At 59.9% G+C, this 133,433-nt stretch overlaps 8 protein-coding genes across 11 annotated transcripts; 3 read left to right on the forward strand and 5 right to left on the reverse strand.

The window, feature by feature from the left end:
• Nucleotides 1–10,063: 10,063 nt before the first annotated feature.
• Nucleotides 10,064–14,685, forward strand: UQCRFS1 (ubiquinol-cytochrome c reductase, Rieske iron-sulfur polypeptide 1). The gene is made up of 2 exons (XM_084905646.1): nucleotides 10,064–10,383; nucleotides 13,851–14,685. The coding sequence occupies exons 1-2, from the start codon at nucleotides 10,170–10,172 to the stop codon at nucleotides 14,459–14,461; spliced, it is 825 nt and encodes a 274-aa protein (XP_084761772.1). The 5' UTR covers nucleotides 10,064–10,169; the 3' UTR covers nucleotides 14,462–14,685.
• Nucleotides 14,686–21,772: 7,087 nt separating this feature from the next.
• SHCBP1 (SHC binding and spindle associated 1) lies at nucleotides 21,773–31,490 on the reverse strand. Its single transcript, XM_084905500.1, has 13 exons — nucleotides 31,352–31,490; nucleotides 29,459–29,626; nucleotides 29,163–29,278; nucleotides 28,362–28,570; nucleotides 28,064–28,156; nucleotides 27,348–27,581; nucleotides 26,883–27,051; nucleotides 26,564–26,684; nucleotides 25,394–25,525; nucleotides 24,772–24,890; nucleotides 24,059–24,145; nucleotides 23,681–23,822; nucleotides 21,773–22,683 (listed from the first exon to the last, which is right to left on the reverse strand). Exons 1-13 carry the CDS (start codon nucleotides 31,452–31,454, stop codon nucleotides 22,358–22,360), a joined length of 2,019 nt encoding a protein of 672 aa, XP_084761626.1. The 5' UTR covers nucleotides 31,455–31,490; the 3' UTR covers nucleotides 21,773–22,357.
• Nucleotides 31,491–32,501: 1,011 nt separating this feature from the next.
• On the reverse strand, nucleotides 32,502–49,428 carry VPS35 (VPS35 retromer complex component). Its single transcript, XM_084905482.1, has 17 exons — nucleotides 49,371–49,428; nucleotides 45,316–45,414; nucleotides 44,902–44,998; nucleotides 44,350–44,473; nucleotides 43,808–43,990; nucleotides 42,290–42,503; nucleotides 41,066–41,149; nucleotides 40,312–40,421; nucleotides 39,478–39,574; nucleotides 39,226–39,374; nucleotides 37,766–37,973; nucleotides 37,368–37,523; nucleotides 36,658–36,780; nucleotides 35,467–35,646; nucleotides 34,840–35,079; nucleotides 33,947–34,090; nucleotides 32,502–33,424 (listed from the first exon to the last, which is right to left on the reverse strand). The coding sequence occupies exons 1-17, from the start codon at nucleotides 49,371–49,373 to the stop codon at nucleotides 33,245–33,247; spliced, it is 2,391 nt and encodes a 796-aa protein (XP_084761608.1). The 5' UTR covers nucleotides 49,374–49,428; the 3' UTR covers nucleotides 32,502–33,244.
• Nucleotides 49,429–49,549: 121 nt separating this feature from the next.
• ORC6 (origin recognition complex subunit 6) lies at nucleotides 49,550–54,702 on the forward strand. Of its 2 annotated transcripts, XM_084905525.1 has the most exons (7): nucleotides 49,550–50,009; nucleotides 51,539–51,668; nucleotides 52,364–52,527; nucleotides 52,724–52,813; nucleotides 52,969–53,081; nucleotides 53,745–53,813; nucleotides 54,279–54,702. In XM_084905525.1, exons 1-7 carry the CDS (start codon nucleotides 49,945–49,947, stop codon nucleotides 54,404–54,406), a joined length of 759 nt encoding a protein of 252 aa, XP_084761651.1. In that variant the 5' UTR covers nucleotides 49,550–49,944; the 3' UTR covers nucleotides 54,407–54,702. The 2 variants fall into 2 exon arrangements, with proteins under 2 accessions (XP_084761651.1, XP_084761652.1); XM_084905526.1 differs by lacking the exon at nucleotides 53,745–53,813.
• Nucleotides 54,703–55,946: 1,244 nt separating this feature from the next.
• Nucleotides 55,947–70,315, reverse strand: MYLK3 (myosin light chain kinase 3). The gene is made up of 13 exons (XM_084905479.1): nucleotides 69,307–70,315; nucleotides 64,671–64,761; nucleotides 63,746–64,241; nucleotides 63,122–63,531; nucleotides 62,738–62,843; nucleotides 62,297–62,390; nucleotides 61,574–61,683; nucleotides 60,215–60,356; nucleotides 59,624–59,694; nucleotides 58,491–58,619; nucleotides 57,987–58,139; nucleotides 57,744–57,876; nucleotides 55,947–56,965 (listed from the first exon to the last, which is right to left on the reverse strand). Exons 1-13 carry the CDS (start codon nucleotides 69,916–69,918, stop codon nucleotides 56,906–56,908), a joined length of 2,607 nt encoding a protein of 868 aa, XP_084761605.1. The 5' UTR covers nucleotides 69,919–70,315; the 3' UTR covers nucleotides 55,947–56,905.
• Nucleotides 70,316–81,553: 11,238 nt separating this feature from the next.
• On the reverse strand, nucleotides 81,554–98,916 carry LOC311633203 (UPF0547 protein C16orf87). The gene is made up of 4 exons (XM_084905527.1): nucleotides 98,725–98,916; nucleotides 92,653–92,749; nucleotides 88,204–88,386; nucleotides 81,554–82,692 (listed from the first exon to the last, which is right to left on the reverse strand). Exons 1-4 carry the CDS (start codon nucleotides 98,788–98,790, stop codon nucleotides 82,574–82,576), a joined length of 465 nt encoding a protein of 154 aa, XP_084761653.1. The 5' UTR covers nucleotides 98,791–98,916; the 3' UTR covers nucleotides 81,554–82,573.
• Nucleotides 98,917–99,771: 855 nt separating this feature from the next.
• Nucleotides 99,772–105,112, reverse strand: LOC311633205 (histone-lysine N-methyltransferase SETMAR-like). 3 transcript variants are annotated; one of them, XM_084905531.1, is made up of 4 exons: nucleotides 105,011–105,112; nucleotides 103,530–103,624; nucleotides 101,277–101,419; nucleotides 99,772–101,178 (listed from the first exon to the last, which is right to left on the reverse strand). In XM_084905531.1, the coding sequence occupies exon 4, from the start codon at nucleotides 101,162–101,164 to the stop codon at nucleotides 100,802–100,804; it is 363 nt and encodes a 120-aa protein (XP_084761657.1). In that variant the 5' UTR covers nucleotides 101,165–101,178; nucleotides 101,277–101,419; nucleotides 103,530–103,624; nucleotides 105,011–105,112; the 3' UTR covers nucleotides 99,772–100,801. The 3 variants fall into 3 exon arrangements, with proteins under 3 accessions (XP_084761657.1, XP_084761656.1, XP_084761658.1); XM_084905530.1 differs by lacking the exon at nucleotides 101,277–101,419; XM_084905532.1 differs by lacking the exons at nucleotides 101,277–101,419; nucleotides 103,530–103,624 and adding an exon at nucleotides 103,658–103,708 and having other exon boundaries at nucleotides 105,011–105,101.
• Nucleotides 105,113–114,772: 9,660 nt separating this feature from the next.
• On the forward strand, nucleotides 114,773–129,032 carry GPT2 (glutamic--pyruvic transaminase 2). Its single transcript, XM_084905513.1, has 12 exons — nucleotides 114,773–114,897; nucleotides 115,124–115,390; nucleotides 120,672–120,761; nucleotides 121,348–121,456; nucleotides 122,772–122,905; nucleotides 123,604–123,847; nucleotides 125,670–125,749; nucleotides 125,978–126,114; nucleotides 126,597–126,771; nucleotides 127,321–127,476; nucleotides 127,930–128,042; nucleotides 128,580–129,032. The coding sequence occupies exons 2-12, from the start codon at nucleotides 115,145–115,147 to the stop codon at nucleotides 128,668–128,670; spliced, it is 1,575 nt and encodes a 524-aa protein (XP_084761639.1). The 5' UTR covers nucleotides 114,773–114,897; nucleotides 115,124–115,144; the 3' UTR covers nucleotides 128,671–129,032.
• The last annotated feature ends 4,401 nt before the right edge of the window (nucleotides 129,033–133,433 follow it).

Genomic DNA, 133,433 nt, shown 5'->3' on the forward strand with positions numbered 1-133,433 from the left:
CGGCGGGTGGGACCGCAGTCAGTCTCCGCGCGGCGGCCGGGCAGGGGCGGGGCCGCGCCGGGACCCATTCCCGGCCTCCGGGCTGCGCGTGGGGTCCGCCTCCCGGCTCCGGGGTTCGGCTCCCGCCGCCGCCTCCCGGGCTCCCTCCGCGGGACGAGGGCGCCTCCGCCGCGCGCAGACCTGGCGCCGGACCCGGTGCGGCGGGAGCGCGGGTCCCGCGCGGTTGGACCCGGAGCCGGAGGGGGGAGGCGGTCAGAGGCTGAGCTGGGGCCTCCTCCGCCCCCGCTCCGCCCCGGCCCTCCCGCCGCGGGGGTCGCCGCTGGACCCGCGGCCTCTCCGCCGGAGCTCAGCCCGCCCGCCCCGCTCGGCTGGGGCTCCGCCCGCCGAACTCCGCCCGCCCCGGCCTCTCCCCGCCCCGCGCTCCAGGCCGCCCTCCCGCCCCCCGCCCCCGCTCCTCCCCGGGTTTGGGGACCCGCCGCTCCGCGCTGGGCCCCGGCCCGGGCCGTGGAGGGCGAACGCCCGGCCGGGGCCCCGGGGAAGGTCCGGCCGAGGCGGACGCGGAGCCGCAGCGAGCGCGCGGGAGGGAGGCCGGGCGGGCGGGCAGGTGCCCGGGCGGAGGGCGGAGGGCGGAGCGGGGCCTGAGTGCAGGGATGTGGGGGGGGGGGGTGCCCGCAGGACTCGGGCCACGAGGTGTCCGGGAGGGCGGGATGGGGCTCCGCAGGCCGCTCCGTCCCCACTCGTCCACCCCCGGTTAATGGGTGTGAGGGGGACTCCCCAGGCGGGGGGGGGGGAGGGGGCAAAGGTCGTGCGTCCACAGCCGAGTCTCAGAGCCCCGCCCCGCCCCGCAGCCTCTGTGGGAGTCAGGCTGGTGCTCAAAGGGCGTTCCTGTCCCACCTGGTCCCGCTGCCATGGCGCAGCCTCAGAGAAGAAGTTGTATCCTACCCCCCCCCCCCAGCCTGGACTGTGCCCTTTGCCCCCCGGGGCCTGGTGTCCGTGTCCTCACCTGTGGCCAAGGACTCAGTCCCGTGCCCACAGGCCATCTGCCCAGCCCTGTCCGCCCAGGTCTCAGCCAGGACCCGGAGGCGTGTCCAGCCTGGCTCCCTTCCACGTGGGACAAACACCGTGGCCGTGCTGTGGCCGGCAAGGTCCGCCCCTCAGCCCTCCCTCTGCCTGCTCCGGCCTCGCCTGTGCTAGCTGTCCTCTCCCTGCCCACACCCCCCTGGCCACGCTGGCTCCTCCCTGCAGGGTGGGCAGCGGGTGTGCCCAGGGCCTTGGCACCAGCGGTCTCCCCTCCTGGGCTTCCTCTCCCGGGGTGACTGACCCCATCCCTTCCTCAACGAGCCCCTTTCCTCCTACCACCGCAGTCCACCCACCGTCCACCGCCCACCGCCACCCCGGCCCTTGCAGTGCCTCAGCCGGCTCCGTCCTCAGCTCCAGCCTCACACTTACCTCTTTAACGTGTGCAGAACACCTAGTCCCGGGCCTGCCTCTGTGACCTCTCTGCCCACCGCGCTGTCTCCGGCCCCCGGACAGGGTCGGGCCTAAGGTAGGAACTTCAGTCGTTATTTGTGACGGGAATGAACGGGCTCATGTAGCCCCCACCACAGCCCCGCGGGGGAGACGCCCTGATTTCACCCCACGTCAGAGGCAAGGTGGCTAAGGTCACCCCGCTGGGAAGCCTTCCCCCAGGTCTGTCTTGCTCGTGGGTCCTAATTCTTAACCCAAAGCCCCAACCTCCCCTACTCCAGGGGAGACCCGGAGGGGCGCCCGGAGCTGGTGGAGAGCGAGACCCCTCCCCTGGGCGGGGGGGGGGGGGGGGCAGCCTGAGCTGGCCCCGCGGCCTCCTGCTCTGAGCTGGCGTCCAGCAGGGGTGTGGGCGTGCGGACCGGGTCTCCTTGCTCTGCCGTGCCCCCTGCCGGACAGTGAGGGCAGCAGCTGCTTTGAATCGCTTCTCTGCGTCTCTCCCTCCCCGTGGGGCCTGGCCCATCCTCAGGGCTCACTAACCTTGGAGCTGGGAGCATGTGGGGGGAAGGAGAGAGGTTTGGGGAGGGCCCTCTGCCTCCCCGTTGCTGGGGGTTTCCTGGTGGGCAGGGCACGGACCTCTGCCTCTTTGCCCGCGCACTCTGGCCAGACTGCAGTCCTGCCTGTCCTCGCCAGTGCCCGGCTGTCCCCCTTCCTGCGGGGTCCCTGGGTCCTGGGGAGGATGGGCACGGAAGGAGGCCTCGAAGGCGGCGTCTGAGATGGAAAGAGGAAAGGAAAGGGAGAGAGAGAAACATCAATGAGAGAGAAACATCTGCATCGATGGGCTGCCTCCTGTACACCCCTTGCTGGGGATCGAGCCCACAACCCAGGCATGTGCCCTGACTGGGAATCGACCCGGTGACCTCCTGGTGCACAGGTCAATGCTCAACCACGGAGCCACGCCGGCCGGGCGGGAGGGAGGCTTGGTCTTGAGACCCCCGTGGCCTAGCAGGGCCACGCGCTGCGTCGAGGCTGCAGGGGGTCTTCAGGGTGGAGGTGGCCGCGTCCTTGAGTCTGAGTGCTCAGTGGGGAGGGGGCTGGGGGGCGGGGATGTGACCCACGGCTTTGAGCATGCCCTAATGGGTTTTCTTGCCGCCTCCGCGCGGGCTTTTTATTTAATCTTTTGCCAGAGTAAATCTCACAGGCCCGCGGAGGGCTTATTGTTTAATTCTTAATATCCTCAATGCCCTCAGGGGCTCCTTTCCCACTAGATCCATTCGTTTAATTTGGTGGAGGACAGACTTTGTACTTAACCAAAGCTGCTCTGACAGGACGGGGAGTTAAGAGGCTGGCGCCAGGCAGGCCGGGCGGGTCGATCTGTGTGAGAGAAGCCTCTGTCAGGTCCCGGCGTGCGGGCTTCACCTTCGAGGCGAGGATGGCGATCCGAGCGCAGGCCGGCGGAGCCCACCCAGCGTGGCTCGGTGATGGAGCGTCCACCTAGGAACCAGAAGGTCACGGGTTCCATTCCTGGTCAGGACACAAGCAAGAGGATGGATGGCAGCTGCACCTTTTATTCATTGTTTGTTTGTTTGTTTAAAAATATATTTTATTGATTTTTTACAGAGAGGAAGGGAGAGGGACAAACAGTTAGAAACATCGACCAGCTGCCTCCTGCACACCCCCCACCGGGGATGTGCCCGAAACCAAGGTACATGCCCTTGACCGGAATCGAACCTGGGACCCTTCAGTCCCCAGACCGACGCTCTATCCACTGAGCCACACCTGTTTTGGCCGGCCGTTTTATTCATTGTTTAGAGCACATGTGTCAAACACAAGGCCCGCAGGCCAAATCCAGCCCGCCAGGCCTTGCAATGTGGCCCGCACCGCGCTGTCATCACTGCACTCCGCTGTCAGTTTATGACATTGTCAGTTTATGACTGTTCAGTAAACCATTCGGCCCGCGATTTAGGCTGGATTTTAGATTTTGGCCCCTTCTCTGATTGAGTTCGACACCCCTAGTTTAGAGACACGCTTCCTCGTGGGTAGAGGAAGGATCGGTGGTTCCCAGGGGTCAGCCGGGGACGGGTTCACTCGCCGCTGGGAACCAGCCGAGCAGGGGCAGCCGTGCTTCGGGGAAGCGTGCAAAACGGGTCTGCTACGGACGTTGCTTTATTCCGAGATGACGTCCTGCAGGTGGGGTGATAGGTGGCAGCGTACACCGATCTCTGACTAGCACGTAAAGGAGCGAACGTGGCCCCTGTCCCAGCTACCTCCGTCCTCTCCCCTGACACCCTCGGCCGTCCCCAGCGTGGGCCCCGGCACGGGAGCAGCTTAGCCCCGTGCAGACTCGGGCGCGTTCAGGCACTTTTAAATGCTGTTTTTCGGGGTACAGTTTGCCATACATTGACTGTACAATGAAAGGATCTTCGGGTTACACGTTCTCTGACTTTCTCTCCCTCTCTCTGTCTCCCCTCCTCCCCCAGACGTCTCTCTGCAGACCTCCGGAGGGCAGATCCAGTAGCAGACAAAAGCCCAGGTAGCCATTCCTGACAGACAAAGGGGAGGCATTTTCCAGACAAATGTTCTGGACAAGCCTGCCTCTTTCCTGGCTGTGTGGCCGCAGACAAGACCCTGAGCCACTCTGAGCTTTGCTTTCCTTGTTCGGAGTGAGACTGACGGGAGCAGCTGTGATGCTGACGTGGAGGGCGTTGTGAATGGAATGAGTGCGCAGTGCCTGCTGGGTAGCGGGTGCTCAGCAGGTGGTGATCGTGTGTGTCCTGGTCAGGATGCTGGGATGTCCCCGCTGAGCGGCGCTTTTGCTGAGAGGACGGACCTCTGCCTGAGCCCGGGTGCTCCCTTCCCTTTGACGGTGCCTTCATCCGGGGACCCTGTGGTCCAGCTTGCAGACTCTGGCTCTGTTGGCCCAGGGCATGCTGGGATTAGCATCCTCTCAGGGCCTCTGCTGTCCAGGGTCCTGACACCGGGACACACCGGGACCAGCATCTCCCGCCCCAAACACAAGTGGGGGAACTGTCCATGGTGCTGGCGCGAGAGCCACGTAGGGATCAGCATCCTCTCAGCCTCCAACCCCTAAAATGGGAGCTGTCCGGGGTGCTGACCTGAGCCATCCTGGTGCAACTCACTGGGCCTGGGCCTCCATGAGCAGGGCCCTTCGGGGAGTGTGGGCTCCCCACCACCTACCCCCAAACCCCCCCCAAACCACACATAACCCGGAAGGGGAGACCAGGAAGGCCATTCCCCAAGCAGTACCATGGGGGCCCCCGGGGGAGCAGACAACAGCAGGAGGCTTTAGAACTGGCGGCTCTCCCACAATGCCGGCTTTCTAAGTACAGAATGTGCACCGTCCCCGGCCAAAGAGTGCTGTCTTCGTTCTCTTCATCCATCGCTGTAGATTGCCTGCTGCTATTGCCGGAAATTCATGTTGGGGGGTCAGAGATGCTGGGCTCTGTTCAAAAGAATGAAGCAAAATAAGGGATGAACAGAAACTACTGGTGGACCTGTTCCCGCGTCCCCCCTTCTCCACCCCCCAAAATCTCCAAACACAAACACGGGAGCTGACCTGACAGATGAGGAAGACCCTGCAGACAGAGCGTGTGGTTGTCCTGGGTTCCATGTAAGGTCCTGAGGTCCTCTCTCCCCGTGTCTTGGAGCTTGGGGGGAAGAGGAGGGTGAGAATTTGACTTAACGTAGGGTTTCCCTGTGTGTTTTACGGAACTGTAATTCCAGGGCTGGATTCATTAGGACAGATGGGGACCTCCATTCTCCTTTTTGGAGGTCACCGGGATGTCGGCATGGCACTCAGGGCGGCTCACAGGCTCCTCCCCGGAGAGGCCCGGCGCTCTGCCCTCAGCAGTTTGCTTGCGGTTCTCACCGCGCTGTCATGTGGCACCAGGCCCCACAGGTCTGAGCACGGGGAAGGCCCTGGTGTCTGCTCCTAAAGAAAGCTGTTTGCTTCTGCTCATCACAGAGTGTTTTGCGACGTTTGCTTCCCAAAGTTATTTGAATTTAAGACATTTTACTTTTTAATACATTTTTATTGATTTCAGAGAGGAAGAGAGAGAGAGAGAGAGAGCAATGATGAGGGAGAATCATGGATTGGCTGCCTCCTGCACACACACACACACACACACACACACACCCATTACCACTGGCGAGGCCCCTGCCTAATGGGCCTCCGTGTTATTACTGCCATTTCTGGAATCCCCCAGGTTTCCCTGCTCCTCCCCGAGGCCTGCCCCCTCCCACACCGGTTGTGGCCTCTCGATGAAGTCTCTGCAGGTCTAAATCGACAGTCATTATGCGTCCCATTAGTCCTCCCTCCTTGGCTGCACACGTTAGTCCTCCTGACAGCAATGAATCATGGGACAGAGTGCTCATTTGCATGGCGTGCCAGCTCCCTCAGTCAAACCCTGTTTTTATAGTTCACTGCACGTCTCCTAACACCTCTCCGTTCAGAATGTTCAGTCCCAGCTCCCAGGATGCCGTCTTTCAGCCCCACTTTCTCCCTCTTCCCACGGTGCCCGGGGCGGGGAGGGGCTGAACGCGCCCGCCCGGGGCCGCGCCCGGGTGGGGAAGCCGATCAGGACTCTCTGGGGAGCTGACAAATGGGCCATAATGACCCCAATTACATGGAGGAGACTCATTACCCAGCCGTTACAGGTTACCGGCACGCTGGCAGCTGGGAGTCTGCCAGTGAACGGGATCTCCTGTGGTGAGCGGGTTTTCACCAGCTCCTAGGAACTCCCTGGCTCATAAATCCTTCGGGGACACGGTCTCTAGCGTGAGAAGAGAGCAGAGTGCACAGTGGTGGGGGTCCGAGTAGGGGCTGCCCATGGGTGCGGAGGCGTCACAGACGTCGCTGCTGCCTGTCTCCCGGCGTCTGGCAGCATGAGGTCTCGGCGGGAGCCTCGTCCCGGGACCCGCGCTTCCTCAGGGGACGGCTGGGAAGTGGTCAGGGTGATGCACGCACAGCAATGGCCGGCTCACAGGAAGTAGTGTTTCTCTCTCGATGTTCCTGTATCTCCCTCTCTCTTCCACTCTCTCTAACAATCAATGGAAAAATATCCTCAGTGAGGGTGAACGACAGCAACAGAAGGACTCAGTGAGTCCCTAGGGCTTCCTGGAGGAGGTGTGACTGCTGGGGGGTGGAGGGGCATGAGGGGAGACCTGGGAGGCTGCGGCAGAGGAGCCCGTGGGAGCAGCCCAGGAGGGCGCAGGGCTGGCTGCGATGCCCTGAGGGCCACACTGTCTCCAGGTACGGGTGGCTGGAGGACCATGGGTGCAGCTTTACCGAAAGGCCAAGACCTCCCACGGGGTGACCTCCCACAGGGTGACCTTCTGCGGGGTGGTCACAGGACCCGGCAGGAGCTGAGCACAGGATGCTGACCCCACAAACGCCTGGACTGGACCCCCCAGGCAGAGGAGCCTCCACTGTCAGCCGCTTTTCAGAACAGCAGCTGCGAGGCCCTCTGCGTCTCCGCACTCCGGAGCCAAAGCCAGCGCCGCCTCGGAATTCCGGCTGCTCCGAGGGGATCACTTATCGCCCCACTGGGGTCTCCCGCGGAGAGGAAACAGGGACGGGCCTGCAGGTGTCCTGATGCTCTATCCCACCTCCCCCGCCTGCCTGTGACACCTTAACCCACGTTGCGTGCGTTCGACATTAAGAACTGACAGTCTTTGGCCGGGAAGATGATGTCTCGATAAAATGGCCTTGGACTACGGCTGCTTTTATCACTCCGGACCAAAGAGGAAGGAAATGAACCATCAGGAGAAAGGCTCCTCTTACTCCCAAACCCCTTTCATTCTCTCCGAGCCGCCGCCGGCTCTCCCTTTTATCTCTCCTCTGGGCTCCGGACGCCTGGCGCCTCCATTGCCTGCACCTGCGCTGCCTCCGAGCTGCGTGTCCCAGCCCCCCTGCCTCCAGCCCCCAGACTCAGAGCGGGGGAGGCGGGGCTCGGGGGCTGAGCATCGACCCAGGTACCAGGAGGTCACCGTTCGATTCCCGGTCAGGGCACAGGCCCGGGTTGAGGGCTCCATCCCCAGTTGGGGGCGTGCTGGAGGCAGCCGGTCCATGACGTGGCGAATCTCTGATGGTCAGTGATGTTGAGCATCTTTCCATGTGTCTGTGGTCCATCTGTGTGTCTTCTCTGGAGAAGTTTTATGGTTTGGGGGGTTACATGCAGGTCTTTATAATTAATTTTGTGCTTATTTCTGTGTCCGATGTAAGGGGACCAGCTTCATTTCTGTGTGTGTGTGTGTCTATGTCTGCGCCAGTTCCGTGCAGTTTTGATTACCGGAGCCTTGTCTTATAGTTTGCAACCAGACAGTGGGAACCCTTTAACTTTTTCTTCTTTCTCAACATAAATCCGTGTGTGTGTGTGTGTGTGTGTGTGTGTGTAACCTCCACGTTTTTCAATATTGGCCAACAATTCCATTTTTCAACACTTTCTGGGCTGAAAGAAACCCGGAGCCCCCCACCCCACCCCAACCCCTCTGCTCCAGTGTAGCAGGCCCACCTCTTTCATCATCCCCATCCCTCCCAGATCGACTGTTAATAGGACAAACCATCAGTTATTTGGACTCGAGTTTGACAAATTAAATTGCAGAGAATTAAAGACGTTGTAGATCAATACATCGTGACGATCGATTAATTATTCCTCCTCATTAAAATGACTAATTCCTAATACCTTCCAGATGTACTTTATTGCCCCATTTGTAATTTGGAGCTTTTAGGCGATTGCATTGAGTACAGGCACACTGGCACCTGGGCGTCGATGGCTTATGAATCTCGGGCCTGATTTGGCTCCGTTTCCTTCTGCTGCTGAAGGCTTGTCATGTGGCCTGTTCTGTGGTCCTCACGCCACACGGAGTTCCTTCTTTTGTGGAAAAAAAACTGGTAAGAAGTAGTAGGCGAGCGCACTCACAAAGCAGGTGAACAGACGGACTCATGGTTTCTTGAAATCATGGGTGTTTTTTAAAAAAATACATTTGTATTGATTTCAGAGAGGAAGGGAGAGGGAGAGAGAGAGAAACATCCATGATGAGAGAGAATCATGGATCGGCTGCCTCCTGCACGCCCCCCACTGAGGATGGAGCTCGCAACCCAGGCCTGTGCCCTGACGGGGAATGGAACCTTGACCTCCTGGTCCATGGTCGATGCTCAACAGCTGAGCCATACTGTATATTTTCCACTTTAATCTTTAACTCTGAAGGGTTTGCAGCTGGGGAAGGAGCTGTCAGATTCGGGGATGGAAGGACTTTGGGGACAAGCAAATGGCCGCCCTCCCGGCTCCCCGGGAATACAAATGAAATAGCAGGCACCTGGCAGCCGCTGCCCGGACCGTCACCTGGAAAAAGTACGAATGAGGTTCTCCTTTAACCCACGCCGCTGGGGGTCCGGTGGCCAGAGGAGGAGACCGGGCCCAGAGCTGCAGGAACTGCCCGCACCTCGCCGCCACTGGGGGGCTCGGCCGGCAGCGACGATTGTCTATAAATGAGTCCAATTAACTGGACACATTTTCCAGGGGCGCCTGCAGCCTCCGAATGGGGGAGGGGCCTTTTGGTGCCTCAGCAGCAGCTGCCTGGCAAGAGGTGGGCAAGCGGCTTATGGGGGCCCATACGCGTCTCCACATGCCGCCAATTAATCACAGTAATGGACTGGTGGGGAGAGAGAGAGAGAGAGAGAGAGAGAGAGAGAGAGAGAGAGAGAGAGAGAGAGAGAGAGAGAGAAAGAGGGGGAGAGGCTGCAGCATCAGCATCCGCACTTCCCGGGGTTCCTGCTCCTCCCGGGAATGCCAGCGCTCCGGAGGGCGGGGCCCAGGATGGCCTAGGGCTGTGGTGGGCAAACTGCGGCTGGCGAGCCACATGCGGCTCTTGGGCCCCTTGAGTGTGGCTCTTCCACAAAATGCCACGGCCTGGGCGAGTCTGGGTTGAAGAAGTGGCGTTGAAAGAAGTTTAAGTTTAAACAATGTGGCTCTCCAGAGAAATGTCCATCGTTGTCCTGTTGGCATTTGGCTCTGCGGACGGATGAGTTTGCCGACCGCGGGCCTAGGGGGTACGGAGCAGCAATGCATTTGCAGAGGCTTCTGTGGGACGTCTGTGTTCCCCAGTGGCCTCAGGCTTCACGCCGGGCTGCCCGGGGGGAGACTGAAACTGTGCCCAGGGCTGGCGCGGAGAGGGCACCGGGCCCTCCCAGGGTAATGGTCACCGAGCCCGGGGGAGGCGACGGCCTCAGTCTGAGCCCGAGGGGCGGTGGCCAGGAGGCGGGGCCCCAGGCAGGGCGAGCGTCTCCCGGGCTCTGGGGCGCCCAGGACCGGGCGCAGAGCTGTGTGGACACGAACCCGAGGCCGCGCTGCGAGTCCTGGCGCCGCTAAGAGCGCAGGTACAGCCGGCACCATCCCCGCCGGCCGTCGCGCAGGTGGAGACGTCAGGTCGCGGGACCCCGGCGCCTTGCAAAGCTCTTGGCCCCGCCCCGGCCTGGGCTCTTGGCCCCGCCCCCGACGCACGCCCCGCCCCTGGCCTGGGCTCCTGCCCCCGCCCCCGCCCTGGGTTCTTGGCCCCGCCTCCGACGCACGCCCCGCCCACCGGCGCGCTGACGTCTGGCGTCCGCGCCGCCGCGCCTCCCCGCGCCTGCGCGGCGGGCGGAAGGTCGTCTCTGTGACCGGCCGGCGTCTGGAGCAGCCGTCGCCATGTTGTCGGTCGCTGCCCGCTCGGGCCCGTTCGCGCCCGTCCTGTCGGCCTCTTCCCGCGCGGTGGCGGGCGCGCTGCGGCCCCTGGTGCAGGCCGCGCTGCCCCCGGCCCCGGAGCCGCCGGTGCTGGACGTGAAGCGGCCCTTCCTCTGCCGGGAGTCGCTGAACGGCCAGGCCGCGAGCGGGCCCCTCATCGCCGTCGTGGGCCTTAACGGTGAGCGGGGGTCCCGGGTGCCCCAGGCCCAGAGCCGCGGGGAGGGCGGGCCTGGGGGAGAAGCCGGCCCTGGTGGAGGGCAGGGCGGCCGGGCCCTGGCGGGTCCGCGGGCTCAGCTTCCGCCTCCGGGGGGCCCGCTGTCCGCCTGTGCGGGCCCCGCTGTCCAACTCCGGGGGCCCCGCTGTCCGCCTCCGGGGGCCCCGCTGTCCGCCTCCGGGGGGCCCGCTGTCCGCCTCCGCGGCCCCAGCTTCCGCCTCCGGGGGGCCCGCTCTCCGCCTCCGGGGGCCCCGCTGTCCGCCTCCGGGGGGCCCGCTGTCCGCCTCCGGGGGGCCCGCTGTCCGCCTCCGGGGGGCCCGCTGTCCGCCTGTGCGGGGGCCCGCGGGCTGGGCGATCGCTCCAGCCCCCTCGGCCCCCGCGTGTCCTCCGTGGCGCCAGGCCGGGCCCCAGCCCTGGGCTCGGCTTTGGATTCCCATCCGGAACTCGGGGTCCAGCTGCTCCCCCAGAGGCTGGCGGCTAAGCGGCTTTCTCTCCGGGGAAACCGGGGGTGATTGTCCCGAACTCCAGGCCGTGCCGGGAGGCTCGGATGAGGACGCCCTGCCGCGGTGGTGGGGACGCCGGGGCACTTGGTACGCGCCCAGCAGCTGGAGCTCTGCCGGTGACCCGGGAAGTTCCCCCAGTGCGTCCCCCGGACCCCACCCCCCAACCCCAACCCGCACACGGACGGCCTCGCAGCCTCAAAGTCACGCACACGGAGGCTGTCTGCCGTGGTGCCCGGCGTTGGACCGAAAAGTTCACAGGATCGTCAGGCCCCAGAGCCCAGGCAGAGGGGGCTGGGCCGCCCCGCCGTACAGCGGCGGGAGGGGGGCCCTGCCCTGGTCCCGCTGTGTCTGCGAGCATCTCCGCCCTCTCTGCACCCTGGTCCTGGGGTCCTGAGCTGGCAGCCTGTGGGCCCAGGGCCTTGGTGTCAGCCTGCCTCGTTCTAAAAACTGGGAGGATTTCTGCGTCTCCTGAGATGTGGGAGCCGGCCACCCGGGCCCTGGTTCCTACTCGGGAGGAGTCTCATGAGCTCCTTGGCTGGAGCAGGTGCTCAGCAGGCCCCCCCTCCCCCAGGCCTCAGCAGGTCCCCCCAGGCCTCAGCAGCCCTCAGCAGGCCCCCCCAGGCCTCAGCAGGCCCACCTGAGCCGTGCCACCTGCCTGGCCCAGCGACTCTTGAGTCAGTGGCTCTTGCCCTGCATCGTGACCGAGTGGCCCCCTGATTCTGCCTTCATTTGCCCCCCTTCTCTGTACCTTCAGTGGTACCCCACTCTTTCCCACTGTGCACCAGTCCTGTCCGTCTCCGGTCAGGGTCAGGTAATCAGGTTTCCTGTTGGCGATTCCTTTGGGCTGGAAGGCCAGGACGCTGCCCCCTGCGCCGTGTGTGCTGGGACTGACCTTGGGCTGAGGGCACAGAAGGTGTCTCCGTTGTTTCCCTCACTCCCCCTCCTGGGGCTCTGCATGCAGGTGGTGCCAAGTATTTCTGAGTGATTCCTGGCGGTCTGTGAGGGGCGCCATTGGAACTGCGAGGCGGGAGCCAGGCGCCCTCCAGGCCTGTGGGGGGTGGGAGCAGTGAGGAGGGACGTTGCAGTAGCGAAGGTGAGCGGCATCAGGGAGGTGGCACGCCGGCTGAAGGGCTTACCGGCTCCAGGAGCTGGTGAATGTAGAACTGAGGCAGGCTGCCCGGACCTGCCTTCAGCGGCAGCCAAGCTCACGTTAGACGTGGACGTGGTTGGTGAACGGAGGGCAGCAGGGGGAGGGGCGGGAGAGGGGTCAGAGCTGGGAAGGACGATTTCCCAGGTGCCCCAGAGCTCGCCTTCAGCACCATGAGCGGGCGGGCGGGAGCAGCCGTGTGGGTGTGACGCCTTCGTTGTCCTCTGCGAGTGGAGATGGAGTCCCACAAGGGCTCCTGTTGCTGTCGGGGAGCTAGGCTGGCTAGGCGTCTGCTGTGGGAAGTGCCACAGCTCAGGGAGTTCTTAGAGGGACTGCCGCCCTGGCGTGGACTCCCCGCGAAGGCGGCCTGCAGAACGGGGGGCAGCGAGCGGAGGCCTGGCCCACAGCTCCTCTGGGTGTGTCTGTGTGTCCGTGTGCTGTGCGTGGTGAGGCTGCGACCCTGTTCTCAGGGCAGGAGTGTGGTGCTTCTGTGCCTTCCTCTGCAGCAGAGGCGCCCCCGGTGCGCCCCGGTGGTGCTGAGGGAACGCACTGCCCGCTCCCCCTCCCCCCCCATCTGACAGGATGGCTGCCGGGAGGGAGGCCACAGCAGGACGGCGGGCTGGGTGAGTCGCAGGCAGTCACTGCTGTGTCCTGGCTCCTCCGCACACGGCTGGTTAGCCAGGACCGGGCACCAAGGGGTCTCCCCGGGTGTGAGCCCTGCCGGCCCCCGTCACTGACGGACTGGAGAGCCAGGAGAGGTGCAGCTTCTATGAAAATGCCCTTTGTTTTGGAAACAACACGTTTTCTGAAGGAGGGGTTTTAGTGTTCCCCTTGTAAACAGGGAGGCTTGGCAAACGTCCTAAAATGAAAACACACTTGGCAAAGCCATTTGCTTCCTGAAACACTCTTAGATGTGATACAGTAAGTTCATTTGTTCCCAGACATTTAACAATGCCGTAGGACAGAAGGTGTGATCTTTAAAGAAATAGAAACTGAACAGCGTACATCCAGACTGGTACACACAGTGGCTGTGTTTTCCTTCTCCGTCATCGGACATGAAATTCCGGCCACTGGAGACCCACAGCCGTGGAGGAGAGACGGTGGCCGATCTCCGCGCCCCCCTGCCCTGCCCTGCCGCGTGGAAGCGCTGGGTCTGGGAGATGTGTGACTTGGTGCTGCCGTTCTGGTAAGGGCGTCTTTCCTGGCATCGGGCTTCACTGGAAGCTAAAGCCACACCAACGAGAGGCCTCAGGTTTTCTGCCGCTAACGGGATGCAGCCAGTCCCAGAGGCTGTCTGAGGTCTTTTAATTAGTATTCTGTGCGTTTGTAGCAGCTCCTTCAGGAACAGGCAGAAATGCACTGAGAGGGTTTGTAAGCTGAGCTCACACATCAGTGTATCTCGGGCTGGATGCGCGTAGGGTCCCGAGAGCCCAGAGCCTGTGGGGGAGACTCAGGCTGTGGGTGCCGGCACGGTGGGTTTGGGGGTTAGAACCTGCTGTTTCGGGGCTCGCTGGCGTCAGACGTGCTGCGCCGGGTCGCAGTGCACCCGGACCCGCCTGCCAGTGCGGAGGCCTCTGTGCCCCGTTGTCTGTGGTCCCAGGCCAGTGTGCTCGGTCGTGGGCGCCTCATCTCGCTTTCAGTGTTTCATACGCCAGACCGCTCGCGGGGCGTTTGAGGCCAGTGAGTGCCATTTCTCACGTTTCACACTGTGGTTCTTGCTCGTGAACCTCCAAAGGCCTGCTGCCTGGTGTCTGATTGTGCTTCACCTCGTTTGCCTGCAGCCCCTGCCTCTGTGCGCTACTCCCACACCGACGTCAAAGTGCCCGACTTCTCCGACTACCGGCGCGCGGAGGTGCAGGACAGCACCAAGTCCTCCAAGGAGAGCAGCGAGGCCCGGAAGGGCTTCTCCTACCTGCTCACCGCCACCACCACGGTGGCCGCCGCCTACACCGCCAAGAACGTCGTCTCCCAGTTCGTGTCCAGCATGAGCGCCTCCGCCGACGTGCTGGCCATGTCCAAGATCGAGATCAAGCTGTCCGACATCCCCGAGGGCAAGAACATGGCCTTCAAGTGGCGGGGCAAGCCGCTGTTCGTGCGCCACCGCACCCCGAAGGAGGTGGAGCAGGAGGCCGCGGTGGACGTGGCCCACCTGCGGGACCCCCAGCACGACCTGGAGCGCGTCAAGAAGCCCGAGTGGGTCATCCTCATCGGGGTCTGCACGCACCTGGGCTGCGTGCCCATCGCCAACGCGGGCGACTTCGGCGGCTATTACTGCCCGTGCCACGGCTCCCACTACGACGCCTCCGGCCGCATCCGGAAGGGGCCCGCGCCCCTCAACCTCGAGGTGCCCTACTACGAGTTCACCAGCGACGACGTGGTGGTGGTGGGCTAGGCCGGCCGGGGCAGGCCTCCCCTGGTCCCCGAGCGGCCGGAGCCGTCTGCCGGGCTGCTGTGTGCGAGTGAGAGCCGCCCGCGGGGCCTGCCACGGCCGTGGGAAATGAGCGAACCTCCCTCCCGCGTCCCCTCTGCAGAAGCCGCTCAGAGCCATCGCTGGGGCTGAGGGGCCGGGGGCGGGGGGGTCTGCCGGTTCCTCCATTAAATCGCTGCTGCCGGACACGCCGCTGTGAAGTCTGACTCACTGCCTGCCTTTTGCCGGGGCCACGGGTTCAGACAGCCCTTGATGTCCGGGGCCGTCAGCCGGTCACCTCCCGCCACGCGCGCGCGCGCGCGCACACACACACACGCGCGCACTCGCGAGCCTGGGGGGATCCTCGTGGAGATGCAGGTCCCTGGGCTCCTCCCCACAGAATCCCACAGGCGCCATGAGCTGGAGAGGACAGCGAGGGGTGGGCTGTGAAAACAAAAACCAGTACGGGCTCCGGGGGTGGCCTCGCCTGGCCCCCGTGGCAGTGGGAGCGGCTCCTGGGGCGTGGCCGGCCGACCACAGACGGAAGCAGCCCGCCTGAGCCCGTTTCCCTCTGGGGGGACAAAGGCTAGGGGTGCAGCTGCCCCACAGGAGCCTCCGGGATCGGGGCCCGTGAGGGGAAGGACAGAGTGCTGAGTGCCCGGTCTGCCCGGCTCGGTACAGAGAGCAGGTGGTTTCCAGTTCGGCCGCCAGCCTGGACCCCCAGGAGCCCGGCCTGTGAGACAGAACAGCCCTTGCACCTGTGAGGCGGGGGGCAGGGGGCAGGGGGTGGGGTAAGGGGCGGAGGGGGGGCCATCTGAGAGCTGTGCTCCAGGCACATCATGTTCTCCATCGCCCTCTGCTGGTGCCCAGGACAGCGGGGCAGGGGCACCCCCTGGCCGCAGGCTGTCCCCCCACCCTCACCCCCGCTCTGACCCGGGTCCGCCGGGTGGCAAACTCACATCGGGTCTCCTCCGGAGGCTTGTCCGGCGCAGGCCACCGGCCTGAGAATCTGTGTCCGGGAGGGAGGGGGGCGGGGGCCAGAGGTGTCTGTGTGTGTGTGTGTGTGTGTGTGTATGTGTGTGAGAGAGAGAGAGAGAGACAGGGCACTGCTCACCGCGGAGGAGGACGGGCCCTGCAGCCCTGCGCTGGCCCGTCGGACCTGCCGGCTACAAGCTGGTGACGGGAGCCTCCACTTCCCTGGGCTCCTGGTCAGAACTGGCCCGTGGGCTGAGCTGGCATTTCCTCTGCTGCCCACCCTCCCTCGTCCCTGTCATTCGGCCCACCCCTCGCCTGGCGCTGGCCCTGGCCCTGGCCCTCCAGGGGGTGAGCACCGGCGTGCAGCCCCCTAGTTAAGCCCCGGGGCAGGCAGGGCCCCAACTGTAACTCAGGTCTCCAGCGCCCAGGCACAGGGCAAATGGGGGCGAGGAAAGGGCTTATTCAGGATAATCCTGGTTGAACCAGATAAGACTACATGTCCCTCCGGCCCTCACCCACGTGCCTGGGATTGCCGAGGCAGGGAGGACCGGCTCAGCCCCGGGAGCCGGGCACGGGGGCTGCCCAGACCCGCTCACGGATGTGGGGGTGAGCGCCCCGGGCGTGGTTCTGGGGGACAGTCCTTTCCTCCCCTCCTTCACCGCCTGCTGCTCATCTGCTGCCCTTCCAGCATGGGCACCTGCGTCCGCCTGCCCTGCCTTGCCCTCCGCCCCTGCTCTGCCCGGGCCCAGCCTGCGGGGCACCAGGCAGCCATAGGCGGCTGTGCGGGCTTCCAGGGCAGCTGTGTGGCCGGGGGTAACCGGCCCTCCTCAGCCCCGGCCACTTCCTCCTGCCCGGCCTGCCAGCCCCCACATGTCCCCGTGCAGCCGCTCTGGGGGGTGTCTTACCGAGTCACCTGTAAACCCGTCTGGAGAGGGGACAGCGGTGGCCTCTGGCTCCAGCGGGCGCGGCCAGCAGGAGGGTTCGGAGATGGTCACACATCCCCCTCCATCCTGGAACCGGGGGGCGGGGGGGTCAGATACTGGAGATCTGGGGTTCCAGGCACTCCCTGAGGCCGGCCAGGCTCTGCCACGTGTCCCGTCCCCAGCCCAGCCCGCTCACGGGGCTGGCTGCCCCACACCGGCCTCTCCGCCTCAGATTTATTTGGATCAGCGTGGGGAGCATGGTGGGCTGGGCTTTCCCGCAGCTGAGGGGATGCAGCTTCCTTTCGGGGCGGATAAGGGTGTGGGGCCACCTTCTCTCTGGTCCAAGGGGGAGAGGCAGCCACTGAGCCCCGGACACCCACCCAGAGGCCCACCCCGGACGCGCACCCCAGACACCAGCCCAGACTCAGCAGTTCACCGGCTCCGCAGACTCAGTCCTCCCGCCCCACTGTCACCTGGGGAGGGGGTCCCCGCTGTCACCCCTCGGGAGGCGAGGCACAGGCTCCGCCGATGGCTCCTCTGAACCAGGTGCCAGCAGAGTGCAGCAGCTGGCCGTCCCTCGGGGCCACACAGACGGGGGCGTTGCCGCGGCGATGATCCATCACGCTGGCCACGGAGGCGGACTCGGGCCGGTTTGCTTCCGGAAACGGTGATTTATCATCCCTCCTCTGTGTTCTGCTGGGTTTGCGTTTTGGGTAAATATTTGTACATCCATCAAAGCAGCGCCATTAATCCAGCCTGCCACAGGACGGGCGAGATGCATCGAGCGTTCTAGAAAGTTCCTGGGGGAAGAGGCAGGCGGAGAGCTCCCGCCTCTGCCTCTCCGCCGGGATCATGGCCTTGTCTGCTTCCAGGGGGGAAGAGCCGCTCCTTCCTCCGCGCCCTCCGCGCCGAGCCAGGACCGGCCTTCGGCACCGAAATCTCCCAGGACCGGGAGCCCCCGGAGGACGTCACCGGAGGGAGGGACAGGAAGCAGAGGTTACCGTCCTCCCCGCAGGAGCCCACGCCAGGGACACCGCTCCCCGAGCGAGACCCGGTCAATGCCGGCGGACTCACCGCCGCCATCCGTGCTCCGTTCCCAGCGCCGCCGAGTGGCCGCCCTCCCAGCTGGCTTCTCGGCTTTTGGCCAGAACCAAACCCGGGGCCCTTCGTCCACAGGCTGATGCTCTACCCACTGAGCCACACCTGCTGCAGCGTCTTTTACTAACGGGGCAGCGCCTTCGCCTCTGAGGAAAGGGCAGTTTAAGATAGAAAGGCTTTGGCAGAGGGTGAGCGTTCCTCCCTTTTAGGGTCGTGGACGCCGAGAACAGACTGAAGCTGGGGGCGGGGGGGGGGGGCTGGAGGAAAAGGGTGAAGGGAAAAGGGTGGAGAAAAGAAAACCCTCGGAGACGGGCCGCAGAGCAGTGACTGAGCGGGGGAGGGGGAGGGGAGAGGGGAGAAGGTGCCAGAAGGAGACGGGACTCGGGGTGTGAGCTCACGTACAGGACAGAGATGGGGGTCACAGAATGTCTAATTTGGCACAGGGGCCCTCGAGTCCTTTGGGGGATCAGGGACCATAGGGATTGTCTTTGATTTTAGCAAAAAGTCAAGTGTGATGCAGCCGCCGGAGGGCCCTTGACTTTGCCAGAGCGGCTCTCAGGGCCCTGGCCCCGCGGCTCTCAGGAGGAGGTGGGGGGGCCCTGCCTGCACCCGCACCCCCTGCAGCCACGTGGGCCGGTGGACACGGAGGCCGGCTCGGGACAGGGTCAGGGCGAGGGCCCTGCTGGTTCGTTTTTAATAAACGTATTTTTACTGACTTCAGAGAGGAAGGGAGAGAGAGAGAGAGAGAGAGAGAGAGAGAGAGAGAGGGAGATGATGAGAATCATGGACCCGCTGCCTCCTGCACGCCCCCACGGGGGATGGAGCCCACAGTCCGGGCCTGTGCCCCGACCGGGAATCGAACCCTGACCTCATAGGTTATAGGTTGATGCTCAACCACGGAGCCCCTCCAGCCGAGCACAGGGGTTTTGGGGTTTTTCACCAGCACACGGCCTAGACCTACACCTGTGCGTCTGCTCACCCACCCACAGGCGCCCACACAGGCCCCTCACAGGCCCCTCACAGCCGCCCACACAGGCGCTCACACAGGCCCCTCACAGGCGCTCACAGGCCCTCACAGGCCCCTCACAGGCCCCTCACAGGCCCTCACAGGCCCCTCACAGGCCCTCACAGGCCCTCACAGGCCCCTCACAGGCCCCTCACAGGCCCCTCACAGGCCCCTCACAGGCGCTCACAGGCCCCTCACAGGCACCCACCCACCCACAGGCCCCTCACAGGCCCCTCACAGGCCCCTCACAGGCCCCTCACAGGCGCTCACAGGCCCCTCACAGGCCCCTCACAGGCGCTCACAGGCCCCTCACAGGCGCTCACACAGGCCCCTCATAGGCGCTCACAGGCCCTCACAGGCGCTCACAGGCCCCTCACAGGCCCCTCACAGGCCCCTCACAGGCCCCTCACAGGCCCCTCACAGGCCCTCACAGGCCCTCACAGGCCCCTCACAGGCCCCTCACAGGCCCCTCACAGGCCCCTCACAGGCGCTCACAGGCCCCTCACAGGCACCCACCCACCCACAGGCCCCTCACAGGCCCCTCACAGGCCCCTCACAGGCCCCTCACAGGCGCTCACAGGCGCTCACAGGCCCCTCACAGGCACCCACCCACCCACAGGCCCCTCACAGGCCCCTCACAGGCCCCTCACAGGCCCCTCACAGGCGCTCACAGGCCCCTCACAGGCCCCTCACAGGCGCTCACAGGCCCCTCACAGGCCCCTCACAGGCGCTCACAGGCCCCTCACAGGCACCCACCCACCCACAGGCCCCTCACAGGCCCCTCACAGGCCCCTCACAGGCGCTCACAGGCCCCTCACAGGCACCCACCCACCCACAGGCCCCTCACAGGCCCCTCACAGGCCCCTCACAGGCCCCTCACAGGCGCTCACAGGCCCCTCACAGGCCCCTCACAGGCGCTCACAGGCCCCTCACAGGCCCCTCACAGGCCCCTCACAGGCCCTCACAGGCCCCTCACAGGCCCCTCACAGGCCCCTCACAGGCCCCTCACAGGCCCCTCACAGGCCCCTCACAGGCGCTCACAGGCCCCTCACAGGCCCCTCACAGGCCCTCACAGGCCCCTCACAGGCGCCTCACAGGCCCCTCACAGGCCCTCACAGGCCCTCACAGGCCCCTCACAGGCCCTCACAGGCCCCTCACAGGCCCTCACAGGCCCCTCACAGGCCCTCACAGGCCCCTCACAGGCCCCTCACAGGCCCCTCACAGGCGCTCACAGGCCCCTCACAGGCGCCTCACAGGCCCCTCACAGGCCCCTCACAGGCGCTCACAGGCCCCTCACAGGCCCCTCACAGGCCCCTCACAGGCCCCTCACAGGCCCTCACAGGCCCTCACAGGCCCCTCACAGGCCCTCACAGGCCCCTCACAGGCCCCTCACAGGCCCTCACAGGCCCCACACAGGCCCCTCACAGGCGCTCACAGGCCCCTCACAGGCGCCTCACAGGCCCCTCACAGGCCCTCACAGGCCCCTCACAGGCCCCTCACAGGCGCTCACAGGCCCCTCACAGGCGCTCACAGGCCCCTCACAGGCGCTGGCAGAGAAGGGCCGCCCTCCGGACCCGCCCTCTGGAAGAGAGTGGTCCCGCCTGGTAGAAGGCCCCTTCCTCCTGAAGTTCTGTGCAACGTGACCGCCATCTAGTGGACGGTCATGGAAACGACGGGCCGGTCCACCGCTCAGCTGTCCCAGAACAAAACACACCTTGTTTTATTATTTAAATTCTTTATTGTTGAAAGTATCCCATAGGTCTCCCCGCCGCCCAGAAAGGGGGCCCAGGCCCCTCCTGAGTGAGGGGTCCCACGCCCAGCTGCACCCACGCTGAGTGATCTGTAAGTAACGCCCCCCCCCCGCGCGCGCGCGCGCGCGCGCACACACACACACACACACACACACACCCCTCCACGCACACATACACACACACAGATACGCACATGTGCACACACACACCACACACACACACACACAACCCCCCCTCCACGTGCGCGCGCGCACACACACACACACACACTCTCTCACACACACACACACTCACACACACACACAAATACACACATGTACACCCCCACACACACACACACACACTAACTTTCCCTCCGGGGACCAAGGCGCTGATGCTCACAGGCACCGGCTCTGCCCGTTGCCACGGTAACTGGCGGTCTGCCTCCCGCTAGCATTCCTAGAGCAGATGACACGCAGTATTTACGTGTAATTGCTCCTGATGAAGAGAACGCCATTTCCTTTCGCGTGAAATAGGAGCGGGTCCCGAGGAGACGGGAGTCACAGCGCCGCCGTCACAGATGGAGCCGGTGTCCGGTCCCCGGGGGGAGGGAGGCTGAGGGGAACGGCCCCTGGGAGCCCCCAGCGGCCTGGGCTCAGTCTCCGCACCCCCCGACCGAGGGGGCGGCTGCTGCCCGTTCCAGGGCCCCAGCTCTTCCCGTGCCCCTCGCTGGGCGCGGCCCGGGGACTGTCCCTGAGCACACAGGTGGCCGTGCTCTGCCCGGGCTGAACGCCCCCCCCCCCCCTTTTTTTTTTCCATTGATTTCAGAGGGAAAGGGAGATGATGAGAGAGAATCATGGACCTGCTGCCTCCTGCACGCCCCTCACTGGGGATGGAGCCCGCAACCTGGGCCTGTGCCCAGGGGGGAATCGAACCCTGACCTCCTGGTTCCTAGGTTGAAGCTCAGCCCCTGAGCCACGCCGGCCGGGCCGGGGCTGAACGCTATCGGCAAACATCACTTTTTCTTCTTCTCTATTTGTTCTCGGAAACTTTACTTTTTAAATGTTTATGGAATGTGTCAGGGGGACCTTGGCTAGTAAACGACAGGTTTCAGGTGTCCGTTCCATAATCCACCATCTGTATGTCGTATTGTGTGGGCCCCACCCCGTCCTCTCCTCTGGCACCGTGTCCCCGCCCGCTCCCGTGTTCCACTCCGATCACACGTGTGCCCTCCCGCTTCGAGGCCCGTGGATCTGCTGCCTGCACCCCAGGCATGGTCGCTCTGCTGCCTGACCCGGGCTCGGGCTGGCCCTCGGCACCTGCAAGCCCCCCGGCCCCGGGACCAGCAGCCCAGACCCTCCTCCTCCTCACCATCCCAACGCCCAGGGCCCTCCCCGTCCTCTCACCGCCCTGACGGCTCTGCAACCACAGCCCGTCCCAGGAGTTCCAGTTAGAGCCGCCGCTGGAGAGAGGGAGGCTGGTCCTACAGCTCCAAGCCCTCCCTGCGCAGCCCCCGCAGGGCACCCCATAAGGCCCCCCAACTTGGGGAAAACACAAGATCCGATTCCGTCATCAGCATCACTTTAATCGTTAGTATATTAATGTAACATTTAACCTTTTAAATATAAATATCTTCAAAGCTGGCTTTACAGGGCAGACTGCACAGCTGGGTGAGAACCGGCTCAGAACACTGCTACACGATCCACGCATCCACGCCCGCCAGCTCCACGCACTCTGCCCCGGTACACGCTCCACGTCTGCTCTCAGGAGCCACAGGCCATGTACGCACGCAGCCCGAACCCTGCGGCAGTCTGACGGGGCGGCCCCCGTGGAAGAGATAGTCCTCTGAGGGGTGTGTGCAAACTCAGCTGGGCCCGGACACGCTGCCCCAGGCCAGAGGGCACAGCAGGGGCAGCGCGGTCCAGGGGGACGGGCCCTCGTGCCCGCCCTGTGCTCCGGGGAGCCGGGGAGTGTGCTCACGCCCGGGCTGGGACAGGCTCGGTGTCAGAGAACCGTGTCACAGGAGCCACCGCCTGCGCAGAGAGGGAGGTCCGTGCACAGCAGGCAGGTCCCCGCCCACCGGGTACTGGCCCGGGGCCCAGCGAGCGAGCAGAGGCAGGGGCGGCGGGCGGGCGTGTGCACGGCCGCGTCAGAAGAGAAACGTGCCGAAGCTGCCCTTGCCGTTCCACTTGAACTGGTTCTCGGCGATGGCCACGAACATGCCCTGGGCCATGAGTGTGTCGTCCGCCTGCGTGATGCCCAGCTCGCTCAGCCGCTTCCTCCTCAGCCGCCCCTTCTGCGCGGAGGCCGCCACCAGCTCGCTGACGATCTCGCAGTTGCCTTCCGGGTGCCCGGGGGGCCCCGGCCTGGGGCGCGGCCCCCCCTTCCGGGCCGGGCCCCCCAGCAGCTCCTCGGGGTCCGCGCCCTCGGCCTCGGCGGCCTCCCCCTGCGGCGGGCCTCTCGGTGCCTTGTTTTCTGGGGACAAAGGAGCCCGACTGGGACCGGCTCCACAGCCGGATCCCGCCATGGAGGCGGCGGACTGGCCGCCCGAGTCCCAGCGCCGGGGCCCGGCCCTCAGACACGGAGCCCCACAGGGTGTCCCTGAGCCCGACAGGTGGCCACAGGGACGCTCCTCCGGGACCCTCCTCACCCACGGCCCCTCCCGCCCCGTCGCCCTCTCTCGGCACCGCCAGGAGCTCGCTGGCTCCCGGGCGCTGGCCGGGCTGTGACGTCTACTGTTAAAGGGCCCACGGGTCGGGCCAGAGGTAACTAATGAGCGGGCCTTAGGAGACAGCGGGTGTGGGCCTGACCCCACAGCCCACAGGAGAAGGAAGCAGGAAGAGGGATTCGCCGAGGGAGGTCCCTCTGCTGAGATGGGCCCTGCGACTGGCGGAGCGTGACCCCAGCCAGCAGCCAACATAGATGGAGGCTTCAGGCCTGACCCTCAGGACACGGGTCTGCCAACAAGAACCAGCTCAGAGATCCTCCCCCCGGGTCACAGCCCTCCGCTGACACCTCACAGTGGCCTTGTGAGACCTCAGCCACACCCCTGCACTCTGACCTCCAGAACCCTGGGCCACGCCCCTGCACTCTGACCTCCAGAACCCTGGGCCACGCCCCTGCACTCTGACCTCCAGAACCCCGGGCCACACCCCTGCACTCTGACCTCCAGAACCCCGGGCCACACCCCTGCACTCTGACCTGCAGAGCCCTGGGCCACACCCCTGCACTCTGACCTCCAGAACCCTGGGCCACACCCCTGCACTCTGACCTCCAGAGCCCTGAGGACACAGCACTCCCTGCAGCAGCCCCTGAGGAGGAGGCTCCCCACCAGGCCAAGCTCCACCCTCCTCCCAGCTGAGAACCGCAGGATCGGCTCAGGGCTGGCCTCCATCACGGCCTCTGGGTCAGCCCCTCTGCTGCCCAGACAGCCAGCCAGTGCAGGAGCTCCGGGAGGCGCTGGGCGGCCCACCTTCGGCTCCGCCCTGGGCGTCCTCCTGCAGGTCGGAGAAGATCCTCGGCTTCACCAGGACGACGCCGTAGCCCTCGTTGTTGTGGATGATGTTGTTCACCAGGGAGATCTTGGGGAGGTCGTAGTGCTCATCCAGGAAGTCCTGTGACAGCCAAGATGGCGTGTGAACCGAGGTCTCCTCAGCGCCCCTGCCTCACCACCGCAGCTCCCGGCGACCCCAAGCCCGAAGCAGGAAGGGGGCGCACAGCGCACAGCGGGAGCCAGCGAGGGCCGCATGCAGGCCTCCGAGAACACTGCACCCGTGTCTGCAGCCCGAAACCCGCTCTGTCCCCACCCTCCCATTGGGACCCCAGGGCCAGGGACACCGGGCGGGCTCACCTTGATGAGGATGCCCTCCCGGCAGTGGTGGATCCCGCTGTCGCTCAGGGAGCATGTGCTGCCCGGGTAGATCTCCACGCCGGCCCCCTAGACCACAAGGCACCGCGCCCTTTGTGAAGGCGGGCCCGCCGGAGGGCCCTGCCGCCATTTCTTACCTCTGACAGCGAGCGCAGAGCACAAGGAGAAAGCTTTCCTAGGAAATGTGTGTTCTAGTGACGCTGCCCCTGCTCCACTGCCAGGAAGCGGCCCATCATACACCACTCAGAGACCACACATACACACACACACACACACACACGCACGCACACACGTGTGCACACACACCACTGGCTAAGGTGTCTGCCCTTCACTGTTGTTCCGCTCTCACTCTGGACAAATCTGTTTTCTGATTCTATTAATTGATCGATCAATCAGCAGCATGGGACCATATCAAAGAATGCAGAAGACACATCTTCAAGTGGAAACACACATTCATTACAGAAATTCTCAGAAAACAGAAATAGAATCCCTTCAAGGTGGTGAAGAACTGCCACAGGAACCACTCACCTCGCTGGGGACGGCACTGAAGGAGCGCGGCCCAGCACGGCCGCCTCCCCCCACCCAGCGCCAGGGCTGCCCCTTCCTCGGGCCTGCGCTGAGCCCCGCCCCCGCCCCGACAGGGAGCACGCACCTTGGCCCCGCCCCCTGACCCCGCCCCCAACGGGAGCACACACCTTGGCGCCGCACAGGTCCGAAGCCCGCATGACCAGCTCCGCGGAGGTGCGCACTGTCACGCCCGTGGTCTCGCACTGCAGCACGCAGTTCTCCACGGTGGTCCTGCCGCGGTGGACGACTGCAGGGACACGGACACGCTCAAGCTGGAATGGGCTCCGCAGGCCGCGCGCTGAGTACGTGAGTAACTGACCAGCCTCCTGGGCCCGGGGGTTCCCGGCTGACCTCCTGTGGCCCCGGGGCTCCCCAGCTGACCTCCTGGGCCCGGGGGTTCCCGGCTGACCTCCTGGGGCCCCGGGGTTCCCGGCTGACCTCCTGGGGCCCCGGGGTTCCCGGCTGACCTCCTGGGGCCCCGGGGTTCCCAGCTGACCTCCTGGGCCCGAGGGTTCCCGGCTGACCTCCTGGGCCCGGGGCTCCCCGGCTGACCTCCTGGGGCCCCGGGGTTCCCGGCTGACCTCCTGGGGCCCCGGGGTTCCCAGCTGACCTCCTGGGCCCGGGCTCCCCGGCTGACCTCCTGGGGCCCCGGGGTTCCCAGCTGACCTCCTGGGCCCGGGGCTCCCGGGCTGCCTGCGGGGCCGTGGTGCCCGAGGCCGGACCAGCGGCCGCGCAGCCTCACCGCCTCACCCAGGATGCCCTCCACGGCGTCGTGCTGGATGAACTTCACGCAGGAGATCCTCACGTCGGCGCCCGAGCAGTCCACGAAGGTGTCCCCCTTGCCCCGCTTCTCTATGACGATGTCGTCGGGCAGCCCGTACCCTGGAGAGGGAGCGCTGCTGGCGGAGGCGGCCGAGCACAAACTCCGACAGACGCCTCCCCACGGGGACCAGGCCCAGCGACACTGAAGTAAACGGACCCCCCACACACCGGCTCCACGTGGCCAGAGCAGACACAATTCAATAACCTCAACGCCCCATCAGAACCACCAACAGCCCAGGCAGCTCAGCATGAAATCTGCTGTAAAACGGCAAATCCGCCGTGCACGGGCCCGCGGGCTCTGACGCACGTGACAGCGGTTTTGCCAGCTCAGGATTCTGTTCCTCTGAGTCTAACACAATGAGGTTCCAGAGAGCCGGAGCAGTTTTCCAGATTATCGGATGTCATTCTCTTACACAGACCAACTCCAAACCTGACACGCGGTGGCTGGAGTGTCGGCCAGGCACTGAAGGGCCTCAGGTTCAATTTCCTGAGGTCAGTTTTTTTTTAAATAAGCTAAACTTTCTTAAATAATGCACCCATATACCCACAACTTTTATGGACTAAGAATAAGCAACATGTAAAATAATACTTTTTAAAATGTGCTTTTAAAGTATATTGCTGGGACATTTTTTATTCTAGAAACCAGATTTCCTGCCCATGCACCTCTTACAATCTGGAAAGCAGTCTTTCCTTATTGTTAATCCTCACCCAAGGGTATTGTCCCAGGGATCTTTTTAGAGTGTGGAAGGCAGGGAAGAGGAGAGCGAGCGAGCAGGAGGGAGACGTGGGTGTGAATCAGTGACTGGTTTTCACACAAGTGCCTTGGATCGACCCTACAACCGGGTGTGTGCCCCTGACTGGAAATGGAGCCCGTGATCCTTTGGGTCATGGGCTGAGCTCTAACCACTGACCCACCCTGGCCAGTGCCCATGGCCTTTTCCTCCCCGTGTGTCCTCCAACACTCGAGGCCACAGAGAACAACACCCCCTGTGGCTCAGACACCGGTCGGCCCTTCCTGTGTGAAACCGAAGGGCTGGCACCACATTCCCTCCGGCGCCCCGTCCACGAGGCGGGTCCCGTTCGAGGCCGCCCGCTCACCTTCCAGCGCGATGGAGTCCGCGATGGAGAGGGCGCCCTGCACCACGTAGCGGCCGGGGCAGACGATCACCCTGTCGCCCTCGTAGCAGGCGCCGATGGCCCCCAGCGGGTCCCTGTGGAACTGGAGGGCAGCAAGGACACAGTGGGCCCGGGGCCTCGGTCCCACATTTCCTCTGAAGGGGTCCCGCAGACGGAGCACCCCGAGCCGTCCCGTCCCGGCACAGACGCCAGCGGGGCAGCCCTGGACCCCATGTCCTCACCTGGACCCCGTGTCCTCACCTGGACCCCCCATGTCCTCACCTGGACCCCGTGTCCTCACCTGGACCTCGGTGTCCTCCGCGCCCGGCTCCGGGCACAGCCGGTCCCTGAGCAGGGCCTGCAGCAGCCCTGTCGCCATGGCGGAGGACACCACGTGGGTGACCCTCTGGCCACACGGGCGGGCGCCCTTTGCTTGGACGTTGGACTTCTTCTGGTAGCCGAACACGTACCTGGGAGGAAGCAGGGGGCTGTGAGCAGCACGGCCTGCAGAGAGGAAGCCGGAGGCCCGGCCCCTGGGGCCCAGGGGCTGAGCGCCGACCTATGAACCAGGAGGTCACGGTCCGATTCCCGGTTGGGACCGGGTTGCGGGTTCGATCCCCAGTGTGGGACGTGCAGGAGGCAGCCGACCCGTGATTCCCTCTCATCAGTGATGTCTCTCTCTCCTTCTCCCTCTCCCTCTCTGACACCAAGAAAAACCTCTTTTTTAAAAGCCAAGAAGCCAGGCAGGGGTGGCAGGGGCCCACACCTCAGCAGGGGGTTCTCGATCAGCTTCAGCTTCTGCTTGAGCTGCTCCAGCTCCGAGTACAGCTCCAGGCCCTGCACCATGGAGACGTTCTCCTGCTCCGAGTCGGCGCCGCAGGCCGACAGGCTGCTGCGCAGGTCCAGGAAGCTGCGGTAGACGGCCTCGCCGCGCGCCAGCAGGCCGCGGTAGTCGGCCACCAGGCCGGAGGGCACGCGGTCCTCCAGGATGTCGTAGTGCCTGCAAGTTCGACAGCGGCTGAGCCCTCCCGTGGACGCTTCCGGCCACGGAGCTGGCCACGCGCTCAGCTCACGGACACACTTCCTGCGGGGGTGGGGCGGGGCGGGCAAGGCTGAGCCGTCCCTCGGAAGTGGAGCCACTGAGTAAATTATCTTCTCGTCTATCAGATTCAAAACCTTAATAAATGTGTGGGTTTCTGTACACCTGCAGCCTATCTTTGTCCGGGCCCCGGAGCACAGATACACACAGGTGGAGTTAACCCACGGGTCAAGTTAACCCACGGGTCACATTAACCCACAGGTCACGTTAAACCACGGGTCAAGTTAACCCACGGGTCACGTTAACCCACAGGTCACGTTAACCCACAGGTCAAATTAACCCACGGGTCAAGTTAAACCACGGTCAAGTTAAACCATGGGTCAAGTTGGACCACAGGTCTAGCTGGACCACGGGTCAAGTTCAAGGTCGGAGCGGACACTCACAGCCTGAGCCGAGGCTCCACGCAGCGGACAAAGTAGTCGTACTCGTCCTCCTCCTCCTCGTCCCAGCTCCTCCAGATGTGCTGGTAGAAAAACCTGAGGCGGAGACCACGCCACTCAAGTTCAACCCTGGCTCCGGGCGGGGGGAGAGCGAAGGAAAACCCGCAGCCCACCCCCCGCGGGAGAGGCCGCTGGGCCGCTGCGCGTGTGGTCGAGGCCACCCCCTCTGAGCGGCCTCGGCGAGGCCCCCGTACCTGGCCTCACGCCCGCCTGGGAGGGGGGAGCTCCCGCCGCCGCCCACCTGACGTGCTCCACGGCCAGCGCCGTCTGGTCCAGGGCCCCGGAGCCGTCGAACACCACCCACAGCTCCCGCAGGGGCAGCCGCCGGCCCTTCAGCTCCAGGAGCTCCCGCACGCACTCCGCCGTGAAGGTGCCCGCGCGCGCCTCGCACAGGCAGGGCTCCGCCAGCCGCACCTCGGCCTCCAGGGCTGCGCAGTCCACGTCCGTGACCTCCGAGTGAAAACGAGGGCTGAACCCACGGACCACGGGGAGGAGGCACGCCCCGCACGGCCCGGGGCTGGTGTGTGTAACAGGAGCCGGAGCGGAGAGCCTGCGGCCCTCACTCAGAGGACGAACAGACGGGCCTGGCGCCGGCCCACATGGGGCTGACACAGCGATGGAGGACACTGACGGACAAGACGGTGACAGTATGGGGCAGAGACTGACTAGCAGGGGAGGGAGCCGCGTGGGAGCCGCAATGGGAAGGGGGGGACGGCAGCAGCCCTCTGAAGAGGGGAGGTGCAAAGGGCCTGTGGCAGAGACCAGCTCGGCAGCTGCTGGTGCAGAAAGGCCGAGTTTCCTGCTGGATCCAGAGGAAGTGAAGGGCAGCGGGTAGAGGGGACAGGATTGGGGGGGGGGGGCGCCAAGGCAATCAGGGGCGAAGCACATAGGAAGGGGCCTGCAGGGGCGAGTAGATGCGAAAGACAGGCTGGTTTCAATCGGCTCATCAACCTTAATTAGGAGCCGGGCTTTGGCCGTGACGGCGTGAAGGGAAGTGCTTTCAGCGAGAGGCACACGGAGCTCGGTGAGGGCGTGAATTTACCTCCACCAGCACCTCGAACACGCTGGTGTGCCAGACCGCCCGCCACCCCGACGGCTCCAGCACCTTCTCCAGGAACTCGGCCGTGAACTCCCGCACCTCCGAGGCCTTGCAGTCGGCTGCAGAGAGGAAGCACGGAGGGTACTGAGGCTGCGCCCGGCGGGGGTGGGCGGCCACGCATACAAACAGGCCTGCACCACCCCCAGGGGGTCCGGGGCCCACTGGGCCACCGCCACGGGGGCCGAGCCAGACGGCGCCGGACGTGGAGAGGCAGAGAGGCTCGGGCGCGGCGGGCTCACCGAGGATGTAGTCCTGGTAGGCCCGGAAGCGCTCGTAGAGCGGGAGGTGGCCGGTCTGGAACAGCTCCGGGAAGTGGGTCTTCCCCTGCAGCACGAAGCGGGGTAACCGGGACCCCGGGCTGTCCTCCCGGCTGCAGTCGCTGCTCGCATCTCCGTCTGGGGGCGAACCTGAAGGCACCGCCCGCGTCAGCGGAGCGGCCGGCCTCGGGGTTCAGGCCGCTTCCCCCTCCCGCCCCGCTCAGCGCCCGCAGCCACGCGCTCCCCTCCCCTCGCTGCACTGAAGGGAAGCACACCCCAAACCCCAAGTTCTCCTCCCGGGCCAGGCCTGTTTCTGAGCTTCCCCAGGGGGCGCCTGCCACTGAATCAAGTGGAGGTCACCCGAGGTCTCACAGACAGATAGATTTATATCTATCGGCTGAGGGGGAGGGGGCCGAGGGGGCCTAGGTGCTGAGCCGTGGCCAAAGGGGAGGGAGGGCCGATGAGGGCCTGGGTGCTATGAGCCAGATGGTGATGATCTCTGAACGCATGATAATCTGGCCCGGGATTAGCCTATAGGATAAAAGGCTAATATGCAAACTGTCCTCTCGACCTGGAGTTCAACCAGCAGGCAGGCTGGCCAACCACCATGTCCCCTCCCCCTGGCCAGGCTGGCCAGCCCCACCCATGCACAAATTCATGCACCAGGCCTCCAATATATATACACGCAGAGTGGCCAGGTTATTATGTGTTCACAGATCATAATAATCTGGCCACTTCGTATATATGTGTATGTGATTTTTTATTTTTTGTTTTAAATTTCAGAGAGGCTGGCTTAAGGCAGAGACCGTTCACTAAAGCGGTCCTATGCCTGGGCGTGGCTGCACAGCGTGACCTGCCCAGCGAGGAGTCTATGATCCATCACAGAACCCCTTCCTCACCCACAGGAGCGCCCGGATGGATGGGGGGTGCTGGAGGAGGGAGGTGGGAGGTGGGAGGTGGGGGTGTCAGTGCCCATAGTGCTTGCACACACACCTGCAGGGCTCCTCAGGCCCCTCTGAAAGCTCCCTTTCCCACGCCTCCCTGCGCCTCCGCCCTCGGAGGGCCCGCAGCTGTCCCCGCAGCTGTCCAGATGGGGAAGCCGAAACCCGGGACTTGCCCAGGTGGCTGGGGGGGAGGGGGGGAGCAGTGGTGGTGTGAGGTCCACTTCCTTCACTCCCTCTGGGGTCTCCCCACCCCAGTCCCACAGCTTCCAGCGGGAGGCGGACACAGTGGGGCCTCCCTGAGGGGGAGGGGGCCGAGCGGGGCCTGGGTGCTGAGCCGTGACCGAGGGGGGGGGGGTGTGAGCAGAGACTTGGGTGCTGGGGGCTGAGCTGTAGCCAAGGGGGAGGGGACTGCGAGGGAGGGGGGCCCAGTGGGGCCTGGGTGCTGGGTGCCACCCGCCCGCGGTGCTGCGAGCCGTGACCAAGGGGGAGGGGCGCCGAGCAGAGACCTGGGTGCCGGGTGCTGAGCTGTAGCCGAGGGGGAGGGCGGGCTGGGGGAAAGGGGGCCGAGGGAGAGGGGGGCCGAGCAGAGACCTGGGTGCCGGCCGACACGCCCGGGGCCGACACGCCCGGGGCCGACACGCCCGGGGCCGACACGCCCGGGGCCGACACGCCCGGGGCCGACACGCCCGGGGCCGACACGCCCGGGGCCGACACGCCCGGGGCCGACACGCCCGGGGCCGACACGCCCGGGGCCGACACGCCCGGGGCCGACACGCCCGGGGCCGACACGCCCGGGGCCGACACGCCCGGGGCCGACACGCCCGGGGCCGACACGCCCGGGGCCGACACGCAGGCGCACGGAGTCCCGGGCCTCGCAGACCCGCCGGGCCGGGCGCCCCGGGCCCTCGCCCCGCCCGCCGTCCGCACTCACCTTCCTCCGGGGGCGCCTCCCCGGCCGCGCCGCCCGCGCCCCCCGGCCCCGGCCCCGGCGCCTCGGGGCGCAGCCCCAGCCCCGCCGGCAGCTCGTCAGCCATTTCAAATGTGCGCGGGCGCCGCCGTCCGGCTGCGTGAGCGCGCGGCGCCCCTGATTGGACGGCAGCCGCGGCGCCCGGGCCAATCAGAGGGGAGCTTGCGTGCCCGCCCGCCCCCAGCCCGCAGGAGCCCGCCCTCTCCAGGCGCCTCCAGCCCCGGGCAGCGCCTGAGCGCCACCTGCTGGCCAGGCGGACCGCCGTCCTCCGCCCAGCTCTGGGCAGAACTTGGACCACGTTGAAATGGGTCATCCTTTGGGATGATTTCCCAAACGCTAACGGCCGTTCGCAGACATGGGGCGAAGCACAAAGGGCATCGGGTGACAATAAACAGAGTAGCTGGCCTCCTGCGTGCGGTGACTGGGCTTCACCTGGCCACCCTTTCACCTCCAGCCCCTCCGCCCGTCCTTCACCCACTCAGACGCACACATTTGGAAATAACATCCAATTAAATGTACGAAACGTGTGTTTTGCCCACATTTACCATCAAAGCCAGGTACAATCTCCAATGACACTAGCGGTTGAGCATTGTGCACAGGACACGCCCTGCACGCTCTGCCTGCATCCTCATTCAAGATTCAAAAACCGGTTTGGCTCAGTGGATAGAGCATCGGTCTGCGGACTGAAAGGTCCCAGGTTTGATTCTGGTCAAGGGCATGTACATTGGTTGTGGGCACATCCCCGGTGGGAGGTGTGCAGGAGGCAACTGGTCCATGTTTCCCTCTCATCGACGTTTTTCTCTATACCTCTTCCTTCCTCTCTGTGGAAAATCAATAAAATATATTTTTTTAAAAACCCGTCCCGAGGCCAGGAATACAGATGAGGAAACAGTCACCGAGAAGAAAGGTAAAGAAAATAAAAACACAAAAAGGTAAGTAGCACCCAGTTTAACCCAGCACAGCGAGCATCAGAAGCAGCCCAACTCCAGCAGCGCCCTGAGGGCTGTGGACGCCAGGTGTGAGGAGGAGGAGCCTGCCGGTGACAGGGCTCAGCAGGCTTTGCATCCACAGCACCTGCTGGTTCCCGAATGAGTCAGAAGGAAAGAAGAGTCCGGACTGTTAATAGCAACTTTATTCTCACTGGTGCAAAAAAAAAAAAAAATTCTGAAAATGGTCTGAAGTATTTCCCCCTAAATTTACATGGAAGGTTATACATAAATTACATAGATCACAAATTTTCTATTTTATACTATTTAGAACAAAATTATTTTGATAAATATGTCAAGAGAACCACATAGGTTCTTACTGGATGGCTGAGCCCCAATATGCAAAATATAGCTTCTGGTTTGACCATGGTGCTTTAGATCCTCACACATGCATTAATATATTCTAGTTTTAGGGAAAATACTAGACAGGGCCTCACCCTGCACATAGGGAGGAGCCCGGCTGAACGTCACATACAGTATTCCTTTCGTCTACCTCACTCTGGACTAGCAAACAGAGAGACAGACTTCCGGCCGAGTTAGTGCTCCCAGCGATGAGGAAATGACACAGCCAACATGGGACAGGACAGGGAGGGGGAAGGAGAGCTTCATCAGTAGCCGAGAGTGGTTTCTGGATAACTCTGTTTTGTTTTTTTACAATCACGGTAATTTTAAATAGCAAATCATGCCAGCTGGGTGATGAGCCGACCTGCACACTTATGAAGTGAATAACTTTATTAAGTCTCGGAGGTGAGTGTCCGGAGGCGCCGGTCACACGTCACAGGGAAGAGACGAGGCCTGCCGCAGCCTTTCTGAAGGCACAATCGAGGGAGGCGGCCGCAGCCCGCACCCTGGCTGTGCGGGGCGCCCTCCCTCACAGGACGAGGCCCTCGTAGATGGGCCCCTCGGACTCCGGGGACTCGCGCCGCAGACGCAGGTGCTCCAGCGTGTTGTGGAAGTGCTTGTTGATCTGCTCCGTCTCCTCGCTGGACTCCAGGTTGGGGAGGTCCTCTCGGATCTTCTGGATAAGCTGGTTCAAAACCTGAATTGTGACCTGCAAGCAACGTGCACACGCTCACGACCCAGCACCACCGCACAGGGTCAAAGGTCACTTAAGGAAAACATTCTGAGGAGCTCGTGTTCCTCTCACCAATTACCAGAGTGATCATGAAAAGAAAGAGATGAGAGCAGGGTTCCTGCTGAAGCTACAACTATGAGCTAGTCATAAAAAAGGGGGGGAGGGGAGTAATTAAAAAATACAGAGCCTCGTGAACCAGTAAGAGAACAGCAGCAAAACAGGATTTAACTACAAATCCTCATTCCTCCTTCGGGAATCATTCTAGCTTGTACGTGATGACAAGGCAGCCTCCTAGGTAAGTCGTTTGGTGTCTTAGACAGGCAGTGGCTGTTTTTACAAAACATCCCTCAGCAAACGCGATGCCCGCATGGACAGGGCGGCATTCAGAGACTCAGAGACCAGGAGGTGGACTCGCCCAGCCTGAGCCTTGTCAACAGGACGACGGTGTCAGGACGCACACCGCGCACCACCCCCCTGAGGGCAGGGCAGGGCACTCACCGCGTCGTTCTCCTTCTCGTAGAAGTAGATGTATCTGTTGAGGATCTCTATGAAGAGCTGCACCTGCAGCGAGGGGTCCATGCACTGGTTGGCGATCTTCAGGGCTTTCTTCAGGCACTCCATGACCCTCTTGCCGCCGTGCGGCTGAATGGGGGGGGGGGGGGGGGCGTGTTAACGAGATCAATGTTTCACGAACACCCAGCCCACAGGGACATACACACAACTCTATGCGCCTTGCTCATGTTCTAAAGGACAAAGGACTCTAATCTTCCTTGTCTAAAGCACGCAGCTATGTTTTAAAGCAAACAGGTCCCTTGCTTTGCGTGTTTATGTTCACACCCAGCACACGCGGAGACGTTGTGGGTTCCAGACCTCGATAAAGCGAGCGTTGCAGTAAAAAGGAGCTGCGTCAGCCTCCTCAGCAGCCACTAATGATAAGAGGAAGCAGAGGGGGAGAGGGAGACGGGATGGCCGTGGGCGGAGCAGTCAGCGCACACAGCAATCCCGTCCCAATACACGGTGCAGGGCAGGGCACCCCGGCATGGCAGCAGGACACCACGAGCACAGGTCACGCCACCACGTGGGAGGTCAGGAACAGGCCTGACACACGGAGCCGCGGAACGGCGCCCCCGTGGGCTGGACGCTCTGCAGAGCCAGCAGCCGCGCTGAGCAGGCGGGCCTGGGCACGGTGTGTCTGCTGAAGGCAGCAGCATCGCCCCGCGGTTTGTTAGTCTCTAAGCGGAAGCAGGCGTCCGCAGGATGTCGCTCTATACATTCCTTTCCTTCCGCTCCTTCACCGGAGCAGTGCTCCTGTTCCCGCGCGGCTTCCTGGCCTCCAGCGCCTCGCCTCCAGGCACAGCCCGTCGCCCGCGCTCCCTCCCTCCATCCCTCACCTCCTCCCCGTTCTTGTCGGTGTTCCGGCCCGGCCAGAAGAGGTGGGCGCAGGTGCTCACGGCGCGGCCCTGGTCAGGCTTCTTCAGGAGCTTGGAGGCGGCGAGCGCGCACTGCGTCCTCAGCGGCTCGTGGTTCTCCTCGCCGAAGCACTTCATCCTCTCGAACGTGCCGATGATCAGCGTGATGGCCGCCAGCTGGGCCTTGGAGTCACTGATCTCGTCCTCGTACAGGGAGAACGCCTGGCGGGCAGAGCGGGGCCTGTAGGTGCCAGCCATGCCCGTGGGCACCGCCCAGGCAGGCCCACCATCCCCCGCCCTCCGGAGGCCTCCCGCAGGCCCGGAGGGGCCGTGCGGCCGGGAGAGGCAGGAGCAGGGGATGCTGACCGGCTGCAGCAGGAAGGCGGGCTCAGCTGCTGCTCAGCCCAGGCCTCCCCATCCGAAGGGGCGAAGGGCTTCCCCCAAGAATTCTGCCAGGACCGTGGGAACCGAGGCTCACCAGCACCCGTAGCTGAGGGTCTCCCTCTCCGAACGGTCCCTGTGGCCACAGCACTAAGGTCCCAAGCCGAGGGAGGGAGGAGGCAGCCTGGCACCACCCAGGCAGCTGAACCAGAGGGGGCAGCTCTTCACCTGGGACATGAACTCATACGCGACTGTCTCGTGGTTCTCGAAGCCGATCTCGCCGGCCGCCAGGGCGCCCTGCAGGAACAGCCGCAGCGGCAGCTCCGCCAGCTCGGCCTTGATCAGCGCGCTGATGGTCTGGTGGGCGAAGGAGAAGATCTTCTGGCACTTCTTCTCCCACTTGTCGTCCTGCAACACGAAGCCGGCTGCTTACCGCAGGTCCGGTGGGCGCGCTCCGGGACTCTCACTGAACGTGAGCCTCCAGGACACACCGGGCACAGGCCTCAGCAGTTTCCTCACCGCCCTTCCAGCTCCCAGTGCACTCCTTACATACTAGGCATCTGTTCTCTCTCTTCAGAAAAGCAACACATGCCACATTTGGACAAAATGAGAAAAATAAACAAAAAAAGATTTGTGAAAATTAAAACCATCCCTAAATCTATCGCCAGCAATAATCCCTGATAACACTTTCTTTCTTCTTGGCAAATGTAACGTGACGGGGACCTTGTACACAGTCCTGCTTTCTGCTTTACAGCAGCTGATAAATGATGGGTCCAGCCCTTCCTGGTGGGCTCAGCAGAGAAAGCATCAGCTTGTGGACTGAAGGGTCTCAGGTTCAATTCCCGTCAAGGGTTCATGCCTGGGATGTGGGCTCAATCCCCAATAGGGGGCGTGCAGGAGGCAGCAGACCAATGATTCTCATCATTAATGTTCCTCCCTCTCTCTCTCTCTGAATTTAGTAAAAATGTATTTTAACAATAAAAATTGAAAAAATTAAAAAGGAAGCAAACCACCCACAATGGGTCCAACTCCGAGACGCCTCGATGGGGGCTCGTGGCGAGGGACAGGCCGGCCTCCCAGGGCAGAGCTGCCCCACCTACACGCCTGCAGCCCTGCCCGTGTGGCCACTACGCCGCGGAGCCTGGGCGTGCAGCCGCTCTGTCAGACTGAGGACCGAGGCAACTGGGTAGGACTCGGGTCTCAGAGGGAACTTCCTACACGGGGCTGCTCCGAGCACACACACAGCCCAGCTGAGCTCTCACTTTCGCGCCCTCGGCCGGTGCCTGATCTGCCAGCATCACTGCGGGGCGGGAGAACGAGAGCCGCTGTCTGCTCGTGCAGTGGCTGTTCCTATAGAAACACACTAAGTGCACACGGGGGGGGGGGGGGGGGGCACAGCACACTGAGACGCACACCCACCACTTTGGAGTTCTGCTTGTAGCGGAAGGCCAGCTGGTAGGCGGCGAACACCAGGGGCGGCAGCGTGAAGCGGATCCGCTGGTTCCCACCAGCTCCGAAGTGCTTCCGTGCCGTGTTTAAAATCTGGTGAAACACCGCAATGCCCTCAGTCTTCTCTGCACCCGGACTCACCACTGTCCAATCAGAGGCAGCACTGGGCCTCTCACGGCTGCCAGCCCCACTGCGGCCCACACACCTCTGACCTCGCAGGCATGTCACCCGACACACAGGAACCCCCCTCACGGACGGGGCTCCGAGAGGCTGCAGGCCACCGTCAGGGCAGAGGGCTGCACCGTCCCCCTGAGCGTGTGCAGGAAGCACAGTGCCGGGAGAGGCGCTAAGGAGATTCCATCCCATTCCAAGGTGGCAGCACCACTCACACCTGCAAACCTGACTACAGGATTGCTCTTATGCTTTAGCAACAGTTAAAAGGATATGGACGTGGAAGGATTCCTAGACACCCAACTAGGGAAGACTTAAGAAGTCTTCAAGAGGAGCCGAGCTCCAGACACTACAAACAATGTTTATCAGGAGAGGAAAGTCTACGGACTCCACTTCGTCTCTCATCAGCCGCCATTCTTTCCAACCCTCCTCCGGCCCGCTGCGTGACCGAGAGCCACGCCTGTGCCTGCTTCCCGGGCACGCAGGGCGCAGGGAGAGCTGACTCGTACCAGGTACTGCTGGTCGGGGTCCTCAGACCGCAGGAGGTGGATGAACCTGCCCACGAGGCTCTGCTCGTCGGCAAAGTCCTCGGGGTCAGGGTCCTCCGCGGGCTGATCGGGCTGGTCCTGGATCAGCGTGGAGACGAGGTTCATTATGGCGTCCACCTGTACGTGAGACAGAGACCCGGTGAAGCCATCGCCAGAAAAAGCTGCTGTCCAGGCTTCCAGTGGGCGGTCCCCCAGTACCCACAATGCACTTTGTCCCAGAAGCAAGGATGGGCAGGCGGCACCGGCCTCGTCCGCAGGCTGCGGCAGAGGTCAGGCAGCGCGGGCCCCCTTCCTCGTGCACCTCCACCCGACTGACAACGAGAGCCACTCGCAGCCGCCGCATGGTGGCGCCGGCTCACCTGGTCCTGAGAGACGATCTCCGTGTTGTAGTCCAGCACGTTGCTGAGCACATAGCAGCTCATGCTCTTCCGGGACTCGTAGTCGAAGTACTCGAAGAGCGGGTGGAAGTGCCTCAGCTTCAGCACGGTCAGCACGTTGTTGTAGGCGTCCACGGGGATCTTCAGGAGCCTGGTGAGCTCCTTGGACACGGCGCTGCTGGTGGCGATGCTGGAAGGCAGGGAAGGGGGCGGCCTCACTGCGCAGAACCAGCTCCCGCACAGGCGGCGGTGCGCAGGGCCGTCTGCACCTCTCACCGGCACAGAGAGGGGCCGGCCCCGGCCACCGCCCCCACGCCGATGCCCTCCTCCCGGGACACCCTCCTCCCGGGATGCGTGTCCTGACACGAGTCTTCACCTCCTAACGTCCTAGTGGCAACAATGGCCTCAGAAATGCCGGCTGCGGAGCTGGAGGCTAAATGACTGTCTGGAACTCGCTGTTTCTGAGGGAGGGTGGGAGCGGCAGCTCGGTCCCCGGGGCGGCCGGTAAGTGCTGTGAGCACCACAAAGGTAAGTGGGAGAAAAACCAGGCCAAACGAGCAAGTCCACCGACCAGGAGGACCACCAACTCCCGCTTCTGCGTCAGACGGTGGGGACTCGGGACAAGCGGCTGGGTTTCAGGCAGCAGCCTGTGGAGCTTTGGTGGAGACAGAGGGGCAGCGGCCGCTTAGAGAATTGTAGAGATCGGGATTTCTAAGTCTTCATTTTACCTAATTTTACTTTAAAATTCACTTAGTAAAGGAAGATACAGAGACATCAGTGTTATCAGTCAAGATCTGAAATGCTTGTCAGGTCACACAAAAAAAGGCCCAGACCCAAGGGAAGAGGGGCCAGGAAGAGGTGCAAGAAAAGCAACCCTCCTGCTGCAGCGAGCCCCTGGAGACGAAAGGAGACCCCTGGAGGCGGAAGGAGACCCCTGGAGGGGAAGGGAGGCCCCTGGAGGCCGAGGGAGACCCCTGGAGGCGGAGGGAGGCCGCCGGAGGCCAAGCGAGGCCCCCGGAGGCGAAGGGAGGTCCCTGGAGGCGGAGGGAGGGCGAGGCATGAAGTGGAACATGAGGTGGAAGAGTGATACAGAGTGAGGGCCAGCTGGACCCACCTCAGCAACAGAGGGCGGGACAGGAAGGGACCACTGAGAAAGACAAAGGGCTCGTAAGTGCCCACAGTGGCCACTAGAGGGTGCCGCAGGCCTGGCAGAGCTCCGCTAAAGCGGCTCTTAAGTCTTCTCTCCTTGATGGCATCGAAGCTCAAAACGGGGGATCGCAAACCTCCTTACCGTCCACACCTGACATCCTGCACACGCCTCCTTTTCCCAGCCTATCCATTGCTTGGAACCCCTTCCTTCTCGGGGAGCTGCTGCTTGGCACAGAGTCCCCCTCGGGTTAAGAACGAACTTGTTCGTCACACCGAAGAGTGGACTGACTTACTGCTCCAGGTTGAGCTTGTTGAAGATCTCCACCGTGGTCTCCAGCACCTTGTCCACGTAGTCCACACGGTCCGGGTAGCACTTCATCGCCAGGTTGATGAGCGACACTTGTAGAGACACGACGTCCTCCGAGGGCATGTCCTGTCTGGACTGCGGAGGGGAGAGCACGGGATTGGTCAGTCAGTCAGTCACACGGGGCCTCCCTCCCGCTGGGGCTCGGGGCTCGGGGCCCGCACGGCGGCCCCACACCCACCTGGATCACGGTGGCCACCTGCTGGGAGAAGATGTCGAAGAGCTTGATGTCTGCGGGGATGCCGGGCCCGTCCTCGCGGTGCGCGAACAGCGCCAACCTGGGGCAGACGGCCTGGTTAGGGCGGGCGGGGTGGGTCCGAGGACATGCCTGCCTCACGCCTGCCCCACCTCCTGCGGGGGTCTTTCTCCGGGAGCAGAAAGGGCTTGAAAAGGACGGATGCAGCCGACACTTCCTCACTCCCTTTTACCTAAACAGTCTGCCGGGAAGCCCTACTTCCCTGCAATCCCACTTCTCCCAAACGTGGTGCCACACAGAAATGGGTTCTCAACAGGCCAATGCTGCCAAACTCTTTGAAGCCTGCTTAAGCAGATATGGACAGAAATGCATTAAGGAGACGGATGTATTCATCAGAAAGATTATAAAGGATAATCTTTAGCCCGGCCGGTGTGGCTCAGTGATTGTGCATTGACCTGTGAACCAGGAGGTCACAGTTAGATTCCTGGCCAGGGCTCCATTCCCAGTGGAGGGCATGCAGGAGGCAGTCAATCAATGACTCTCATCATTGATGTTTCCCCTCTCTCTCCCTCACCCTTCCTCTCTGACATCAATAAAAAGATATTTCTATATGTGTATGTTCTCTCATGCTTCTGCACAATTAAACGCGAAGCCTCTTTCCTGCTAAGTGAGGGGAGCACTGGTCGGTACCGGCGCTTCCGGAACTAGACGTGTACGTGGCAGGCGCTGCGTAGTAACGCGGGAGCGGGAGTGACGCAGGACGGCGTCTCCCGTGTCACTGGAGCTCAGCGCGTTGGCCCTCCGGCCCCGGAGCCTCACCTGTCGATCAGCGCGATGATGATGTTCTTCACGTTCACGTTCTGGTGCAGCTCGGCGCAGGCCCGGAGGAAAGGGTTCAGGGTCTGCAGGTGGAACTCGTCGGGGAAAACCTGAAAACCGAGCCAGAGCTGACTGGACAGCAAACACAGCTCACGTCAGCCTCTGGACTGGCTCGCGGTACTCAGAGTTCGAACTCGTGGGAGAGACTGCTTCCGTCTCGAGGACCAAATTAAAAAACGCTAAGCTCTCCACCATAAGCCAGACAGACCGGTCCACTAACCACAGGCACCCACACTCCGCTGCGCCCAACGAGACCTGGGAACGGGAGGTTCGCTCTCTGACACTTGGGGGAAAACAGAGACCACATGTTAGCGGCAGGAGAAAGGAATTCTTTATTCACCAAAGCCCATTTCTCCTCTGTCAAGGTTTTTTTTTTAAAAAAATGAAAATGAATGAACTATAAAGTGGGTTGTTTAAAAAAAAACACATAAATTGCCCTAGCCAGTTTGGCTCTGTAGATAGAGCGTCAGCCTGCGAACTGAAAGGTCCCAGGTTTTATTCTGGTCAAGGGCATATACCCGGGTTGTGGGCTTGATCCCCAGTGGGGGACTTGCAAGAGGCAGCCCATCCATGATTCTCTCTCATTATGGGTGTTTTTATCCCTTGCTCCCTCTTCTTTTCTCTTTGAAATAAATAAAAATATACATTTTTTAAAAACTCTTTAAAAAGACATAAAGGAAGTGCTATCACTTACCTGGATAATACACTCCATGAGGTATTCTTGAGCCAAAGCATCCCGACAATTCACGACCTGCTCCAATATGCCGGTCAAGACGATCTGAGAGAAAAGTAAGAGATAAAGGATGATTTTCAAAATCTTAGGTCACCTCTCTAGTAACACACTTGGACTATTAATTTAAAAATCGTATTTTAGATTTTTCTCATTCTTGCTTCATTTCTAGATTAAAATTTTATAGCCCGGCTGGCATGGCTCAGTAGTTGAGCATCAACCTCTGAACCAGGAGGTCACTGTTAGATTCCTGGTCAGGGGACATGCCTGGGTTGTGGACTCAATCCCTAGACAGGGGCGTGCAAGAGACAGCCAATCAATGATTTTCTCTCTCTCTCTCTCTTTCCCTTCTTCTCTGAAATCAATGAAAATATATATTTTAAAAATTTTTATAGAATTAAAAACTGTGTTTCTATTTCCTCTGTGTAAAAAAAAAAAAAAAATCAATATTTTTTTAAAAAGAAATCTCTAACCCAAGGTTAGAGAGATTTCCTTTATGTTTTCTTCTAAAAATTTTATAAGATTTTAGGTTTAAGTCTCTGGCGCATTTTTTAGTTTTTTTTTATGTGGTATGAGGCAGGGTCACAGGTCGGGGGTTTTGTCTGCATACAGATGTCTGTATTCCAGAACCATCTGTTGTAAAGGCTGCTTCTGTGCCTTTATGAATAGTTGATTATAGTCTGTGGTTTATTCCGGGTTGCTGACTCCAGGGGTCACAGCCTCGCTGGCCTGTAAGTTGCCGCCACCCGCCTGTGCCCGCCTCAGCATGCCAGCCAGGGGCACAGCAGTTCCAGGCGGCAGAGGGGACAGTATCTACTCTCCGATGCTTCACAGAAAAAGTCTGTGGCTCCTGCTTCCTCTCCTCCCACTTAGGTGCTTATCCCTCCCCCCGAGCCGTATTAGCGTACGTAGCTCTGCGGTAAACCTCCAGCAAAATACAGTTAGTTCATCACAATTCAAAAAGGGAAACTGTAATATTCAACCTTCCGCTCCACACAGACTCAACACGCATATTTTGGTCTAAGTCTTCTTAGACGTCATTGAACGACAACATCCCCGTTTAAACCAGACTCCAGGGACACCGCGGGCAGGAGAGGGGGCAGCGCAGAGACGACACCGCGGGCAGGAGGAGAGGGGGCAGCGCGGAGACGACACCGCGGGCAGGAGGAGAGGGGGCAGCGCGGACACCTGCTTGTAGCGCTCCACGTTGACGCCCTCCAGCTGGCTGAGCCGCACCAGGTTGGTGCCCACCAGGATGCGCAGCTCCTGCCGCTCCCGCTCCCGCTTCTCCCGGTCGCGGCTGTGGCCCTGGTGCTGCATGCGCACCCACAGCTTGTTCATCTCGGCGAAGTTGAGGAGCACGAAGTCCATGGAGTCGCTGATGTCGCCCGTCGTCTCTTCACTGCAGGGAGACGGGGAGACCTTCGCACACGGGGCCACGTCACGGCCACGCTCCCGCCACCTCCCTCCGTGCTCCTCCCTGACCCCCTCTAACGCCCCGGCTGATCAAAGGCTTCCGACCCCCAGCTCAGCGCTCCGTTTCCAGGGGACAAACTCCGGGGAATGCCGGGAGAGGACCCAGCACGCCAGCTGTTACCGGGACAGAACACTGCCCAGCGCCTTCCCCGCACCAACCACAGCTCCGTTAGCGCCAAAGCCTAACTCGCCTGGCACAACGAACCGGTAACTACATCACCGAATTGTTAAACAGTTTACAGTACAATTGGAAGGTAAGCTTAGCAAGGAGGGGAGAGATCATGTGTTTCCTGCCTGTTCTTACACCTCCTAAGATGGGGAACTTGATTTTCAAACCCTTTTTACCAGTCACTTGATTAATCTTCAAAACTGGGAGTAGAATCATAATAAAGCAAATAGCCTCTACACGGCTAAGCCTGTGTTTGCTCTGGTTGTTCACATCTCGTGTGTGTGCAGAGATCACGGAAACCATTCTGTTCTAGGGAACTGGCAGGCCAGCCCATCCACCGTACGAACAGACAGACATGCAGGGAACAGCAGGAAAACTGGGTGGTTCGTGGAAAACATTAAGCATTAAGCGTCATTATTCCCAAACAGAACGCAGTTAACAAGCCATCTTTCCGAAGTCTACCGAATGGAATGAGAAATGCTCTCCATCCGCCAGTGAGAAAGGCAGGTCCTAGTGATGCTCAGGCATCCCTGTCTGCGGCACGTGCCCGTCTCAGGACACACGGAGGCCGCGTCAGAGCGCCCCGCACACACGGTCTGTCTGCAGCACGTGCCCATCATGGACACACGGAGGCCGCGTCAGAGCGCCCCGCACACACGGTCTGTCTGTGGCACGTGCCCGTCATGGACACACGGAGGCCGCGTCAGAGCGCCCCGCACACACGGTCTGTCTGCGGCACGTGCCCATCATGGACACACGGAGGCCGCGTCAGAGCGCCCCGCACACACGGTCTGTCTGCGCCACACGGAGGCCGCGTCAGAGCGCCCTGCACACACGGTCTGTCTGCGGCACGTGCCCATCACGGACACACAGAGGCCGCGTCAGAGCGCCCTGCACACACGGTCTGTCTGCGCCACACGGAGGCCGCGTCAGAGCGCCCCGCACACACGGTCTGTCTGCGGCACGTGCCTGTCATGGACACACGGAGGCCGCGTCAGAGCGCCCTGCACACACGGTCTGTCTGCGGGAGCACGGCACGCGCCCGCGGACATGGCACTCACTCGGTGGGCTCCCCCTCGTCCGGCAGGATGTTCCTGGTGCACTGCAGCAGGTAGTTACGGAGAAACAGCCCCCGCAGGGGGTGCTGCACCCCCCGGCACATCTCCACCAAGTCCTTCAGGATGTCCTTCCGGGACTGAGGGAAGGACTTGACGTACACCACGCCCACCGTGATCAGCAGGTACCTAGACGGCGAGGAGAAAGGACACGCCAGGTCAGGAATGGAGGGACGCAGCCGGCACGCTGAGTGCCACAGCTGGCACACGAGGCAGGGCCGGCTTTCTCCTGCAGGATGACAAACGTGGATGGATAGAAAACATAACCGCTGACACCCCAAAGTTACACACACACACACACACACACACACACACACCTGTAACCATCACCTTCCCAAGTATCAGGAATAATGGTCACATTCACTTTTCTAGTAGTTAAGACACTGAACAAAACACGTCCGTTTCCTTCTATTTCCAAAACCCCTTGTTGCTCTAGCGGAGCCGTGAAACGATCGCCCCTGCAAGGCCCCCAGAGGGCCCTGACTTACAGCCGCGGGATGATGTTGCCCGCGTACTGCACCAGCTCGTACAGGTCCGCCACCTTCCGCCCTTTGGCGAACTCGTCCGTCAGGTAGACCTCCAGGTAGTGCAGCTCGTCAGAAATGGCCATATCTTCCCGCAGGTTAAGGCTCACACAGAACCAGGCCAGGCGAGCGGCCTGGACCCGCGGCGGCCGCTCAGCCAGGGCGCCATCTGAGAACACGGCCGAGGAGCTATGTCTGGGGGGCAAGGCAGACGGAACAGGGGCCCTCAGTCTGCTGGCGGGTTTGACAGGCACATCTCAGACCCCTTCCCCTGCGGGTCCTGCAGACAGGGTCGGAGCGGTAAGTAAAGAGCCAGCGCCCAGTGCCCTCAGGAAGCCTCTGGAAACTGAGGCACAACACAGCACTGAAGGAGGAAGACTCAGAAGGGCCTCTGACCCGGGTTTCTTCCTGTCACTCAGCACCCCTGCCTGGGGAGGGCGCTGTCCGCGAAGACAGCGATGACACGCTCCGGGACACGCAGGAGCCAAGGCCCGGTGCCCTCCCACCAAAGGATACAGAGCTCGTAGTAGCTCTTGGGCGACAGCATGGAGGTCCGGAGCTCGCCCAGCATGTTGGACGCGTGCTTCAGGGCGTCCATGAGCTTGTTCTTGTCCTGGAGGAGGAGGGACGTGATGAGGAGCGGGCCTGGCACACCCGGACTCGGTTAGGGAACGCCCCCGCCCAGTGCTGGTGACAACACTGACCAGCGCCGCCCCCAGCACCGAGCCCTCTCTGCGGAGGGTGCCGCAGAGGGCCAGCAGGCGCAGGGCTCAGCGAGCCGACGGCCCGGCAGACCTGCAGCCCAACCCGCGGCTGCGGCCCGCGCGCAGACTCGGCTCCGGCGACCAGGAAGCGGACACCGAGCTGCGGGGCAGGACGCTGTCCTGGCAATGGCGCCGCCACAGCTCCCGGACCCCGGCTGCCGCTTACCAGGCACCTCTTCATCTGGAAGGACTGCACCTTCACGGCCTGCACAGCCTCATCCAGCAGCTTCTCCTGCTCGTCCTGCGGGGACTGCTGTGTCGTAGGCTGCAAAGCAAGGAGCGCTCCGTGAGTCTCACCCGCACGCTCTTCTCACAGCTCGGTGTTCCTACAGCTTCCCAGGGCCTTCCCCGGGTTTCCCGCAAGGCTGGGCCCCGGGAACCTCCAAACCTCCCCTCCCACTCCGTGTCTGACACTACCACGCAGAGCCCTGTGCGGGCCCTGTGGTCAGCAGGACCCCGAGGAGGGGAGGAGGAGGAGGAGGAGGAGGAGGAGGAGGCACTGTGCAGAGATCGTACTCCCTCTCGGGGACTGGCTGAGCGTCCCCTAAAGGCGAGCCTCGAAGGACCGTGAGGCCAGTGTTCGCTGCCCGGTGCTGCTGATACACTATGACCCCCCCCAAACGCAGCCATCAGACACCACCACCTTTTCTGTATCGATGTTTCAGAGCGAGAGGAAGGGAGAGAAACACCAACATCGGCAGCTGCCTCCTGCAGCCCGTGCTGGGGACCGGGCAGGGCCTCTTGGAGCATGGACCGACGCCAACCCGAGCCACTCCAGCCGGCACCCAGCCTGCGCTTGTGAAGGCCCACGCTCCGCCCGAACCTCTGAAAGCGTTTCTCCAGCCCCCTTTCCGCCGGCGCTGCGGGCTAGTCTCAGACCAGGGAGTCGTTCATGGAACACTGACCCCCCCCCCCCCCAAGCAACACTCAACGGGGGACCAACGGCGAGAAAGAAGCTGGCTGGACTGGCCTGTAGTAGCCAAGACACTCTCCTCAGCCCCTGGCTCATCACTTCATACCACACCCACAGGGACACGGACAAAATACAGGGCGGAGCCGGAGCGGCTCCAGTTGTTGATATAAATATAGTAATTAATAATAACACAAGAGTGTAACCTGTGCTTTGCGCACTCACGGCTGTAAACCTGCCTGTATGTCCAGGCAATCTTTGCCATCAGCAAAAACCTGCTCACCACGTGAATTAGACCGGCCTGTCCAGCAGAATTAACCCCCTCCTCTCCGTGCTGCACAAACACTGTGTGTACACCTCAATCACACTGGGTCACGTTTTAATTGTAAGTGATGGTCATTTTTACAACCTTGGGACCCAACACTGCCTGACACATAATGGATATTCGTGAACGGACGAGCTGGTGTTAGAATGTTTAGAATAAACATAGTTAATAAAAAGGTACTAGAGAATCAACAGGTGAACGGACAAACCAGTGACGGTACACGTCAATAACAGAACATTCTCCAGTCACAGGAAGGAAAGCAGCAGTGACCCTCTCTGGGAGTGAACCCAGAGCACTTGTGCTAAGCGAAAGAAGCCAGACACAAAAGCCCAGATCTTGCCTGGTTCCGGGTGTGTGAAACATCCAGAACAGGCAGAGCACCCCAGAAACAGGCCGCAGTGGCTGCCAGGAGGGAGTGGGGGGTCAGTGCCGGAGGAGGGCCACAGGTCTCCGCCAGGTGACGATGTTTGGCAGCTGCACAGAGGTGGGCGACATGACCCTGTGCTAAAATGCAAGGTTTGTTTTACGTAAACTTCACCTTAATTTAAGGACTAAAGGAAAGGTGGAAACGCTACAGAATCAAGATCAAATTAACATTGGTGATCGGCCCGTTAGCTGGAGACCAAACCAGCAGCACCCTGAGTCTGCACAGGGGTAGGGTGCAGAGAAAAGCGGGGTCATTGTGAGCACAGCAATCACAAAACCCCGCTCCGGCCCACTTCCCTCCTATCAAACGGGCTCACGGAGCACTCGCTCGCTGTGATGAGGAATGAGGGAAACGCGCTTCCCCATAAGCACGGCAGAAGTGTCACCGTCACTATTACCCCCCGTGGACACAGCCCTCATCTCCGCTCGTCAGTCCGCACCGCCTGTCTGCTGGCCAATCTCTCCACTCTCGCTGCAGAGGGGCCCCGACCACACAACCAAGCCCCCTGCAAAGTGACAACCTGCTCACAAGGTGACGGGACACCGCACGCTCATGCAAGAGCTGCTGCAAGCGTGACGCACCAAAGAGCAACCGGAGGAGGGGGACAGGGGCAGGGAGGAGGGGGACAGGGGCAGGGAGGAGGGGCACAGGGGCAGGGAGGAGGGGCACAGGGGCAGGGAGGAGGGACACAGGGGCAGGGAGGAGGGGGACAGGGACAGGGAGGAGGAGGGACAGGGCAGGGAGGAGGACAGGGGTAGGGAGAAGGGGCACAGGGGCAGGGAGGAGGGACACAGGGGCAGGGAGGAGGGGGACAGGGGCAGGGAGAAGGGGCACAGGGGCAGGGAGGAGGGGGACAGGGACAGGGAGGAGGAGGACAGGGGCAGGGAGGAGGGGGAACGGAATCAGGAGGGGGAACATCACCTGCCCACGCACCGTCCGTCCCACTGGACTCCCGGGTCCTTCCCAGCTCCCAGGCAGGCCTCTCCCCGCCACCCACCGGGCACAGCATCCTCGGCCCTCCGTCCTGGGCTGCCTGCCTCCAGCTCCACCCGCCTCCTCCCCTCCAGACCCCTAAGCCCGTGAGAGGGGCGATTGCAGCGCTGAGCACAGTCCTAATGACAAGGCACACGGGTGCTGGACAAGCTGAACTGGATCCTGGAATTCCAAGATGGGAGAAGCCAAAGAGGCCAACGCTGGTTTCCTTCCTTCCTTTCTTTTTATTTATTTTTATGTTTTTATTGATTTGAGAGAGAGGAAAGAGGAGGGAGGGACAGACAGAAACATCAGCGATGAGACAGAATCATGGATGGGCTGCCTCCTACACGCCCCCCACTGGGGATGGAGCCCAAAACCCGGGCCTGTGCCCTTGACTGAGAATCCAACCGAGAATGGAACCATGACCTCCTGGTTCATAGGTCAAAGCTCAACCACCACTGAGCCATACTGGCCGGGCAGCACTGGCTTTCAAATGCAAACGTGAAGCTCAGAGCAGACGGAGGGCCCTGCCGGAGTCAGAGACAGTGACCAGACCGGCACCCGCGTTTTCTCTCCCGGTGAAACCCCCGCGCACAGGACTGAGGGTCTGGCTCCGGCTCGGAGCCCATCCGCCTGACACGGGGAGGGGGTGCATGGCGGGAGAGCCTCCCTGAAGGGCTTCCATTACAGAACACCACGTCCACACTGAAGGCTGCTGTGCGGCCCTCACTGGTGGGAAGGGAAGGCCAGGCCGTGTCCGAGGGGGCCAGTCTGTCTGCCCAGGGGGCATGTGAGGCCTCAAAACGGACCCACGGCGCCCCACGCGGACACACCCTCAGCCGTGCAGACTCGGTGACACGCCAATAAAATGCCAGTGACAGCTCGCCTCTGCGGGAACCGGGCACGGGGCACGTTTTGAGGAAGTGCCAGTCCCCCGGCCAGCAGCCGCCGCCGGGCGGGAGAAACCTGCTCCCGGCGAGGGAGCCCGGATGTGGGCACCGGGGAGGCCGGGGAGGCGCCAGGCGCCCGGGGACCGCACGCTCCTGGCCGGCGGGGAGCTCCGTCCTTCCAGGAAACTGGCGTCGGCGAGTCCCTAGAAACCGCTGGAGGCGCCGCGCTCGGGAGGCGCCGAGGCCGGCCGAGGCCGGGGTGCCGGGGCGGTCCCCCCGCGGGTGCTTCCTGCCCGGAGAGGCCGTGGGGCCGCGGACACTGCCAGGGCGGAGGTGGGACTCCGGGCGGGTCCCGGCGCCCCGGGCCCTCCGCACGCCCCCGGCCCGGCCGGACGCTCGGCCCCAGCACCCGGGCTGCACTCAGGGCAGCGGCCGCGGGCCTCCGCGGACCCCAGTGCCTGCAAGGCGGGGACACCCGGGGAGCGCCCGCCTCGGACCTCGGCCGCGCCGGGAGCCGCCGCCCACCGCGCCTGCGGCCTTCCCCGGCCTGCCCCGCACTCCGCAGGCCACGCCGGGCTGGTCGGAGCCGCGACCCGGCGGCGGGGCCCCAACTCCGCCCGCAGCGCTCCAGGGCGATGGGCGAGCGCCGGAGCGGCGAGGGGGGCCGCCCGGCCCGCCGCCCCTCGGCACTCACCATGGCGACGCCCAGACCTGCGGCTCTCAGCAGCCTCCGCGCGCCCGGCCCGCCGCGGTCAGGTGACGCCAACCAGGCCCCGCCCTCTCTAGCCCCGCCCCCGGGCCTGCAGAAGGCCCCTCGATTGGTCCGCTTCTAGGAGCCTAAGTCTCGCGTATTGATTGGCTCTTGCCCCAGCGCACTGGGTTGACAGACCGAGGTGACAGCCAGTCTGTTCACGGTGTGGGAGAGGGCGGGGCGGAGGGGCGGGGACTCGCTCGGAGCCAGGAAGGAGAAAGCCAGAGGGGAAGGGAGCGTTCCTGGAGTCCGTGAGGAATGGAGTCTGTGAGGAATGGAGCCCGTGAGGAACGGAGGAATGGAAAGAGCGGGAGCCGCTCGTCAACGTCGGTCCGTGCAATCGGCGTGCGCATGCGCATAAGGAGGGCCACGATTGGTGGGCGGGTGCTGCCTCACGGTCCGTCCCAGCCAATCCGGGCGCAGCAGGAGGGCGGGGCCTGGCCGCCACTGGCAGGCGCGGTGTCCGCGCGCGGGTTTCGTCTCCTCGGAGCGGCGCGCGGGTCCCCCGGTCGGCGCCATGGAGTCGGGGCTGATCCCCCGGTTAGCGCGGCGCCTGGGCGTCTCCGAGCCCGACGTGCTGAGGTGAGTCCGGCCGCGCAGGCGGGTCCTCCCCAGGCGGGCCGCGCCCCTTCCCCGCGGGACCGAGGCCGGCAGCCGTCCCGCTATGGACCACCCCCCCCATGGACCCCACCCCGCCCCCGAGCTACTGGCTCCCCCGGGCGGGTGCGGGCAGGGAGAGCGAGAGGCGGAGAACGTCGGTTCTTTTTTTTTTTTTTTTTAAATATATTTTATTGATTTTGTACAGAGAGGAAGGGAGAGAGATAGTTAGAAACATCGATGAGAGAATCATCAATCAGCTGCCTCTTGCACACCCCCTACTGGGGATGTGCCCGCAACCAAGGTCCATGCCCTTGACCGGAATCGAACCCGGGACCTTTCAGTCCCCAAGCCGACGCTCTAGCCATTGAGCCAAACCGGTTTCGGCGAACGTCGGTTCTTGGGGTCTGTCTGCAGCGGCGGAGCGGACCGAAGGGGCACCGGCAGGAGCTACGTGCGAAACAGAGCGGGGCGCCGCCGGCCCGGGGCCGGGGGAGGGGTCCCTGCGCCGAGGCCCGGATGGCAGGAGGGGCCGGAGCGGAGCCACGGCCGTGCCGGAGGCTGGGGGGCCGACAGGGCCGGGTTGGCGGGCCAGCGGCTGCGGCTGCACCCTGCACTGTGCACCGCGGACCCGGACGGGCGGGGCGGGGCAGAAGGAGCCCCTGGACCTGGGTGCCATCCACTCAGCGCCTCCCGGTGGCGGCGCCTGGACAGAAAAGCAGGTTGTGGGCCACCCAGGCCCCCCGTCAGCGCCGCTGGGAGCGGACCCAGCCTCTCTGCCCCGGGTGTTCGGGCCTGGGAGCCCAGGGCTGGAGGGAGGGAGGGGTCCGCACGGAGCCGCGGGCCGGCCTGCCGGGCGCTGCATGCTGGTTCCGGATGTAAGGGAGACAGAGGGCCGGGTCGGAGGGGTCGGAGGGCTGGCTTTTGCCTGCAGGCGGTGCTGTGCACGGTGACATCAAGCCGGAGCTCCGTGGCCGCCCCCAGGGATGGCCGTCCGGGCCCCACGCAGCAGTGGTCGGCAAACTCATCCGTCCACAGAGCCAAACGTCAACAGACAACGATTGACATTTCTTTGGAGAGCCACATTTTTTAAAAAATATATCTTTTATTGATTGTTTTACAGAGAAGAAGGGAGAAGGATAGAGAGTTAGACACCTTACTGGGGATGTGGCTGCAACCACGGTACACGCCCCTGACCAGAATCAAACCCGGGACCCTTTAGTCAGCAGGCTGATGCTCCATCCACTGCGCCAAACTGGTCTCGGCAAGAGAGAGAGACACATTTTTTAAACCTAAACTTCTAACGCCACTTCTTCAACACAGACTCGCCCAGGCCGTGGTGTTTTGGGGAAGAGCCGCACTCCAGGGGCCAGAGAGCCGCAGGTGGCTCTCGAGCCCACGGTTTGCTGGCCACGGGCCCAGGCCCAGGCCCAGGCCCAGGCCCGCCGGCGGCCCGCGTTGTCCGCGGGTGGGACGGACGCCGGAGGGAGCCTCAGGTTTGTCTCTGTCCCCAGGAAGGCGGAGGAGTACCTGCGGCTGTCCCGGGTGAGGTGCGGCGGCCTGTCTGCGCGCACCTCCGAGACCAGCAGCGCCGTCATGTGCCTGGACCTGGCGGCCGCCTGCCGGAGCTGCCCCTTGGACAGGGTAAGCGGGGCTGAGGCCGAACTGTCCTCATCTCCCCTTCTGGGGGGGCCCATCAGAGCTCCCGTGTGTGAGGTTTTCCTGGCTGTTCGAGATGGACTTTAAAACCGTTTTATCAAGCTGGAGGGGGGGATCTTTTTGCAACGTTCTCTATTGCCTGATTCCCCGGCCCGCCTTCCTCCACGCGAGGCCCCTCCCCGCTGCGGCCAGCGTCCTCTCCGAGCTCCTTCCTTGGGCCCCGGTGTGTCCTTCCTCCGGGACCACAGTGGTCGGTCGGGGCACAGGCCGCGAATCGGGGAGCCGGGCTGAGACCAGATCTCGGCCCCACCTGGTTCTAGCTCCGGGAGCCTCCGGTCTCCTCACCCATGAAGTGGGGGTAAGATAAGGTGACCAGACATCCAGCTTTTGGCGGGACAGTCCCGATTTTTAACAATTTGTCCCATGTCCCACGGCGTTTTAAAAAAGTCCCGATGTTTGGAAGGATTAACTTGGAGAGACACCTCCTGGTCCCGGTGACTTGCACACGAGCAGCTTTGTTGAAAAAGGGACGGCGGTACCTGCACCTCTCTGTCCCTGCCACTAGCCGTACTGTGTGCGGGTCCCCGGCTCCTCTCTAAGGGGGGAGGCACCCCGCTCAGCTCTCCTGGCACAGCCCCTCGTGTGCAGGACTTAGGTCTGTGCGTGCTGCCCTTTCGCAGGCTTACGTCGCCAAACTGGCCGGCGTGAACAAGAAGGCGTACCAGAGCCATCTCAGGTCGTTCGAGTGTCTGCTGGGCCTGAACTCGAGTGTGGGGATACAGGACCTGGCCGTCCAGTTCGGCTGCACGGAGGCCGTGGCCCTGGCCGCGCAAACGCTGCAGAGGTACGAGTGTGAGGCCCGGGCCTGGGGCTGATGCCGGTCCTTCAGGCAGCGTGAGTGACCAGGGTTCTGTCCACCAGCCTCTCGGTGGATGCTCAGGTGGCAGAGAGCGTGGCGCACACATTTAAATGGCCTTTACGTCTGACGGGCAATACTGTTCCTAACGGGGATCCTGCACACGCTGCTCTTCCTCCCTCAGCTACGAGGCCAGCCTTCCACAGACGCAGCAGGCGGACCTCGACCTGTCCAGGCCGCTGTTCACCGCCGCCGCGCTGCTCACGGCCTGCAAGTGAGTGGGGCTCGGGTTTAACCTACGAACCGGGAGGTCACGGTTCCATTCCCAGTCAGAGAAATCAATAAAAAAATATATATTTGTCATTTAAAATGTCTTAAACCAAACAACTGTGGTTCTGCAGAACAATAATTTACCGAATTCCTTTGTAGGATTTTAAAGCTGAAGGTGGATAAGAACAAGATGGCAGCCACGTCGGGCGTGAAGAAGGCCATCTTTGACCGGCTGTGTAAGCAGCTGGAGAAGGTCGGGCGGCAGCTGGACCGTGAGTACCAGTTCCGGGGCTCAGAGCGTGTCCCGTGAAAACGTAAACCTGCCAGTCGAAGGCCAGGATTTTCAGACTTGCGGAGCAACTGCTTCTGAATTCTGTGTTGACGGCACCTGATACGTTTCCGCGAGGAAGCTGTCTTATTCTGTCGTTCACTAAAGTGGCTTCAGGAGTGTTTAAAAGCCCGTGGCTCTGAGCCCACCGGGAAGTGGCTCTGCGCGGGCTTCCTGTTGGCGGCGGCCTCGCCGCTTGAGCCGCAGAGCAGGGCTCGCGGGTCTGACGAGAAGAGACCAGGGCGAGCTCGCTGCCTGCTCCCTGCTCCTGGGCGCTGACCAGCCGAGGAATCTGGTTTTTATTTGTCCCTCAAAAAGTGCCCAGACCTGGCCAGTGTTGCTCAGTGGTTGAGCATCGACCTTTGAAGCAGGAGGTCTCAGGTTCAATTCCCAGTCAGGGCACATGCCAGGTTTGCAAGCTGCATTCCCCAGTGAGGAGGCAGCCGATCCATGATTCTCTCTCACCATTGATGCTTCTATCTCTCCCACTTCCTTCCTCTCTGAAATCAATAAAAACATGTAAAAAAAAAAATTGGTTTTAATGTGCCCAAATACTAACGCTGAGCACAGAAGAAAATTAACCCGATGACACTTCTGGTTTCTGAAGGAGAGCCTCGAGATGCCGGGTCCCCGCCCTGGAAGAAACAGAAGGCCGCGGACGAGGCTCCGGGAGCGGGTAAGGCGCGCTGACTCCACGGACTGGTCTGCTGCAGCGAGCGCCGCGCCCGCTGCTGTTCCCGCCCTAACGGGCACCGGGTCCGAGGCACAGCTGCTGCCCGTGCGTGGCCCCCGGCCCGGCCTTGCCGCCGCCTGGCTGCGGTTTAGGGACGTCCTTCGTGTCTGAGCGCCTCCACTTCAGGGCGATGGAGGTCGTCCGTATGGCCCCGCTCCCTGGCAGAGCCGTGCGGGTGAAGGCGGCGGCTTCGGTGCTGGAGGCACGGGCGTGCGAGGCGAGTGCCCCTGCTGTCAGCGTAGGAATTAGGTGTGTGAGCGCTGCCTCCGTTTGCATTCCAGTCAGCGTCACGTGCCAGTGAGGGTCCCGTTCCCTGTGACCCTAACAGTCAGGGGGCACGTGAAAGAGGCTTCTCTCTCAGGGCATTTGTACACTGAGCTGACACACGTTGGTGACTTCCTCTCGCAGAAACAGAGGAGGTGGAAGAGGGCCCACCCAAACCGCCGAGCAGTGAAGACCCGGCGCTGGATTACGAGGAGTGGAAAAGGAAGATTCTGGAAAATGCTGCCAGAGCACAGGCGGCTGCGGCGCAGTGAGTGCCGCGTGCTGTTGGCTTTTATGGCAAGGACCCTCCGACCCGCCTCAGCAGCGCGGCCCCAGCCTGGGCGGAGGCCGCCCCTGGCGTGGGCGGCACGCGCACCGGATCAGCCACGGCCCCGCTGGCACGGCCCGGCTCCCCAGTGCAGGGAACGGAGCCGCTGCTCTCTGTCTCCTCCGGCCTGTAACACTCAGGCCGATGGTTACAGGTCTCACTTCAGTTTTTGTCTTGTTTCTTGGATTGATTAAATCAATCTATGTACAGCCAAGTTAATAAATACCGCTTTTATGTGGGTTCACGCTGCCTTCATCATGAGGGGCCCTTGCTGTCCACTAGCAGGAAAGCAGCCGGGGAGGCGGGTGCTGAGCCGACTCCGCATCAGGCCGCCTGGACTGCACCCGGCGCTCACTCTGCCCCGTGAAGCCGGGAGCAGACGGTCTGCTCACGGAGGAGCTGAAGCACCCAGCACGGCTGCTGAGGGCGGAGTGAGGACACGTTACAATGTAGAGGAGCACCGCTCCCCTAGCGCAGTCCACAGCCCCCTCCCTGAGAGAGCCAACGGGCCAGGTTCACTTCCTGTCCTCACACACTGAACAGCGTGGTCTATTAGACACCCTTTCTCCAGACCACAGGGGAAAGGCCTTTCTGAGGGGAGGCTGGTTGCCGTGGCTCAGTGATCACACCAAACACGATTTTAACTAAAATTAAGACCTGGCGGGGCTCGGTGATTGAGCGGCGAACAATGAACCAGGAGGTCATGGTTCAATTCCCGGTCAGGGCCCATCCTCAGGTTGTGGGTTTGATGCCCAGTACAGGAGGCAGCCAATAAATGTCTTTTTAAAATATATTTATTATTGATCTCAGAGAGGAAGGGAGCGAGAGATATAAAAACATCAGTAATGAGAATCATGGATCGGCTGCCTCCTGCACACCCCCTGATGGAGATTGAGCCTGAAACCCAAGCATGTGCCCTTGACCGATATCAAACCAAGACCCTTCAGTCCACAGGTGGACGCACTATCCACTGAGCCAAACGGGCCAGGGCGGATAAATGATTCTCTTCATTGATGTTTCTCTCCCTTCTCTGAAATCAGTAAATCTTTAGCACGTGGTGGTAATCATTTTGATTATGTGGATTCCAGGAGGTACGTGGTTCTGTCTTAAATTTGCACCTTGTCCAGGTGCCCTCCTAGGCAGGAATTCTTCCTGCTGCGACCTCTCCCTCCCGCTCCGGGCGGGAAGCGTACACGCACTCCGTCTGCCCACTTCTGTGTTAAAGCCTTTCGGAAGCTCAGCTCTCACAGCTCCTCCCGGTTTAACTGATTTTCTAAAACTCGGTCATGACAGTTTTCAAAGATCTAAGCAGTGAAGAGGACAGTGACAAGCACCCATGAACTGGTCACCCCGACGCAACTCAGAACCTGCCTGTTACCGACACACCTTTTCCCGAAGTCCCTCACCTGCAGCATCACCCGCCCCGCGGCCCCCGCGCCGCACCAATCAAATTCACTCAGCAGATCCGCCATTTTTTTAAATATATTTTATTGATTTTATACAGAGAGGAAGGGAGAGGGATAGAGAGTTAGAAACATTGATGAGAGAGAAACATCAATCAGCTGCCTCCTGCACGCCCCCTACTGGGGATGTGCAAGCAACCAAGGTACATGCCCCTGACCAGAATCAAACCCAAGACCCCTCAGTCCGAAGGCTGACGCTCTATCCACTGAGCCACACCAGTTTCGGCTGTTAGAGGATCCGACGTGGCTGCACACAGCGCGGGCCGGACGGTCAGTACAACGTGGCCCAGCCCGGGGAACCGGAGCGGCAGGCCTTCCGGGGCCGAGGGAGACCGCCGACCGCCGGCCGCTGCGCGGGTCCGAGTCCCGGAATCCGGCCGTGCTCCACAGTCCGTCCCCCCTCCTCCCCCCTCTGTGCACGCCGCCCTCCTACCACGGATGGCATGCCACACGCGCCCCGACGCAGGTGCACCTGTCGGGCAGACACAGCCTTCACACCAGCCGCTCCGACGACGGCCACAGTCCTGCCCACGGGAAGGGCTGCCAGAGCCGCCTGGCACAGTTCTCGGCGTCCGTCCGAGCCAGAGGCCGGGTATCTCACAGCCAAGGGCTCCGTCACGGCCACAAGCCTCCGTCAGGCCGGGCCCAGGGGCAGGGCGTCCGGGCCGGGGTCGGGCAGGGCGCCCAGGCCGGGCCCAGGGGCAGGGCGCCCAGGCCTGGATCAGGGGCAGGGCGTCCGGGCCAGGGTCAGGGGCAGGGCGTCCGGGCCGGGATCAGGGGCAGGGCGTCCGGGCCGGGGTCAGGGGCAGGGCGTCCGGGCCAGGCCCAGGGACAGGGTGTCCGGCCGAGATCAGGGGCAGGGCGTCCGGGCCGGGATCAGGGGCAGGGCGTCCGGGCCGGGCCCAGGGGTAGGGTGTCCGGGCCGGGATCAGGGGCAGGGCGTCCGGGCCGGGGTCAGGGGCAGGGCGTCTGGGCCGGGATCAGGGGCAGGTGGGGAACTTCCTGAGCCTGTTGGCCGCCGTCACCACGTGGAAGTGTTTCTGGAGACGAGGAGAGAGAGGAGAGAGGAGAGAAGCGTATCTTTAGGCTCGCTGTTTTTCTTAAACAACGAAAGGACAAGTGAGGCTCTTTAAACTGATCACCGAAAACCATGGTCGGCAAACTGCGGCTCGAGAGCCACATGTGGCTCTCTAGAGAAGTGGCGCTAGAAGAGGTTGAAGTTTAAAAAATGCGGCTCTCCAAGGACATTTCAGTCGTTGTGCTGTCGGTATTTGGCTCTGAGGACTAATGAGTTTGCCGGCCGCTGGCCTAAAACAGGATTCTAGCTGACATAGGACGGTCACGTGACTCTCGGGGCCAACTGGAGCAGGGGAAGTGGGACCACGTGCTGTCCCCAGCGCGGAGCCCACGGGGGCCATGAAACCGAGCCGGCTGGGAAGCCAACAGGCCCTTTCGCCTTGGGGTGAGGCCAGGCCTGCTCGCTCCTTCCCGGGCTGACACGCTTTCTCTGTCTTTGCTTATTTGTTTGTTTTTTTTTTAAGATATTTTTATTGATTTCAGAGAGGAAGGGACGGGGAAAGAGAGGTAGAAACATGAATGATGAGAATCAGGGTCCCGGGTTCGATTCCGGTCAAGGGCATGTACCTTGCTTGCGGGCACATCCCCAGTGGGGGGCGTGCAGGAGGCAGCTGGTCGATGTTTCTCATCTATGTTTCTGGCTCTCTACCCCTACCCTTTCCTCTCTGTAAGAAAATCAGTAAGATATATTTAAGTAATAAAATAATGAAATAATGTTTAAAAAGAGGCGGGGAACCGCACCTTCCACTTGCGCTGAGCCAGGTACTTCTGCAGCAGGAGCTGGGACCGGAGGCGCAGCTGGGCCCGGGACGCCTTGGCGGGCAGGTCGCTCAGCCACGCATGCTTCAGGCACTGGGTGGCGCTCATCCTGCAGCTGGGAGCAAACAGCGGCCGGCGGTCAGAAGTCAGTGGCCAGCTGTCAGCGGTCAGCGGGTGCTGTCCGTCAGGAGGCCTCACGCACATGCGCCCCGGGCCACCACACACCTCTTCTCCTTGACCAGCAGCTGGGACACGAAGTCCTTGGCGTCCTCCGACAGCCCCTCGAAGGACTCCGCCTCGAAGTCCCAGCAGCAGTTCACGATGAAGTTCATGGTCTCGGTGTCCGTCTCCCCGAGGAACGGGGACAGGCCGCTGAGCCTGCGGGGGGAGGGACCGTGGTCCACGGAGGCCACGGTGGCCACGCAGCCACGGGACAGATGGTCCTGCAAGGCCCGCCCCCCGTCCACTCACAGCATGTGGTCCAGAGGCCACTGCAGCGGCCACGCGGCCACGGGGCGGACAGTCCTGCCAGGTCCTCCCCCCCCGCACTCACAGCATGTGGTCCAGAGGCCACTGCAGCGGCCACGCGGCCACGGGGCGGACAGTCCTGCCAGGTCCTCCCCCCCCCCGCACTCACAGCATGTGGTCCACGGAGGCCACGGAGGCCACGGAGGCCACGGGACAGATGGTCCTCGAGGTCTGCCCCCCACCCCGCACACACACACTCACAGCATGTAGGTGATGACGCCCACGCTCCACATGTCCGTGGGGAACGAGACGAACTCGTAGTTGACGACCTCAGGCGCCAGGAACTCGGGCGTGCCGAAGTTCACCCTCAGCTTCTCCCGCGGCTTGTACCTGGGAGGGGGGGCGGCCCAGGGAGACGTGGAGGCTGGGACCGGCCCAGGGGGACGCAGAGGCTGGGCCGGGCCCAGGAGGACGCGGAGGCTGGGCCGGGCCCAGGGGGACGCGGAGGCTGGGCCGGGCCCAGGGGGACGCGGAGGCTGGGCCGGGCCCAGGGAGACGGGGAGGCTGGGACCGGCCCAGGGAGACGCGGAGGCTGGGACTGGGCCCAGGGAGACGTGGAGGCTGGGACTGGGCCCAGGGGGACGCGGAGGCTGGGACCGGCCCAGGGAGACGCGGAGGCTGGGACTGGCCCAGGGAGACGCGGAGGCTGGGCCGGGCCCAGGGAGACGCAGAGACTGGGCCGGGCCCAGGGGGACGCGGAGGCTGGACTGGGCCGGGCCCAGGGGGACGTGGAGGCTGGGCCGGGCCCAGGGAGACGCAGAGACTGGGACCGGCCCAGGGGGACGCGGAGGCTGGGACGGGCCCAGGTGCGGGCCAGGCAATGTCGGACCCCACATGCCCCCCCACACACACGGGGTTTCCTAGGGAACCCTCACTCCCCAGGCCCCAGCCTCAGGCTTTCCTGGGTCCCCAGGGAGAACCAGAAGCCACAGAGCCCCCCCAAGCCCCCCAACAGGCCTTCGCCCGGCGGGAGGAGAGAAGGTGATTCAGCTGGCAGCGGGCTGGGTGGGGGCTGGGTGGGGCTGGGTGGGGGCTGGGTGGGGCTGTGTGGGGGCTGGCTCCGTGCTGGGTGCACTGTGGCTGGGCCGGGTGACTGTCGTGTGGGTTCATCGTGTTGGTGACGGGGTGGGGGTGGGGGAGGGCTGTGCATGTGTGGGGCAGGGGGTCTGGAAACCTGTTTCTGCCCCTCAATCTTTCTGTGATGCTAAAACTGCTCTAAAAAGTAAAGTATCCATTTAAAAAATTAAAAATTAAAAATCAGCTGAGTTGTGGGTACCCGTGCCCAAGAGGGCCAGAAAGAGCCCAGCGGGTGCTAAGTGCCCACACGCCCTCACCTTCTGGCCAGCCCGAAGTCAATGATCTTTATCTGGTGTCCTGTCTGGTTGACACACAGGATGTTCTCCGGCTGCAGAGAAAGGGAGTCTGCTGAGGGCAGGCACCAGCTGGAAGGTCGGCAGCCCCCTCACTTGCTGTCAGGCCTCAGCCTCCCAGCCTCCCGGGGAATGAATGGCCCGGGACAGCCTACAGGGAAGGGAGGGAGGGAGGGAGGGTGATGGGTGGATGATGGATGATGGATGGTGGATGGATGGATGATGGATGATGGATGATGGATGGATGGAGGATGATGGAAGGATGGAGGAGGATGAAAGATGGAGAGATGGATGGATGGATGATGGAAGATGGATGGATGGACGATGGATGGATGGATGATGGAAGATGGATGAATGGACGATGGATGGATGGATGATGGATGAAGGATGGATGGATGGATAGATGATGGATTATGGATGATGGATGGATAGATGATGGATGATACAACTAGGAGTGGCAAGAAGCCAGGGATGAAATCCAGGTGAAAGCTCTCAGAGCCCAGGGAGCAGAGGCGTGGAACCTGGGCCGCCCGCCACGCCCAGGTGGAACCTGACCTTGAGGTCCAGGTGCAGGATGTAGTGCTGGTGGAGGTAGTGCACGCCCTCGCAGATCTGCTTGGTGAACAAGATCACGTCCAGCTCCGTCAGGTGGTACTTCTCGTCCGTGATCCGGTCGAAGAGTTCTCCCCCGTCCACGCTGCCAGGCAAAGCGGGAGGCAGGCGCCGGGCTGAGCGAGGCTCTGGAGACCCCCCGGCCCTCAGCACCGGCCGGGGGAGCCCGAGGGTGCCTGTGCTCCGGCCCCGCCCAGCCCGGTGCAGGTGCAAAAGGAAGTGGCGGCCACGGGGAGCGGGTTTCCTCCGTGCGGACAGTCAGGCTCACAGTAGCGGCGACCATTACTGATGCCACAGGCCAGGGCCCTGAACTCATCTGCCTACAGGGGCGCAGGAGAGCCTCCAGGCGAGAACCCCGAACGGACAAACCAGCCCCCTTTCCGGCTGGGGGTACAGGCCCAGCGGCACTGGGTCTGCAAGAACAGCTGGAGCCCTGGCCAGGGCGCTGTCCCCTGCACCAAAGGTCGCCGGTTCGATTCCCGGTGAGGGCACCTGCTCGGGTTGCGGGCTCCATCCCCAGTGAGGAGTGTGAAGGAGGCAGCTGATCGATGTCTCTCACGTCCATGTTCCTCTCCCTCTCTTTTCCTCCCTCTCTCTCCAAAGTCAATTTATTTTATTTTATATTTTATTGATTTTTTTACAGAGAGGAAGAGAGAGGGAATAGTTAGGAACATCAATCAGCTGCCTCCTGCACACCCCCTAATGGGGATGTGCCCACGACCCAGGCACATGCCCTTGACCGGAATCGAACCTGGGACCTCTCAGTCCGCAGACTGACGCTCTATCCACTGAGCCGCACCAGTTAGAGCCCAAAATCAATTTTTAAAAGAAAAGCAGTATACCTAGGTTTTAGTGTGAAATGTCCCAATTTCCTTTTTTTAAAAAAATATATTTTTAATTGATTTTTTACAGAGAGGAAGGGAGAGAGATAGAGAGCTAGAAACACCGATGAGAGAGAAACACCGACCAGCTGTCTCTTGCACACCCCCTACGGGGGATGTGCCAGCAACCAACGTACATGTCCCTGACCGGAATCGAACCTGGGACCTTTCAGTCCGCAGACCGACACTCTACCACTGAGCCACACCGGTTTCAGCGAAATGTCCCAATTTCCAGCCGCTACCAACCAAACCCACATTCCTAACACCCGCCCGGCCACACCGCCACGCACCGCAGGTGGGGTCAGGCTCACAGCCGCTGCCCGGGGTGTCCGGGGTCCCAGGCCGGGGGTGGGGGCAGGGGTGGAGGGACGGGGGCAGCGCCGCCCAGCCGCCCTGCTCCAGCCCGGGGCCGCGCACTCACCACTCCATGACCAGTGTGCAGCTGTGCCTGCCCTCGAAGGCGTCGTACAGCTGGATCAGGTTCGCGTGGCTCAGCTGGTTCATGATGGCCACCTCGTTCTTCACGTCCTCCTTTGGGGGGGGGAGTCCCCAAAACAGGTCAGGAGGCGGGGCCGGCGGCCCCTCCCGGGCGCACACACGGGCACACGAGTGCCCCCCCCCCGTTTCCTGCCCTCACAGCAGGCCGCCTCCACGCACCACCCAGCGGGTGCTCAGAGGGGGCCTCTGTCAGACCCCCATCTCAGACGGGGCGCCCGGAGCCCGGGAGGAAGCCAGACGCCCGGGGGGCCCCGCCGCCCAGCGTGCAGGGGAGCCCTGACTGGGTGCGGGGGGCACGGAAAAGAGGCGGCCCAGCCACAGGGCGCGGGGGTGAGCGGCAGCCTTGAACCAGGAGGTCACGGTTCCACTCGGTCAGGGCCCAGGCCCCAGTGTGGGCTCCATCCCCGTGTGGGGCGTGCGGGAGGCAGCCGGTCCAGGATTCTCTCTCCTCACGGATGTTCCTCTCTCTCTCTCCCTCTCCCTCTCTCTGACATCAGTAAGAGTATATTGGGAGCCGGGGTGGGGGGACGAGGGGAAGGAGGCAGGAAAGGCGAGGTCCCACTCAGCGGGGGGGCTGGGCGGCCGGGGCCCCGGGCTGAGCCCTGAGCCGGGGCCGGAGCCGCTCGGCGGGCGGGCGGGCGCTCACCCGATCCTTGCTGCTCTTCACTTTGATGACCTTGGCTGCCAGCGCCAGGCCCGTGGCCCGCTCCGTGCACCGGTGGACCTGGCCGAACCGGCCCCTGCGGACCACACAGGGCTGAGCGCCCGGAGGCTCACCCCTCACCGCCGGGGTCCCCCTGTCCGGTCCCACCCCTCCACACACACCCAGGGGACCGTGGGTGTCATCCCACCCACTCCACACTGCCCCCTAAAACCTAGACCAGAACTGCTCCTCCCTGCACCCCCGGCCGCCCTGCACCCCAGGGAGCACCCCTCCCCTCCCCTCCCCACCCCCACCCCCATGCGGCCCTCCCGCTGCCTCCCCTCTCCGTCCCGCTCTCCAGGGCTCCTCACCCTCCCTGGGGACCTCACCTCCCCCAGCCCGAGCCCCCCCTGCTCCCCGCCCGCCATCAGCCGGAGCACCTACCCGCCCAGCACCTCATGCTGGCACACCGCGTAGCCCGCTGCGGCCGCCGCCTCCCGCAGGCTCACCACCCGGTGCCCAAACGGGGCCGGCGGGGCTGGGCTGTCGTCTGTGCAGGAAACAGCGGCCTGTGAGCCCCCAGGCCCTCCTCATGGCTGCACACCCTCCCCGGACCCCAGCGGGCAGCTCCCCCAGCCCCCCAGGCTCCCCCGGCCCTGCAAGACCCCCCGGACCCCAGCAGGCAGCACCCCCGGCCCCCCAGGCTCCCCTGGCCCCACAAGACCCCCGGGACCCCAGCAGGCAGCACCCCCGGCCTTGCAGGCCCCCCCGGACAGACAGGGGGCCGGGGGAGGCTCCATACCCGCCCCCGGGGCACCGCCCTCTTACCCAGAACTAGGCCGCTGGCCGTGGCTCCCTGGGGCGCCCCCGCGGCGGCTGCACCCAGGCCCCCGGGGGTGCCGTCCCCCCCGGGCTCCGGGCCGCCGGCTCCCGGGCCCCTGTCCGCCCCCGAGCCCCCGCCGGCCCCGCTCGGTCCCAGGGTGGCTCCGGCTGCGGGTCCCGGCGAGTCCTCGGCCTCTGCCGCCCCGTCGCTGCTCCAAGCAGCGCCGGGTTCCCCCGGCTCGGTCCCCGGGGCCTGGGGCCGGGCCCCGTGCGCAGGTGGGTCCGGCTCCCCAGGCTGGGTAGTGGCCGGGGCCTCCACGGGGGGCGCCACACGGGGGCTGACCCCTCGCACGCCCCGCAGCTCCCCCGGCGTGTCCGTCTCCTGCACGTCCGTCTCCTGCACGTGGACGGAGAGCCTGGGGGGGGGGAGACAGCCGAGGAGGCCACCGTCACTGCCCCCGTGGCCACCCCACCGGGGACAGGGGACTCAGAGGCGCTGCCCGGCAGCCGCTCTGCCCCGAGCCTCACAGAGCGGCCCTGCCAGCCAGCCCCACCCGGGGACTCGCTCACCCTCCGCACCCGTCAGAGCTCGCTCACCCTCCGCACCCCCCCGCGCCCGCGGCCGCTCACCTGGGAGGCGTGTCCTCGCGGCCGGGAGCTGCGGAGGCCCCGGCCGGCGGGCCCGAGGCCAGCGTCACACCCTCCTCTGCGGGCAGAGCGTCAGGACCGCTGGCCGCTGGCCCTGGTCCCGGGCCTGGTGCCGCCTCCTGGCTGGTCTCGGGGGTCTCACCAGGCGCCCCGGGAGCTGTGGCTTCCGCCTCTGCGGGCGGCAGGTATCCGGGTGCCTGGTCGGGGTCGGGGACCCCGCCTCCCGGCTCTGGCCGGGCGTCTGGCTGGGCCTCGGGCTGGGCCTCGGGCCGGGCGTCTGGCTGGGCCTGCATCTGGGCCTCCGGCTGGGCCTCCATCTGGGCCTCGGGCTGGGCCTCCGGCGGGGCCTCCGGCTGGGCCTCGGGCTGGGCCTCCGGCTGGGCCTCCGGCGGGGCCAGGACCTCAGAGCCCATCCCCGACGCGCCGGCCGGGGGCGGCCTCGCCGCTGTGCGGTCCGGCGGGCCAGCCTTCGGGCTCTCTGCGGGGAAACGGGGGGGGGGGGGAGTCTGTCCCCAGCAAGACAGGGACCTGCCTGCGCAGCTGCGGGGGACGAGGGGGGACCCTCCGGGGGGCTGGGTGTACAGTGTGACTGTTTCATCTAAGATGTGTGTGTGCATGTGTATGGGTGCATGTGTGTGAACATGTGTGTGTGTACCTGTGCATGTGTGTGCGTGGTGTAACCACTTACAGTGTGGCCTTAGAGACCAGGCCTCCGGGGAAAATAAAAATAAAAGCTTCGTAGACACGGTGACATGTGGGGGGAGGAGCCAGACAAGCCTGGCTTCTCCTTGTACCTTGTTTTGTCGCTGGGCTTTGGGGCCGGGTAAATATTAGGCAGAGACAGCCCGTCAGAGCTCACTCAGCCCTCCGCACCCCTGCTCTCACCCCTCCGCACCCCCGCACTCACCGCCCCGCGGCCCCCCGCGCTCGGCCTGCACGCCCCGGCTGCTCAGCGCCGGCTGTGGCTGGGCTCCCGCCGCCTCCTCTCGCTCTCTGTCCTGAAAGAAGCACACGGACACACCATCGTCACCACCGCTCCGCACGGACACGCTCGCACCGGCCACGTGCTGGGCCACGAGCACGTCGCCGGCTCAGCCCCACCAGGGGGCGGGGGACCTCCAGGCGTCCTCGGTCCCTCCTTCCAAACACGTTTACTGTTATTGGCCTCGGAGAGGAAGGGCGAGGGAGAGAGAGACAGAAACACCCGTGATCAGCTGCCTCCCGCACGCCCCCCACCGGGGACTGAGCTTGCAATCCGGGCTGTGCTCTGACCAAGAACGGAACTGTGACCTCCTGGGTCATAGGTCAACACCCACTGAGCCACCCGGCTGGGTCCTAGGTACCCTTCTTCTTCCTCTTTTTTTAAAAAAATATATTTTGTTGATTTTTTACAGAGGGGAAGAGACAGGTATAGAGAGTTAGAAACATCGAAGAGAGAGAATCATCAGTCAGCTGCTTCTTACACACCCCCTGCTGGGGATGTGCCCGCAACCAAGGTACATGCCCCTGGCTGGAATCGAACCCGGGACCTTTCAGTCTACCCACTGAGCCACACCGGCTTCGGCTAGGTACCTTTCTTCATGAGCCCCTGACAGAGGGTGACACAGAGTGGACCTCGAAATGCTCAGAGCGGGGATGGAAAATTAGTTTAAATCCAACTGTCAACTCGGACGGGCCTCTCGGTGCGAGTGGTGTGGTTTGAGTCGGATCCTAGGTCAGCTGACCCCGTGCTCGCAGGCCAGTGAGTGACCAGTGAGTGACTACGCCTGCCTGGGAGCCGGGCGGCTGGACCCCACGGCCCCCCTCCAGTTCCGCAGGCGGCCAGGGCACCCCTTCACCACTCGGCTGAGATCCCTAACTCCCTGCCCCTCGCTTTCCCCCCTGGAGAATGGGGGGAAGTCAGCTTCTCTCAGGGCTCAGTCTGGGGGCGGCTGGGTGGGACCGTCTGTGGGGCACTGGGAGGTGCCCAGCACGGGGTGGGCGCTCAGAGCCGGTGCTGGTGCCCGGCCTGAGACACAGCGCCGTCCGGGCCCAGGCGGGGCCGTGAGGACCCGGAGCCCAGCGCCAGCGAGCGATCGAGCGTCCCCACTCTGAGCATCCGCAGGAGCCCCCCCAGGGTGGTCAGCAATCCGTTAAAGATGAGCCCGCCCGGGCTGGCTCAGCATCGACCTAGGACCCAGGAGGTCAGGGTTCGATGCCCGGTCAGGGCACAGGCCCGGGGTGCGGGCTCGGTCCCCAGGGTGGGGTGTGCAGGAGGCGGCCGATCCATGATTCTCTCATCATTGATGTTTCTCCCTCCCTCCCTCCCTTTCCCTTCCTCTCTGACACTGATTTTAAAACTCTGGCTGCTGCCGAGACCGGTTTGGCTCAGTGGACAGAGCGTCAGTCTGCGGACTGAAGGGTCCCGGGTTCGATTCCGGTCAAGGGCATGTACCTTGGTTGGGGGTACATCCCCAGTAGGGGGTGTGCAGGAGGCAGCTGATCAATGATTCTCTCTCATCGATATTTCTAACTATCTCTCTCCCTTCCTCTCTTTAAAAAAACCAATAAAATATATTAAAAACAACAAACAAACAAACACCTCTGGCTGCTGTCCTCAGGGTCACCACCAGCACCAGCGCTGGGACAGGAGGTGTCCTGCCAGCCGTCCTGGGGAGCTGGGGCCTTATCGCAGGCGCCTCCTGCCCCCTCTCCCCCCCCTCCCGCGTGCCCCCCACCCCCACCCCTCCGCCTGAGACAGGGACTTGGACAGACTGTCCTTTGGCAGACCTCGCTGCTCAGATTGTTCTCTCTCCCTCTGTGGTTGGTGCAGGCAGGCGCACACGCACACACACACACACACACACACATGCACGCGCACACACACACATGCACACGCACACGCAAGGCACACGTATGCTTTGTCTTCAGTGCTCAGCTTTCTTTCTTTCTTTCTTTCTTTCTTTCTTTCTTTCTTTTTTATTGATTTTTCTTACAGAGAGGAAGGGAGAGAGATAGAGAGCTAGAAACGTCGATGAGAGAGAAACATCGACCAGCTGCCTCTTGCACACCCCCTACCGGGGATGTGCCCGCAACCAATGTACGTGCCCTTGACCGGAATCAAACCTGGGACCTTCCAGTCCGCAGACCGACGCTCTACCGCTGAGCCAGACTGGTTTCGGCCGGCGCTCAGCTTTCGGTCCCGCCTGTGCGGTGCGTGCAAAGGAAGGAGAGGCCCAGCACGCCCTGAGGCCTGCGTCGCTGACAGCTCCGCCGGGACGAGGCCGGCCCGCCCAGCAGGACCTGTCTGAGCCCCCCTCCACCCCGCATCCCACAGCCCCAACCCCAACCCCACATCCCCACCCCCCACCCCGAATCCCACAGCCCAACCCCGACCCCACATCCCCACCCCTCACCCCGAATCCCACCCTCCGACCCCACGGTGCATCCCACACGGCCCAAGGAGGACTCGGGTGGAGTCAGGGCCGAGTTTAAAATTTAACAGCCAGCCCGGCCGGCATGGAGCCGTGGTTGAGCATCGACCTATGACCCCGGAGGTCTCGGCCTGATTCCCGGTCAGGGCTCAGGCCCGGGTTGTGGGCTCCATCCCTGTGTGGGGCGTGCAGGAGGCAGCCGGTTCATGGTTCTCTCTCATCATTGGTGTTTCTGTCTCCCTCTCCCTCTCCCTTCCTCTCTGAAACCAACACAAACACGTTTCAAACACAAACCAACAGCAGGTGAGAACCGCATGGATGAGCTCTGCGCCCCGCGGACGCCCCGCTCGGGCCCCAGCGCCCCGTTCTCGGCGTCTCAGCGCCCACAAGGCGTCCGCGGCCGGGCCGGCTCCCAGCGCATGCCTGTCCTGTCCCCCCGAGTGCTCTCAGCAGCTGCCCCTGTGCTGTTGCCCCTGCTTGACCAGCCTGGCCCGGGGCACGGAGGGCGGGAGGCCTCCTGGCGGGGCCGCGGGGAGCTGGCCGCCGGCCGGGAGCGCACCCAGCCCTCAGGCGGCCCCCGGAGTGTGTGTGACACACAGGACAGAGGACGCCGTCAGAGCCGAGCAGAGGAGACTCGGGAGCTCCCTGCCCGCCACCCCCTCCTCCCGGCACCCCCGCCCCCTCCGCCCAGAAATGCCGCCAGGGCGGCTGGTTCACGGCCCCGCAGCCCGCTCCGACACAGCAGCCCGAGGAGGAGGCGAAGGGGAGGACGGAGCGGCCCCCGCCCGCGGGACGGCGCACCCAGCCCCGGGCCCAGAGGAGCTCAGCGCCGGGAGCTGCAGGCGAGGCCCGCGGCGGGTACAGGCCTCCACTGCGTTCGGCAGTTCACCCCGCTCCCGGGGGAGCGCCGTGTCTGTGAGAATCAAAGGGAAAAGGCTGCTCATGGAGCACAGGACCCGTCGCCTCATTGGGAGCTGGACCCCCACCGCAACAGAGCGCTGCCTGGACACACCGCACATGGGCACACGCGCGTGTGCACACACACACCCAAACACACATGTGCACGCACAAACATGCATGGATGCACATGTGCACACACATGCACACACTCAAGCACACGCACACACACCCCAGCCAAACTCGCATGAGCCCAGGCTGGATTGCACAACCCCGGAGCAGCCGCCCTGCACCCCCGGCTGCGCTGCGGCCCGCCCGCCCGGCCGGGTGCCCGGGTCCCTGTCAGCACCTCGGAGGCAGCTGCACTCGCGCCCACTCGGGGACGGGGCACAAGGTCGCGCACAGGAAGGGAGGGGGCTGGTTCTGGATGGCGCCCTGTGGGGGGGGCGGGCCGCTCCCCACACCGCCCCCGGGGGACACCGAGGGGCAGCGAGGTCACGGCCTGTCTAGCGAGCATCCCGGTCCCGCTCCCTCACAGCCTGAGCGTCCCCACGGCCCTCAGCTCACCGGCTCTGCCTCGCCCTCCTTGTCTGCACCCGCCCATGACTGTACGCTGCGGCTCCCCATTTCCCCATCACCTGGTCACACAGGAGGCACAAGGGGGACTAGAAGCCAGCTGGCGTGGCTCAGGGGTGAGCATCAGCCTAGGAACCAGGAGGTCAGGGTTTGATTCCCGGTCAGGGCACAGGCCCAGGTTTTGGGCTCCATCCCCAGTGTGGGGGCGTGCAGGAGGCAGCCGGTCTATGATTCTCTCTCATCATTGATGTGTCTCTCTCCCTCTCCCTCTCCCTTCCTCTCTGAAATCAATAAAATAGATTTTAGCCCAAACCGGTTTGGCTCAGTGGGTAGAGCGTCGGCCTGCGGACTGAAGGGTCCCAGGTTCAAATCCGGTCAAGGGCATGTACCTTGGTTGTAGGCACATCCCCAGTGGGGGGTGTGCAAGAGGCAGCTGATGGGTGTTTCTCTCTCATCAATGTCTCTGACTCTCTATCCCTCTCCCTTCCTCTCTGTAAACAAAACAATAAAATATAAAAACAAACAAACAAACAAACAATATTTAAAAAATAATAAGAAGGGATAAAGACTCGGCTCTCTATGCGCAGCCCCCTGGCCGGCCTCCCCACCGCCTGGGCGGCCCCTCCAGCAGGGCCGGGCCGGGGACACGTCACCCACCTCGGGGGGCCCGGGGGCCGGGCGGCCTCGCCTCCAGGGCGCGCTGCCTCGCAGGACGAAGTCCAGCACCGCGGAGTTCTGGAACAGGGCGCCCAGCAGGGCGATGGCCCGGTCCACGGCCGCCACCACCCGGAGCAGGGCCTCCAGCCGGGCGCCATGCCGGGCCACATCCTGCCGCACCGCCCGCACCAGGCCCAGGACCTCCGGCCAGCCGGCCTGCGCGTCCCCCCGCGGGGCAGGCTCCCCCGGAGGAGCAGGGTCCCCCTGGGGGGCAGTGTCCCCCAACGGGGCCGGCTCCCCCGGCGGGGCAGGCTCCCCGGGCGGGGCAGAATCCCCCGGCGGGGCAGGCTCCCCGGGCGGGGTGGGGCCGGCCCCCGGGGGGCCCGGGCCCCGGGAGGCCTCCAGCCGGCTCAGGCCCCACTCCAGGTGGTCCAGGCCGCGGCACACGCCCTGCAGCTTGTCTGCCACGTCCTCCTGGGCGCGCAGCAGCGTGTCCACCTTCTCGTCCAGCGCGCTCAGCTTCCGGTCCAGGCTGGACAGGCAGGCCCTGCCCGCCGCCGCCGCCGCCAGCAGCCCCCGGGGCCCCGCTCCCTCCTGGGAGGCCCCGGACATCCCGGCGCGGCCGGACGGGCGGGCGGGGGCGCACACGGGGCCGGCCTCACCGGGGCCGCGGCGCCCGGAGGGTCATGTGCGGCCGCTCCGCGTGCCCCGCGCCCGCACGGCGATCGATCCGGGCGTCCGCAGCGGGACCCGCGGGCTCTCTGAGGCCTCGCTGACCGCCCGCTCTGCGGGAGGGCACCTCTGCGGGGCCTCTGACATCACGGAGCTCGGCGCATTCCGGCCTGAGAGGGTGCTGACGGGCAGACGTGTGAGGAATCTGCCCTGGCAGCGGGCGCGGGCTGAAGCCGGAGGCTGGAGGGGGGTCCCCTCCCCGGACTCCGGGAGGAGCGGGGCCTCGGGAGTCCCCGGCCGTGGGGTGCCGCCCACCACACACACACACACACACACACACACACACACGTGTGCACACGCACACACAGACGCACACGGACGCACACAGAGGTGCATACACGCACATGCACACACACACAGACGTGTGCACACACACACACACAGGCGTGCACACGCACATGCACACAGAGAGAAACGCACGCGCACACACACAGAGATGCACACAGACACACAGACACACACAGAGACACGTGCACACACACACACAGAGACGCACACACACACACACGCTCACGCACACAGACACACACAGAGGCGCATACACACATGCACACACACACACAGGCGTGCACACGCACATGCACACAGAGAAAAACGCACGCATACTCACAGAGACGCACACAGACACACACAGAGACACGTGCACACACACACAGAGACACACACAGAGACGCACGCACACACACACACACACACACACACACTCACACACACAGACGCACAATGAAAAGCGAGGCTGTGGACAAATGCGTGGCCGCCCTGGCGTGAGCCGGATGGAACAGGTGAAGCTTCCGCAAATTAAGCACAAACCCTGGCCCCGGCCGGCAGCTCAGCAGGTGAGAGCGTTGTCCCTGCCGCCCAGCTGCGGGTTCGATCCCGGGGGAGGGCACACACAAGAATCAACCAATGCCCGGCCGGTGGCTCAGGGGCTGAGCATCGACCGAGGAACCAGGAGGTCAGGGTTCGATTCCCAGTCAGGGCACCGGCCCGCGTTGCCGGCTCCATCCCCAGTGGGGAATGTACAAGAGGCAGCCGACCGATGATTCTCTCATCAGTGATGTTTCTCTCCCTCCCTCTCCCTTCCTCTCTGAAATAAAATATTTTATTATAAAAATAATAAAATGAAGAGTCAGCCAGCGAGTGCACCGATAAGTGGAATGACAAACGGGTGTTTCCCTCTCCCTTCCTCTCTCTCTCTCCCAAATAAAAAGGTGGCCAATTACAGAAACCTGGGTGCTCGCTGCTGCTCTGCAGAGGTCCCCAGGGTGTCAGGCTGCGGGTGAGCCCCTGGCAGGCCCCGTCACTCGGCACTTGTAGCTAAAAATAGAAGTGCACTCAATGGCCCGGCCGTCCTCGCCAACAGCACCCTGCAGGCCGTGCTCCTCCCCGGACCCTCTGGGGCACATCGGCCCTCGAGGCCTGCGCCCCACAGCGGCTCCCCTGGAACCGACGGGGTCAGGCCCCGGTGGCCCAGAGGCCCGGCTCCCGTGGCCTCCGCGTCTGGGCCTCACAGCCCTGTTCCCCGTGAACTTGGCCGGAGCAGCATCGGTAAAGCCCGCGGAGGCGAATGCTCAGGTCGACATCAGGTGGGGGCGCTGAGAGTGCCACCGAGTCCCCAGGCCCCTGGGGGCCCCTTGTGGCCCCCCGCCTTCGCCGTTTCCTTCCGGGCCCCCAGAGGGAGAGGGGGAGGCCAGAGGGACGGGGCCCCAGGCTCTCGGCCGCCCCAGGAGGGCTCAGATGGGGTCCCTGGTGAGCCCGGGGCAGCCGATCCACTCCCGAAAACCACAGGCTGGCCGCGGTGTGCCGGGGGCGGGGTCAGCCCCCACTGGCCCCCGAGACTCCGCGCCAGCCTGTCTGGGGACAGCCAGCTTTCCCTGAGGCCTGGCCCAGGAGACATCCACCTCGGTCCTCGGTCCGAGCTGCAGCCCGAGGAGGGAGAGCCCGCAAAGGGAGGCCTCGGGGAGAGCCGGTCCAGGTGGTAAGGATCACAGACACGCGGGACCACGGGGAGGCGCCCGGCGCCACGCGGGCCGGCCCACGCCTGCCCCGGCCGGTGCCCCTGCTGGTGCGGGGGGGGGGGGGGGGGGCGGCGTTCTGTCGGCCTGGCCTCAGAGCCGCTGCCCGCTGCCCGCTGCGGCCCGAGACTGACGGCGCTCCGCGGCGTGGCCGTGGCCGGTTCCGTGAGGAGGGTTACGGGCCGGGACGCACGTGCCACAGAGCGAGTGCTCAGACCCAGAGCGAGGGCAGGCCAACGGGCAAAGCGGGGCAAAGGGAACCAGAGGCTCCAAGAGACCCCGGCGCGTCCGAGACAGAGTGAGCGCGGGACGCACCCCTTTCCCACGGCGCCATGCACACGGTGACAGGACGCCCTGCGAAGGTAACCGTCCTCCCTGGCCCGTGTGGCTCAGGGGACAGCGCGCCGGCCTACAGACGGAAGGGTCCCGGGTTCGATTCCGGGTCAGGGCACATGTCTGGGTTGTGGGCTCCATCCCCGGTGCGGGGCGTGCAGGAGGCAGCGATCTGTCTCTCTTCCTCTCCCTCTAAAATAAAAAAAAATTTCAAAAAAAAGAAAGAAAAGAAAGCAACTGTAGAGATCAAAACTGGCCATGCCCACCCCCCTGCCCCGCCCCAGAGAGCCCCCCGCCCCAGAGAGCCAGCCGACAGATGTGTCAGTCACCTCGGTGTGGGTTGGGGCAGGAGGGAGAGGGCCACCCGCTGGCCCTGGGCTTCCTCTGCTGCCATGGCCCAGGCCACCCTCCCGGCAGGCACACGGGAACGAAGAGGACCAAGGGGTGACCAGAGCCCAGCAGCCCCGCAGGGTCCAGACCAAACACCACAGGCAGCTCCACCGGCCTGGCCTGCACACACCTCCCTCAGGAGCCGGGAAGGGCCCACCTGACCGACCCCACAACCCGCCTGGCCCCCTGAGCCCGTGGTCCCGAGGCCGCAGCTCCGGGGGCCAGCTGTCCGGCTCCCTAGTTCCCTGGCCATGACAGCCGCTCCCGGCTCCCACTTCAAAGCGGGGCCAGAGGCCGCCTTACCGCAAAGATCCGGGCGTAACCCGATGCCCGCGGTGGAGGCGGGCACAGCGTCCTCATCCTGCCGCCCACCGGGGACTCTGCCAGCTCCGTGTTTACTCCCCTGGAGGTGCCCGGGCGGGCGGGAGTGAGGGGCTGGCCGGCAGGGCCATCTCTCCAGAACTCAGGAGCTTCGATAAGCCTGGCATTTCCGCTATCTGCCCTGGCCCCGGCCCCGAGGCGCCCGGGCGTCACTGTTATCAGCTCTGCTGGCTGTCCCTCTCCGAGGGCCCACTTCCTGCATCACTTAGCCGGTGTCCAGGGAAACAAACCCCCGTGGTCCCAGGAGGGGAGAGGGGATGGGGGTAGGAGGAGAGGAAGGGAGGAGGGGAGAGGGGATGGGGGGAGAATAGAAAAGGGGAGGAGGTGAGGAGGGGAGGAGGAGAGGAAGGGAGGAGGGGAGAGGGGATGGGGGGAGAATAGAAAAGGGGAGGAGGTGAGGAGGGGAGGAGGAGAGGAAGGGAGGAGGGGAGAGGGGATGGGGGGAGAATAGAAGAGGGGAGGAGGTGAGAAGGGGAGGAGGGGAGGAAGGGAGGAGGGGGAGCTTGAGGGCCCAGCGGACCTGAGTTCAGACCCCAGGGGCCTGGTGCGGGGCCCAGGGGCTGCGCTGGGATCTGGCGTGGCTGCTGCAGTGGACCTGGGGGGGGGGGGGGCTGACCAGCCACACGGGGGGGGGGGGGGCAGAGGGAGGGAGCTCTTCCTCATGGTGCTGCTTGCGCCCAGCTGGGGGCCTAGTCTCAGGAATTTTTTAAAATATATTTTTATTGATTTCCGAGAGGAAGGAGAGAGAGAGAAACACCCAGGATGAGAGAGAACCATGGTCCCGCTGCCTCCCGCCCGCCCTCTCTCAGGGATGGAGCCCGCACCCCGGGCCTGTGTCCTGACCGGGAATGGAACTGGGACCTCCTGGTTCCTGGGTTGATGCTCAGCCCCTGAGCCGGGCCGGCCGGACAAGAGGTCTTGCTGTCACATCTGAAGAACGGATGGTGGACCCGGTCCGGGAGAGGAGGGGCTGAGCTGAGAGGTGAAGAGTCAGGAGCGGGGAGGGGGGTAGACACGGGGAGCAGGTGCGAGAGCGAGGAGAGAAGGACGGGTGGGCGGCCCTGGGCGGGACAGACTGGCCACTGGGAGTGGGGGGGGGGGGAGCGGCATCGAGCCGGGGCGTCCAGGGCTCCCACACTTTGCAGACACCCAGGCCCACGCTGCCAGCTCCTTCCGGGTGTGGGCGGAGGTGAAGACATTGGGGAACCTTTTGGCAAAGAGGGAGGACTTCCTGGAGGAAGTGGGACTTGCGCTGAGCCTGCAGGGAGGGGTGTGCTGTGGGGAAGCCACAGGGAGCCACGCCCCACACGGAGCCGGCACAGAGGGGCCCCGGGGGGCTGCAGGCCCAGGGGTCCAGCGGGCAGGACCGGGACCCAGGGAGAGAGGACGGGGAAATCGAGGCAGAGACCTGGGGACCCAAAGCCGCAGCAGAAGGGGATGCCAGCCCTGCAGGATACCCTGAGGTGGGGGTGAAAGGACAAAGCTGGCCTCTGAGATGGAGGAAGTGGTGCCTGAGGGCAGGGCACCGACCTGGAGGGTCACCGAGTCCCTCGGGAGGCCGGAGGCGGCTCCTGCTCCGGGTGCTGCACACACCTCTGCGTGTTGGACTCAGCAGCTGCTCGGTCGGTGCCCTGGACTGCCCATCAGTTATGCCTCAACCAGGTTGTTGCAGCCCTCGCCGGTGTGGCTCAGTGGATAGAGCACCGGCCTGTGGACTGAAAGTTCCCAGGTTCGATTCCAGTCAAGGACACAGGCCCAGGTTATGGGCTCCATCCCCAGTGTGGGGCATGCAGGAGGCAACTGGTCCATGATTCTCTCTCATCACTGATGCTTCTATCTCCTTCTCCCTTCCTCTCTGAAATCAATAAAAACATATTTTTAAAAACCGCCATAACTGGTCTGGCTCAGTGGATAGAGCGCCGGCCTGCCTGCGGACTGAAGGGTCCCAGGTTCGATTCCGGACAAGGGCATGGACCTTGGTTGCAGGCACATCCCCAGTGGGGGGATGCAGGAGGCAGCTGATGGATGTTTCTCATCCATGTTTCTGACTCTATTTCTCTCCTCTCCTCTCTGTAAAAAGTCAATAAAAAATATTTTTAAAAAATAATAACGGAGGGGTGAGCCTGACACAGGTACGAACGGAGGGGCAGGCCCAGGATCCGCCTCCACAGAAGCGGAAACTTTCCAGCAAGTGTTTACCCGTCCTGGGGGCGCTGTTGCCAAAACACAGGGGCCTGAGGAGGCGGAGGCGCCCAGGAGGATTCTGGGAAAGTTCATCCCGCCTCCCCCGGCCCGCGGCAGGAGGGGGGGGCGGGCCACACAACAGCTGGCGGGACGCCCCCAGGGTCTGTGACGTTCTTCCCAGGGCCACGGGGAGACCTCACCCCCAGAGCGGGTGCAGAAACACGCGCACACAATGGAATCCCATTTTCGTTTAAAATATACGGATGCCGGCACGGCTAAGTCTGCACCAGAGAATTGCAGGTGATCTTTAATTTCTATGTTTCATTCATTTATTTATTTTTAAATACTTTTTACTGATTTTTGAGAGAGAGAAAGAGAGAGGAAGTGAAAGAGGTAGAAACATGGATGAGACATCATCAATTGGCTGCAATCTGCACCCCCCTCACCCCCCACACACACAAACACACACACACACACACACACACACACACACACAAACACACACACACACACACACACAAACACAGGATCCAGCCCGCACCCGGGCATGGGCCCTGACCGGGAATGGAATGGTGGCCTTTTGGTTCCTGGGTCGATGCTCAACCGCTGAGCTACACTGGCCGGTCTATGTTTCTCACTCACACACTTATTTTAACGTTTAAAACTGTGTATTCCCTGCATTACCAAACCAGTTTGTTTTTCGGTGACGGTCACCACCCCCCTGGGCCCAGAGGAACGCTCGGACAGTATGCACCAAGAGGCTGTGGGCGCCGAGAGTGGGCGACGTCTCCTTGGGGACCCGGTGACAGACACACTGACCACCTTCTCGGACGGCCGAGCCCGCTGCCTTCCGCCTTAAAGGAGCAGAACCCAGAGCTCGGACGCCTCGCACAGCAGACCCGGGAGGAGGGCGGGCTCCTCCATGCACGTCCTAACGTGGACGTCACCCGTCCGCCGCAGCTCGGAGACGTCCGGTGGAGTTCACGGGGGAATGCCTCCGAGCACAGCCGGCCAACATCCGGGGGCGCCCCTCCGCTCAGCGCTCCCCGATGCCCGGCCGTCCGTCTGAAAACACCTCTGAAACCGGGCTTACACGCGTGCCTCCCCCAAACCCACGGGACCGAAGGCAGACCCATGCCCGGGGAAGGGTCTGTCACTGTGGTCTGGTTCTGGCCAGACTCTGAAATGGCTTTCCGGCCGGTCTGCATGCCCCTCGCGCACCTGCTGCACACACACACACACACACACGCACACACACACGCACACACACACGCACACACACACACGCACGCGCACACACACACACACGCACGCGCACACACACACACACGCACGCACACACACACACACACACACTCACACACACTCACACACACACACGCGCGCAGAACGTTTAGCATGTGCACTTACATACCACCTTCTGTCCATGGGTCCCGGCGGCCCGTTAGAAATCCCCTCGCAGGTCCCCGAGGGAGTGCAGATGTCACCCCATCTTATAGGATCCGCTCCCGCGGGGGCGGGGGGTGGCCCGTCAGCAGCCACGGCCCCAGACCGAGCCGCGCGGCCGCCCCTGCGCTTCCTGCCGGCCCTGTGCGCGGCCGGCCGGGCGGGCGCTCTGGCTGGCGCCGGTGTAAACCTCACCACACCATGGTCTCCCGGGCGATGGAGGCGGCGCCCTGCCACCGCCGCTGGCCCGGGGCCTGGCACACCGCATTTAGCCACAAGTGCATCAGCCCTGCGTGAGCGGGACGGCCTGGCTGCCTGGAAACCCTAAGTGGCATGTCAGCTAGCGGGGCCAAGAGCCACTCCAGGCCGCGCAGCTAGCGCCACCGCCACCGGCCGGAGGGCCCACAGGCTTAGCGGTGACGTCTCTGGGGCCGGCGGACAAATGCAAGTCAAAGGCCAGCTCCCTGGCCCCGGCTCGGCCGCGGGAGCACAGCCCTCACACCTGCTCCTCTCCCGGAAGTGACGCAGCCAACAACTGGGAGGACAGCGTGGCCGACTAACACGCTTACACGTCTGTGCCCATGTGCCTGGCTTCCAGGCTGTCCGCTGGTTAATTCCGAGAGGATCAACTACTTTTTAAATGTTTTTATTGGCTTCAGTGAGAGGGAGGGAGAAGGGGAGAAACATCAATGATGACAGAGAATCATGTACCGGCTGCCTCCTGCAGGCCCTACACTGAGGATCGAGCCTGCAACTCAGGCCTGTGCCCTGACCAGGAATCGGGGCATGACCTGCTGGTTTGTAGGTCAACGCTCGACCCCTGAGCAACGCCGGCTGGGCGGATCACCTTTCTGATGAGCTGCTCTGTGAGCTTTAAATCGGCCAATCACCTTGGGTAACTTTCTTTTTTAAATGTATTTTATTTTTTTACAGAGAGGAAGGGAGAGGGATAGAGTTAGAAACATCGATGAGAGAGAAACATCGGCTGCCTCCTGCACACCCCCTACTGGGGATGTGCCCGCAACCAAGGTACATGCCCTTGACCGGAATCGAACCCGGGACCTTTCAGTCTGCAGGTCGACGCACTATCCACTGGGCCACACCGGTGTCGGCACCTTGGGTAACTTTCTGCCCCCTCCTGGTTAACATTTTAGTTTGTGGTTTGTTTGTTTTTTCTAAAAAGGCAAAATCTACTGCTTTTCTGTCTCATTGGCCCTTAGCACACGCCCCACCCAAACTGAGAAACCCTGGTCCCCTCTGAAAAGCATCTCAGCGGGTGCCACTCATGGGGGAGGGGGGCACACAAGACAGCTGGTCCGATTAGAAAAGGTGACTTCCCTGCGTAGCCAGGCTTCTGCGTTTGCATACGCTTTTTAAGCAATCAAGTCTCTCTCACTGGAAATATGTCGTTCTTTTCTAGAAATGACCATCAGTAGCCATCAGTAAGCGTGTGCTGTTCTAACCTTCACTGATGAACGTGCTTGGCTTTACCCTCGGTGTGAAAGGGACAGAAGTGCCCGCAGGAGCGGAGCCAGCCTGGAGGAGAGCAGGGCGGTGAATGCCAAGCAGGGCGAGGCTGACGTGGGCACAGAAGCCGAGGCTGATGGGAGAGACGGCAGAGACAGCACACGGGGGAGGCAGGACAGGGCTGAGGGCTGCGGAGGGGGCTGTCCCCAGGCTGAGGGGCCCGGGCAGGGGGTGGCTCCACTGTCCCCACCTGCACTGCCCCACCCCCCACTTCACCACCCCGTCCCTCACACACACCCAGTGAGTACATCTGGCACTGATCCTACAGCAAAAATAAAGACGCTCCCTGGCAGCTCTGCTCGAAAGACATGGAACTTCCGCACCGGAGAGTCAAGGCTTTTTCATCAAGGCTCGCGGTCCCAGTCAGGTCCTCCTCCTGGCAACCAGGTGGCCTCGGCCCGCAAGTGAGTTCCTGTCCCCCTCGCCCCTCGGGTCCAGAGCACCCAGGGAGAAATGCTGCGGGGGAGCTGCCACCTGGTCCATGGATCCTGCATGCAAAGTGCTAGACGTGAGCCCTGACCGGTGTGGCTCAGTGGATAGAGAGTCAGCCTGCAGACTGAAGGGTCCCAGGTTCGATTCCGGTCAAGGGCATGTACCTTGGTTGCGGGCACATCCCCAGTGGGGAGTGTGCAGGAGGCAGCTGATCAACATTTCTCTCTCATCAATGTTTCTGACTCTCTATCCCTCTCCGTAAAAAAATCAATAAAATCTATTTAAAATTTTTTTAAAAAGCTCTAGATGTGAGCAGACGCAGCAGCGTGAGAAAGGCAAAGGTATCAGATGTAGGAAATCCTGGTGGGAATGACGACGGGCAGGAAAGAGGAGAAAAGTCGGCTCAAAGACATTTCAGAACATCTGACAGAACCAGAAGAGGGTGATTGAAAAAAGAAATAACCAGAGCACAATCTGAAAAGCAGTTTGAGATTTAAATTCGGATCGCTGAAACAAAATGTCCCGAAGAATCCTAAGATAGAGACGGTCTACTGGAGCACAGGATAGAGAGAGAAAACGGGAAGAACAGATAAAACCCAGAAACCAGTGCTCACTGCATGGGGGTCTGGGAGGAGAGAAGGCTGGGAGAGCAGGGAGGGGGGATGAGGCCAGCCACTCCCCCATCTCTGCATCACTCCTTCTCAGGGGAGCTCGGACGGGAGCCCCTGACTTAGCACCCCAAGACTGGGGACGGTGTACTCAGGAAGGGGAGCTGGTGGTCAGGAAACGGCAAGTGATACCCCTTGGTTGATGTGGCCTGACCGCACCGCCCTCGGTATAACCCATCTGCGTCGCTGCGGGAGACGCTCCACTCAGGGCGGGGACTGACCCTGCGGCCCTCACAGAGCCTGCCTCCCGGCTAAGGCCAGGCCACCCTCTTTGGACCGGCGGTTCCCCTGCTTACGGCTGCCCCAGCTCCCTGTCTGGTTCACAAGGACATCAGGACTTTTCTAGCGGCGTGGGCGAGTGCCTGGCTAGTGAACATTCGGCCTGTTCCAGAATGTCCCTGACAGCCCGCGGCAATACACTCCCCGCAGCCAGGTTTGTGCTGAGATTCTGGTCATGACCAAGGGGCACAAAGGTACATTTCTTTTTAACTTTATATTTATTACTTTTTTTTTTTTTTTTTTTTTTTTACAGAGAGGAAGAGAGAGGGAAAGAGAGTTAGAAACATCGATGAGAGAGAATCATCGATCAGCTGCCTCTTGCACACCTCCTACCGGGGATGTGCCCGCAACCAAGGTACATGCCCTTGACCGGAATCGAACCCGGGACCTTTCAGTCCACAGACCGACGCTCTATCCACTGAGCCACACCGGTTTAGGCTATTTATTACTTTTTAAAGTATATTTTTATTGATTTCAGAGAGGGAGAGGGAGACGGAAACGAGAGAATATTGTGGACCGGCTGCCTCCTGCACACTCTGCTGGGGATGAGCCCACAGGCCGGGCCTGTGCCCTGACCGGAAATCTAGCTTTGACCTCCTGGTTCCTAGGCCGGCGGGCCAGTTTCTAGTTTAAACATTGACTAGGTTTGTGATGGACTGTCTGTAGGTGTGACATCTTAAGGAGACTTCAGGTTTCAGCTGACAGGGAAGGGACCAAAGTCACCCTCCCATCCTCACCAGAAAGGAGCTCAGGAACCAGAGCTCGGTGCCTCCCTGGGACCGGCCAGGGGCGGAGGCTGAGGGCAATGGCCGCCCGGGGCTGGAGATGTGGAGCACAGACAGCAGGGGAGACTCCGGAGCAGGAACCTCTGAGCCAGGCAGGAGCACCTCCACGGGGTCTGACCATGCTGGGCGCGGCGGGCTGTGCGTGAGGCACGCCTGGGCTGCGGTCCTGGTGGGCAGAGGGCACTGTCCTGGGCACTCCCGGGATCCTGCCAGGGTCTCGCAGTTCACAGCCAAGAAAAGGAGTGCCTTCACAGCCCTGAGAGGAGAAATAGCCCTCCACCCTGACACACACTGGCATCCTCTCCAGGACAAAGGCCAGCCCCAGGGAAAGCCTTTCTGGAGCCTTGGTCACCGAGGGGAAGAGATGGCTGACAGATGACGTCACCAGGGGAAGCTAGTCTGCCCTCCACCAGAGGACTCTCCAGTGAGCCGAGGCTTTCTACACGCAAGCTGCACCCGCCAGCAGGCCCCTCCCTGCCAATGACTAGCTCAGCGGGACTCCGTATCTGCTTCAGGAACAGCCTCTGACATGGAGGATTCTTTAAGGAGAAGCCTACTCGGTGAGCTCTTCTTGCTTTCTCTGGGGACATATATTTGGTTCACAGCATTTTTCAGTATTTTCCACTTTTATGATTTTTTTCTCAAAATGAGATCGTTTTCTTATGTTTCAAAGATAAAACTCACATTAGTATTCTCAGGAATAAGAATTATTCTAGGGCTTTATTATTGTGGCTTTAAAATGCACACAAGAAAACTGCACTAGTACCTGCAGATAAATGTGAAGAGAGGTTGAAGGGAAAGGATTCTTAGGAAATTATGCGTCCTGGCTGGGGTGTCTCTTAAGCTCCCTCTGCTGGCTACCACTTACACAGAGTAAAACAAAGCCGAGCCACAGCCTCTGCTTTGGGGAGCTGCGGGAGAGGAGCTGCGGGTGGAGTGGAGGGTGCTGTGGAGGCTGCGCCTGCGGCCGCCTGCCTCCCCTAATGAGGCTGGAGGACTCCAAACGGAGCTGGCCCAGGGGGGAGGTTTAAAATAGGGAGAGTTCTTGTCAAGTCCGAATATGTTAGTCATTAAATCGATATGCAAAACTACAAAAGCATTTAATATAAAATGAAACAATTATAAATGGTTAGCATTTAACACTGGAAAATTAAGAATTTAAATATATTTCACAAACTCCACTAGAACAATAAGCTTGTAATATTATATAATCTATTCGTTTAAATATTAAGGTTTATTTTTTTTTCCAGAGTGAGATTAAGCAACAATTTAAATAATTATCAGGATGTATTAAATGAACATCCATTCAGATAAAACATTACCGCTTAAAAGTGGATATGAAATATTTTGCATGTAATAAATATATTTAATGTTTAGGTTAACAAGCACCATCTCGAGAGCAGAAAAGTATTTTTTCATAACCAATAAATAAATTACATTCAGGAAAACAAGGTGTTTATATCTGAAGTATCAGATAACTTTAAATGTTTCTCTTAATATAGCACCCATACTTCCAAACTGTCTAGAAAGTATCTCCCAAAATATAACTCACACCTTAAGTCATAAAAATAAAGGCCAAGAAAAAATCAATTTAAGACAAAATTTACAATTTATATTAATTCCCCATTCAATAAAATACCAACTGCCAAATCGTTAAAAGTAAATGAACTGTATATATGCAATCCATTAGTGCTGAAAATCTGAAATATATATTTTTAAAAGTCATTCTTTCTCAAAGTATTTAAAATATTGCATCTCTGGTGGCAAACCCGAAAATTACCAAGCATTTTATTTCCCTCGTTTTCATTCTTCTGCTCCCATCCCCACCCCTTTAACCGTCATCCAGCTTTTTTTTGCTTTTTTTTTTTTTTTTTTTGTAAATACACTTGCTTATATCCCAAACACAAGACACTGACAATGCTCCTTGGGAACCAAGGAAAGCCACGAGCAGCCCCAGCCCAGCTCTGCTCCCCAGCGGGGCCCAGGCCAGCACGGCCCTTCCTGAGGCCCCAGGACGCTCCGGAGAGTCCACGGCTGTCTGAGGCTTTGCTGATGCAATCCCGAAGAAAGTGTCAACACATTCTGCAGACAAATATCAGAGAATAAGTCTTTGATTGATAATTTTTCTATTTATTTCTGCCAAGGCGACTGAAAACACAAAAGCCTTTTCATCAGAGAGGTTAGCATAGATGTCAATTTCCTTTTCCTGTTTTTCTGTTAAAAGAAAAAGGGAGAGCTTACTATAAAAGCAGTAGATACAGTGTTTTTATTTAAAAATTTAAAGCTTTCAAGTTTTTCTTTAAATGACAATATTATACATGATACTACAATGTACATTAAGTATTTTAAAGTATTATGCTACTGAACTGAAAAAAAATTAATTTCAAAAGAGTTATTGAAATGTCATGAACTGTATTCTGAAGACTAACTGGACAGACTATATATATTTCTATATATCTTCTAATATCTACATCATTTCTGTAAGAATCTCAAATTTCTTTCTCCTCGCTAGTATGAGTCAAATGACTCTACCAAAATGAATTTTCTCACCCTAAAGATAGTCCTTCCTGAAAATCAATGGTGTCTTTGTGACTATGTTAACTTCTTCACCTTAGCCTTGCTACCAAATATAATAACATTTATTTCCATTTTTCCTTTCCTGATTAAAAATGCAATCTAAGTTCACGGTAGAAAAAAAACTTAAATACAGAAGGACAAAAAGAAGCACCTAGCTTGTAAGTCAGCATTTTTGTGTACATTCATCCAAAATTTCACAAGCTCTACCATGATTCCACTTTTGTCTGTTGTTTATGCTGTCATTGTTTTGCTCTTTAATCCAAGTTAAACATTCATCTATCTTAAAGTCAAATTATTTTCACAGAACTGGTTACCAAAGTCACAACTCCTCCTCTCCACATGCACCCACACTCTGTTTCAGCTGTTCCTTCTTGTTTTTGCCTCTGTCTGTAAAGAACATTTTTACATGATGCTACTGCTTGTTTTTTTTTGTTTGTTTTAGGCATTAACTGACTTTCCCCAGTGGAAAATTAGGATTAGATTGTTTTCCATCTCTTGCCCCCACCACGTGCTTCCCTTCCATCTTCCCATTATATCACAATTTTGGTGAGATTACTATTCAATATTCACATTATTCTGACTGTGTAAATGATTTCACTTTACACGTACACTGTCTTCCCTGAAAAGATTCTCTTTTCACATCTGCTTAGTTTTCATTACTAATTGAACCGAACTCTCTCCGAATTGTATAACATCTTCAGAATGTTTATACATAATCGGGTATTAGATCAATTTTTCCTCTGGAGTAAATCTCTGCAGGTCTTCTGCTCTGCTCAATCTGAAATGGTCTTTCTGAGCTTACTGACGGCCCTTATCATCTTGGGATCGCTGTCCAACATCCGATCCTCCCCTTCCTCTCTCAGGGTGGGCCTGTGCCCCAATGCCAGCATGCGTTCTTGGCTCACTTCTTCGTTCGATGGCATGTATCTTGCAGTAGGTCCTGAGAAAGGGAGTGTAGGCAGCTATTTTTTGAGACCCTGAAGGTCCAAAGTACATCTATAGCTACCCTCACACTAACTCATGGTGCGGCTGGCTAAAGACTCGTAGGTTTCCACTCAGTATTACGAAGGCAAAAAACTGTCTCCCATTAACTGGTGCTCCTGCTAAACACACACACACACACACACACACACATACACACACACAGAAAACTCCCTCCTCACACTCCGCTCCCGACAACCCCTCCCCCCCATCAGCAACGACCTCTGTTCCATCGCCAGAGAGTAACTCCGCCTCCTCTTAAACTTCACATACATGACATCGTACTGGTTTGTGTCTAGCTTCTGCTCTTTAACGTGTTCTTGAAATGCGCTGGGTACTATTCACATATCAGTAGATTGTTCCACTGAATTAGTTCTAATACCATTTTGATTCTTTTGTCTTTTTTCTCTGAATACAGGGGATTCCTTTAACCAGAGAGATGACTATGATAATGTGCTTTGGCAGACTCTACTGTAGCCAGTTATCCACTGAGAATCTGTGGCCGCTTCAATAGGAAACGCAAAGTCCTTCAGGTTTGGGACTTCTTAGATTGTGTCACTGACGACTGCCTTCTGCATCTTCTGTGTTCTGCTGCTGCAATGTCATTGTTTATAGATGCTGATCTCAAACTGGCCCTCTAAATGTCTCACCTTTCCCGTTCTGTTTTTCTCTCCTCAGATCCTATTGTTCTACACGCTGGTACATTTCTTCAATTTTGTCCATAGGCCTTTGGTGATGGCTCTTCATTTCTGAAAATCATATGTGTGTGTGTGTGTTCGTATTTTAAAGTTCCTTTTCCAGGTACTTTTTTTGGACACTGGCAATCTTTGTTTACATATCATCTTGTTCTTGTTTTATGACTACAATATGTCCTCTTTCTATGAATATTTATAATAGCCTTAATTTTTCTTCTCCCTGCAAAAACTTGTTTTATTCGAATGTTTTTTCTTCCCTGATGACTTGGTCTTAGCCTTTCACACTAGGTGCCGTCTTCCGTACATCCGGGTAATGCTGGCCATATGCTCATACATGGGAGAGGACCAAAACAGCTGATTGGCTCCTGCACACAGGGAGCCTGGCTGTGGCCGGCCCTTCGGGACGCTCTGCCTGGGCGGTTCTTGGTGCGATCACAACGAGAACGTCTTTAGTTCAGGCCTTTGCTCTTGGGCTCTTCAGAGCCCCTAGAGAAGATGCTTCTCATCTCTTACCTGGGAGACAAAGCCTTCCTGCAGAACTCCATGCCTACCCCCTCCTCTTCTCACCTCACCTTCATCTTCACCTAGTTAGTACCCCGCCCTCAGTGAAGCCGGTGTGCCCTAGGCCAGAGATTCGCTCTGTCTCATCTTTTTCAAAGGATAAACTTGGAGAGAGGTGAGGACGAGGTAAACAGCCTTAATGGGATATTTTAAAAAAACAGTCTTTCAAACAATATTGTTTATAGCCTCACTTCCACCTCTATACTTCCCGACATAACTGATGTGCAAATTCCTCATCTTAAGGCAGTTGTGTAAAACAAATCATTTTTTTTATTAGCTTTCGCCAAAGGAGCTTACAATTTAGGTTTCATAGGTGTGCTAAAGCAGTTACCATTTTCCAGAATTTTACTGTTTCTCCCATTCCTTGTCCTTGTGGGATTTTGCCATTTTTGAAAAATATCCTTATACTAGAATTTAGGGAGGATGCAGAGCTAAATGTGTTTATTTAAGTCACCATCTTTAACTTGAAGTCTACAGTAATTCTATATGTTCATTAATAAGACATTCAGAATTGCCCAATATATTTTAGTAAAAAATGTCACTACATTACTAATATCCCAAGTAATTATACTCCCCACATATAAAATGAAGACTTATCTTTTTTTTTTTTTATTATTGATTTTTTACAGAAAGGAAGGGAGAGGGACAGAGAGCTAGAAACATTGATGAGAGAGAAACATTGACCAGCTGCCTCTTGCACACCCTCTACCAGGGATGTGCCCGCAACCAATGTACATGCCCTTGACCAGAATCGAACCTGGGACCCTTCAGTCCAAAGACCTACGCTCTATCCACCGAGCAAACCGGTTTAGGCTGAAGACTTATCTTAAACAAACCAAAGCTTGTTATGTTTAGTGATTTGTTTTTATGATTTTATAAAGATAATATTGTTATCTGGATGCCTAACAAGCTTGCGTTCTCTATCCTTCCTTCTTCCTGTTCTCTTTCAAAATATTGAAAACAAGGAAGTCAATTGAAAATGTGTTTTTAGAAACACTGTCAGTTTGTTCTTATTAAAATAATGGCAAACCGTGCTTCAAACTTTCAAGAGCCCCGTGAGCAGACAATAAAAGCTAAATTAAATTGCTGCTTAACACTAAGAAGCATATCAAAGAAGTCTATTCTAGTCTCCTCACTGAGCTCCTTTCTGTCGCTCTGAGGCAGTTTGGATTCGCATGAGAAGAAGAGACAATTCACAGAGCTAGCATTATTCTGCCTCCTGTCTTCAGAGCTATATGCTGCTGTTTTGTGAGACATTTTTGCAAAAAATTAAAATTAAAAAAAATAAAAGAAATCTAAAACATATGACACTCCAAAAGTCCTATTTCCTCTCTGTATTTAGAAAACTTGGTCTGCCTCAAAGGTTAGCAAAGTGCGGCCTAGGTGCCCCGTCTGCCCACCACCTGTTTTTGCCAAGCCTGACTGGCACACGCCCTGCCCGTTCATTTACATGGTGCCGATGGCTGTTTTCCAGCTGCGATGACAGAGCAGAGTAGCTGTGAGAGACTGTGTGGCCCACAAGGCCTGAAACATTTATCTGGCTCTTTACCATCCACCCCACCCCTGGTCTACTTGAAAGATTTGTTTATTCTGCCAAAGTTTTGAGCACTTTCCAGTTTGTATTAGGAGCAAATAAATTAAGCCATATTTTATTCTAGAAATCATTTCTTAAAACTTTTTTTTATAATAAACTTAAAATACCTGAAAAAATGTATAGCCAAATCAATGCTTCTTTCTTCCAAGTCACCATGGAAGGAAAGTACCAACCTGCACCAGGTCCTGGCACCCCCAGACTCACCCCGGTCTGTCTTCTCCCCACCGCGCCCCCTCCACCGCAGCACTCCTTCTCCGCTCTTCCTTCGGGTCCATTCCCTCTACTTCAGCTAAAGAATGTTCTGTTTTCTGGGCCAGGCAGTATTTCCTCTCTCCCTTTTTTCTGTGACTTTATTTCCCTGGTAGCACTGATTTTTCTATCACCCCCTGTGAGAGCAGCACAGTCAGACTGAGGAAATAACTCAAACTCCGGGAGAGCAGTAACAGATGGAAAGAGAAAAAGCAGTGAAACTGCTCAGGAATGAAGGAGTAAGGACAGTCTTCACAGAAGACAGTCAAACACAATACAAACGGCATTCCCTTAGCCATACACCAGAAAACCTTCACTCTGACAGAAGTTAAGGACAGCTGTACCAGTGAAGTCATTTTCCCTAGCAGCTGTTACTTTATTCAATTAAAAGCAGAGAAAAATGATAAACAGGTAAAACTTTCTCAATGTCTTAAAAAAAGAGAAGTTTATATTTATGCTCAATATTTGAATACCTACGACTGAATATCTGAAAAAGCAGAGCACAACTCACAAATATCTAAGAAACATATTTCACTGAAAATAAAGTTACTTTAAGAGGTTTTTAAAGAATTGTAAAGAGCACCCATACTGAAGAACTTTTTCAATAATTTTAAAAACTCATAGTATAGCAGTTTGAAATGTCTTAATAGAACCCACGTTTATCTTTAAAAAAATAAAAGCACAACCACTTGAACAGGATGTCACATACACATTATTATCTCTGAACTCTACTATCATCAATTCATAGCAAGATGAATATTACCTAATTTAAGCCTTTAGTTTTCTAATAAAAATTACATTGATGAGCAACATCAACATCAACTGGCTGCTTCCTACACACCCCCTACTGGGGATGGACCTGCAATCTGGGCACGTGCCTTGACCAGGAAGGAACCAGAGATCTCTTAGCGCACTGGCTGATGCTCGGCCATTGAGCCATACTGGCCAGGCGAGGAAATGGGGATTTGAGGCCAGGAGCTCCATGCCTGGCGAGCACTTCCTTCGAGGCTAGCTAATTAGGATCTTAGGAACACGGAGTGCGGGGAACAAGCTCTTGGGTCATCATACCTCTTTCTTCCTCGTGTTTTTTGGCAGATGCACTCTTAGGTCTTCCTCGGCCTCGCCTGCTGTGATCTGAGTGGCTGTTGCTCCGGGACCTCTTTCTGTTTTCTAAGTCCTTATTTCCTGTCGGGTGCATCTTCTCTCTCCTGGCTCTCTCTGTGCGCCTCCTCTTGGCCTCGTGCTTGTTCTCTGGACGGGGGAATAAAAGTGATATGTTTTAGGGCTTAGAAGAACTGTTTGCCCAAATTCTCCCTCTCTTCCTTTTTCTTTCTGAAAGCAGTAGTTTGCTGCCTGGCAAATTTCATTAAACTGCCACCATGACATTTATGCCCCTATTAGCCACACAGGAGAAAAGAAATTCAACAGCATTCAGGTGACCCATGGACACATGAGGAAGTCTTATAACAGAACACTTTTCTTTACTTGGCACCTTTAACTCCAGCCCCTACAAGCCTGCACAACTCGCCGAAACCGGTTTGGCTCAGTGGTAGAGCGTCGGTCTGCGGACTGAAAGGTCCCGGGTGCGATTCCGTTCAAGGGCATGTACCTTGGTTGCGGGCACATCCCCAGGAGGGGGTGTGCAAGAGGCAGCTGGTCGATGTTTCTCTCTCATTGACGTTTCTAGCTCTCTATCTCTCTCCCTTCCTCTATGTAAAAAATCAATAAAATAAAAAAAATTTTTTAAAAAGCCTGCACAACTCCACAGTGACCTTTCTGCTCTTTCTCTCTGCTTCCAAGCTAAAAAGGGTGACGTATTATGCAAATTATGTGTTGAAATATGTCAAGTATGCAGAAGCGAAACTGACCTTGCCATAATATATTACAGTTACCAATAAAAAACAAACAGAAAGCATCCACAGAAAATATAACAACACTAGGAAACTAAGTAGTTTTCATCACCTTAGCCACAGAGGAGGTCATTTCTGACATTCTAAGAACATGCTGATCCGTAAATGGAACAGCAACAGAGGCACCTGACTCAATATGATCATTTAATTAATACAAGAAACCACCCTCTCACTCCAAACAAATAAAAATGATTTGATTTGATAAGACAACAACAATTTTTAAACAGCAAAAACCAAAACTTGCTTTAATCCATCCACACCTGAAAAGAAAATTCCCCAGATGCTTAAAAATTACTGTGGAAGAGGCAAATCACTGCTGCAAAACGCATGAGCTTGGGAAGCATTAGGCTAACAGCTAAGCCAGACACAAAGGACACACACCACAGGATTCCACTCTCAGGAAACAGCAGGAGTCAAATCTACAGGCACAAGAAGAACAGGGGTAACCTGGGGCGGGAGGGTGGGGGGTGGGGGGGTGGGGGGAGGGATGAGGGGTTACTGTTTAAAGAGTACAGGGTGTCGGTCTGGGAAGATGAAAAGAGTTCTAGAGATGGATGGCGATGATGGTTAAGTACACAATAAGAATGTACTTAATGCCACTGAACTGTGCACTTAAATGATCAAAATACTAAATTCTGTATATAAATTTACCTCAATAAAAGATGAAAAAATAAGATTTGATCAAAAAGAAGAAAACAAGATGAACTGCTAAAAATTAAAGTGCAAAAGACACACTAAAAAACAGCATGTCTGCAGACCAAATTAGACCTAGAAAGGAAATTCAATTAAAGTTCCTGGAACAAAGCAGGAGGAGGACAAAAAGAGAGAACATGTGACAGTAAGTGAAGAGAAAGGAGAAAGGCCCAAGAAGCCAATGCTGCTCACCTATGACAACACTGTAATTATCTACCCAATACTCAGCCTCCCTCCGGGATAAGAACAGCTTCCTGTGTGTTCCTAGGACGATGTGCCCGCTAACACACACCGCTGAGACTCCTCGTGTGAGCGGCCATGAAATGCAGTCTGGCAGTGACACGTCAGTGGAGGATAAGGTTTCCAGAGAGATTTTTCAGGGACAAGCATGGCTGGTGAGCCCTCTGCCTCCCCTCTTCTCCCGGCTCAGGATGCCTACGGGAGGCCACCTCACAGGGGGAAAGCCACAGCCTCTCAGGAGGGGAGGAGGAGGAGGACCCAGGGCCTGAGATCACTGAACCCTCGTCCTGTGGGGCCACCGTCATCTTCCTCACTAAGCTGGGACGGCAAACTCTGTCCAACCAGGGCCAGGCAGGTTTGCTGGGGATGGTGGTCCTTATGGCACCCAGGAAGTACTGCCAAAGGGAAAAGGAAGGATGGTGGCGGGGAATACAGAGGTAAAAACTGCCTCAGCTGCAGCCTGGAGCGTTCCAGAGGAAGGCCCGGGGCCAGGGAAGAATGGGAACACTTAGTGCAAAGTAAAGGTATTCCCCAATGCAAGACAGGAAATGCATCAGCACATGTTTTTCATGAGCATTTTCCAGGTCTGAAACAATTTCTGCAAAATTTGTTCCAGAGACAAAAACACATGGGTAAAAAAAAAAAGTGCATACGAAAAAGTGGGATTATCCCTGGAGTACAATGGAAAGAAATCTTAGTTTGACAGTGTGCAGCTAACCTAAAACCATTTTTTTTTTTTTTTAGTTTATTTTTAGTGATTTCAGAGAGGAAGTGAGGTGGAATGAGAGAGGTAGAAACATCAATAATAAGAGAGCATCACTGATCGGCTGCCTCCTGCACTCCCCACACTGTGGATGGAGCCCACAACACACAATCAGTATGTCTTCTGCAAAGGCCTAAAACTTCTTTATCAGAAGTCAGGGGATTCTATTTAAAAAGGTCTTAAAGCTCAGCTGGTGTGGCTCAGAGGTTGAGTATGGACCTATAACCAGGCCATGATTTGATTCCCGGTCGGGGCATATGCCCAGACTGCGGGCTCTAGTCCAGTAGGGGGCATGTAGGAGGCAGCTAATTAATGATTCTCATCCATTGATGTTTCTCTCTCTCCCTCTCCTTTGCCCTCTGAAATCAATAAAAATATTTTTAATTAAAAATTTATCTTTTATTGCTTTGATTTCACTTTTTAAGTTAGTACAATTTTAGGTTTAAAGACTGCTCTTTTTTTATTTAAATCCAAACTTCTTATTCTGTTTACAAAGTCCTACTTAATCTGGCCCCTGCCTAACCTTCGGCCTCATCTCCACACTCTCCCGCTGACTACCCTGCAAGCACATTAGTCTTCATGTTCCTAAAATATACCAATCTTTTTCTAGCCTTAGAATTTCTGCATCTGCTATTTCATCAGTCAAGAATGTTCTCCCTGATCTGATCATGACTAGTCCCTTGTTCCATTCAGCCTCACCTTAAATGGCGCTTCTCAGAGGCCTCTCCAACCATTCAGTCAAAGGAGCCTTCTAGTCACACGCTGGCACAGTCCTCATCTGAATTTCCTACACGGCACTTATCACAAGCTGATATTCTCCGCCGATTTGTTCACTGCCTCTCTCCTGCTCACAGGAGCATTAGCTCCATGACAGCAGCGAGCCGCCTCGATAGGACAGTCATTCATTCATTCATTCATGGCCAAGCATACAGCAGGTGCTCGGAACGTATTTGTAATCAACCTACTTTTATTTGAGGATTATCGCTATATGAAGTCTGATTTTACCAAAGAATAAGTAACAAAATTTCATCTTTTAATAAGTATACCCATTGAATAAATCCAATCTGTCCAGTTAATGGGAATGTAAAATAAGATTATTTTTTAGATCTTCTAAATAAAGAAATTATAATCAATGTGTCTAAAAAATTACATTCACACCAAATCAAGCTATTATTTTTTTCCAGTCACTAGTTTAAAAAACTCGAAAGTTATTATAAATTTTATCAGCATGATGAAGGAAAAAACCCAAATGTCCATCAACCAGTACCTACATAAACAAATTAGGGCATATCCATGCAGAGAATACTACTAAGCAATAAAAAGGGTACTTTTTCTTGATGTAAACAACGTGGCTGAGTCTTAAACTAGCTCAGTGAAAGAAGCCAGACAAAAAGGAATACATATTACATGATTCCATTTATAGTAAGTTCTAGAACAGTGACAGGAAACAGAGCAGCAGGGGCTGGGGCTGGGGCAGCAAGACTCCAAAGGGAACGAGGAAACTGGGATTGAAGGGCATGTTCATCCTGACCAGGTGACTGACCGGCGTGGACATGACAGACTGATCACACTGCGGAGTTTACATGTGTGTCACTTGTTGAACGTCAATTATACCTTAGCTGTTTTTGTAAATCAAATCGGGTACACACCCTTGCATTAAAATCCTTCAATGGCTCTCCGTCCTCCAAAAACAGAAAATTTGTGTTCAAGCTTACCAGCACGATAAGGGATTATCATTTAAATGAAGGAACAGCAAACTAATGTCATAAGCTGACTTCCAACAGCTAATAAAAACCAGACACACTTGATAGATTTTAATATTTGACTTCAACAAAAATGTAAATAGCAAATTCACAAAAAAAAAATTAAATTTCTACATCAAATCTGAAAATGTGGTAAGCTCTCAATTACCTGTTGAAGGTGGTGATTTCTCTGGGTGCTTTGCATTTAAAAGTTTTCTGCTAATAAATATGTAACCACAGGGACATGACTTACATGCAACAGGAACCTGTAGGAAAAAAAGAAAAAAACATATTATTACTATCTTTCTATTGTTAACCTTCCCAATGTTTACACAGTCTCCTAAACTGAATGATAAATTAAAGTAGGAATCAGATTTATTTAAGCCCCAGCTCCATACAACAAAGTATTTGAGGTGGGTATCGTGTCCTATACATCTTCATATTTCCCTAAGGCTTTACGATGCCATGAATATGTAAATGAATAAACAACATGTACTGATGAAAGTGACCAATAGAAAAGCATATTAGAATCGAAGCCAGGAAAAACAAGTGAAAAAGAAAGGTAACATTTCTTCAAAGATTAGTTGGCCAGGCCACTGTGACCAGAGGTTGAGTGTAGACCTATGAACCAGGAGGTCATGGTGCGATTCTGGTCAGGGCACATGTCTGGGTTTGGGGCTCAGTCCTCAGCAAGGTAAGTGTAGGAGGCAGCCGATCCATGATTCTCTCTCATCACTGATGTTTCTCTCTCTCTCCCTCTCCCTCCCCCTTCCTCTCTGAATAAATAAAAATATATTTAAAAGGGGGGAAAAGATTACTTTGCTAGCTGGTACCTCTTGGCAAGACTGCAACTAGTGATGTTTGTACAACCAAAGACTCTATTTTGTAGTTTAAGGGGGAAAAATTGACCATGTTTTAATTTCCGGAAAGAAAAAAAAGAAAAAGATTGGCCTGATAGCAGTTCACATAGAACAAAGTGGGAAGTGAAACGTGGCTGGGAAGCCATTGAAATAACCCCAGCGTAAGAGCATGAGGGCCCACGGGAAACAACGGTAAGAATGGATATGGAGAAAAGTAAATCTCTGCCAGACCTTCCAAAGGAAGAAAGAACTGAAAATGGCTCAGGTTCTTACATGATAAGGTCAAATGCCAATTACCAATAACACACACACACACACACATACACACTAGTTTTCAATAACCAGTTTGAGGGCAAAATTACATTACAAGCTAAAGAGAACGCAGGAGAAAGTAGTAGTTGAGATCTAGGGTCACAGAGTCCCAGCTCCAGAGGACAGTGGGTGGAACAGCGTGCCTGGACTCTGAGAAAGAAGGCACCCACTGAGAAGGCTCAAGGCTCACTGGGCTCAAGATTATAAAATGGAACCTGCCAGCTGTTTCTGCGCCTGGCCACTCAGACCAGCTGTTTCAGGGATAACATCTTCCCCAACAACCAGAGCGGCTCCATCTGACAAGCAGGACAGTGCTTTTGGGACCAAACCAACTGTGAGAAACTAGTCCTCGTTTGCAGGAGGAAGAACCAAGGCCAGGGCCAGGGCAGGGACTTCTCTAAGTCCGCTCCCACCCCTTCTCACTGAAGACAGACAGTTTCCCGGCAGGAGACGAACCACCACAGACGCCTCCACCCGAGGGGGAGGGAGAACGGGGAGAACAGGCAGAGCCGGCGGACCCGGCTGTCTGGCCAGAGGGCTGGCCCAGCCACCTCAGCGCGCTGCTCCATGCCTGAGCTGTGACACCGTGTTCCAGCACCGAGCTGTGTGCGCTGATAACCTCTTTCTCCACCGCTCCCTCTCCAGACTGGGGCTTCCTATTGGTGTTCAATCGGCGCCAACAACCATCAGCTGACAACACTTACACTCTTCATGCTTCTTCTTCTAAAATAAAATGGCTCCTTTCTCCATTTCAAATGTTCTTGAAAATTATTGAAAAAAATTTTACATTTCCCCCAATAACCTAATTACATTTCACTAAATCAACCTACTGATCCTTGGAGTCATGTTAATAAAAAACCAGACATGTTAATTAAAAAAAAAAAAAACACAGAAATTAATCTCAACAAAAAATACTCAGAATAATTAGTCAGAAAAATTGCAATTCCCTCTGTAAGATGAAATTAATTTTCCCATTGCTCTGCTTGTTAAAAAGTTCAGTTACGATCATAAAGCTTTGTATCCGTGTACGTGTGAAATGCCTCATACTCTGGAATATACTTTCATTAAGCTAAATTTAAAAATTTGGCAGAATTCTTTTTCTTTGCATAAAAAAAAAAAACTGAACAAAGGATACCTAGTTTGAATTTAAGAAAAATAACAATAAATCCTACAAAAACAATCAAAATCCAGATGTCTAACAGCTTGCTCTATTTTAAAATGTGATGAGATTCTTTCAAACCATGACAGAAAATGTAACATTACACTTTTAATAGTGTAAAACCTGCCCAAAATAGATGTTTGTCATTTTAAAAATTTCACATCTTCATAGAAACCAAGCTAAGAGGCACTGACTCACTTCCCTTACCCTTAGTCACATCGTGAAGGCAGTCACGGGACTGTAAACCGTTTTAAATTAACGCCAATCAGAGCCGCAGAAACCTGATGTGCTTACTTAGAGACCCTGCTCCGCAGCAAGCACTCTTCTACCTGCTGAAAGTCACTAGTTTCTAGTCAAGTCTCTGTCCTCTGCAATAAAAAGTATCAGCCCACATCCGGAATCAGCAGATTGCTACAGTGAGATGAGAAATGTACATGTGGCTTTGGGATGAAGAATACACAATTCTAACCACTTAGGAGGTTGATTTTCATCCCTTAATGCAAGTGTTTTATGCTCAAGAAACATTCGATGCACCTGAGCTAAGTCACCTAAAGTCCTTTCCAAACAGGAAAGTTCCTTTCCACGACCCCAATCCATACACACACACACACACACACACACTCACACACACACACACACACACTCACACACACACACTCACACACACACACACTCACACACACACACACACACACTCACACACACATTCACACACACACTCACACACACACACACTCACACACACACACACTCACACACACACTCACACACACACACACACACACACACACACACCAAACACCACCAAAACCCAAATCCTATAAAAATAATTATTAAATAAGGTAGACAACTTCATTAACCTCTTTATAGTATAATTTGGATTTTAAACAGCCTAAATAAAATTCCTGATGTGGCTCAGTTGGTTGAGCATGGGCCTATGAACAAGGAGTTGACAGTTCGATTCCTGGTCAGGGGCACATGCCGAGGTTGTAGGCTCCATCCCCAGATGTAGGTGGTGTGCAGGAGGCAGCCAATCAACGATTATCTCTCATCATTGACATTTCTCTCTCTCTCTTCCTCTCCCTCTCCCCCTCTCTGAAATCAATAAAAATATATTTAAAATAAATAGAAAAAAATCCAAAATTTTGTTTACTGATGGCTTATTGTGTATCAATTTATTTCTTGAAAAGTGTATTTAGGTTGTTTGTATGTTTTACAAGTAAAACAGGTTAAAAAAAAAAACTACAAAAAAAATCCTGTTCCTTTATTGTTTCAGTGATTTAAAAAAGCTCTAAAATTACCTAATTATATTCTTTGCTGCTAAAAAAAAAAGTTACTTATTGTGGGCATGTTTGCTACGACACATAAAATTTCTTATAAATGAAAAAACAAACAGCTGCTCTACTTTTAAAAATTAAGACAAAAACAGAAACATAGACAAAAATACCAGAAAACTCACTAGAATCATCAATAGTATTATGCTTAGTAATTTGGGCCTAGTGGATGTGGAAATGAAAAGTACTGTGGTTTAGATGTTTCAGAACTATATCTTCAAATGGAGGCATTTAAAAGGGATGTTCAAAAACAACTAAAAATCTAGCTCTGTCTTCTTTGCTGCTCTCTCTCTACCTGTTTTTTAAACTTACATATTTAATGGGGGCCATCTCCTCAAATTCTGAAGATTTTTTTTATTTTCAATTGATTTTTAGAGGGGGGGGGGGAGAAACATCTGTGTGAGAAACAGTCATCAGTGCCTCCCACACCACCCTAGGAGAGGGTACCCCCATCTGGGTACATCCCTGACCCGGAATCGAACCCACCGGGATGACACACCGACCAACTGGACCGCACAGGCCTGTGGGCTTGTCCCCGCTATCCCTCTTAAGATTTTACATTTGTATTTATAAATTGAATTTGCATTTAATATTTCTAAACTATGTAGCAGCTGGCTATGGACTGAGCTGTGCCCCACCTCCCTTCCCAAATTCACACACGGAGGCCCCCCGTTGGCGGGGTCTGGAGATGAGCTGGTGAGGTCACCTCAGGAGAGTGTGCCACTGGAGTAAGAGACACCAGCAGCTCCTGCCGCCTCGGCCGGCCGCCTCCAGCCCGGAGGAAGTGAGCCGTTGCGGCATCACCAGCCGTGGGATCTCATGGCAGCGAGGGCCGATCGCGTGTGCAAAGCCGAAGGGCTGCCTGCGCTCTTCCCGAACAGCACGCTGACCGCCTCTGGCTGGACAGCTCCAGGATCCTTAGCTTATTCTTCTCTCCTCTTTCTCTAACCAGGGTATCAAAAGCGGGTCATTTTCCCCAGAAGGTTCCTTCTTGCCAAGTGAAACACGGTCGGGATTCGCAATGACTTGCGCCCAACAGAACACTGGAATGGTCACGCATACCAGGAAAACCGCACTCTGCCCTCTGCGCCGCGGTGGACGGGAGTGACTGACCCGCTGAAATAAGCCCCTGCAAAGCACCTCCAGTAGCTGTGTCCTAATGTCAGAACTTCACAAACCACTGAATGGAAGAATGGGGAAGAATGGAAGGTGAGCCGAGACCGGTTTGGCTCAGTGGATAGAGCATCGGCTTGGGGACTGAAGGGTCCCGGGTTCGATTCCGGCCAAGAGCATGTGCCTTGGTTGCGGGCACATCCCCAGTGTGGGGGGTGCAAGAGGCAGCTGATCGATGACTCTCATCCATGTTTCCAACTCTCTCTCTCTCTCCCTTCCTCTCTGTACAAAATCAATAAAATATATTTTAAAAATTAAAAAAAAGAATGGAAGTTGAGCTCCTCACTTTGGAAGCCGCGGCAGCATCATGTGTAGAAGGCGTCCTCGAACTCCGGCCAACAGCCGGGCGGATCGGAATCCCCGCCGGCCCGCAGGACACCGAGCACAACACGCACATGGTTTCTGCCACGAGGGCTGCTCCGCGGAAAGACCGCCTGCCCCTCCAAGAATGCGCCAAGAGCGGCTTATGAGGAGCCTCCAGCCATTTCAAATCTCTCCGATCAAAACCAGGAAAATAAAGAGGGGGCGGGGCGGGGAGCGGGAGGAGGAAGGGAGTCATTTTGAAAAAATTCTCTCGGTGGAAAAGAAGGAAAAAAACAAGAAAACACCCAGATCCGCACGCGGGCATGACACGGGAGCCCCGCGGCTGGTTCTGAGTGAGTTTCAGCTCCTTTACCGGGGGCTTCGGAGGCGGCTCTTCCCGGGAGAGGAGGGCGCTCCCTCACACTCAATAAATGGCATTTCACAGTCACAGCCCCACAGCAGGGGCCCTGGCAGAAGGCAGCATTTAAAATGCCTGGAACCGTAATTTACATATATATGTATATATATACATATATAATGATAACATATATAAATTATTTATATATATATTATTATTAATTTTTGATCGGGAGTGATCTGGATGGCGGGGACTTTGATGAGCGGCTCTTGGCGCGATCCTGAGGGAGCACCGTGTCCCCCTCGGTGTGAGGCCGGGGGCAGGGAGGACGGAAGGGCCTCCGGGGCGCCGGTCCGGCGGGTAAAACCACGTAGGAGGCCCGCGCCGCCAGCCAGGCGGTCTGCTCCGAAGGAAAGAGCTCCAGCCCCGCCGGCCCCCGGCCCCCGGCCCCCGGCCCCGCCGGCACGGGTGGGCGGCCGCCGGGGGGCCGCGGGGCGGGCCCGGGGGAACAAAGCCTCCTGCGGGCCGGCGGGCGCGGGCCGGCTGTCAGCGGAGCAGCGGGGAGCGGGCCGGCCCACGCCCCTCCGCGCCGCCCGAGGGGGCGCCGGCCCCGCCGCCCTGGGGCGCAGCCCGCGGTCCGAGCCCCGGGGCCGCCGAGCCCACAGGCCGGCCCGCCGCCCGGCCGCCGGGACCACAGCCAACCGCCGCGGCAACGGCCCCCGCCCGCCGGCCCGCCGCCCACCTGTTGGTCGCACTCGGGGCACGATTTGGTGGCCATCTTCACTTTCTTGGCTCGGCTGGCAGACATGCTCCCCTCCGGCGGCGGCGGCGGCGGCGGCGGCGGCGGCCCGGGCTCCTCCCCTCGCACCCAGAGGCCCAGCCTCCGCCCGCCGGTCCCGCGGCCCGGACTGAGGCGCTGCCCGGCGCGCGCGCGCGTGCGCGGGGGTGGGCGGGGCCTGCGTGCGAGGGGGCGCGGCCGGCGTGCGAGGGGTGCTCGGCGATGGGCGTGGCCTGTGTGTTCGGGGGCGTGGCCTGTTGTGAGGGGCGCGGCTGCAAGTGGGCGTAGCGCGACGTGGCGTGCGCTAGCTCCGTGGGACTCGGGACCGCGCTCCCACCCACCCACTCAATCGCATCAGGATCCTCATCAGGGGTAGACGGCGGACCTTCCCGCGAGATTATGGCCGCGCCTTCTCTCGGTTAGGCGAACAGCGTGGAGGCGTGGCTCGGACAATGAGGGGCATCTGGCTCGACCAATGAGTGCACAGAACACTGTAGGTGCTGGCCACGGAAGGAAGGAGAGAGGGAGGGGGAAGAGGGGGGGGAGGGCTGTAGCCCCGGTGGTTAGTTAGTAACTGTTAGTAAGTCTAATCATTGCGGAGCTTAGACATCTGATGAGTCTCCTCTATGCCAGGCCCTGGGGTCAGCGCCGCGAGATACAATATTCGTTGTCCAATATTTATCGAGGGCCAGTCTGCCGCACGAATGGGAATACTAGGAAGTGCTGAACCCCAGAACCACCTCCCATCCCACTCCTGAGGAGTTGGGTGGCTAATGGGAAGAGTGAAGCGGTTGAAATCCGCTTATTTATTTATGGAAATAAATATCCTGAGGTGAGGATTTAAAAAATATTTTTAAAGACTAATAACATTAAATATTAGTGAGAGGGAGTATAAAATGGTGTAATCATGTTGGGAAAATGAAATATACACATAGCCTCGGACTCAGGTGCTCCCATTTTAGGTATTTACCCGAGAAATGTAAACACGTGTCCACAAAAAGCCTCTCCAAGAATATTCATAGCAGCTTTATTCATAAAAGCTAGAGGATCACTGTAAAATTCAAGTATATAAAGTATACTTGAACATGTCTGAACATTTTCATAAGTTAGAGAAAACAAAACCTACTTATTTAAAAAACTGTTCATTTGGCTTTTAACTACTTGCTGTGAAATATATCCCTTACAATAACAAAACAAGGATTTTCTACAAAGAGGACGAACCTGGCCCTCGCATTTATTCATTCACTGAACAAACATTAATAGGTGTCTACTATGCACTAGACTCACACATGTGCACCCCGGGTTGCTCCTCACCCTCTGGAAGAAGCCTGTCCCTGGAGCAGCTGGCAGCCCGGGTCCGAGTGCCTGTCCGTCTCCGGGCTCAGCCGGGATCTAGAAAGTGCCAGGGTGAACCATATGAAATTGCCTTCTGTAGGTCAAAAGGAAAATGCTGTATTTAAAAAAAAAAACTAAAAAAAAAATCAACAGCTTCATTCAACCTAAAATATGCACTAATAGCATTAGCTGCTTTCTCCAAGTGATAAACGTCCCCCAATGTTAAAGGATATAGACTACATTTATAAAATCCAGTCCTGTTAAAAGATATTCGTTCCGGCTTCTCAGTCGGAGAATGTTCTGTTTCTTAGTTACAATGACAAGAAGCGTGGTGGTCTGTTTTACAAGGTCAGGGAGCCTGATGGACCGCTAGTTCCTTCGCCCGAGTCAGCGCCTCCCCGTGGCCCTCTGCCGTCCGAGGTCACCTGTGGTCACGGGAAGGCAGACCACGCCAGGCGATTCGGGTCCGTGAGTTCCGCTGAGTGACCACGCGAGCTCGCTTTAAAACGGTAAAAGCGATCTGGGGTAACAGGCAGTGGGGTAACACCACCAGCCGGTACCAGATCCTTTTTTTGGTTGAGCGGCGGTTTTGACATGTTTGGGAACTTCATCAACATCCAACCACTGTCCAGATCAGATCACTTTCAATTCCATTTCTGTCGCACTCATGACGCCGCATCACGTCTCTCCAACCACCTGTTGATGGTCATCCATCCACGGCTGTCACCCACTCGTCCAGCTTTTTCACCTTCCCGAGGGCGGCCAGGTGTCGAGGAATGGTGGTGGCGGACACGCCGAGGGCGGCGGCGAGGCCCCGGCTGGCCTCCTTGGGGTTGGCTTCCACCAGGGCTCGCAGCTCGTCCTGGCTGAGGACAGACCCGGGTCTCCCGCGAGGCTCGCTTTTCAGACTCAGGTCCCCGGAACGGAACTTCTCGAACCACCAGCGGACCGTCCTCTCGTTGACAGCGCCTTCTCCAAAGACGGAGACGATGTTCTGGCTGGCTGTGGCCGCGCTGTGGCCCAGTTTAAACTCGTATAAGAAAAGTATTCGCAGATCCTGCGAAGACATGGTTTTGCTCACTTCTGTGGAGAAAACAAACAGGAGCTCAGTCATCGAAGACGGCTGAAGAGCACGCCATCGACACGGACCCTGAACACGAGCGAGCAGACCTGACACCTACTTCCGTCAGTTACGTGCGGCGGCAGGCAGCAGCAATCTCATTCAGAGGGAAGTGCTTGGAGCACAGTTTCTATCCGGTGGATGTTATGTTGGAGTCTTTTGGTTTTCCCATAGGAATCCAACTGCCAGTAATTTCATAAGCATCTACCACAGAAAAAAATTATTTTGAGCCCTCACTGGTTTGGCTCAGTGGATAGTGTCAGCCTGTGGACTGAGGGGTCCCAGGTTCAATTCCGGTCAAGGGCATGGACCTAGGTTGCAGGCACATCCCCAGTAGGAGGTGTAGGAGGCACCTGATCGATGTTTCTAAATCTCTATCCCGCCTCCCTTCCTCTCTGTTAGAAATCAATAAAATATTTTTTAAAGGAAAAATTATTTTGAACTAAAATATGAGTTGTGCTGCCCTAGCTGCTTTGGCTCAGTGGATAGAGCGTCAGCCTGTGGACTGAAGGGCCCCAGGTTCAATTCCCTCAAGGGCGTGTACCTTGGTTGCAGGCAAATCCCCAGTGGAGGGTGTGCAGAAGGTGGCCAATCAATGATTCTCTCACATCATTGATATTTCTATCTCTCTCTCCCTCTCCCTTCCTCTCTGAAATCAATAAAATATATATTCAAATATATATATATATATATATATATATATATATATATATATATATATGTATATATATATGAGTTGTGCTTTGAGACCCAGGAACTCACACCTTCCATTTTTTTCAGTGCTCTCAAATTAAGATCTCAGATCGATGTGATGCTTGGAAAAACATCCTTCCATGATGGGCTGGTAAGCAGCTGTTCCTTATGCTTTCTGAGTGTTTTTTCCTTATGCTGTCTGAGTGTTTTTAGGTCTGCCTCCTCCCTGTCTCGGGTGATCTGAATGACTGCCACTTAACAGACTCCCCATCTTCTTTTAGCCTCTCTATTTCACTGCTCTTGGCTTCAGACTGAATTTTGGTGTAGACGAGTAGAAATAACTTACTTTAGGGACATGAAAGAACCGTTTGCCTGAGTTTGCACCCCACCCCAGCAGTCGCATCTTTTAAATGGCTCTATAGTCCACAGCCCAGTAACACACAACCATAACACACCTTTCCTACACTCATCAAAAGTTTTTTTTAAAAAAAAAAGGAAGAGAAATTCAGCAGAATTCAATTCTGGGCAAATTTGGGGGGAAATCGTGGGGCAGTAAGGAGGATTTCTCTTTCAACACCTTTAATTCCAGTCCCGTATAAATACACATCCCTTCCCAGCAACTGTTCTGCCTTCCAAGACGATGAATACCCTTGCTTAATTTCTAAGTTACACTATTTCAAATAAGTCAATAATTAATCTTCTACTACAAGAGCAGAAAAAATGTGACCTCAACCATAAATACTGTTACAAAACATATATATATATATCTTGAAAACTATAAGGTATTAGGAAAGTGAGTAGCTCTATTTTAGTTTCTAATATAGCAATTTACCCTATTGTTCCTAATGGCACTGACATTGAGGAGAAAGGTTTCCTGTCGATATAGATTTAATTAATGCAAGAAGCCAGCTCTTCTACTTCAAACAAACATGCTGTTGAGATACAATCAAAGACAAAACTTGTTTTACTACAGATCTAAATCCAAAAGCAAAAGATTTTCCCAAATGCATAGGGGGGCAGGGAACCTCTAAGCCACACTGTGGTGAGGGGACACGGGAATAGAATTCATACCTCAGAACTGCATACAAATAATAGAACAATCCAAAACAGAAACATTTGCAGGCAAGTTAAAATAAGACATTCTGCCCTAGCCCGTTTGGCTCGGGGGACAGATTGTCAGCTTACAGACTAAAGCGTGCCGGGTTTGATTCCAGTCAAGGGCATGTACCTTGGTTGCGGGCACATCCCCAGTAGGGGGCGTGTAGGAGGCACCTGATCGATGTTTCTCTCTCATTGATGTTTCTAATTCTCTCTCCCTCTCCCTTTCTCTCTGTAAAAAAATCAATAAAACATATTTTAAAAATTAAAATTAAAAAGGAGAGGGAGAGAGAAACATTGATTGGCTGCTCTGACTGAGACTATACCCGGCAACCACAAAGTACATGGGATGATGCTCAACTGAGCTACACGAGCCAGGGCCCAATAGACTTTTAATATTATAACTTAAAAAATAAATAAATAAATTATAACTTCAGCAGCAGAAAAAAAATTAACAAAAATTAACTTTTAATCTATATAACAAAAACCATAAAAGCTGAAAAGATGGTAAACTTGCAATTACCTGTAAAAGGTGATGACTTATCTGACTGTCACTTTCAGGAGTTTCCTATTAATAAATATATAACCACAGGGACAAGATTTACATGCAACAGGAACCTGGAGAGGGGAAAAAGAGAGAACATATATTACCTTAGACTTTTTAAGTGTTTCTGCGGTCTCTTCAACTAAACCATAAGTAACCTGAAGGAAAGCAATCACATTTACATTTAAATTCTACCTCCTCATATGCACTGAGATAAGAATCACCTCTAGCCCTGGCCAGTGTGGCTCAGTGGATAGCGCACTGGCCTGTGGACTGAAGGGTCCCAGGTCCAGTTCTGGTCAAGGGCACATCCTTCAGTTGCAGGCTCCAGCCCTGGAGGGGTCCGTGCAGGAAGCAACCACTTGATGTGTCTCTCTCACATGGATGTTTCTCTCTCTGTCTCTCCTCGCCTTTCCACTCTCTCTAAAAAAATCAATGGAGCTGAAATCGGTTTGGCTCAGTGGATATTTAACCCTGCTATTCTGGCTTTGGCACTCGCTTACTTGCTTACTTGCTCAAGGGTCCCAGGTTTGATTCCGGTCAAGGGCATGAACCTTGGTTGCAGGCACATCCCCAGAAGGGGGTGTGCAGGAGGCAGCTGATCGATGTTTCTAACTCTCTATCCCTTCTTCTCTGTAAAATCAATAAAATATATATTTTAAAAATAAATAAAAATCAGCCGAAAGCGGTTTGGCTCAGTGGATAGAGGGTCAGCCTGCGGACTGGAAGGTCCCAGGTTCGATTCTGGTCAAGGACACATACCTTGATTGCGGGCACATCCCGGTGTGCAAGAGGCAGCTGATCGATGATTCTTTCTCATCGATATTTCTAACTCTCTATCCCTCTCTCCTCCTCTCTGTAAAAAATCAATAAAATACATATTAAAAAATAAATAAAAATCATATTAAAAACAAAAAGATTAACAGGAGTTCTCCAAAGACCAGAAGGAGGAGCTCTGGTTCCCTCCCGCCAGCGCTCTGGCCCCGCCAGCCCACGGCGGTGGGACGTCATCGGTTGCTAGGAGACGGGATGGCGCCCAGGACCCTGCGGCATCTCAGCGATGACAGGCCCTGGCTCTGGCTCCCCGGACCGCAGCGCCACCACGCCATTCCCCGCCGATCCTGGGAGCCCGGCCTGGCTGGTGGGCGAGCTCAAATCCAGAAACTGTCCCGCCACCGTCGCTCCCGCCGCCGCGAGCACCGCGACGTCTCCCTCCGCCGGCGCCGCGGGGAAGCCCCGGAGCGCGGAGCATCCTCCGACCCAGGGCGCGGCGGGGGCAGTGCGGTCCGGGTCTGGCGGGAACAAAGCTGCCCTCCAGGCGCGTTCCCGTCGGGACGGACACGGGGGCTGGCGGGCCGGACCCGCCGCCGTCACCGGGACTGCCGGGCGGCCGGGGACGCCCACGCCCCCTTCGGCGACGCCGGCCGCCGGAGGAGCCCGCGCCGCAGGACGGACCTCACCTGTAGGTCGCACTGTGGGCACGGCTTGGTGGCCATCTTCACTTTCTTGGCTCGACTCGCAGACATGGTCCTCCCGCCAGCAGCCCGGCCCCCGCCCCCGCCCTGCGGGTCCCGTTGCCCCGACTGAGGCACTGCAGGATGCGCATGCGCGAGATTAGGCGGGGCCTGTATGCTGGGGGCAGGGCCTGCGTGTGGGGCGGGGCCTGTGTGCGAGGGGGCGGGGCGCTCCAGCGTGCGCTGGCTCCCACCAATCCACGCGAAGGGCGGGCCCTCCAGCGAAACAATGACCTCGGCTTCTCCGGGTTCTGCAACGACGTGGGGGCGTCGCTAGGGCGGGGCCTGGCAGTGACGGGCGTCGCGCTCCACCAGTGAGTGCACAGGACGCAGCTAGGTGCTGGGCACGCCTCCGCCGGGAGGGAAACCGGGAGTGGGAGAGGGCGGGTGGGACAGGGGAGGTGGGAGGTACATCGTCCAGCACAGGTCCTGGCGTTTAGTTAACTTCAGCAGCTGGCAGCGAGTCTAATCATGGAGGAGTTGTAGGTGACACCTGACTCACACCCTGCATCCAGGGCCCGGGATTGAAAATGCACCCCTTCACTTAATAAATAATTGCCTAAGGCCCACTGTGGGGCCAGTTCCGCCAGGAAACACCTGCTTTTTGATCCGTTAGTCATAGATTTACAACCTACTCCTCATAAACGACGTAAAAAACATACAAGTGCAAGTTCATTTTTTAAAATATGGAAGTCGACACAAAATCACATTTCAAGAAACAACAGGAACAAACATGAGAGAGAACGTAATTTAAGAAACGGTGCACTTTGCTCAGAGAAAATTTGCCCATCAGCGTTGATGACAGACAATGGCTGTTGCCCTGGTAATTGGCTGTGCTATTGTAACGGTCTGAGCGATAGTTCTATTCTGCACATTAAGTGCCTGTAAGCACATTTTGAATAAATACAATGTGCATAAATATGTAAAGCGTTCAATGTTGCAAATTGAAGTATGGTAGCAACCACACTTAGGTAAAAACTGCTGTTTGAATTGTAACCCTGCCATTCTGGCTTCGGCACTCGCTTGCTTGCTCAAACAATAGGGTAGTTGTCTCGGCTCCCAGATGGAGACCTGGAGGCTAAGGGAGTTTTCCTGTGCCTGTGGACCAGGACCACAGGAGACTGACTCCCACCAACTCAGTAGCTTCAGGAGCAGAAACTGTAGATAACCTTTAGAGATTAACCGCTCAGCTCTGCTTCTGTACTATCTGCTACTGCAAGATAGGGCCACATTCCGACGTCCAGCAGGATGTGGCTGGGAATGACCCTGCGGACTGTTCCCAGAATTTAGAATTTAGAACAAAGGAAAATGTCTGTAGTTTCGGCCTTTAAAAGGACTGCCTACACCTGGAAGGGCGCCGTTGTGAGTGTGGACTCCACCTGTGTGTGGTGCTCTGGAGGCCGTCCTGGCCAGTTCAATAATTCCTTGCCTGCTTTTTTTAATCAACCAGCAGCCTCCTGTGGTCTTATTCTGACTCCAGGGTTCGACCCCACAACAGAATGTGTGAGCGTGGTGGACCGGCCACGGGGATGATTTTGGGTGATGATGATGTTCCTCATGATTGTAGTGAATCCACAAGGCCACTCCACACTCGGGAAGGCAGGGATTGAGGCCCACCTCCCAAAGGAGGGTGTCTTGAAGAATCTGTGGACCTCTGTCAAAACCACCACCCTGGCTGCTGGCGAGAGGCCTCAGCTCAGCCCCTCCCCACGGGGCCTCTCCATAGGGTGGCTCCGGTGGCCTGAGGACATGGCAGCTGGCCTTCGACAGAGCGGTGACCCGAGAGAAAACAAGCAAGAATCCGCAGTGTCTTTGATGGCCTGACTTCACCGCTGTACACTCATCTCTGCAGTACCCCATGGCTCACGCAGGCCAGCTCCCTTCCGCGTGGAAGGGACTGAATCAGGGCACGCATCCTGGGAAGCGGGGGTCCCGGGGGTCATCCTGGCCCCCGGCCACCACAGGTGCCCACAGGAAGCAGTGGCTAATTCTGGTCAATAAGCAATTAGACCAGGCAGGTCGTCTGTAATAGCAGGCGTGCTGGGGAGGGCCCTGCAAGGAGAGCGGCAGCCGCTGAGAAGGCTGAGCAGGGTCAGAGGTCAGGGACAGAGGAAAGGAAGAACAGACGGGGCGGAGGGGCGCCCTCTCCACCGCCTCGGTGCAGACGGGCTCTGGCAGGCTCTCCCGCAGCCGCCTCGGCGGAGCCGGCTCACAATGAGCAATCAGAGCAGGCGGCGGCGGCGGTAATGGCAGGTATTGTGTGCTCGGTGAGCAGGCTGGCGATTCACAGCCGCTGCAGAGCTCCCGGTAATTAGGACGTGGGCTTCCTCGGGGACACGGAGTGTGCCAGCCCGCCTCCCTCCCATCATGTGAACATTCAGAACATCGCGTCTCCACCAACAGCCCTTTATTTTATTTATTTATTTTTTCCAACAGCCCTTTCAAACGGTCCGTTTTTGGGGGGAGAGGAGAGGAGGAGCAGCAGCAGAAAGCTCAGCCAATCTCGGTTCATTCCCGGTCAGGGCACCTGCCCAGATTGCAGGCTTGATCCCCCCGTAAGAACAAGCTGAAGGCAGCTGATCCATGATTCTCATCATTGATGTTTCTATCTCTCTCTCCCTCTCCCTTCCTCTCTGAAATCAATAAAAATATATTTTTTAAAGTATATTTTAAAACGTAATCATCAGGTAGGAATGATAGAGGAAGTCTGATGGGGAGGTTTCTCCTGCTGTGAAGGCAGAGGCCGTGGCTTCCTCCCTCTGACAGGCCCTCAGGAGACCTTCCCGCTGGAAGCGGCGTAAACAACGTGCACCAGTGACAGCCAGCGCTAGATGGCAGGCTAGCCATTCCCAGCCCCCGCCCCAGCCCGCCTGGCCCTGCGGTTCAGATTTCACGTCCAGCGCAGCCCGCTCCCTGCCAGGTCCCCACTCCCACATCGGGCAGCCTCCTCCCTGCCCTCCCCTCCTCCAATTCCTCCACACGGAGCCCGGGACCCCGGGCCTCCCTGCCCCGCCAGGGCCACCAATGCTCCTGTGAGTACCTCCCTGCACTGCCGCCCTCGGGTGTCTGTTGCTAGGCACCCTCGCACACCCCAGGGCCTGGGTCCCTGGGGAAGAGGCTCAGAGTCTGAGGCTCAGGAGGAACCCTCCCGGGGCAGGGACTATATCCACCCCCCTCGATAAATAACCGACTTCCACAACGGCTTTTTTTTTTTGTAGAAAAGCAAGAGTGTATTGACCCCAGCAAACATATCCTTAGGTAGTGACACAGGAAGGCATAGGACAGTGGTTAGTAAACTTGTTAGTCCACAGAGCCAGATATCAACAGGACCAGGATTGACATTTCTTTGGAGAGCCACATTTTTTAAACTTAAACGTCTTCTAACGCCACTTCTTCAACATAGACTCGCCCAGGCCGTGGTGTTTTGTGGAAGAGCCACCCTCAAGGGGCCAAAAAGCCCCATGCGGCTCTCGAGCTGCGGTTTGCTGACCACGGGCCTAGGAGGAGCCACTGGCAAGCCCAGGCCGGCTGCTTTAGTTCACCCGGAAGTCAGAGAACAGGGGGCCTTGGAGACGGATTCGGACAAGCTGGGACAAGCTGCTGCTGCTGCCCACTGCTCCCCTAGCGGCAATCGCCTGGGGTCCCTGAGAGGCTGGGGATACGTGCCTGAGGGGGAAGGGATCGGGGGAGAGAATGGCACAGGTGTACTCTCAGAAGGAGAGGGCCCACAATGGCTCTCACCGGGGTCCTCGCTGCCTTTGGATTTAGCCAGTGAGGGACAGGAGTTGAAACCGTTGTCTTAAGAAAGGCACTTTTAGCTGTAAGTAACCAAAGCCCTGAGACAATGAGCTTCAGCCAAATAGAAAGATGAGAGAATCTGTTTTAGCCAATAGCCTTAGAGGCCATATGTAGTATGTAAACTTAGACACAATTATACAGCCATGTACCTACCTATAGAGTTTATGTTTAAAAAGTGTGGCTCTCCAAAGAAATGTCCATCGTTGTCCTGTTGCTGTTTGGCTCTGTGGACTCATGAGTGTGCCGACCACTAGCCTATCCAGTTTCGCTAGACGGAGGCAGAGGTCAGGATGAGAACGAGGGAGGCAGGCGTGGCTCCCGAGAAAAATCACCAGGGTCCCGTCACCCGAGGGAGGGACCCAGGGCGAGCCGCCCCAGCACGCTCACTCCCTGTCCCTTGTCCAGGCACACCCCCGGGACTTCCTGTCGGGAGCGGCTTTGCCTGGCTCAGCCGCCTGTGGCCCTCGGGCTGGCCGGCGGGGGCAGAGGCTGCTCTCTGGAAGCCCGTCCCAGGCGGCCGGTCCTGATCCTGGCTGACATTCTCTCCGACGGGAATCAGCACCCCCCTCCCTCGCCTCTTGCCACTGAGCGGGGTGCTGGCTGAGCGGGGTGCTGGCTCCCGCACCGGCTGCTGCCCTGACCAGGCCAAGCCCGTGGAGGAACTGCCCACCCCTGGTGGCACTCCCGTCCCCGCCCCGGGAGGACTCCCTCACCCTCCACCCCTTAGACTCCCTTGGCTCCTGCCAAGTGCATGGGATCCATTTCATGGTGCTCTTGCCCAAGACATGCAAGTTTCCCTTAATAAACCCTGTTAATCACCGGCGGGGGCGGGGAGGCTGGCTGTGTCTGCGTCCTTCCTGGGCTCTGCTGGCGGGGTGAGGTTTCAGCCCCCGCCTTACCCCGGGGTCTGTGTGGACTCCCCTACCAGGTAACAGCGCTGCTCCCGGGGCCGCTGGGCCTACCACCGCCCCCTGACATCCTCTCCTCCAAAGCCGGGGTCAGGTCAGGGTCGCACAGCAAGCCTGGAGCCGTGCCGCAGTGTGAGCTTTGACCTAGGAACCAGGAGGTCACAGGCTGATTCCCCGGTCAGGGCACATCCCCAGCGGGGGGTGTGCAGGAGGCAGCCGGTCCATGATTCTCTCTCATCATTGGTGTCTCTCTCTCTCCTCTCCCTTCCTCTCTGAAATCAATAAAAATATATATTAAAAAAAAGAAAAAGATTGCATAGTCACACGTGTGATTGTTAAACTGGTGGGTATCTTTCCCCTGGTGTCCCACAAGAAGTTCTAAAACATGCAACACCTGCCAAAACCGGTGTGGCTCAGTGGAGAGAGCATCGGCCTGCGGACTGAGGGGTCCCGGGTTTGATTCCAGTCAAGGGCATGTACATTGGTTGTGGGCACATCCCCGATAGGGGGTGTGCAGGAGGCAGCTGGTCGGTGTTTCTCTCTCATCGATGTTTCTAGCTCTCTATCCCTCTCCTTTCCTCTCTGTAAAAAATCAATAAAATATATTTAAAACATGCAACACCTGACTCTGTAGTCAGGGGCACTGACCTTTTTCCCTCTTGGATTGTCAAGTTAGACAATGACAACAAAAAATAAATAAAATGAAATAAAATATTACTACTGCCAACACAATAATAGCCGCCCGGTGTGAATGAAACAAAATTGTACCTATTGTTGTTGCCAGATCGGCAACAATACAATATACTGTGGCGTGCCACAGAATTTGAGGAATTCATTTTTGTGCAACGAGATGGAGACGGTTGAGAATCCGCAGGAGACGACATCCCTAAGTGCACGCAGGCCCGGGTGAGCCTCGGGCGGGGCGGGTCCGTACACAGTGGGCGCTCAGTGAGCACGTACACAGTGGGTGCTCAGTGAGCACGTACACAGTGGGCGCTCAGTAAGCACGAGTCCACTCGGCTCTTCCCGCTAACCTGTTAGACTCTGGCGTGACTCCAAGCAGACATGGCCCTGCCCGGCTCCGCCTGGGGGACCGGCTGGGCGGCCACAGCCACGGCCACCGCAGTGCTTCCTCCGAGAGCAGCCTCTCCAGGAGGAAGGAGCCTGGGAGAAACAGCTGAGTCACAGGATCCAGGGGAGCTGCCCTGACCTCGGACCAAAGTTCAAAGCATTGGAAAGACAGGAGCCAGGTGGAGGAGGGGGGGAGGAGGAGGAGGAGGAGGAGGAGGAGGAGGAGGAGGGGGAAAGGGAGGGGAGGAGGAGAAGGAGGAGGGGGGAGGAGGGGGGAGGAGGAGGAGAAGAAGGGGGGAGGGGAGAAGGAGGAAGAAGAGGAGAAGGAGGAGGAAGAGGAGGAGGAGGAGGAAGGGGGAGGGGGGAGGAGGGGGGAGGAGGAGGAGAAGAAGGGGGGAGGGGAGAAGGAGGAAGAAGAGGAGAAGGAGGAGGAAGAGGAGGAGGAGGAGGAAGGGGGAGGGGAGGAGAAGGAGGAGGAGGAGGAGGGGGGAGGAGGGGGGAGGAGGAGGAGGAGAAGGGGGGAGGGGAGAAGGAGGAAGAAGAGGAGAAGGAGGAGGAAGAGGAGGAGGAGGAGGAAGGGGGAGGGGAGGAGAAGGAGGAGGAGGAGGAGGGGGGAGGGGGAGGGGGAGAAGGAGGAAGAGGAGAAGGGTGAGGAGGGGGAAGAAAAGGAGAAGGAGAAGGAGGGGGGAGGAGGAGATGGAGGAGGAAGAGGGGGAGGAGGAGGAGGAGGTGGAGGCCCTCACAAATCAGGTGAAAAGCAAGGGAATGCAGCACAGCCTGTGTGTTGGGGGGGAGCAGGAGGGGTGGGGCGGGGGGTAGAGGCCTGATGGCGGAGTCCCTCTGCATTAACCCTCCAGAACAGGGGTCTCCATGCAGAAACGGGGGGGTTTGGTTAACCAAAGCCTTTCTTTGAAAGAAAGAGCCTGGCTGGTATTGCTCAGTGGTTGGGCATGGACCTATGAACCAGGAGGTCAGGGTTCCATTCGGGGTCAGGGCACATGGCTAGGCAGTGGCGGGATCCCCAGCATGGGGCGTGCAGGAGGCAGCTGATCAATGACTGAAGTTCCTCTCATCATTGATGTTTCTATCTCTCTCTCCCTCTCCCTTCCTCTCTGAAATTAATAAGAATATATTTACAAAGAAGAAAGGAAGGAAGGAAAGAAGGGAGAGAGGGAGGGAGGGAGGGAGGAAAGGGGCTGGTGTCAAAGAAGAGTGTTTTGGACAAAGCACTGCTTTAAAGGCTAGGCCTGGCTGTGGGATACCCCAGCGCCTGGCAGGCGGCTGCGCACAGTAGGCCGGCAGTCAGTGTGCGCATGCCTGGGGGGAGGGGGTCATTGCAATCAGTGGGCTTTCCTTTTCCTTTTTCTTTTAGGGAGAGAAACATCCACTCACTGTTCCACTTGTTTATGCGTTCATTGGGATTCCTGCCTGTGCCCTGACCGGGGATGGAGCCACAACCCTGGCGTACTGGCACACACGCCTGCCAACCGACTACCCCCTGAGCTCGGGCGGGCTCCACGGGTTTCCGTTAGAAGGGAGAGCGCAGCCAGCGGGGGGCCTCGCTGGGCGCCCGCGAAGACTCGAGCACACAAAGGGAATGAGGGACGGCCATTACCTCAGCGGGGCAGGTCTCTGTGACCTGTCAGGGCGGAATGAGCTGTGCCGGCTCCGCGGGCCATCTGCCCAGGCGCTGCCACTGCCCCTCAGAGAGGCCGGGGCCCTTGGGTGCCAGGCCGAGCCGGGGCCACGGGACTCAGCGCTTGGGGTGTGAAGGGGAGGCCTGGCCCACACACCGCTCCTGTTCCCCGGGCCCCTGTGCGTCACCCCGCTTGCGACCTGGGGTTCTTGAAGACAGCGATACGCATTACAGAGGAAGTTCAATCCCGTCTCTCCCCACCGCCCCTGCCCTGCCCCGGGTCACGGCAGGCCTGGCGGTGGAGAGGCCTAGAAACGGTTCATCAAGAAATCAGGGTGCGGCCCTAACCAGTGTGGCTCAGTGGATAGAGTGTAGGCCTGCGGACTGAAAGGTCCCGGGTTCGATTCCGGTCAAGGGCATGTTCTTGGTTGCGGGCACATCCCCCGTAGGAGGTGTGCAGGAGGCAGCTGGTCGATGTTTCTCTCTCATCGATGTTTCTAACTCTCTGTCCTTCTCCCTTTTTCTCTGTAAAAAAAAAATCAATAAAATATTAAAAAGAAAAAAAAGAAAGAAACAGGGCAGGCGCCCGCTCGGCTTCCTGGAACGCGTCCTCTGAGGGCCCCCCGCCCCCGGCAAGGAACGCTCTCCCCACTCAGGTCACGCAGCGGCAGGACCTGCCATTCTGCCCGCACTGTTGTAAAGTTCATTTCTGATGATGTGAATAATTGACGAATGTGCTCCTTCCTGAGACAGTCACACGGGTGAGGCTCCCGTCCTCCCCGGCCCCCAGCTCTCCCGTCTCCCACCCCCTCCCGGCTCCTGACCCCCCTGCCTGCTGAGACAGTGCTTCCAGCCCCTGCACAGTAACCAGCGCGGGCCTGGCCGGGGGGGCAGTGGGTGGGGGTACAGCAGCGGGCCGCGCACTGACCCTCGGTGAGCAGGGAGGGCCTGCGCTTTGGTCGTGTGCAGGTCAAGGTTACGTGTTCGGGGTGGAAGGGGGGCGGGGAGTGTCTGGAAGTGCCTCTCCCTCAGGGGGCAGAGCAGGGAGAACAGGACGTGGGAGGCAGGAATCTTAGGAAAGCTAAGCTCCCAGGAGTCACCGGGAGCCCGGCCTCAGAGACAGAGGCTGGGGAGGAGCTGGTGTAGGCCCAGAATTTCCAGAGCGGATGCCCTGGCCGGTTTGGCTCGGTGAATGGAGTGTCAGCCTGTGGACTGAGGGGTCCCAGGTTTGATTCCGGTCAAGGGCATGTATCTTGGTTGCGGGCACATCACCAGTAGAGGGTGTGCAGGAGGCAGCTGATGGATGTTTCTCTTTCATCGATGTTTCAAACTCTATCCCTCTTCCTTTCTCTCTGTAAAAAATCAATAAAATTTATTTAAAAGAAAAAAAACATTACCAGCTCAGATCCCCAGGGTGGAGCGTGCAGGAGGCAGCCAATCAACAGATCAATGAGTGTCATCATTGATGTTCTCTCTCTCTCTCTCTCTTCCTTCCTCTCTGAAGTCAATGTAAACATAACCCATCCTGTGTTAAGCATTCATCCATTCTCCAGCGACGTGTAGAGCGGCTGCTGGGAGCGCTCAGAGGGGCGGTCATGCAGGTCACGCGCTGCCCCAGCCGTTCCGGAGCTCCCACGGAGGAGGACCGTAAACCAGAGAACAGTGACTGAGCAGGATCATGTCCGATGCCGGGGAGGAGATACACAGGGGCCGGCGGTGGGGGGAGAGCTCCGACGGCGGGACCAGGAGAAGCCCGACCACGTGCTCCGCCAGGTGCGGGACCCCCCACCTTTCACCCCTTCCAGGCTGTGGGCATCCTCCGAGCTGCCCACACGGAGCTCCCCGTTCGGAAGGGGAAAGGGTGGCCGTCCGGCCCCAGACTCCTCCCCGCCGCTCCCCGCAGCCGGCCACCTGGATGATGAAACCCGTGGAGGCTGCACCTCCTTCCAGCGGGCTCCCTGCAGGGGTGGCGGGGTGGCGGGGGAGTTTGCGGGAGACGCGCCTCCAGGGAGAATCTGCAAACAGCTCTGCATCCACAGAAGTTTGAGACGTGCCGAGCCCCGGCTAAACCCCCCTCCCCGGGGGCTGAGCCAGACCCCGACTCCCGCCCGCCCAGCCCGGGACGGAGCCAGACTCCGGTGCCCGCCTCCGCCCCGCCCCGCCCCCATCAGGCAGGCCAGCGCGGGGCACGATGGGACTTGTAGTCCACCCAGTCCCCACACACGCTCCAGAAATACCCCGGGGAACTACAAAGCCCAGGGGCCAGCGGGCGGCCGGGGCGGGCTCGCGGGCTGTGGGTGTGCGAGCGCAGGGACCTGGCGGGGCGGACGCCGGGCGCCGGGATGCGGGAGCGGACGGCGGAGCCCGGGAGCGGCGGGAGGCTCGCGCGCTAGCGGGGCGGCCGGGCGGCGACGGGCACGGTGCGGGCCCGCCCTGGGCACGGCCTCCGCGGCCCCGATGGCGCCGCGCTCCGGGCCCGCGGCCGCGCGTGGGGGGTCCGGTCGCCGGGGGATGGGCGCCCGGTCCCGGAGCCCGGCGGGTGGCGATCGCCCGGCCGGGCTGGGGGGCGGGAGCCCGGGTGCCGGCCGTGCGCTGTGAGCGACGTGGTTTTTTAAAATTCTTTTTCTTTTTTGTTTTGTGCCAAAGGTGGCCCTGCGCGGGTGCGCGATGCAGCGAGCGGCGGCGGCGTGGGTGCGGCGGGGCTGCTGCCCCGGGACCCGGGGCCCCTGGCGCCGCGGCCGGAGCAGCGCGGCCGCCGAGGCCCCGGCGGTGCTCCCGGGGCGGCCCGAGCGGGCCCCGCGCGAGCGCATCCTGACGCCCGAGTCCATGAACCCGCGGGTGAGGGCGGTGGAGTACGCGGTGCGGGGCCCCATCGTGCTCAAGGCGGGCGAGATCGAGCTGGAGCTGCAGCGGGTGAGCGGGCGCGGGGCCGGGGCTGCGGGGCGCGGGGCCGAGGCTGCGGGGCGCGGGGCCGGGGGGCGCGATGGGGGCGCAGAGCCGTCGTCCTCCGCCAGGTCCGCGCGCCCCACTCCCCTCCTCCCCCCGCGGCGGCTCCTGCTTCGGTCCAGCTGGACCTGAAAGGACCTGCCCTTCTCCCACCCCCTCACCCCCAGTGCCCGTGCTCCGCACAGCACGGCCCTCCCGGGGCTCGGGTCACTTGTTGAGCCGCGGGGTGCCTGGCGCTGCAAGTTGGGGGGCTGCCTTCCTTCCTCGCCAGGAATCCGGACCCTTGGTGGTGGTGGTGAGGGAGATAGAGAGACAGCCGGCAGCAGCGGGAGGTCAGAGTGCAGGGCCTGAGTCAGTCCTTGGGAGAAAGGGCAGTGGAGGCCGGATGGGGTGCTGGGTGGAGGTGGGGGGAGGCGATCGCTGGGGAGGGGGTTCGGGCTTGTGCCCCAAGCCTGCGCTCTCCATGTCTGAGACCTTTGGGGTCCTTCTCTAGTGAGCCCCAGGCAGGAGCGGGGCGGAGGGGCCCTGCCTGGTCCCGGTCCAGGGCACCCCCTCCCCCCCACCCCCTCTGGGACCTTGATCTGCAGCCACAGTTGGTTCTCTGTCTGAGGACAGCCGCCCCCGGGGAGTGGCGGGGCAGTCAGGATGGGCCCTCGGGCGTTGGTAGGAAGTTTCTTGTCTTGGTGGGATCCTGGCTGAGTTCACAGCTGCGAATCAGGAGGGCTTTCTGCCCCGGGACAGCCAGGTGGCTGGCAGGGGCGGGAGGGTGCCCCCATAGGGCTGCAGTCCTGGGTGGACGCCGCATGGCGCCAGGGTTTGCGGGAAAAGAGCTTAGAGAGTTGGACAGGAGAGTTCTGGCCCCGAGTGGGGGCGGGGAGGCGCCTGGATCTTGCTCTCAGAGGCCCTGGATCACTCGCTGTCCCAGGGCAGGCAGGGGCCGAGACGGGGCCCCTGGGGGCTGGAGGAGCTCCTGGCCTGCAGACACCTCGCTCGGGACACCCCGTTCTGCTGACTCAAAACCGAGAGCCGGACCGGCCAGCGTCAGCGGCTCCCGCTGGCTCCCTGCGGGGCCAAGTGTGAAGCTGGCTCCGAGGCTGGCGGTCTGATTTCTGGCCCCCAGGTGGCCCGGCCGGGCGGGGCTGGCGGGGCAGGGTGGGGCACTGCCCTGCCCCTGGCTGATTCCTGGCATGCAGGGTGATAACCATCTCCCTGTCACCACCAAGCAGAGGTTACCTGGGTCAAGGTTTATCGCTTTCCTTATCGCTTTCCTGGAAGCTGCTTTCTCTGCTCCCAGAGCTGGCCGGGGCCAGGGTTATCTCTGCATTTTGCTAAATGCCAGCCTGGGTGTGGGCTCCTTGAAGGAGGTGCCGAGGAGGAGGAGGACTGGCTGGGATTCTGCCTTTGCCTCCCCTCGGCTGGCTGCTCTGTGCCAGGGCCTGAGCCCCTCCCCAGTCCTTAGGGGTCGGTGGGACTCTCAGCAGCCAGAGAAGACGTGAGCGCGGGCTGTGAGCAGCGCCTGGCGGAGGTGGGGTGGCCTGGGCACGTGGGGAGCAGGGGGTGCTGGTTGGAGAGTTGCTGGGCCGAGGGAGACGGGAGGGACGGAGGAGACGCGTGTGAGCTGGGCTCGGGCTGTCACGGTGCGAGGTTTGGGGGTGAAGGTGCGGGGTGGGGCGTGATGACGGCAGTGAACACGTTTCTTGGCCACTTGAGCCGGAAACACGCTATGATTAAGGTGACCGGACGCCCCGATTTTCAACCATTTGTCCCGCGCCGCACGGCGTTTTAAAAAAGTCCCGATTATTTCCAAAATTGTTAAAAATCGAGGGACAAATGATTAAAAGTCAGGACATCTGCCAAAACCGGTGTGGCTCAGTGGATAGAGCGCCGGCCTGCGGACTGAAGGGTCCCAGGTTCGATTCCAGTCAAGGGCATGGACCTTGGTTGCGGGCACATTCCCGGAGGGAGGTGTGCAGGAGGCGGCTGATCATGATTCCCTCTCATCGGTGTTTCTAACTCTCTATCCCTCTCCCTTCCTCTCTGTGAAAAATCAGTAAAATATAAAAAAGAAAAAATCGGGCCGCCTGGCCGCCTTGGCTCTGATGTCTGGGACAGACAGCCCTCGCCCCACGCCCTGCCGCTGCGGGAACAGCCGTCCTTTCTGTCCTCCTGCGGTGTCCAGTGCCCTCGCTTTTGTTGGGTCCCGGTGCCTGGCTGTTGGTGCTGGTGAGACAGCCGAGCCGGCAGCACAGCCCCTCCCCTCCCCACCCCCACCCCTCGCCCCGCAGACAGTCTCTGCATTGTGCGGCCTCAGCGGCGCCTCAGAGCCCTGGGTTCCCCGCCTTTTTGAGGTTTTTTTTTTGGGGGGGGGGTGGCTTGGCCCAGCTCGGTGGTGAAAGCTGGACTGGTTCTAAGTGGGCCCACTCGGTTCTGGACGGGCCGGGCAGGGGTGAGGGGGGAGGGAGGCCTGGGGTGAGCCAGCCTCCGGGCTTTGTCTGCCCAGGCCTCCTGCCGCCCGTCTCCAGGTGCTCTGCAAACAGGGGCGGCCTCGCGGGCCACGTGGCTCCGTGTTTGGCTTTGGGGTGGCTCCCCTGGAGTCCGGTCCTTCCCGCTCCTGTGCTGGGCTGGAGCGCGCTGCGGGCCGGGGCGGGGGCGGGGCGGGGGCCGGGGTGGGGGCGGGGGGAGTGCCTGCGTGTGAAGGGAGCCTTCTCCCGCCGTCTGTGTGGGGCTCTTGTTCCCCTTCCTCCTGGCCCCTCAGCCTCTGGGGTGCGTGTTCACTGTAAAAAGCTGCCGGGAGCGGAGACCGCCAGCCCTGTCCCTCCCTGTCCTTCCTGCTCCGTGCTGGGCCCTGAGAGCCGGAGTGGTTTGTTAAGTCAGCAGCTGGGGCCGAGCACCCACCCTGGAGGGAAGTGTGGCCTGCTGTCCACATCAGGCCGTGAGGCCACTGCTGTCCCCATCAGGCTGTGAGGCCACCGCTGTCCACATCAGGGTGAGAGCAGGTCACGGAGGCCCCGGGCTGTGCCTGGAAGCTGGGGGCAGGACACAGGTGGAGAAATCGATGGGTCATTTCCTTTCCGGTTAGCGGCTCCTTTAAAAGAGAGAAATTCGGCCCTGGCTGGCCGGCCAGTTTGGCTCAGTGGATAGAGCCTTGGCCTGTGGACTGAAGGGTCCTGGGTTCAGTTCCAGGCTCAGTCCCTGGTCCCAGTTGGGGCCCAGGTGTCTCTCTCACATCAGTGTTTCTCCCTCCCTCCCCCGCCCTATAAAAGCCAAGGGGAACTGCCCTCGGCGAGGATTAACAAAAAGAAATTTGTGGTGTCGGACTCACGGAAGGCCCTGGAGGCAGGGTGGGCGGAGTCCGCCCAGAACCGCGTCCTTGGCTGGGCATGCCCCCAGCTCATCCATCGCGGCCCGGGACCTTGAAAGGAGGCGCTCGGTGTTCCCAGGCCCGCGATTGGCGGAGCTCGCAGGCCGGCCGGGCCCGGCTCCAGGCACTGTCCTCCCGCAGGGCTGGCGGGGCGCCCGCAGCTGCGCTGCCTCCCGGCCGGAGTGTGGCTCCTCCGAGGGAACGGCCGGCCAGCCGTGGGCATCACCTGCCTTCAGGGCCCGGCCTGGGGGCTGGGCGATTCGGCGCTGACCCAGAGGCCGGGCCTGGGGGCTGGGTGATTCGGCGCTGACTGAGGGCTGTGCTGGGAGCCCAGGCCTGTGCCCAGGGGTGTGTCAGGCCCGCCCCTGTGTCCGTGCCTCGGCCATCCCATCCCAGCCTCTGGGCTCCCGCCTGCGCCTGGGAGAGGAGCCCTGAGGCCACACGCCCACAGCCCATCTCCGGGCGCCTCTCACCCATGGCCCAGTCCCTGTGGCCCAGTGCCGTGGCCCAGTCCCCGTGGCCTAGTGCCGTGGCCCAGTGCCGTGGCCCAGTCCCGGAGCGGGGGCAGTGCCACGCCCGCTGGCCCTGGGGACACTTTGCCTTCATGCCCCGGGCACTCTCCGTGCTGGCCAGCCCCGAGGGCTTGCAGAAAGAGGGGGTAAGGAGGCCTCTTTCCCCCCAGAAACGTGGCCTTTGGAGACGGGTCAGGCCCTGTGTGCGAAGGTCATTTCTGGGTGCCCTCCTCACGCTCCCCCCTCCAGAAGCCCCTGGAGGATTTCTGGGGGGGAGGGGCTGGGGGGAAGGAGGGCGGGAACACTTGCCTGGCAGCTGCTGACATCCCATAAGGCCCCTGGTTTCTGCGTCAGGTGCATGTTACTGACGGAAAAGGGGACAGCTTTGCCGGCCGGCGTGGCTCCGTGGTTGCGTGGGGACCTAGGAACCAGGAGGTCAGGGTTCGATTCTCAGGTCCTCAGCGGCAGGCGGGCTGCTTCGCTCTGGGCTCTGGGCTCTGTGCTCTGGCCAGCCCTGGTGTTCTCCGCCGCCGGCCTTTTCTTCCCGACACTTTGTGTTCCTCATGTGAAATCAGCCCACGTTCTCCTCCTGCAGAGCCGGGGCCGGGGGAGTGACCCTGACCCTGAGTGCCCCCTGCTGACGGCTCTTCGGGGAGGGCGGTGACTGGGCTGTCCAGGCCGAGCTGCCCTGGGGACGGGGGGCCTCCCCCCCCCGCTCCCCACCTTGGCCTCCCTCGGCCCCGTGTGCCCAGGACCCTCATTCAGACACGGCTCCGAGGCCGCCCAGGGCTGTGGCTGCAGCTGCCGCCCGGGGCCCTGGAACAGGACGGTCCTTGTGGCCTTCAGGGAGGCGGGGAGGTGGGATGGTGGGGAGGTGGAGCGGGCGGGTGAGAATGCTGTGGGTCTGGCTGCAGGCCCAGCTCTGTGTGTGTGTGCTCGCTCCTGTGGCCTCGGGCCCATGCCTGCAGCCTTTGAAGTCTCCATCCACATCTTAAAGTGAGATTAATGCTAATTATGCCAATACCGGTGTGGTTCAGTGGATAGAGCGTTGGCCTGCGGACTGAAGGGTCCCGGGTTTGATTCCGGCCAAGGGCATGTGCCTTGGGTTGCGTGCAGGAGGCAGCTGATTGATGTTTCTCTCTCATCGATGTTTCTAGCTCTCTATCCCTCTCCCTTCCTCTCTGGAAAATCAATAATACATATTTTTTAAAAATGCTAATTCTGCCTCCCGGGCTGGGGGACGGGTTGGTGGGGGCTTGGCGGGTGCCGGACACAGGGAGAGGCTGGCAGGGGCTGCTGGTTCCTGTCCGTGGGACCCTCACGCGGCCTTGGGAATCCAGAGTCTGAAACCAGCCTTCGCCCTCTGTGTGCTCAGGGCATCAAGAAGCCGTTCACTGAGGTCATCCGAGCCAACATCGGGGACGCCCAGGCCATGGGCCAGCAGCCCATCACCTTCCTCCGCCAGGTGAGGGGCCTCGGAGGGCTGGCCGTCCCCTCTCACCTCTCACCTCTCACCTCTCACCTCTCACCTCTCACCTCTGCCCCCTCCCCGCCTGGGCTGCCCCTCAGGGCGAGGCGGGCACCCCAATCCCAGCGCTCCCTGTCTCCCTCAGCCCCTGCTCCTTGCAAAACCGTCTGAAATTCCCCAGCCCATGGGTAAGGTGACCAGACAGTCCCGATTTTTAACCATTTGCCCTGAGGCGTTTTAAAAAAGAAAGGCCTCAGGACAAATGGTTAAAAATCGGGGCTGTCCCGCCAAAAGCGGGACGTCTGGTCACCTTACCCATGAGGGGTGGGGGGGTTTTCCCGGTGGACCGGCTCCGGAGAGGCTCTGCCTCAGGGTGGGGTCCGGGTGGCTGAGTTTGAGCCTCTTTGTCCCCACAATTCCTCCGGGAGGCCCAGGTCACCGAGCACCCCTCCCCCGGAGCCCACGGCCTCGGAGCGATCCTGCCCGAGCTTGTTGGTGCCCCTCCCGGCTCTCTGGGGTGAGTGTGTGTGTGTGTGTGTGTGTGTGTGTGCGTGTGTGCCAGCCCGTGCCTCTGTCCCCCCAGGTGATGGCGCTGTGCACCTACCCCAACCTGCTGGACAGCCCCAGCTTCCCGGAAGACGCCAAGAAGCGAGCCCGGCGGATCCTGCAGGCCTGCGGCGGGAACAGCCTGGGTGAGGGCACCTCCTGGGCCCGGAGGGCGGGGGGCAGTGAGCGAGCCGATGGGTGTGCGTGGGCGTGAGCGTGGGCGTGCGGGTGGCTGGGTCCCCTGTGGTCCGGTGTGAGCCTCCGGTGAGAGGGCCAGTGGGGTACATCTTTTTGTAAAAAGCCACGTCCCGCGTGATTCAAGGTTTGGGATCTGGAGCAGGCAGATGACGAGACGGGAAACAGTGATTTGGAAATGGGGGCCAGGCGGAGAGCCCAACGAGGGCAGGGCTTCGCCGGTGCCCAGGCCCTGCCAGCCTGTGTTCCATTCTGGAAGCACGTCAGCCCTTAGGCAGGCAGTTCCGGTGGCAGACAGACGGAGAGGTCAGTAAACATTAGTGAAGGTTTCCTCGGAGGCTGTGTGGTCAGGAAACGGCTGGAGCCACCATGGTCTCCTCTAAACAAACCATCTCTGGTGCAGCATCCCGGCTCCTGTTTACAGTTTCTGATCTTTCTGATCGGGAGGACAATGGGGTTCCGCCAGCACATTGTGGTGGACGGGAGGCTGGAGGCTGCATTTGGGGTTGGTCTTGGGAGCCCACGTGGGCTCGGCCCTCCGTCAGCCGAGGGTTGAACAGGCCTGGCCTCAGCCACGGAGGCGCAGTGGAGGCTCGCCGCCCCAGCTCGCCCGCACGGCCTCGGGCTGAGGTCCGTCCTCGGGGAAGGATGGCGCAGCCACAGGCCCTGCCCCTTTGGGGCAGCTTCTGTGGGTCTGACAGTCCCCCTCTCCCCCTCACTGTTCCCACCCCTGGCCTGAGGGCCTCTCTGCTGGGAGCCAGGCTCTGCCCAGCCCTGCCCAGCCTGCCTGCCGCCCCCCCAGAGCCAGGCCCCGGAGGCCAGGCCCCGGGCGGTGAAGTGAAAATGACCTCCTCTCTCCTTCCTGTGGAGACGGGACTCCGGCCCTGGGGCCTCTGCTCTCTGTTCCGTCTCCCCGTGGTTTTTCTGTTTATTTTTGCTCTCTCCTTGCCCAGCGAGGGGATCGGCTTCCCTCTGTAGACCCCGGGGGGTCGGGGCACAGTTGCTCTCAGAGCTTTTGTAGGCCGCACGCCCGATGGTTCCGGAAAGCGGGGCAGGGATGCTCGCACTGCCCAGCGGGGGCTCAGCGCCCGGGCCTCTGTCCTCACCGCCCTCCGCGCCCCTGGGCTGTCCCTCAGGCTGTCCTGAGAGGCCCCTCGGGGTGTGGGCGTGGGTGGGGGTGGGGGCGGGTGCTCTGGCCGGGAGGCTCGGGAGGGGGCGTGTCCTGTGAGGCGGTGGGACATGGCGGTCGCTCGCTGGGTCCCTCAGGCTCCTACAGCGCCAGCCAGGGCGTGAACTGCATCCGGGAGGACGTGGCCGCCTACGTCGCCCGGCGTGACGGCGGGGTGCCCGCCGACCCCGACAGCATCTACCTGACCGCCGGCGCCAGCGACGGCATCACGGTGCGGGGGCCGCGCAGAGGGGGGCCGCGCAGAGGGGGGCCGCGCCGGGGGCCGCGCAGAGGGGAGCTGCGCAGAGGGGGGCCGCGCCCGGGGGCCGCGCAGAGGGGAGCTGCGCAGAGGGGGGCCGCGCCGGGGGCCGCGCTGAGGGGCAGCCGCGCCTGGGGGGCCGCGCAGAGGGGCGGCCGGTGCCCGGGGGCCGCGCTGAGGGGCAGCCGCACCCGGGGGGTGAGGGGGGGCCGCGCAGAGGGGCAGCCGCGCCTGGGAGCCGCGCTGAGCCTCCGCCGGAGGCGGCCTGGGAGGGAGCTGGGCCCCGCGGTCCCCACCGCCCTCCCACCCGGGGCTGCGGGCCTTACCTCGTCCCGCCCTCCGGAGCCCGCGGTGCAGCGGCCTCGGTTTCCCTCGAGCGCACAGCAGCAGGGGCGGGGGAGGCGCCCATGGCCCTCGGGAGCCCACGTTTCTGGCCACACGGCCCTCTCTCCTCTGCCGGCGCAGTGCTGGGAACCGAAGGCGGCTGACCTTGCTCGGTCCCGCGGCAGACCCATTTCACAGGTGTCAGTGAGGCCGGGAAACGGGGTCCCCCGCCCCTGGGGTTATAGCGAGGCTCCGGGGCCTGGGGCGGCCGGGGCTGGGGCTGGGGCCTCTGGCGCCTGTGCTGTCCGCGGCCGGGGCCCATACCGTGCGACCTGCCTCTGCTGCAGACCATCCTGAAGATCCTGGTTTCCGGGGGCGGCAAGTCGCGGACGGGGGTGCTGATCCCCATCCCCCAGTACCCCCTCTACTCGGCCGTCCTCTCGGAGCTGGGCGCCGTGCAGGTCAACTACTACCTGGACGAGGACAACTGCTGGGCCCTGGACGTGCAGGAGCTGCGGCGGGCTGTGCGGGAGGCCAAGGAGCACTGCGACCCCAAGGTGCTGTGCATCATCAACCCCGGGAACCCCACAGGTGCGCTCCCCTTCCTCCCCAGGACGGGGGGCGGGGGAGGGGGCGGGGCGGGGGCTGGGGCACGGGCCTCCGGGCGCCGCCAGTTAAATCCCCTTTGCTCTTGCTTTCCCAATCGGATTTCCCAATCCACTTCCCAGCCCCGTCCAGTTCGGGATTCGCAATGTAAACGTTTACGGACAGTTTGCCTTCTCCTTCTCCTGGACAGGGCTGTGCTCTTGCTCAGACCAGTTTTCCTCCTGTTCTGGCTTTTGCAATCCCCTCCTCAGGTTCCCAGGCCGCAGCCGTTCATCCTGGGCCTCGGGCTGTTGTTCTGAAAAGCCCTGTGGGGGGTGTGTGTGTTTTGTTGTGTTTCTGGGAGGAGCCAGACCTAGAGGCCCGAGCAGGAAATGCCACATAAAAACAAAAGCAGGAACTGTCTGCACCAGCTGAAAATCACTCCTCATTCTGCATATTTTTCTTAAAAAGCAAAAAGCACAGTCCTGGTCCCCGGGCTGCTGGCTTCGCAGGCCCCGTGCGATTAGGATGCTGCCCGGGTGGTGCCGAGAGCTAGGGCGCCCTCTCCTGGGAGGAGGGGAGCTGGGACAGGGCCGAGGAGGGCACGTGGAGCCTGCCGCTCGGGGACATCCGCTGCGGCCACTCGAACCCTGGAGCTCTGGCTCCGGCCGCTGGCCGTCCTGGCTCCGGCCCCGGGAGGGGTGACTGTTCTGGCCAGGCGGCCGGAGCAGCCCCTCCGTCCTGGCGGTACCTGGAGTCACCAAGGGAGCCTTTTAGCAATGCCAGGCCAGGCCGCACCCCAGAGCCTTGGGGGCATCTGTATTCTGAACAGCGGCTCCAGGGGACCAGCCGCTCAGCTGTGATTGGAGCCCCAGGGGTGCTGCCCCCACCCCGCCCCCCGAATCCCAGAACTCTGGGCTCGCTTCAAGGCGGCCTGGCCAGCCTTGCTTGGCAGGAGACTGGTTGGTCCCTTAGCCGAGGAGCTGCCTCATCGCTTAGTCCAGTGGTCTGCAGACTGCAGCTCGCGAGCCACCTGCGGCTCTTTTGGCCCCTTGAGTGCGGCTCTTCCACAAAATACCATGGCCTGGGCGAGTCTATGTTGAAGAAGTCGCGTTAGGAGAAATTTAAGTTTAAAAAATTTCGCTCTCAAAAGAAGTTTCAATCGTTGTCCTGTTGGTATCTGGCTCTGGATGGATGAGTTTGCCGACCACGGGCTTAGACAGTTCAAGGCCAGGTACCAGCTGATCACGCGATCATAAGGTTCCGTCTGTGCCGTTTCAGACGTGTTCTTGATGCTCTAGTATAGATGAGAGGACGGGTGTTTTTCTTTGTGACAAAAGGGTAACTAATCGGCATGTACCAGATACCTGTGTACATACAAGTAATGCCTGTGCACACACACTGTGTGGCCGGATGATGGTGATCTCTGAGCACACAATAATCTGGCCACTCAGAGTGAGTGTGTGTGTGTGTGTGTGTGTGTGTGTTGGAGGCCCAGTGCATGAATTCCTGCATGGGCGGGGTCCAGCCAGCCTGGCCAGGGGGAGGGGACATGGATGATTGGCTGGCCTGCCTGCTGGTGGAACTCCTGGCCCAGGGGACAATTTGCATATTAGCCTTTTATTCTATAGGACAGACGCTGAGTGGCCAGATTACTATGCGTGCAGAGATCACAGTAACCCGGCCACTCCGTGTATATCTGTGTGTGATACCCCATCAGGCACACACGGGTGTGTGTGTGTGTGTGTGTGTGTGTGTGTGTGACGCCCGCGTCCCTGGGGGTCCTTACCTGGGACTCACAGCTCGGCCTGTTCCACTGTCGGTCCAGGCCAAGTGCAGAGCAGGAAGTGCATCGAGGACGTGATCCACCTGGCCTGGGAGGAGAAGCTCTTCCTCCTGGCGGACGAGGTACAGCGGCGGCGGGGGCGGGGGCGGGGGCCGTCCAGGCCTGGCCGGGCCTCTTGGCTGTCGTGGGGGGGGCCTCCCTCTCTGAGACTGGCCTGAGCCATCCCAAACGGCCGGGCCGGCCCCCTCTCGCCGCCGTCACGCGGCGGGAAGGTCGGGAGACCGGGTGGGTCCGTGTGGGAGGCCTCCCCTCCCGGAAGGCCCCGGAAGCAGCCCGCCGCCCGCCCGCAGGTGTACCAGGACAACGTGTACTCCGCCGACTGCACCTTCCACTCCTTCAAGAAGGTGCTGTGGGAGCTGGGCCCCGAGTACTCGAGCAACGTGGAGCTCGCCTCCTTCCACTCCACCTCCAAGGGCTACATGGGCGAGTAGGTGTCCCCTCACCCTGCCTCCGCTGCCGCCCCCGGCAGGCCCCCCGGCAGGCCCCCCACAGGGAGGCCTCCGGCCGCTGCTGCCCAGACGCCAGACGGCCGCACGCCCGGAGCTGGTCGGGGGCAGCCTGGTGCGGTGTGTCCGCGGTCGGCCAGGCCCGGGGCGGGGCGGGGCAGGGCCAGGGCCAGGGCCGGGGCGGGGGCAGGGGCAGGGGCAGGAGCAGGGCCAGGGCCAGGGCCAGGCCTGGGGCGCGGGCGGGGGCAGGGCCAGGCCTGGGGCGGGGCGGGGGCAGGAGGCCGTGCGGGACGCCCTGTGTGCTCGCGGGGGCGCCCGGTTGGGGCTCAGCGGGGAGCCGTCCGCCAGGGGTTCGGAGGGCGTTTGACGGGGTCGTCACGCGTGGGGGCGCCCCGGAAGCTCCCGGCCGGCGGACGGCACTCAGCGGGCCTCCGCCGCCCCCCCCCCCCCCCCCCCCCCGCAGGTGCGGCTACCGCGGCGGCTACATGGAGGTGGTCAACCTGCACCCCGAGATCAAAGGGCAGCTGGTGAAGCTGCTGTCCGTGCGCCTGTGCCCGCCCGTGTCGGGGCAGGCCGCCATGGACATCGTGGTGAACCCGCCGCGGCCCGGCGAGGAGTCCTTCGCGCAGTTCGTCCGGGTGAGGCCGGGCCGGGGGGCGCGCTCGGGGGGCGGATCGGAGGGGCTGGGGGGTGGGGCGCGCGTTGGGGTGGATGTGGCCCCCCCTCTCCTCTCCCTCCCCCGGGGGCCCCGCGGAGGGGCACCCAGAGAGAAGGCCGTGCGTCCTGGGCACCCCAGGGGGGCGGTTCCTGAACTCCAGGGGCGGGGGGGACAGTAGATTCTAGGCCCCGGGCCTGCCTCTGGCCTCAGCAGACGTCTCAGCTTAACACGGGCCAATCGGACCCTTTTTAAAAGTACTTGTTTTCATTGATGTCAGAGAGGAAGGGAGAGGGAGAGAGACACATCCATGATGAGAGAGAACCATGGACCGGCCGCCTCCTGCACGCCCCGCACTGGGGATGGAGCCCGCACCCGGGCCTGTGCCCTGACCGGGAATCGAACCGCTGAGCCGGCCGGCCGGGCGTTCAGACCCTTCGACAGCAGACACACCAGCGGGACTCAGCCCGCGGGCTCGCCCTCGAGGCCCCCGGGGACGTCGGGGTGACATGGTGACCGCTCTGTCCCGCAGGAGAAGGAGTCCGTGCTGAGCAATCTGGCCGAGAAGGCGAAGCTGACGGAAGACCTGTTCAACCAGGTCCCGGGGATCCGCTGCAACCCGCTGCAGGGTGCCATGTACGCCTTCCCCCGCCTCCTCCTGCCCCCCAGGGCTGTGGAGGCCGCGCAGGTGGGTGCTGGGGGTGGGGTGGGGTGGGGCTCCCCGGCTCCCGGGCCTGCGGGCCGGGCTGCTCCCGCCCGGGCTCCGCTCCGTGGGCCGTTGGGGTGCAGGGACCCGAGGCGTGCGACCTGGGCCCCGTGGGCGCCGGGTCTGAGCAGGGCCCTCGCGAGTCCCCTCTCCCGGCCACCTGCCCCAGAGCTTCCCTCCGCGAACTTGGGGTTCAGGAAGCCCGGAGGGTCTGAGACCTGCTTCTAACAGTTTCCACGGACCCTGCTTGGAGGATCCAGGCCCTTCCCCTGCACCAGCCACGGGCACCGGCGTCCGGCGGGTCCTCGGAGGGAGGGAGGGAGGGAGGGGGACGGGGGCGGGGGGCGAGCCTGGACGTGGAAGGAACTGGTTCTGCTGTGTGCGAGGTGGGGGGGCTGCTAGTGCGAAGCGTGTGACCGAGGCCGCTGTCCCCAGGCCCACGGCATGGCGCCCGACATGTTCTACTGCCTGAGGCTGCTGGAGGAGACGGGCATCTGCGTGGTGCCCGGCAGCGGCTTCGGGCAGCGGGAGGGCACCTACCACTTCAGGTACCGCCCCGGCCCCGCGGGGGCCTGGCCCGGGCGCCCAGCGGGGCTGGCGGGGACCGAGCCGCGTGCAGCCGCCTCCCTGGGCTGCCCCCCGCCCCCCTGAACCCCCCCCGGCCCCCTGAACCCCCGGCCCCGTGGGCTGCCCCCCCGCCCCCCCCAGGCCCGTGGGCTACCCCCCTGCCCCCCCCAGGCCCCCCCGGCCCCGCAGAGCCCCCGGCCCCGTGGGGTACCCCCGCCCCGCAGAGCCCCCGGCCCCCCAGAGCCCCCGGCCCCCTGGGCTACCCCCCTGCCCCCCGCAGAGCCCCCGGCCCCGTGGGCTACCCCCGCCCCCCGAACCCCCCCTCCCAGAGCCCCCCAGAGCCCCCGGCCCCGGGGATACCCCCGCCCCGCAGAGCCCCCGGCCCCAGGGATACCCCCGCCCCCCGAACCCCCCGGCCCCGCAGAGCCCCCGGCCCCGTGGGGTACCCCCGCCCTGCAGAGCCCCCCGGCCTGTGCTGGGCCGCCCGCCCTGGCCGGGCTGACGCTGCTCCCCCCCAGGATGACCATCCTGCCGCCCGTGGAGAAGCTGAAGATGGTGCTGCAGAGGGTGAAGGACTTCCACGTCCAGTTCCTCGAGGAGTTCGCCTGAGGCCCCGCCGCCTCCTGGACGCCCCGAGCCCCTCTCGGCGACCTGCCTCCGGCCGCGGGGCCCGGCCCCTCCGCCGTCCCGCCCCATCCTTTGTGCCTTGTGTGGGAGCCGTCTCCCAGCCGCCGTGAACGGGGTGTCCCAGAGGCCCCGTTTTTCTTCTCGTTTCTGATGCAACCAAAGTCGCGGGGACGTGGCCCGCCTGTGGGGGGCGCCGTCTGGACCTGCTGCTGCCCGTCGGGGTGAAAGCGGGCGGGGTTGGAGACTGTCTGAGGAACCAGAGGCTGGAAATGCAGGGCTTCCCCCGGAGCGGACTGGACATCCCGGCGCCACGCGATCTGTGAAATAAAACCCTTGGTGCAGAACCCAGCCTCCCGGCGGGGCGCCCCCTTCTGGCCGGAGGCAGGCGGTGCGTCTCGGTGCAGGCGGAGCAGGGGTCCCGGGGGATGGATGCCAGGCCCTGGTGGTGGGTCCTTTTCCTCGTGTCCTGCAGGGGACGAGGGGTGTGAGCCGGGCGACCAGGCTCCCAGGCAGCAAGGACTCTGCCCCCACGAGGCTCTGGGGGGGCGGGTTGGCGGGGGCCCGGGCCCGTCGTGTGTGGGGCGTCTGCCTGGCGATGCCAGAGGCTCCGTCCTGCTTTCCCACAACAAAGGCTCTGGCCCAGGGCTCCGCTGAGCCTTGGCACACCCCGCCCTCTGCTGGCGAGAGCAGGAATTGCGACACTGACAGGGTCCTGGAGCCCGAGGGGCCTCCCCTCGGACTGGACAGTCCCCGTCCCCGCCGTGTCCGCCGAGTCCCTGCCAACCGCGTTCGGCCCGTTTCCTGCCCATGAGCCGGCCGAGGCGCCCGGCGGCGGCTGCGGTGGCCACGTGCGGCCGATGGGAAGTGTGCACACGTGGTTCCCTTCGAGCGGCGTTGGCCTCCACGCCTGCTGCTGGCTGCGCCCTCCCAGACCGCCGGCTCCCGCAGCCTCTGCACCTCCCCAGCCGGGGTGGGCGCCCCCTCGCCGCAGCGCCCTGGCTTAGCACACCCGCCGGGCCCCTCCGCCCTCCGGAGCCGGAGCAGGTGTCCCCCCTCCCCAGCGGGCAGGCAGGGAGCCCAAGGCCAGCACAGGGTCTGGGGCCCAGCCAGTCCCCAGGTGGAGAGGAAGCCGCTGGGCTGAGAAGCAGTGAGCTGGGAAAGCAGCCTCCCGGCCCCCGTTTCCGACGGGGTGCGCCCGTGAGCTCCCAGGGCCCCCCGGCCGGCCGGCGTCCCGTCCCCGAGAGAGAGGCAGCCGCAGCCTCGAGGGGCCGGATCTGGGACTGCGCCGTCCTTAGGAGACTGGCCCTGGCGCCGGGCTCGGGCCCTGGCGGGTCCGTCGGCGGATGCGCCCACAGTGGTGAGCAGAGCAGAGGGAGTCTCTATTTTTTGTATTTTTGTAACAACTGCTTTTTCATGGGCGGAGGGTGGGTGGGTATTTGTAGTCCTAACAAGTCCAGTGGTGTCTTTATAAATGTCTCTGCGGATGCTAAGTAACCCCGGAGTCCTCGCAGTGTTGGCATGGTGCTGGAGACGGTGCCGCCGCAGCCACGGGGACTGCAGGCCCAGCGGGGGGCGCTGGCCACGCGAGAGCCCCGCCCACAGCCTCCGTTCCCGTGTCTGGGCACCGCCGGAGGGAGACATCGGCCCCTCGGGGTCACTCTAAATCCACACCCGAGAGGGTTTGTCCATTTAGACCCGCCAGTAGGGCCCAGGGTCGTGGATGTGTGTGCTGGTGGGGCGGCAGGCTTGTCTGCCCCGGTTCCCGTTTGGATTCCTACAGGCGGCTCCGAGAAGGCACTGAGGATGAGCGCTCTGCTGGGAATTTCACAATAAAACACTTGGTGTCCAAAATGGTCCCTGGCGTCCCTGTCCTTGAGGTTTCACACTCCGTGACATTCGCTCTGCAGCGTGTTTGTGGCACAGAGCATCTCCCCCAGAGGCTGAGGCCAGGGGCGCCTAGAGGTTCGTTCGTTATTTGACTTTGGCGTATATTTTCATCATAAAAACATTTAATATATTTTATCTATTTTTTTTTTTTTTTTTTTACAGAGAGGAAGGGACAGGGATAGTTAGAAACATCGATGAGAATCATCGCTCAGCTGCCTTACACACCCCTACTGGGGATGTAACCAAGGTACATCCATCCCCTTGTCCGGAATCAAACCCGGGACCTTTCAGTCCCCAGGCTGATGCTCTATCCACTCAGCCACACCGGCCAGGGCTCATCATAAAAACATTTAAACAACCACAAACCTTGAACGCAGGGGACATGGTTATTTTCTGCTCGGTGTGCCCGCTCTCGGCACCTCGAGGGAGGCGTGTGTCTTAAACGCGCAGCACGCGATGCGTGTTGTTTCACATGCCAAAGCACGTCACAGCACGGTGACAGCTACGTACCGGCATCCGGGGGACACGAGAAGGAACGGGGTGTGTGTCCGGGTAGCAGCTCCTTCCTCACCGTCACTGCTCCTCTCTGCGAACGTTCTCCTGCGGATCTTGTGCGCAGCCATCCCATCCCTACGAGGAAGGGAGTTACCAGATGGAAAGATGTCCAAGCACCAATGGGATCCCCAGCAGCAGTCACTTATTCACTTATTTTAATTGTTTCCTCTTCATTGATTTTAGAGAGAGGAAGGAAGAGGGAGAGGAATGTTGACTTACTATTCCCCTTATTTACACACTCAACTGATTCTTGTCTGCCCTGACCGGGGATCGAACCTGCAACCTTGGTGTATGGGCACTGAGCTCCCTGGCCGGGGCGTGGCAGGGTTTCATTGAAAAGCAAACACACGCCCTCTAACTCGGCAGCCGGGCCCATGTGCACGGTGGTGGTTCAGCTTTGTCACGAGACCTGGACACAGCTCCTAAGCGATGCTGGCCCCGTGCCTCTCGCTGAGACGGGCGGCGTGGGCTAACGGCATGCACGGGGGGCTGATGACGAGAGTCCGGACTGCACAGCGCTGGGCGGGGCAGCGTGGGCGCGTCAGGAGGCCCTACTTCCCTCGGCTTGCCGGCTGCCTTACTGGCCGGGCAGGTTTTCGAGGTGAAGCTGTTCTCCCCGGTCTGTTCTCGCTCTGTGTGCAGCCTGGTGGTGATCTGGGCCGTGACGGCTCTGAGGGCAGTGACTCCGTCCCTGGGTGCAGGGAAGGAAAGGGAGGTACTGAACGGCTGACCTGCCCCAGAGGTGGCCTCAGGCCGCTGCTGCCCCACCTTCGTCAGGAAGGGCCCCTCGAACAGCCTCCCAACATTCCTGCTGCTCAGATGGCAGTGGAGCCTGCCGGCTCAGTAGTTGAGGGTGGACTCATGAACCAGGAGGTCACAGTTCGATTCCCGGTCAGGGCACAGGCCTGTGTTGCGGGCTGGATCCCCAGTGGGGGGCGTGCAGAAGGCAGCTGATCAATGGTCCTCTCTCATTGATGTCTCTCTCTCCCTCTCTCCCTCTCCCTTCCTCTCTGAAATAGTTAAAAAATATTACACACACACACATACACACACACACTGAGTGGCCAGATTATTATGATCTCTGAACGCATAATAATCTGGTCACTCAGTGAACATCCTATATAATAAAAGGCTAATATGCAAATTGTCCCCTCGACCAGGAGTTCTACCAGCAGACAGGCCGGACAACCACCCATGTCCCCTCCTGCTGGCCAGGCTGGCCGGACCCCACCTATGAACGAATTCATGCACTGGACCTCTAACATGTGTGTGTATACACACACACACACACACACACACACACACACACAGAGTGGCCATGTTATTATGTGTTCAGAGATGATAATCTGGCCACTCAGCATGTACATAAAGATGGCCGTGGGAAAGGAGAAGCCCCGCCCCCTGCTCCCCACCCTCGTGCTGACAGTGGATGTCTCTCAAACACCCAAGACATGCCCTTTCCAAGGCAAGGCCCCTGCATCAAGCATGTCAAACTCGGGGACCACGGGCCGTGCCTCCTTCACTCGGCCTGGTTAGCCTGTGAGTGTGGCGTGCTTGCTCTTCGTGGAAACGCGGGCACCGAGGTGAGGCCCGGTGAGCCGGGCCCGGCGACGGGGGCCAGGGTGGCCGACGGGCACCGGCCTGGGAGCTCCGGGCCTCGCGCTGGCAGCGGAGGGAGCAGCTCTCCCGGGGCTGCTGGCGGGCCCTGGGGCACGTCCTCCAGGAGGGTGGGCCTTGGGGTTGGCCCTGACCTGGGCCCCTTTCTCCCCCGCCTCCTGGCCCGTGGCTGCTCTGGAAGCTTCTGGCCGCACACTTGCCGTGAGCCGGGGCCTGGCTGGGCGGGCGGTGACGCGGGAACACGGGGCACTCTGTCGCGGGGCCAGCGGCCACTCCTCGGCGGCTGCTGCGGAGGCAGAGGCCGGTCACCGGCGTGGCCGTCTCACAAACACAAACACAAACACAAACACGGGCTGGGTGTGATCAGCACCTGGGACAGAACCCGAGCCCGATGGGCAGCTGAACAGGACTGGACATGAACCATATCCTCTGGTTTGTAAATCCCGATGTCCTGGACATTGGCGATGGTTCTGTGGCTCTTCACACGCAAGCATAAAGATGCACACCCTAAGGAGCTTCCTGTGGCGCCAGCCGTCTGGGCTGCAGGGCCCGGCCCCTCCCCGGGGACAGGCTGAGCTCCCGGGGAAGCACCACCGGCGGAAAGCTACTCCAGTGACACGGGGCTGGTCTGCCCACAGCGTTTGGGGAAAGTGCTTACTGTGGTGCCAAAAGCACAAGGAGCAAAA

Source organism: Pipistrellus hanaki, assembly GCF_964339955.1.
Source record: "Pipistrellus hanaki genome assembly, chromosome: 15".
NCBI lineage: Eukaryota > Metazoa > Chordata > Mammalia > Chiroptera > Vespertilionidae > Pipistrellus > Pipistrellus hanaki.

What these genes read in the sequence shown, in the direction of transcription:
- UQCRFS1 (XM_084905646.1), top strand. Translation starts at nt 10,170, where the DNA reads ATGTTGTCGGTCGCTGCCCGCTCGGGCCCGTTCGCGCCCGTCCTGTCG. An exon ending in CGCCGTCGTGGGCCTTAACG is followed by an intron (nt 10,384 to 13,850) that starts GTGAGCGGGGGT and finishes GTTTGCCTGCAG; the next exon opens with CCCCTGCCTCTGTGCGCTAC.
- SHCBP1 (XM_084905500.1), bottom strand. Translation starts at nt 31,454, where the DNA reads ATGGCTGACGAGCTGCCGGCGGGGCTGGGGCTGCGCCCCGAGGCGCCG. An exon ending in GGAGGCGCCCCCGGAGGAAG is followed by an intron (nt 29,627 to 31,351) that starts GTGAGTGCGGAC and finishes CGGTGCCTTCAG; the next exon opens with GTTCGCCCCCAGACGGAGAT. An exon ending in CGGAGGACACCGAGGTCCAG is followed by an intron (nt 26,685 to 26,882) that starts GTGAGGACACGG and finishes GCTGCCCTCCAG; the next exon opens with TTCCACAGGGACCCGCTGGG.
- VPS35 (XM_084905482.1), bottom strand. An exon ending in GGCAACATCATCCCGCGGCT is followed by an intron (nt 43,991 to 44,349) that starts GTAAGTCAGGGC and finishes CTCGCCGTCTAG; the next exon opens with GTACCTGCTGATCACGGTGG. An exon ending in ATCATCGCGCTGATCGACAG is followed by an intron (nt 39,575 to 40,311) that starts GTGAGGCTCCGG and finishes CGTCTGCCCCAG; the next exon opens with GTTGGCGCTGTTCGCGCACC.
- ORC6 (XM_084905525.1), top strand. Translation starts at nt 49,945, where the DNA reads ATGGAGTCGGGGCTGATCCCCCGGTTAGCGCGGCGCCTGGGCGTCTCC. An exon ending in GCCGCGCAAACGCTGCAGAG is followed by an intron (nt 52,528 to 52,723) that starts GTACGAGTGTGA and finishes TTCCTCCCTCAG; the next exon opens with CTACGAGGCCAGCCTTCCAC. An exon ending in GCGCTGCTCACGGCCTGCAA is followed by an intron (nt 52,814 to 52,968) that starts GTGAGTGGGGCT and finishes ATTCCTTTGTAG; the next exon opens with GATTTTAAAGCTGAAGGTGG.
- MYLK3 (XM_084905479.1), bottom strand. Translation starts at nt 69,918, where the DNA reads ATGTCCGGGGCCTCCCAGGAGGGAGCGGGGCCCCGGGGGCTGCTGGCG. An exon ending in TGCACACTGGTCATGGAGTG is followed by an intron (nt 60,357 to 61,573) that starts GTGAGTGCGCGG and finishes TTTGCCTGGCAG; the next exon opens with CGTGGACGGGGGAGAACTCT. An exon ending in TCCTGCACCTGGACCTCAAG is followed by an intron (nt 59,695 to 60,214) that starts GTCAGGTTCCAC and finishes CTTTCTCTGCAG; the next exon opens with CCGGAGAACATCCTGTGTGT.
- LOC311633203 (XM_084905527.1), bottom strand. Translation starts at nt 98,790, where the DNA reads ATGTCTGCCAGCCGAGCCAAGAAAGTGAAGATGGCCACCAAATCGTGC. An exon ending in GAAATCACCACCTTCAACAG is followed by an intron (nt 88,387 to 92,652) that starts GTAATTGAGAGC and finishes TCCCCCGTCCAG; the next exon opens with AGAACAAGCACGAGGCCAAG. An exon ending in AAAACACGAGGAAGAAAGAG is followed by an intron (nt 82,693 to 88,203) that starts GTATGATGACCC and finishes TTCTTTTAACAG; the next exon opens with AAAAACAGGAAAAGGAAATT.
- LOC311633205 (XM_084905530.1), bottom strand. Translation starts at nt 101,164, where the DNA reads ATGTCTTCGCAGGATCTGCGAATACTTTTCTTATACGAGTTTAAACTG.
- GPT2 (XM_084905513.1), top strand. Translation starts at nt 115,145, where the DNA reads ATGCAGCGAGCGGCGGCGGCGTGGGTGCGGCGGGGCTGCTGCCCCGGG. An exon ending in TCTTCCTCCTGGCGGACGAG is followed by an intron (nt 125,750 to 125,977) that starts GTACAGCGGCGG and finishes GCCCGCCCGCAG; the next exon opens with GTGTACCAGGACAACGTGTA. An exon ending in TCCAAGGGCTACATGGGCGA is followed by an intron (nt 126,115 to 126,596) that starts GTAGGTGTCCCC and finishes CCCCCCCCGCAG; the next exon opens with GTGCGGCTACCGCGGCGGCT.